The sequence below is a fragment of the Myotis daubentonii genome, chromosome 12, assembly GCF_963259705.1.
Source record: "Myotis daubentonii chromosome 12, mMyoDau2.1, whole genome shotgun sequence".
NCBI classification, from domain to species: domain Eukaryota; kingdom Metazoa; phylum Chordata; class Mammalia; order Chiroptera; family Vespertilionidae; genus Myotis; species Myotis daubentonii.
Window position 1 is genome coordinate 42,150,291 of NC_081851.1, and position 143,556 is coordinate 42,293,846.

The following is a 143,556-nucleotide window of genomic DNA, read 5'->3' on the forward strand; positions in this document are numbered from 1 at the left end:
CTTGTGTTCCTCATGGTTCCAAGCACAAGTTCCAAACACATTTATTATGTGTCAGGTCATAACTATTTGATAAAAGAAAAAGGGAATTAAATGAAAAGGAAAGAAGAAAGGAAGAAAAGAATGACCCAAAGAACAAATGGACAAATCGCTCTAGAAGAGTTCTGATTCACCAATAGGGCAACCCAACAGGGCTCATGACAGTTTAATGAATTATTCTGAGTTATTAATCTGAAGTATAAAAGTAGCTATTCTTAAACACCTAGACATAAGCTGCCACTGATCTCCTTGTATGTGACAGCACTATAAGATCTGAGGGATTCTGTCCTGGGTGTACAGCAAGTACACTTGTAAGTTTCAGGGAAGTTAAGGGAAGGGAAAAGTAATTCATTTACCAAGCGCCCCCACAGCCATTGTGCAATATGCTTTATTATTCCCTTTGATCCCTGCTCTGATCTGTTTTAATCTAATTCTTACAACTACACTCTCACTTAAGTTAAGTTATTAGGAGGTATTTCTTTGTTGGAAAAGGAAATAGGCAATTCAAGGAAATTTAGGGGTATACCTCCAAGGGGAGGGACAGGTTAACAATTTTATTTTTGGGTGAGGATGAGTTCTTCAGAGATTTTTTCTGAGCGTGTCATTTGTGAAATCACAATAAACAAGAAAGGATAGAAGACTAGGGTAATCAACACTTTCTGATGTCTATCATTGATCCATCCAGGGTGCTTCTGGTATGGTGACCATGTTCGCTTCATTAGCCGATATGATGCGAAGGAACTCTGAAGTGCTGTTTAATGAAGTTGTCAATTAGGCACATGGTGGAATTTAGGGCGAAGGGGTGTAGTTGGTCAATAGGTAATAATAAGAACAGCCTTCTTTCCTTATTTTGGTGTCACGGGAATTGAAAGTGATTTTGCAATCACTCTTGGGAGATAATTTTCTTGGTTCTTAGAACAAGTTGGAAGATAAACTTTGGACAATATACTGTACTATGCCCTTTGTAATGAAGTAACCCAAGATAGCATGTTACAGTTTAGTGATTTATGTTCCCGAGCTGATTAAAGAGAGCTGTTAAGACCAAAATATGAGTTCGTACTACTCCCGGAGTTTCAACTAAAAATAAGTACAATTCAACCTGACGGCTAAGACCGGGACAGGAACATCCTGCAATTTTTGTTAATTCCGGGTCCCGTGCACGGAAGGTGAAGCCATTAAAAGTTGTGGAGTCGTGATGGAAGCGCTGTTCCATCCAGGAGGATCAATCTGGCTGTGCGTGTGGAGATGGCCTGGAACAGGGAAGACAGAAGTAGTTCGGCTGCTTGGAGGTGACTGCAGGATCCAGGCTGCGGAGGTCAGAGCAGGGATCAAAGGAAAGAGTAAGACGTGAAAAAAGAAAGTAATAGTGCCAGTAACGTGAGTGAGGAGGGAAACTGAAAGAAGGGCTTCGCGTTCCCCAGAGACGCCGCTTTCTGCAGCGCGCCCCCGACTCCTTCTCCGTCCTTAGAGGGACGTCCTGAGACCAGCAGGACGGCGGAAGCCAGCAAAGGCGCCCGGGACGGACGCAGGACCCGCCGCCAATGTCCTCCAGCCCCCTCCCCTCCCCGCCTCCGCACTCCCGCCGTCCCTCGGGTTCCGACCCCTCTCTCTTCCCCGAGCAGAGTCCCCAGAACCGCCCCCACCCCCATTCTCCGCCCGCCGCCAGCACCGCCTACTGCCCCTTCCCTCCCCCCTCCCCTCTGGGGTGCTGACTTTCCCGGCTGCCACGTCTCACTGATGACATCACCAGGGCCGCCCGGCCTCAGCCAATCCGCTAGGGGGAGTCCGAGCGAAGTCCTAGCCAGCGAGTCAGCGGGGCGGGGCGCCGGGAGGAGCGGAGGGCGGCGGTGAGGGAGTGGGGAATGGGGCGGGAGACAGCCCCGCAAGTTCGCATGCGCCCGGAGCGCGGGGCTTGGCGGGAAGTTGAGTCCCGGCCTCCCAGCCGCACCGTCAACCCCCAGCGCCCGCAGAAGTGCTAGCAACACTCTCTCCCGGCATGCCACGCGGTGCGGCCGCCTCTGGGCTATGTAAAGGCCCCTCCGTCTCAGGCTTCCCTATTTCCTGGTTCGCCGGCGGCCATTTTGGGTGGAAGCGATAGCTGAGTGGCGGCGGCTGCTGAGTGTGTTCTAAGGGGACGGAGTGGGGGAAGACGTTTGCTCTCCCGGAACAGCCTATCTCATTCCTCTCCGACTACCCGGGGCGGCGCGGAGAGTCAGGTCGGCGGCTGCAGCAGCAAGGGCGGCGGTGGCGGCGGCGGCAGCTGCAGTGACATGTCCAGCATGAATCCCGAATAGTGAGTGCAGGAGAGCACCGGTCGGCTGGGTCGGTGGGCCAGCTCTGGCAGGCTGAAAGGGGGCGAGGAGGGCAGGGAACGGGGTGGGGGCCTCCTTCGGGCTGAGAGGAGGGTGATGGGGCCGGAGGAGAGGCTGGCGGCTGGGAGTCGGGCCCCATTGTCTGACGGAGGAGGGGCGGCCTCGGGGAGGGGTCGGGCTGGAGGGGCCAGCCGCCGGGCCTGGACCGGGTCCGGGTCCGGGTCCGGGTGGAGGCCCGAGTGTCGGACGCCGGAGTGTCGGACTGACGCGGAGGGACCGTGGGCTGAGCGGGGTGGGGCGTGGGGGAGTCGGCGGCGGGCGGTGGGAAGGGTAACTTCGGGGGCTGTGACTTCGGAAGGGGGATTGTTCTTCGGGGGAGAGGCCGGGAGGGACAGCGCTTGCGGGGGGCCCTGCCGGACCCCGCGCCCGCTCGGCGGAGCTGTCAGATCGCCTGGGCGGAGGCCAGTTTACTTGTAAATCTTGAGTTTGTTGGCTCTCTCCACCTTCTCGGCCAGGTTGCCGGTAATGTGGATGTTTTTCAGGGCTAAGTGGGATTTGAGGGGAATGAGTCGATGGTGAGAAGCGTTTTAAAATTTTTAGTTGTCTTTTTTTGTTATTTCCCGGAGTTCTTTAAGAACTCGCCATTGCCTTCCTAAAAAGCCTAGGCATTTGTGATTTTTTTTTTCTAGAGGACACTTAAAGTCATTTTGCATTGTGTAGGTCAAGAAAGAGAAAGACTAATCGTAGGAGCATGTATCGGATATGACCAGATTAAAGGAAGACCTTGCTGTGAAGTTGAAAAAAGAAACGAATGGGCCGGTCCTATGATGGATCTGCAGGTTTTGGATTACCTCCTTGGACGTTTGCAGATAGGGAATGAGGTTCCATGACGTGTCATGAAAAGTTAATGCATTTCTTTTTCTTGCTTAGTCAAGAAGTCACCACGGCAGATGGGACACACCTGGCACGTTTCCTAGGCACTGCTGCTCACTTTCCGTGGGAAGACTGTGTTTGGGCTCTCTTAATGGCCCTTAAAAAACCCTCCTACAGTTTGTATCTATAAATTAATGAATAATTGGAGGAGATTTAATTGGCATTCCTCTTCAGTGTCAGAAGGCTTTTGGGGGACAGGGTAAACTTACTTTTTTTTTTTTTTTCTTTTCTCCCTAAAGCAAAAGTTAGTATTTGCTCTAGAAGTTGAGTTTATTTGCTGCTTTGGTCAATTAGACGTTTTCCCTTCAAGGTCCACCCATCAGTTTAGCTGACTGTCATGTGTGTGTCACATGGTTCTTGCAAAATGCATTCTGACTTCAAGTTTTGTAATATTGTGGTTTGATGCTGAAATGTCCCCTTTTTGTACTAAACAGAAGCCATAGTATTTTGTTAAAATACTATAAGCTTTTTAGAAGTTGAGGATAGTGTTCTCATGGTGCCGTATTTGCTATGTTGGCAGTTTTTAAATATCTTTATAAAGGGCTCCAAGGACAAAGTTTGTTTTGCATAGTTGGGCAGAGTTGAACTTGAGGTTAGTTTTCCTGGCAACAATAAAGTACATGGATTTGCCACTTTCTGGAGGTTTGTAAACCTCTTGTGTTCCGGAGGTTTCTTATATTTGCTACATATATTTACTATTGTAAATAGATTTTTGAAGATTAATTTAATAGAACCATGACAAATTATTTAGCCTGTGATTTTGTTTCTCCTTAAAAATAGGGTAATAGGAGTAGTTGTGAGGTTCAAGTGTACTAGTATATAAAAGAGTTTGGAAAAACAAGAGCACACTAAGTGGTGTACATCACTATCATGTAAGACATTCTAGTAGTGCTAGGATTTAGGCATGTAATCCTTTCTCCCAAGGAGCTAATAATGGAATATAGAGAATAGGTTGTATGTATGTCAAATACCTGTACATATAGCAAGTTCCAGATGTGCACCATGGATTGGAACAGCAAATTTTCAAAGGAGGTTAGAGGGTTGTGGTTGGCTAGTTGGGTTCAGGAAGGCTTTGTAGGAAAGAGACCTGTTCAGGAATTATTAGCAATTGTTTTGGAGAAGCAGAGGATTTTTCAAGGGGTAAGAAGGAAGGAGAATAAGCAGCAAGGATAGTAATTCTTAAAGACGGTGCCAAATTATCCTTCCTTTTCATTCTCTGGATTAATGACCTCAACAGAACCAAACCCAGAAACCATGTTTATATTTTTCTGGCATCAAGTATGCTAGTACCTGGCCTACTGTATTTATATTCTATATTGTGTCTAGTAAAATAATGTAAGAGTTTTGGGAAAACCTTTGGAAAAGCATCAGTGAAAATTACTTGAGGTGAGAGGAAGTGATGGATATTTTATTATGGAACATCACAAAGGCAACTAGCAAGCAGATTATTCGCACTCTGACTTAAGCAGTTTCCTTTGTCTTAAATGAAATTTGTTATAAAAGTAAATAGAAAAAAATGGCAAATAGAGAAAAAAAGGAAAGAATTCTTTTATCACCGCCACACAGGTCCATTTACTTTAACACTTTGTTCTAAAATTTTAAAGTCTTATTTTTTTTTCCTTAAATTAAGATTTGTATTGGTTGACATAAGATTACTTGTTGATAAAGTTTTATTACTGAGTGCTTTTATTTTATAATTTTCAAGTTGTAAGCTTTTGGTTTTAGAGTAAGAATAAGAAACATATCAATCACTGATTAAATTTTAAGCTGTGCCTTTGACTCCTTTCCATGTTATTTTTCTGGTTTGGGAGAATTGACAACCCCTAAAGTTATCTTTGTGGTAGAAATTAAGGGTAATAACTGACTCACTTGAATTTCAAGTACAAACAAAAACAAAAAGCAACTGGAAGTGGAATCTGAACAGTGGAAAAGTAGATGGAAAGTGTCAGCTTTTTTTTTTTTTTTTTTTTGAGATCTGAAGAAAGATTTTGATTTCCTGAGCTAGGTAGTGAAGCAGGCAGTGATTATTTCAGCACACTGGTTAACAAATACTTAACATTTTTCTCGTGCCATAAACATTTTTCCTAATCCATTAGCTTCTAGTGGGCTTTTTAGTGTCAAGAAAATCATTTTGGCTGCTTCATCTATAACAGGGGTCCTCAAACTTTTTAAACAGGGGGCCAGTTCACTGTTCCTCAGACCGTTGGAGGGCCGGACTATAGTTAAAAAAAAAACTATGAACAAATTCCTATGCACACTGCACACATCTTATTTTGAAGTAAAAAAACAAAACGGGAACAAATACAATATTTGCATTTGCATGTGGCCCGCGGGCCGTAGTTTGAGAACTCCTGATCTATAAGGAATGTGTTAAGAATAAAGTACATGTACCTATCGTGAATACGCCAGTTAATTACAGAAAAATGTTTATAGTAATTACCTTGTTTTTAGTTTTTATTTGCTTTTTAAAATCATGACTCCAGATATTGAGACCATGGCTCAAGATTTAATCATTCTTTCGAACTTTTCTCATCTGTCATGGAAGACTCAAGAAACATATGACTTTTTTTTTTTTTTTTTTTGGCAGCACTATGCTTTGAATAAGTCTTTTTTTAAATACATGTTTTTGATTGATTTTATAGAGAGGAGAGGAGAGAGATGGAAACATTGATGAGAGAGAAACATCAATTGGCTGCCTCCTGCAGGCCCCCTACTGAGTAATGAGCTGAAACCCCCCCCCCCCCCCCATATGGCCTGACCTTCGACCTCTTGGTTCATGGGTCGAAGCTCAACCATTGAACCACACCAGCTGGGCTGAATAAATCTATCTTTTAAGTTAAGGATTTGAAAGTAAAAGCAGGTTAATTAGGTCTCTTATCTATCTAACAGTACGTATTTTTCTCTAATGAGTATATATCATTACTGGCTTTCATATAATTTTTAGTTAGAATTTTTTTATTAGAAAAGCTGAAAATCTAAAAGTAAGTTGTTTTTGTCAGTTGTCTTGACTTTTGGTAGTGTTGGTAGAAGTTTGAAAAATTCAGAAAAGTTTAGAGAAGAAAAGTAACCAGTATTTTCAGTATCAATATGATTTCTTAATGTCTGTAGATAATCAACATATGTAATTCTTTGGGTAATGTAAGTTTCCAGTAGCTATATAGAATCTCCACAAAATACATCTTAAGAGTTTTGTGTCAGTGAATGATCTTGTAGGATCATTTATTTATTTATTTATTTTAATATATTTTTTATTGATTTCAGAGAGGAAGGGAGGGGGGGAGAGAGAAAGAAGCATCAATGATGAGAGAAAAACATTGATCGGCTGCCTACTGCATGCCCCCTAATGGGGATCGAGCCTGCAACCCAGGCATGTGTCCTTGACTGGAATTGAACCCGGGACCTTTTAGTCCGCAGGCTGAGGCTCTATCCACTGTGCCAAACCAGCTAGGGCATTGTAGGATCATTTAAAGATAACTGAAACTTTACAACAAAAAATTTTCTATTCCTTTTCATCATAATTAAGTTAAAATAAGAGATGTTGACAGTTTCTTACATATTCTAGCAAATAATTTAAAAATATCTTAAAGATGGATGAACTTGAGGATCAAGTGTTCTCTTGCCAACTCTTTAGTTGGCTTTTAAAGAGAATTTTGCTTTCTGAGTAATTTTTAAATTGTTTTTTATTCTGAAAGCAATCTTAGTAATTTACTTGTGACCTAAAATCTTGTTATATTCACATCCTACTAGCAATCCTTTGGCTGTGTTGTGTGTGTTTTCTCTCCTTGGCAACTTTTGACTGTACTTATATGATGATTTTACTAATTGCAGTTAAGTTTTGTTTTTGATTGTTAAGAATAGCTTCCTTTTGCTAATGTGATCTACTCTTTTTTTTCTAATATGAAAATGGATTAAATAAGGTGCTTTTTAAGGTTTTGATATTTTTAAAGATCTGTTAAAAAAATAAGGTGAAGAGAAATAAAAAAAACGGGTGTAGGATGACAGTGCATGAAATATTTTAGATGTGTAGTTTATCAGTTTTACTACTCTCTGGACTACATTTTGGAGTTTTGAGATTTAGGCAAAATGCCCACACTTAAAAAAAAAAAAATCTTACAGGGAGAGGGTGAGGTCAAGACTGTTCCATTGTTTTCCTGTAGAGGGTGGGGCCTAGATTGCTGTTTTTTGGTGTCTGAAATAGAATTTAGGGAAGAAAGTCTAGGGCTTGGCTTTTCTGTGGAACCACCCTGTGAGTGTTTCGGATTATAAAAGAGTAATGGTGGAATATTTGGGGGGGAAAAGTAGTCCTAACGCCTTAAGAAGCCTGAGAACAAGTGTTTGTTGACTGACTGAATTAAACATGTGAAGAAGTAAGGTACAAAGTAGTAGGAAATGGACGTTTTTCTAGGTACTTTTATGACAGGTTGGCGCAGTTGGTCAGAACACCCTGCTTTATTAAATTCAAGGTTGTGATAGGTTCCAATTAAGTTTACTATATTCTGTGTTTGTAGGTTCTTAATTGTGACAGGTAAAGTGTGAGTGCCTTTGCTCAGAAGAGGAGCTAGTCTTTGGAGGTATTTTTAAATAATAATAGCTACTGTTTGTTTAATCAGCGCTTACTCTTTGTGCTAGCTGCTTGGCTAGGGTCTGTACCTCAGATTGTGAGCTTTACAAATAAATTCAGTAATGGGTTTAACTTGTCTGAATGTATTTCTTTTGAATAACAATATAATTTAAGTAGAATTATCCTTTGTCCTTTTCTGCCTATAGGTGTTTTCTAGTAACTTTATTTAGTACGGTAGTTATTAACCAATTTATGGTCATGTACTCTTAGGAGTATTTGATGACCCCTGTGGGCCTGCTGCCTATGTGCATACATACTCATAATATTTTGCATAAAGTTGCAATCTGTTCACACTGACTGAGCCTATTCATGAACCTCAAGTTACGAATGCCTGATTTAGGAGAATGGAAACAGAAAAGAGAATGTTTGCTACCATTCTTTTGAAATGTGGAAACCTGAGTGACAAAAGTTTAACTTTAAATCTGGTATTCTGAAGTAATTAGTTTTAAAATGTGAGACTTGTTTGGGCATGGCTTTATTTTGATGACTTAGTCTATGCTTTTCTTCTCTTCCTTTTAAAAAAATTTTAAATTTTATTTTAAAAATATATGTTTTATTGATCTCAGATAGGAAAGGAGGAGGGAGGGAAGGAGGGAAGGAGAGAGGAGAGAGAAGACAGAAATGAAGAGAGAGAATCACTGATCGGCTGCCTCCTGCATACCCCACACTGGGGATCCAGCTGCAACCTGGGCATGTGCCATGACTGGGAATTGAACCTTGACCTCGATTCTTTTTCTTTTTTTATTTTATTTATATTTTACTGATTTTTTACAGAGAGGAAGGGAGAGGGATAGAGAGCTAGAAACATTGATGAGAGAGAAACATCGATCAGCTGCCTCCTGCATACCCCCCACTGGGGATGTGCCTGCAACCAAGGTACATGCCCTTGACCGGAATCGAACCCGGGACCCCCGAGTCCGCAGGCGGACGCTCCATCCACTGAGCCAAACCTGTCAGGGCTCCCTTTTTTTTTAAATGCTTACCTTTCTGTTCCTCATTAAGTTACTAATAAATGAAGTGTTTCTAAGAGTCTTGAAACAAAGGCACACTGAGTTCATAGAACATTAGCTTTCACATTAAGAACAATAGGTCATCTCTAGTGTCTTTACTACTTTAAAGTTCATATGGTTGTAGTTAAGATAAATGCCTAGCCATGTGTAGTATAGTCTTACGTGGATAAGGTGAACTTATAAAAATAGTTAAATAGCTAGATTTATAAAAGGACATTTGAAGCAACTTTGTGAAATATACATCGTGTATATTGGTGGCTAGCACCTGTCCTCATGAATAACATTTGTGTTCATTGCTTACTAAAGCTAATGAAGTCTGAACTCCAAAATTTACCATGATCTTTTGAGTTGAGCTAAATTATTTACTAACACAGATATTCTAAGTTAACTTTTTTAAAAGTATGCTTTTACTGATTTTATAGAGAAAGGAAGGAAAAGAGAGAGAAATGTCAATGTGAGAGAGAAACATCTATTAGCATGTCTCCGACTGGGGATTGAGCCCACAACCCGGAGATGTACTCTGGCCACAATCGAACCATGACCTCTTGGTTCATAGGTCAAAGCTAAACCACTGAGCCATGCTGACTGGGCCATACTTTTCTTTATATTTGGTCAAGTTCAGTGTGCTAGTTCATAGATGCTTTGATTCATTCTGATAGGTTTTACATATAGGACTTAACATACTGACATTTTATCATCTCCATACTGACATTTTATCATCTCAGTATATAAAATATGTTATTGATGGAATGCGGTATGATAAAAGAATATACTATTTGGAGTTGTAAACCCTGGGATTAAGTTCAGACTGTCACTTACCTCATACAAGTCATTTATGCCTTTGAGGCTGTTCCTTTGTCTATAAAATGTGATTAGTTCTACCTCAGTTCTGATTCTTAAGAGTAAACTGTACAGTACTGTACAGACATTATTTGACATGCTCATTCTAGTAAGGGATGGATGTTAGAATATGTGTAAAAGCAGGTGGTTTCATGATCTTGTCTGCTTTAACTATTTTTTCAATACAGACTTGTAAAATCTTCCAGTGAAAGTATATGTATACATACATATGTATACACACACAGAGCTAATTTCACCTTGAAAAAAGGCTTGATAAAGAAAACAGCCATCAGTTAGAGTATGCTAGGAGTTGAGAGGTTTTCTGTTTTTGTTTTTTAATTATGAAATATGAACTCTGCTCCTAGGTGTTTGCCAATTAGTTAAGAAGATGACTCATGTTCAAACAGGCATAATCAAAGTAACAGTATTAACACAAATTAAATCTTGTGGTACTTTTAAAGAATTAGGATGACAGGATAGACAGTGCAAAAGATTTGGAGGGGCTTAATGATTTCTGTTTTTTAACAAAGTTTTAGTTATGTTTGATTTAGTTGGAAAGGAATAGAGCACTGAGGAGGACTGTCCAGAACCCTTGATGCTAACTAGTTCTGGCAGGAGGTCAACAACTAACAATTTGAGTTCCTACCAGCAGCCAGAAAATTATGTATGTACATTATTTCCCTTAATTCCATGAAGAAATAGTGCCCTAGTTTTACGGATGAGGAAAAAGAGGAAGAATTAAATGGCTTGGAAAGGGAATTCTGAGTAAACAGAATTGAAATTTTAACTCAAGGACCTGTGAATTCACAGTCCAGATATGCTGTTTCCAGTTTTACAATGTGTGCTTAACTTCTGAGAATTTAAAATTTAAGCCAGTTAATTAGGAAACTAACATTTTTGTGGTCAATTACTTTTTTTTTAATTTTTATTTTTTATTCAATTACTTTTAAAATTCATGATCAGAGAGGTCTTTTTAAAATGTTAAGAAGGGTTTGTGAGTTACATATTATGAATGGATCTTTGTTTTTGTCCTTCATATCTTGTTTTGGGTTGATATTTAAAACTTCTTTAGGCTTGAAGTTAATTATTGTATCTATTCTCAGTTTTTCTGTCCTCATGACTATCCTTAATATGTTTATTTGGGGCCTTAGAAATCATGGATGTCTTTCTGTGAGTAAAGCAAGTAAAGCAGAGAATTGCCTTTCTTTTGCTGAAGAGGACACACTTGCTGCAGTCCATGCTACTATAGAGTTCCTAGGTTTTGAGAGTCGTGACCAGTATGATCATAGTACCTATAACTATTAGTTGGTAAGTTGTGATACTTGTCATCCATCTTCTGGACAGAAGATGAATAGCTTCAAAGTTTTTGTCCATAGCTTTTAAAGCTTTCATCAAGTTTCCTTGTGGTTTGAATGGAGGAAGGAAAATTAATAGTAATTGCCACAACAATAGTTGTGCTATGCACTGTGCTAGAGGTTTTCGAGGCATTATTTCTAATCCCAACAAGAAGCCCAATTGGGTGGTAGAGGGTTCTAATAGAATCTTTTTACAGATGAGGAAATTGGTGAGTACCTTACCTCAATCATAGCTAGTATGCAATGGTACTTGAATTCAAATGCAGTCTATTCAGCTGTAAAACCATGCAAGTTTTTTTTTTCTTTCATCTTTAATTTCTTTATTGGTTAAGGTATTACAAATGTGTCCTCACCATGCAGGTTTTGAACTGTAAAGAGGTAGAGGACATTTACACCTCTTCCTTGGTATGTTTCTCAGCAAATATTTGGTATGTAGGTTGTAAGACCATCTATGTAGTCGTTTGTCTTTTTGCATGACTTGCCACTTCTTTCAGTACTATCAAAATTTCCCTCATTTTCCATTTTGAATTTTTGTAACACTGTTCTAAACAGCTAAAATGGAACCTGGAGAATTAATCGGTTGTCTCCAAATATCAAAGAAAAACATGCAGTTGTAGGGGTTGATTATGGGAATAGTTTTAAAAAACATTGTTTGGCTCTTGCCTTAAATTTGGCAATTGATTATTTATTTTGATTAACAGGCTGCTTTTGTCCATAGCTGAAGGTTTATTTACTTTTATTTAGCCATAAAACTAATATGTGTTCTATAAAATTCAGACAATATAGAAACATATGAAGTAGCTAAAAGTTCTTGCCTCTCTTCTCTATCCTGATGGTCAATTTTGAATTGTGTTCTATTCAGCATAAAGTAAGTGAAAAAGGAAAGTTGATGTTAGACACAATTATTGCAATTTTTATTAGTCATTCCATACCCCAAAGGCTAATAAAATAGTGTGTAGTTTAATAGTGAATTAAACTTTATTTGGCCACTATAAATTAATATCATTCATAGTCATGATTTTGTTTTAAATTTGATGTGAATCTAGTTTTAGGCTGTTTACAAGTATGACATTAATAAAAGGTAAAATAACATGGTGCCTATCACGCAGGTAAATTAGTTCTACATGAAAGAGAACAAATTTTAGTTTCCATTGAACTTTTAAAAATAGCAGGCCCTTTTAAAGGTATACTTTAAAAAATATTTTTTATTGATTTCAGAGAGGAAGAGAGAGGGAGAGAGATAGAAACATCAATGATGAGAGAGAATTATGAATTGGCTGCCTCCTGCACATCCCATACTGTGGATTGCGCTTGCAACCTGGGCATGTGCCCTTGACTAGAATCAAACCTGGGACCCTTCAGTCCGCAGGCTGATGCTCTATCCACTGAGCCAAACTGCCTAGGGCCTTAATGGTATACTTATAACTGATACTGGAAAATTTGTATTTTGGGGCTAGTGTTTGATTAGATGACTAGACATTATTTTTAGTCATCTTCTGTTTTACTTTTGTCTTTTTTGCTTTGTTTCGTTATGATAAACTAGGGGCCCAATGCACGAAATTCATGCAAGGGGCTTGGCCCTCGCAGCCCTGGCTGCCTCGACTGGCCCTCTTAGCCCTGGCTTCGTCCAGAAGATTGTCCATATGGTCATTCTGCTGTTTGGTCTAATTAGCATATTAGCTCTTTATTATATAGGACTAGAGGCCTGGTGCACAAAAATTTGTGCACTCGGGGGGGAGGGGGAGTCCCTCAGCCCTGCCTGTGCCCTCTCACAGTCTGGGACCCCTCGGGAGATAACGCCCTGCTGGCTTAGGCCTGCTCCTGTTGGCAGAGGGCAGGCCCAATCCCTAGGTGCAGCCCCTGGTCAGGCTCAGAGCAGGGCCGATTGGGGAGTTGGGGCGCCGCCCCCTCTCATGCACAGAGCAGGGCGGATTGGGAGGTTGCGATGCCACCCTCAGTGACGGTCAGGGTAGGGCCGATTGGGGGGTTGGGGCACCGCCCCCTGCACACTCAAGGCAGGGTCGATGGGGAGGTTGCGGTGCCACCCCCTGTGACGCACAGAGCAGGGCCAATCGGGGTTGGGGCGCTGCCCCCTGTCACTCACAGAGCAGGGCCCATTGGAGGGTTGGGGCTCCGTATCCTGTCATGCACAGAGCAGGGTTGATCAGGGAGTTGGGGAGCTCCCCTATGTCACGCACAGAGCAGGGCCGATCAGGGGGTTGGGGAGCTCCCCCCTGTCACGCACAGAGCAGGGCCCATCAGGGGTTTGAGGAGCACCCCGCTGTCACTCACAGAGTAGGGCCGATCGGGGAGTTGGGGCACCGCCCCCGGTCACACACAGAGCAGGGCGGATCAGGGGGTTGGGGCACCGCACCCTGTCACACTCAGGGCAGGGCCGATGGGGAGATTATAGCTCTACCCCATCACACACAGAGCAGGGCCCGTGGGGGGCGGTTGGGGTGCTGCCCTCTATCACCCATAGAGCAGGGCCGATCAGGCGGTTGGGGCGCCACCACTGTCACACTCAGGGCAGGGCCGATGGGAAGGTTACGGCTCTACCCCGTCACACACAGTGCAGGGCCCGTGGGGGGGTGGGGTTGGGATGCCGCACCCTGTCACACACAGAGCAGGGCGGATCAGGGATTTGGGGTGCCGCACCCTGTCATACACAGAGCCGCAGGGCGATCAGGGGGTTGGGGAGCTCCCCCCTATCAGGCACAGAACAGCACTGATCAGGGGGTTGGGGCGCCTTCCCCTGTCACGAACAGAGCAGGGCAGATAGGGAGGTTGTGGCCCCGCCCCCTGTCACACACAGAGCCGCAGGGTGATCAGGGGGTTTGGGCGCTGCCCCCTGTCACGCTGATCCCGGTGCCGGGAGGCCTCTCAGCTCTGCTGATCCCAGTGCTGGGAGGCATATTACCCTTTTACTATATAGGATACAGGCCTGGTTAACGGGTGGGGGCCGGCTGGTTTGCCCTGAAGGGTGTCCTGGATCAGGGTGGGGGTCCCCACTGGGGTGCTTGGCCAGTCTGGGTGAGGGGCTGAGGGCTGTTTTCAGGCTGGCGGGTGACTGAAGCTCCTAACTGCTCCTTTTTTTCTTTTCTTTTTTTTTTTATTCTGGGCCAGCTTTAGCTCTGAGGCTTGGCTCCAGCTCTTAGGCCTCCTCTGCTGAAAGCAGGTATCTGGTTTTTTTTGGTTCTATAATCGAAACACTATTTCAACTCCAGCTCTGAGATCCCGGCTGGCTGAAAGCAGGTTTCTGGAGTTTGTTTAGATTCTATATTTGTAACAATGTTTTTTAAACTGTAAGCTCAGAGGCCGGCAGCGGCAGGTGGGGAACGTTGGAGTCCTCCGTCACTGAAGCAAGCAAGCCTCATGTTCAGTTTAAGCTGCCTGGCTGCCGGCCGCCATCTTGGCTGGCAGTTAATTTGCATATCGCCCTGATTAGCCAATGGGAACGGTAGCAGATGTACGACTAATTACCATGTTTCTCTTTTATTAGATAGGATTTCTTGTAAGGGAGAGGGAGAGATAGAAACATCAATGATGAGAGTCATTGATCGGCTGCCTTGTACACGCACTTCCCCTCCCCATTGGGGATTGAGTCGCACCCTGGGAATTGAACCCTGACTGGGAATTGAACCGTGACCTCCTGGTTCATAGGTTGGTACTCAACCATTGAGCCACACTGGCTGGACTATCTTTTCTTTCTTGTTATATCTTTTCAAAAGGTGGAATGTTAAAAGTTGTGTTAGTGTCCATCAACTTTCTCTTGTGAAATATTCACTGATCTGTGAACTATGTCTAATAATCCAAATTTTATTGCATAAAATAAGAAAAATATTTTCATTTAATCCAAAAAGTTATAGTTGTGGCTATATTGGGAATATGCCAGTGCTATCTGCTTACAACCTTGACCTCCTCTACCTACCTAGAAATCACTTGTGTTATGGCAGGTGAGCTGAATGAACTTGTAAGGGTGTTAAGTCATTGAACAAACGCTCTCATTAAAAATTTTTTTCTCCCCTCAACATCTTTTCTGGTTATAAAAGTAACACAGGCTTACTGTAGACTTAAAAAAAAGTATAAAGAAAAATATCAATCAATTGTAATACTATAATTTAGAAGTGTCAATTTTTTCCAAATCTTTATGTGTGTACACAATTTTTTAAAAACAAAAATGGGTTATACTAAATAAAGTGTTCTATATATAATCTTTTCACATACAGTGTTTCACATAACTATCTCTTTTGAGATTTTAGAATTCCCAGTAGCATTTTAGATTCAGAAAGCAGATTTATCCCCTGCTTCATATATTATGCAGTATGGTAGCTTAATGAAAAGAAAAGCATTTTACCTAAAAAATTTTGAACCAAAATCTGTTTTAGTAAATTTTTTAAATCAATAAACACTCGAGGATATGTTTTTTTGTTTGTTTTTAAAATAAATTTTTATTGATTTCAGAGAGGAAGGGAGGAGAGAGGGGAATGGGAGAGGGAGATAGAAATATTAATGATGAAAGAGAATCATTGATCAGCTGCCTTCTGCATACCCCCATATTGAGGATCGAACCCGCAACCCAGGCATGTGCCCTGACTGGGAATCGAACCGTGAACTCCTGTTTCATAGGTGGACACTCAACCACTGAGCCATGCCAGCTGGGCTGAGGATACATTTCTTGATTTTAGAGAGAGGGGTGGAAGAGAGAGAGAGAGAAAGAAAGAAAGAAGGAAGGAAGGAAGGAAGGAAGGAAGGAAGGAAGGAAGGAAGGAAGGAAGGAAGGAAGGAAGGAAGAAAGAGAAAGAAAGAAGAAAGGGAAGGGGAAGGGGAAGGGGAAGGGGAAGGGGAGGAAAGGAAAGGGAGAAACAGTGATGTGAGAGAGAAACATTGATCGGTTGCCTCCTACACGTGTCCTCATCAGGGATCGAACCCTTTGCTTTGGTGCATAAGATGATGCTCCAACCAACCGAGCCACACTGGTTGGTGATGTTCCCTTTGATCACCTAGTTAAGGTTGCATTTGTCAGGTTTTTCCCATTATGAAGTTAAATATTTTTTTCTTTCCATACTCTGTTAGAAAGCAATCATTAGGAGCCCACACTCAAGGGAAGAGAATTAATAAGCTCCATCTTTTAGAGCAGTGGTTCTCAACCTTGGCTGCACATTAGAATCACCTGGGAATCTTTTTAAAATCCTGATTTCTGGGCCTCATCCTCCAGGAATTCTGTTTCTTTGTTACTAATGTTGTGGCCCACCCCATAACAAAGAAACAGAATTTCCGGAGGATGAGGCCCAGAAATCAGGATTTTAAAAAGATTCCCAGGTGATTCTAATGTGCAGCCAAGGTTGAGAACCACTGTCTTAGAGGTAGGAGCGTTTAACAAATTTGATAGCATATGTTAAAATCACCACAGCAATAAATATTTTGGGAAACATACTTTGAGGCCATGCAAATAACTTGTTTCTTCTTTAAAAGTTTCATCTATTGCTCAGCTGGTGTGGCTCAGTGATTGAGTGTCAACCTGTGAACCAGGGGTCATAGTTTGATCCCGGTCAGGGCACATGCCCGGGTTGAGGGCTCTATCCCCAGTGGGGGATGTGCAGGGGGCAGTTGATCAATGATTCTCTCTCATCATTGATGATTTTTTTAAAAAAATCTTTATTGTTGAAAGTATTACATATGTCTTCTTCCAACCCCCGCCTCCATGGACCTCTTTAGCCTGCCCCATCATTGATGTTTCTGTCTCTCCCTCTCCCTTACCTGAAATCAATAATAAATATAAATATATATATATATATATACACACACACACACACACACACACACACCTATAAAAAAAAAAGAAGTTGCATCCATTAATGTTAGCATTCATTGGTGGATCTTGCCTGTCATAGTTATTATTGTGATGATCTGGTGATTTTCTATTTCTCTCGTTTCTTCTACATGTATTATTTGGAATCCTCCTATAAGGAAGATTTGTGTCTTCTCTCTCATTTATTTAATTATTTATACCCATATAGAAGCATGAATATCTATTTTATTGCTTGGATTATAGCATGTGGTTGTTTACTTTGTGGCTCATATTGTTCTGCTTTGGCCTTTGAGAGAAATTTCAGGTTGGCTCCCATATTCTTTTAACATGCCATGTTTCCATCCATTTTTTCCCTCTAGTATTTTGCCCCAAATGTTAACCAGAGATGGCCATAAATATTCGTTATTTGTATTTCACAATGAGAAAGGTTGATTAAAATGCAAAATTAGAATGTCCTCTGATCTCTTAGCACATGTTTTGTGAAAGACACAGTGCTAGATTTTGGATACACAGATGAGTCAGTTTACCTTCACAGATAGTTATGTCAAACAAGAGTGGGGAAATAGAGTCTAGACTACTTAGGGGGATAGACTATGAAGGGTTATAGCAAATTAGAGACCTGGTGCATGAAATTGGTGCACTGGGTGGCGGGGGGGGGGGGCGGTGCATTCCTCAGCCCGGCCTGCATCCTCTCACAGTCTGGGATCCCTCGGGGGATGTCCGCCTGCTAGCTTAGGCCCACTCCCAGCAGGCGGACATTTCTCTTGCAGTCCGGGAGCCCTTGCTCCTTATCACCCGCCTGCTTGCTCCTTACTGCTTGGCTTGCTGCTCTTTAGCACTACCGAGGAGGTGGGAGAGGCTCCCGCCACTGCCACTGTGTTCGCCAGCCATGAGCCCGGCTTCTGGCTGAGAGGCACTCCCCCTGTGAGCGCACTGACCACCAGGTGGCAGCTCCTGCATTGAGCATCTGCCCCCTGGTGATTAGTTTGTATCATAGTGACGGGTCTTTCTGGCTGTTCCACCTTAATGGTTGCTTAGGCTTTTATTATATAGACTAGAGACCCGGTGCACAAAAATTTGTGCACTGGGGGGGGGGGTACCTCAGCCCGGCCTGTGCCCTCTCGCAGTCTGGGACCCCTCGGGAAATAACGACCTTCTGGCTTAGGCCTGCTCCCGGGTGGCAGAGGGCAGGCCCAATCCCTAGGTGCAGCCCCTGGTCGGGCTCAGAGGAGGGCCGATTAGCGAGTTGGGGCACCGCCCCCTGTCATGCACAGAGCAGGGCGGATTGGGAGGTTGCTATGCCACCCTCAGTGACTGACGGTCAGGGTAGGGCCGATTGGGGGGTTGGGGCACCGCCCCCTGTCCCGCACAGAGCAGGGCCAATCAGGGCGTTGGGGCGCTGCCCCCTGTCACTCACAGAGCAGGGCCGATCAGGGGGTTGGGGAGCTCCCCCCTGTCACACACAGAGCAGGGTCGATCAGGGGGTTGGGGAGCTCCCCCCTGTCATGCACAGAGTAGGGCCGATCAGGGGGTTGGGGAGCTCCCCCCTGTCACACACAGAGCAGGGTCAATCAGGTGGTTGGGGAGCTCCCCTTTGTCACACGCAGAGCAGGGTCTATCAAGGCGTTGGGGAGCTCCCCCCTGTCAGGCACAGAGCAGGGCTCATCAGGGGGTTGGGGAGCTTCCCCCTGTCACGCACAGAGTAGGGCCGATAGGGGAGTTGGTGCACCGCTCCCTGTCACACACAGCAGGGCGGATCAGGGGGTTGGGGCGCTGCCCTCTATCACCCACAGAGCAGGGCCGATCAGGGGGTTGGGGCGCTGCCACTGTCACACTCAGGGCAGGGCCGATGGGGAGGTTATGGCTCTACTCCTTCACACACAGGGCCAGTGGGGTGGGGGGGTTGGGGCACCTCACCCTGTCACACACAGAGTCGCAGGGTGATCAGGGGGTTGGGGTGCCTTCCCCTGTCATGAACAGAGCAGGGCGGATAGGGAGGTTGTGGCCCCGCCCCCTGTCACACACAGAGCCTCATGGCGATCAGCGGTTTGGGCGCTGCCCCCTGTCATGCTGATCCCGGTGCCAGGAGGCCTCTCAGCTCTGCTGATCCCGGTGCTGGGAGGCATATTACCCTTTTAGTATATAGAATAGAGGTCTGGTGCATGGGTGGGGGCCAGCTGGTTTGCCCTGAAGGGTGTCCTGGATCAGGGTGGGGGTCCCCACTGGGGTGCCTGGCCAGCCTGGATGAGGGGATGATGGCTGTTTGTAGCTGGTCACACACCCTTCAGGGTGGGGTTCCCCACTGGGGTGCCTGGCCAGTCTGGGTGAGGGGCTGAGGGCTGTTTTCAGGCTGGGACTGAACTCCCAACTGCTCCTTTCTTTCTTTTTCTTTTTTTATTTTGGGCCAGCTTTAGCTCTGAGGCTTGGCTCCAGCTCTGAGGCCTCAGCTGCTGAAAACAGGTATCTGGTTTGTTTCAGTTCTATAATTGAAACTCTGTATCAACTCCAGCTCTGAGATCCCAGCTTTCTGAAAGCTGGTTTCTGGGGTTTTGTTTAGCTTCTATATTTGTTACAATGTTTTTTAAACTGCAAGCTCAGAGGCCGGCAGCGGCAGGTGGGGAACGTTGGAGTCCTCCGTCACTGAAGCAAGCAAGCCTCATGTTCAGTTTAAGCTGCCTGGCTGCCGGCCGCCATCTTGGCTGGCAGTTAATTTGCATATTGCCCTGATTAGCCAATGGGAAGGGTAGCGGTCGTACGCCAATTACCATGTTTCTCTTTTATTAGATAGGATTAGACATGAAAATGACCAAAGGAAGTTCAGATTTGGGAGCAGTGTATAGGATTTACTAGATTAATCTAATATATAAGAATGGTGATTACAGTTGTAACTACAGATTTCTGACCTAGCAAAATTATATTTTAGACTAAAAACCTGGGCATGTGCCCTGGCAGGGAATCGAACTGTAACCTCCTGGTTCATAGGTTGACCCTCAACCACTGAGCCACACTGGCCAGGCCTGATTCCAGATTCTTGGGAAATAAAGAAACAATAGTCTGAACATTTGCTATAGTATTCTTGAATCTTTTAACAGTGATTATTTTTTTGTCCCAATGCAAGTAACATTCTCTTAGTGTGTATATTTAAAAAAGGAAAGAAGTTTGTGAGTTTGACTTTGTTTGCCTTTCTCCATGTCTCTTGTCATGTTAGTAGTAATGGTTTGGGAGAGAACAAAATACAGTTGACCCTTGAACCAATGGCACAGTATAAAATCTGCATATACCTTAAGTGGATCCTCCGCTTATGCAAATTCCCAGCTGTTGACTCATGGACAATGTGGATTTTAAAAAAGTGTGTGAAAGTGGACCTGTGCAGTTCAAACTTGTGTTAACTAGAATCTTGTTCAATACTGAGTACTATCTCATTATAAAGAAGAGGACTCAATTCGTCATATTATGTATAATGGCTGTGAACATTATATTATCATAAACTCATAAAACTCATAAATTAATGTTTGAAATAACACTCTAGCACTTTAAAAGAAAAATTCCAAAACCTGTAAGGAATTTTTATGAGTTTATTTGAGCCAAACTGACAACATATGCTGGGTTGCAAGATCTGAAATGCTTCCAACTATTATTTTCTTGAAACCATAATGTAATTTGTAATAATTAGGGAACATTCATGTTTTTTCCAGCCTTATGATTACTCTGAAATAGAGAAATTGCTCTTTAAGGTAATGATGCTACCCTGGGCAACATCTGTGGCTCAAGGCTGTCCTTTATTGTAACAGGCTCCAGTACAGCTGATTCAAGGGATGTTAATTGAATGTCTGCTGGATGCCTGGCACTGTGCTGAGGGAGATTGATAAATTCAGAGCATCTGTTATGTTGAAATTTCTGTTAAAAACTAAGTAATTATAGTGGTATCAATGGTGCGATTATTCTTGCTAACTGAAATGTAAATTCTTTTTTTAATATATATTTTTTATTGATTTCGGAGACAGTAAAGGAGAGGGAGAGATAGAAACATCAGTGACAAGAGAGAATCATTGATTGGCAGCCTCCTGCACACCCCACTCTGGGGATCAAGCCCCCACCTGGGCATATGCCTGGCAGGGAATCGAACCGTGACCTTCTGGTTCATAAGTCGACCCTCAACCATTGAGCCATACCGGCTGCGCCTGAAATGTAAAACATGTACTTACTCATTGCTGATGTTCAGCATCCTTAAGAATTTAACCTAATTAAGAAGGAAGCTATCAATAGTGCTAAAGTCAGTCAGAAACTGTATTGCCAATAAAAGTTGTATGGTATTATGTATTAATCATTTATTAAGGGTAAAATTTTACAGTCATTAGCTTCCCCCCTTTTTTCATTAGGATGTCAAACTGAAAAGGCTGTTAGTTATTTAGTTCATCCTGTGCTTCAATTCCCTTCTTAATTACTTGTTTAAAGCTTATTTCTTTCTGTGAACTTTATTTTGCTGCTGATTAGAGCACTTTGGATTCCCCCCTCCCCCCCTTTCCTTGAGATATAATTAGGGACAATAAGTGTACTTTGGTAACTTGGTATAACCAAAAAGATATGTTTTAAGTAACACATATCATGGTAAGCCTGGGTAATAATGAATATTCAAAAAAATAATCACTGTTAAAAGTTTTACATCTTGCTTACATGTAAATGTGATAATTGTAATCCTAATTTAAATTGTGAATGATACTTGGGTTTCACCTTACATAGGTAGCATTTTTTAAAAACAAAATCACAAAGAACAAAATTGCAACTCATGTCTTCTAAAATAATAAACTGTAAATTCTGGATCGTTTTTAACCAGGGGTCCTCAAACTACGGCCCGCGGGCCACATACAAATACAAATATTGTATTTGTTCCCGTTTTGTTTTTTTACTTCAAAATAAGATATGTGCAGTGTGCATAGGAATTTGTTCATAGTTTTTTTTTAAACTATAGTCTGGCCCTCCAACGGTCTGAGGGACAGTGAACTGGCCCCCTGTTTAAAAAGTTTGAGGACCCCTGGTTTTTAACCTTTTAAAATTGCTTAATAGAACTGGTCAGAATTAGGAAGGATCTGTGAGGGGTTCCTTTGGAAACCATGGGCAGATAGTCTGTTGTCTTCAGGTTCATAGAGGAATCTCTGGGGATGGTCTTTGAGTCAGGCCTGGCAATGGTCAATGTACATAAACAGAGCCTAGCTTTCAATGTTTTCTGAAGAATGCTTTAATACAAGCTTAGAATGTTCCTCAAGTTGTGTGTTTTCATAAAACAGCCTTTTATTTTTAATTTATTTTTATTGATTTCGGAGAGAAAGGGAAAAGGAGAGATAGATAGAATCATCAATGATGAGAGAGAATCATTGATTGCCTGCCTCCTGCATACCCCCCACTGGGGATCAAGCCCCAAACCCAAGCATCTGCCCTTACCAGGAATCGAACCGTAACCTCCTGATTCATAGGTTTACGCTCAACCACTGAGCCACGCTGGCCAGGCAAACAGCCTTGGATTTTACCACATCTTTAGTTTAAAATATTTATCATATAGGGTTACCAGAAGTTAAATGGTCCTTTTTTTTTTTTTTTTAAAGGTAGGACTTCCAGGTAGATGCTAGGGAAGGATCATAAATGCCCCTTGGAAAATTGCTATGAAAAAATGATTTGATCTTGGAATTAGGAGGAGAGATTTGTTTTATTGGCAAGAGCAATGGAAAGTTAACTCTGTATCCTAATATTGTAAAGGGAGTGGGATTTATCTAGCATAGTTCTTTGGGCTCTCCAAGAAAGCATATCACTTATGTTTTATTTCATTCTTTCCTTGGAAGTAGTTCACTGATCTCAGATCATTGGTGACATTGCTTATTTTACTTTTACATAATTCCGTCCTGTGTAGTGATTCATCAAAAGAGCTTCTGCTGTTGGTTGCAATTTTGGCTTCTCTTAAGCTATTCATAGGCTTTTCAAGAGCTGTAGTCTTCTTCAGTGAGCTGTTAATTATTCTTGGTATATTTTTGTTGCAGAATTTACAATACAATATGCCTTTTATTAATGTGATTTTTTTTTTCCTTTTTGCAGTGATTACTTATTCAAGTTGCTTCTGATTGGAGACTCTGGAGTTGGAAAGTCCTGCCTCCTTCTTAGGTTTGCAGTAAGTTGAAATTGAAATGCCTTTAAAGAAATTAATGCTGTGTACATTTTCTAGGTAGACAAAAGATTAAGCTGTTTTATTCACAATAAACTAAATCTTCCAGAATTTATATATTAAAGCAGGGGTCCTCAAACTATGGCCCGCAGGCCACATGCGGCCCACCGAAAACATTTATCTGGCCCGCCGTGTGTTTTTGCTGCCGCTGTGTGCATAGGAATTTGTGCATAGTTTTTTTTTAAACTATAGTCGGGCCCTCCAACGGTCTGAGGGACAGTGAACTGGCCCCCTGTTTAAAAAGTTTGAGGACCCCTGTATTAAAGTCTCCGAGTATACACCCCTAGTGATACCTTTGAGTCTTAAATAAAAGAAATGCTGTTGTTCTTAAAAGAAACCCAGCAAAGTGTGGTTTATAAAATCAGAGTTGATAGTCTTGGTAGAGGTCAAACAATGTTTCATTCCAACTTGGGTAGTAAGGTAAGGGGAAAATAGTTGGCCTGTGTTGAAAGCAACTTGATGGAAAACAACTTTTCAAGTAAAAGTTTAGCAAAAGAAAAAGAAAAAGCAGGCCTGGCACATTTTGACAATGGTGCTCTATATGCTGAAATTTATCAACAGATAAGTGACTTTCAACCTAATGAACTCACAGCTTCCTTTATAGTATTTATCAACTGCCTTCGAATTTAGCATATTTTCTGTCTCATATCTTTGGTTCTCAGAGTGTGGACTAAAGGCCCTTGGGGATTATCAAGACCCTCCCAGTGGGTTGTCCATGAGATCAAAACTATTGTCTTAATAATACTAAGCTGTTAGTACAGACAGTCCTCGGCTTACGTCGCCATCTCCCATTTATTTATAAAAAAAAAGTTCCGTCATTTCGATGTATGTACATATGTGCTTTATGTTTTTTATTATTTATTTACCACAAGTAAAGGTCAGTAATTGTTATCTTTCTTTTAAATTTACTGTTTCACTTCATTACTGCTGTGCATGTGCTCGATGTGAGTGATGTAGATGCTTATGTAGGTGGGTTCTGACTTATGGCGAAAATCGCATTACTTTGCACTGTAGGAATGGATCTCTGATGTAACCCAAGGACCTACTGTATTTACTAAGTAAATAATTACTTAGTACTAAAAAAGATAAATAAATAAATTGCCTTTTTCACTGTGTTGATATTTGCTCTGACGATGCAAAAGCAATGGTAGGGTGAAACTGCTGGTGCATTAACACAGCGTATCAAGGCAAAGCTAAGCCCCAGACTCTATTCATGCTCATTGTATTCACCTCTATTCACTACAGGGGGAAAAAACCATTTTCACTAAAGAGTGTCTTTGATAAAACAGTAAAAATGATTATTCTAAAAATCTTGTTCCTTGAGTATTCTTTTTTAAATATGTTGTGAAGAAATGAGGAATACGCATAAAACACTTCGTCTAGTTGTCTCAAGGAAAAGAAAAGCAATTTTTTTTTTAACTTGAAAGAACAACTGATAGACAAACTATAGTTATGTAGAATTGGGTATTGGCAGACATTTTCTCAAATGAACTGAGATTGTCATTTAAAGGAAAATATTTGGCAGCATTCGCTGCCTTTAATAAAATTCAAACTTTAAAAGAAAATTGGAATTTTAGAAAACTTATAATTCACCACTAAGAGCTTGGCAGCATCTCAAAAAATAAATATGACTTTTTTTGATAAGATAAATGTTGATATTAATGTCATTAAAAATAATTACATTATAAAAAATGAAATCATGGAAGTACTCGAATAACACATAGGTGATTCTTTAATATGTGTGAAAGAGTATTCTGATAAAAAAAATTAGAAAAGATTGTTAAATTTGATTGCATTAAAATTAATGTGAAACATAAAAACAAATGGTACTAGCAAGAAAAATATGAGGAAGGGATGATATTGTCAGTATATAAAGCACACTTACACATTAATAAGAAAATATGCTTGTCCTAATAGAAATATGGGTAAATACATGAGTAGGCAGTTCACAAAAGAAGAGATACAAATTAAATATGAACAAATGTTCAATTTTATTTGTAATTAAAGACTTAAAATTAGATTTTACTTAATTTTTATTAAATTGGCAAATACTAAAATTGATAATAGCTCCTAGTATTAAATCAGCAATTCTTGGTAGATGGGAGGGACTGGTGTATCTCTTTTTTTAATATGCATTTATTTTTATTGATTTTAGAGAGAGAAAATCATTGATCTGCTGCCTCTTGTACACCTCCCATTGGGGATCGAGCCGGAAACTCAGGCATTGCCCTGACCAGGAATCACACTAGGACCTCCTGGTTCATAGGTCAATCCTCAACCACTGAGCTGTGCCAGCTGGGCAGATGGTATCTTTTGATGAAAGTGGCTATATAGTCTGAGAATTTCGTGTTTCAAAGAAAATCCTCTTTGAAATACCTATTGATCTAAGTTACAGGTTTTCAGTACTACCTACACAGTAAAATCACCCAGGAGCATTTATAAAAAAATACTGATTTCTGGATCCCCAAAATAGATACCAGGCCCAAAAGATATTGTAAAGAAATGTATAGTAAGCTATGGGAGCACAGAGGAAAGGATCTCTTAACTATTGGCTGAGGAATTGAATGTTTGGACAGTTAGTTATTGCCTGGGCTCAAAATTGAAGCGTGAGTAAAAATTGCCATGTGATCCAGGGGCTGGGGTATGCAGAAAGGGAAAACTGAGAATTTGAGCAGAAGGAAGAGCATGTGCAGTGGCTCAGCCATGCAAATAGGAGTCATTTAGGGGTTTATATGAATTCTAGCAAAGCATTTATAAGTATTTCTAACAAAACACCTGACATGTAGAAGTGCTAAGTGAATGTTTATTGTATTCATTTTGTTCTCTATCCACTTTCTACAGTGCCTGTTACTTATTAGATATGCAATTAAAAATAAATAATTTCAAAATGAATATCTAGTGATGAGGAGCATTTTGTCAAATTGCAGTCAATGCTTTTAAATGTATTCTTTTACCCAATGGTTCTGCATGTGCACAAGTGTGAATCTATGAGGAGATTAAGTCCCTTAGAACTCCCTCCCTCTGATCACATTTTATAATTTAAAAAGATATTCTTATTGATTTTTTTTTTTAAGAGAGAGAGAGACAGAGACAGAGAGAGACAGAGAGACATTGATGTGAGAGCACATCATCCATCAGCTGCCTCCTTGCAAGTTCCATACCCAGGATTCAGCCTGCAACCTTTTGGTGTATGGGATGATGCTTAACCAATTGAGGACAGCAGCCAGGGCTACAGTTTTCTCTAGAGTTTTGTGGGTTTTTTTAACCCTATGTATGGTCAGATTCTGCATTATCAAGAGTTGTTCACACTCTCATTTTCCCCTTTTTGTTGGAGTGTTGTAATGCAGATCTCAAGTGTTGGCTCCTTCTATGTCAACGGTTCTCAACCTGTGGGTCGCGACCCCTCTGGGGGTCGAACGACCCTTTCACAGGGGTCGCCTAAGACCATCCTGCATATCAGATATTTACATTACGATTCATAACAGTAGCAACATTACAGTTATGAAGTAGCAATGAAAATAATTTTATGGTTGGGTCACAGCATGAGGAACTGTATTAAAAGGGCCAGAAGGTTGAGAACCACTGCTCTACGTACTTTTGTATGAACTTCCAAAAACTGGACATTTTCATATCAAATAACATTGCCATTGTTAACTTAGAAAATAAATCTCCCCGATTGTCTCAGAAGTATTGGTATTATGGTTGATTTGAATTAGTATTCATACTTGGTCCACACATGGTTCCATCCATACATGGTCCCATTTAGTTATTTTGCTGCTTAGTCTCTTAACCTAGTTTTCCCAACCTCCTCTTTTTTTCATTTTATTTATTTTTTAATTGATTTCAGAGAGGAAGTGAGAGGGGGGAGAAAGATAGAAACATTAGTGATGAGAGAGAACCACCAATCGGCTGCCTCCTGCATGCCCCCAACTGGGGATCGAGACCACAACCCAGGCATGTGCCCCTGACCGGAATTGAACCCAGGACCTTTCGGTCCTCAGACCAATGCTCTATCCACTGAGCCAAACCAGTTAGGGCCTAACCTCCTCTTTTTTATGTGTTTTTCTTGTCATTTACTTTTTTCAGAAACCAGGGAAGTTTTCCTATAGATCGTTCAGTATTTTAGATTTGTCACTTTGCTTCCTTGTGGTGTCTTTAAACTTGTTCAAATTCCTCATGTTTCTGTAATTGGAAGTAAACCCCCAGAGCTGTGTTATCCTTATGGTATCTACTAGCCCCATGCAGCTATTTAAATGGAAACCAATTAAAACTGAATAAAATTAAAAACTCAGTTCCTTTTACTCAGTTGCCACTTGGGGCTAGTGGCTACTGTATTAGCTAGCTCAGCTTATAGAAACTCCATCATCAAAGGAAGTTCTGTTTGATAATGTTACTTTTAATAGTTTTAGTAAATAGTTTTATCTATCCTTCCATCCTAGTCCCCTTATCTATCCTTTGATTAGATTTAGGGCCATCTTTTTTGTCAGAATACTTAAGTGGTACTTTGTGCTTGCTAAGATTGTTCAGTGGGTTTAGGTGTTGATAGCTTGATCTCTCCATGTATCTTTTCACAAGCATTAAGAGTTTTGTTTCCATTCTGAGTAAAATGTCAAAACAGATAACTTGAGAAAAACAGGTACAATTTTTAAAGTTTAACATTGGGTTAAACATTGTTCACATAAAAGCTTATGCACAAATGTTCATAGCATTATTTATAATAGCCAAAAGTAGAAACAACCAGATGTCCATCAACTAATGAGTGGATAAACAAAATGTGGCATATCCATACAATAGACACTGAGTGGCCAGATTATTATGACCACCCCATCAGTACTTCATTGACACTTGCAAAAATACTGAATATTGAAAACTTCCTAAGAAAATACTCTCAGTGCTTTATTATTATTATTATTATTATTATTATTATTATTTGCATAACTAATTCACTTCATTGTACTGATGGGGTGGTCATAATAATCTGGCCGGTCATAATAATCTGGCCACTCAGTGTATATTATTCAGCCATAAAAAAGGAATGAAGTATGCCCAGCCAGGTGTGGCTCAGTGATTGAGGGTAGACCCAGGAACCAAGAGGTCACCAGTTCGATTCCTGATCAGGGCATATGCCCAGGTTGCGGGCTCGATCCCCAGTAGGGGGCATGCAGGAGGCAGCCAATCAATGATTCTCTCTCATCATTGATGTTTCTATATCTCTCTCCCTCTCCCTTCCTCCCTGAAATCAATACAAATATATTTTTTAAAAAAAAGGAATGAAGAAGAACTAATACATGCTATAATATGGATGAACCTGGAAAACTTTATGCTAAGTTAAAGAAGCTAACACGAAAGGCCACATACTGTATGATTCCAATCTTATGAAATGTTCAGAATAGGCAAATCCATAAAAACATAAAGTAGATTAGTGGTTTCCAGGGCCTAGGGGAAGAGAAGGAAATGGAGAGTGACTGCTACTAGGTACAGAGTTTCATCACAGGATGATGAAAATGTTCTGGAGTTAAATAATGGTGTAGGTTGCAAAACCCTGTGGATATACTAAACAAAACCATTGAACTGTACACTTTATTTTTTAAAAAATATATTTTATTGATTTTTTTCTTTTATTGATTTTTTTACAGAGAGGAAGGGAGAGGGATAGAGAGTTAGAAACATCGATGAGAGAGAAACATCGATCAGCTGCCTCCTGAATGCTCCCTACTGGGGATGTGCCCACAACCAAGGTACATGCCCTTGACCGGACTCGAACCTGGGACCCTTGAGTCCGCAGGCTGACGCTCTATCCAATGAGCCAAACCGGTTAGGGCTGAACTGTACACTTTAAAAGGATACATTTTATATTGTGAGAATTTGAAAAAGTCATAACTAGGAAATAAAATTGATTTCTAAAAAATCCAGAAGAGGAGAGTGACATGGTCATTAATTTGTGGTGAATAAGTGGGATTTGTGGGTAGGGAGGAGCTAGAGTTTCACTGATTAGCAATTAGGAAAATTATTCATCATTGAAAATATAAAACCTTTTCCTATGTGACATATGTAAATAATTCGCCAAGAAATGTGTGAAAAAATTAAAGAATAGTTATTGAACAAAATATTAAGAAAAAACTGTTAAATAGTGCTTTTAATCAAAACATGAAGTAAATACTGGAGCAGGTTGGAGTGGTTGTTCTCAACATGTTATACCTTTTAACCTTATCAACTTTGTATATAAAAGTTAGCACTGTTTTCTTATTTACTCTAGTATTGAACATTAATTTTAATCATGAACTATTTTTCTCTTCAGGATGATACGTATACAGAAAGTTACATCAGCACTATTGGTGTGGATTTCAAAATAAGAACTATAGAATTAGATGGGAAAACGATCAAGCTTCAAATAGTAAGTAATTTTTGAACTAGAAATTTTTGAAAAGAAATTATTTTGAGAAATTTAGAATGTATTATTTATTTTTTAATATTTAACAAAATTAAATTTGAAGTATTTTAAACATCATGCATCCATAATAGAATGGTAGAATAAGAATTGTTCAGATTAAAAATGACTTGTCTAAGATTATCTTCCTCATTGAATTTCCTATTCATAAAGCAGAGAAATACATGTTTTAAGTCAAACTTGTTCTTTTTCTTGTGCTTTTATCAGTGGGGTCTAAGTTGAACTTTACCTTGTCTTATAGCAAAAGTATGTTGAGCATTTTGTCTATGTCTTTTACTGTGTTGAGTACTATGGAACATGAAAAGAAACCTAGGGAGAGGTTCTTCATATGTGGCTTAATTGAGTACAGTTGACCCTTGAACAATGTGAGTGTTAACTGTGCAGACCCACTTATACACCGATTTTTTCCCAGTTGACTCATGCAGTTCATTTGACCTAGGCAGTTCAAACCCAGATTGTTCAAGGGTCATCTGGTGGTTGGGAATCCACACATGTGGAGGACAGACTTAAGTTATTGGCGAATTTTTGCACTGATGGTTGGCATCTCTAACTTCTGGGTTATTCAAGGGTCAGCTGTATTTTTTTTATTTCTGTTGTATTTATTACGTACTATTTACCAACTCTTAGAAACAGAATTTTATCTGAAAGGAACTTAGCTTTTCTAATTTGTTGCATAACTCAGAAATTGATGCTGATTTTATTATTTGCCTATAGTTCGTAGCAGAACCAAGTGGCCCATAGCTCTGCCTTCAATATTTTGTGTCCTTGTTCCATCCTAGTCCCCTTATCTATCCTTACAACCCCAACCCCAAATTAAAAGTAGGCAATTGTAGTAGTTCAATTATTATCACTTCAATATGGGTCTGGGACAATCAATGTGGACATATCTGTGGTCTTTAAAAATAATCTCTGAATATCTTTTAGAGCTGGCTATTAGTATTAAGTAACATAGAAAACTAGTGACTGTTCTTATTTATGGAATTGGTAATACACTGAACTGGGAATTCTGGATTTGGAGTCAGAAAACTTGGATTTGATATCTTCATTCTGGTATTTACTAGTTATAGAGTTATGGGTTTAACTTTAGCCTTTTTCCTGAGACTGTTTCTTATATCCAAAATGAATGTGAAAATACTTGATTTATGAACAAATAAGGTAATTGTGAGAACCAAATCTGGTAGCTTTGTGTATGTGTATACAATAAGGTATGTGAAAGCCCTTTGTAAACTTTTGGGCAGTACAGTAGTCCCCCCTTATTCTAAGACCCCCAGGGGATGTCTGAAACCACAGATAGTATAGAACCCTATATATACTGTTTTTTCCCTATGCTATATACACACACCTATGATAAAGTTTATAAATAAGGCACAGTATGATATTAACAATCTATACTAATAAAAGAGAAAAATGGTAATTGGCGTACAACGATACCCTTTTCATTGGCTAATCAGGGCTATATGCAAATTAACTGCCAACTAAGATTGGCAGTTAACTGCCAACAAGATGGCGGTTAATTTGCATATGTAGGCACAATGCAGGGAGGCGAAAGGGAAAGCAGGAAGAAGCCCCCTGCCACTGACAGTGATCGGAAACCCAGGGGGGAGCTAAGAGCTGGGGGGCAGGCCCTGCCCCCCAGCCATGATTGGAGAATCAGGTGCCTTTTCCGCCCTGGCCAGTGATAGCAGGAAGTAGGGGTGGAGCCAGCGATGGGAGCTGGGCACGGTCGAAGCTGGCAGTCCCAGGAGCTAGGGGTCCCTTGCCTGGGCCTAAAGCGAAGCCCACGATCGCGGGGCCGCTGCCACTGCAGGTCCCCGCTGCCCGGGCCGGACGCCTAGGCCAGAGGCGTCAGGCCTGGGCAAGGGGCCGATCCTGTGATTGGAGGGTGATGGGGGTCAACGCCTGAGGGCTTCCCAGTATGTGAGAGGGGGCAGGCTGGGCTGAGGGACACTCCCCTCTGCCCCCCCCCCCCATACCCAGTGCACGAATTTCGTGCACCGGGCCCCTAGTCTATAATAATAAATCTATAATAATGAAAGCATAATATGCTAATTAGACTGGATGTCCTTCCGGACAAAGTCGGGGCTGTGAGGGAAGCCCGGGTCCCAGGTGCCAGAGGGAAGCCAGTGCCGGCAGCCGGGGAAAGGAAGGCCTACTCTGGCACAAATTTCGTGCATTGGGCCTTTAGTATACTATATAATAAAAGGCTAATATGCAAATAGACTGAACAGCGGAACAACCGGTTGCTATGATGTGCGCTGACCACCAGGGGTCTCATGCAGAACATGGTGGGTGTTGGCCACGGCGTGGTGGTGGAGCAGGTTAGTGGAAGTGCCAGACTAAGGCGGAGCGCCGATCGCTGTCATCAGGGTGAGCCTCTGGTGGTTACTGAAAATTCTTTGTTCCCACCTACCACAGTCCCTCCAGTCACTCACACCTGCTGCCAGCGCTGGCCCTGCTTGCACCCACAGCTGGCGCCAGAGCCATTGCTCATATCCACTGCTGGTGCCCGGTGCCGGTCCCGATCACTTAGCGCCATCAGTGCGTGCGAGTGGCGGTTGCCAGCCCTGATCTCCCCTGAGGGCTTCTCCATCTCCCCCTGCTCCTGAGGGGTGATAGGAGCAGCAGCCACCACTCACACCTGCTGATGGTGCCGGCCCGGTTTCCACCCGCTGCTGGCACCGGCCACAATTGCTCTGCGCCACTGTCAGCGCATGGGAACTGTGGCAGCAGAAGCGGGGTTGCCAGCAGACAGGGGACCGGGGGACGCGGTGGGAGGGGCCAGGCAGGGGCACGGAGGATGGGCCGAGACCCGCCCCTGTACCTACCGCAGCCTCTGGGCCCCCCACAGTTCCTTTCAAGGTGCATGAATTCGTGCACTGGGCCCCTAGTACTATAGTAAGAGATATGTGAATGTGGTCTCTCAAGATGATACAGTGCCTACGTGATGAAGTGAGTTAGATATGCTGAATGAAGGGGATGATTCAGGTCAGGGGTAGGACTGAGTGTAATGATGCAAGATTTCTGGCACAGCTCAGAACAGCATGCAATTTAAAACTTCAGAATTATTTCTGGAATTTCCATTTAAAGTTTTTTTAACCACGGTTGTCTGCTGGTATCTGAAACCATGGATAAAGGAGGGACTATTGTATACAAATGTTACTGAAGATATGACATTTTTCCAGAGAGGTAATATTTTTTTAGTTCCTCCCTTATATGACTCTGATGAGGGGGAAAAAGGTACATTAAAAAAGAACTGTTGGTTTTGCTATAAGTTAACACACTTGGCATTCCAAATTAGGACTTGCAAGTATATAATTTTCTGAGTGTGTGTGAAATACTTTAAACCAGCCTTCCATATTGATCCCCCCCAATTATATGTAGAACTTTATACTTGGCACCACCTAAAGTAAGAAGCATGTTTCTCTAAGCTGCACCCAAGCTTCTTAACTACTGATGTGAAATGGTTGTATGTGTGATTATTGGTCTCCATAAGGTTTGAATATATATTTGTGAAACATTCATATAGTGCTACTTTCTTGTGGCTGGAATGGTTCATAATAGGTCATTCTTTGAGTCTTTCTTTGTCTTTGGGAGTAATTTCCTTTCCCTATTTGAACATTTTTGGGAAGCTCGCCAGTTTTTCAAATAAGCTAGTTCCATTTGTAAATAACCTCTAATTGTTAACTCTTTATGTTGAGCTGAAGCCAGTTTCCGTTCACTTCTAGCTCTTATTCCTCTGCCTTTTGGAGCTTCCTGAATGAGATTAATTTCTTTTCTGTTGGCACCTTCCTTTATTTATTTTATTTTATTTTATTGCCCTTTATTTTTATTTTGTAATCTTTATTTTTAAAAAATTTTTTATTTTTTAATTACATTTGACATATAATGTATTATATTTGTTTCAGGTGTACAACCAGTGATTACACAAATAATTTACTAAGTGATTATCCGGATAAATCTTGTACCCATCTTATACCATAGTTACTAGAATATTATTGATTATATCCTTTTTGCTGCACTTTACATCCCCATGACTATTCTTAACTATCAATTTGTACTTCTTAATAATCCCTTCCCCTTTTTGACCCATCCCCCCAACCCCCCTCCCATCTGGCAAACATCAAAATGTTTTGTCTATGAGTCTGTTTCTGCTCTGCTTGTTTATTTTGTTTTTTAGATGTTGACAGATATGTATTTATTGCCATTTTATTGTTCATATTTTTAATCTTTTTTTTCTTCTCTTTTTTAAAGAAGATCCTTTAACATTTCATGCAATACTGGTTTGGTGGTGATGAACTTTAGCTTTTTCTTGTCTGGGATGCCCTTTATTCTTTGATTCTCAATGGTAGCTTTATTGGGTAGAGTAATATTGGTTGTAGATCCTTCCTTTTCATCACTTTGAATATTTCTTGCCAATTCCTTCTGGCTTGGGAAGTTTCTTTTGAGAAACCAGCAGATATTCTTATGGGAGCTCCCTTGTAGTTATCTGCTTTTTTCTTGCTGCCTTTTTATTGAATTCAGAGAGGAAGGAAGAGGGAGAGAGATACAGAGACATCAGTGATGTGAGATAATTAATTGGCTGCCTCCTGCATCCCCTACTGGTGATCAAGCCCACAACCTGGGCATGTGCCCTGAACGGGAATCAAACATGACCTCCTGGTTCATAGGTTGTGCTCAACCACTGAGCCACACCAGTTGGACTTTTCTTCCTTCTTTTAAGATTCTCTTTGTCTTTAACCTTTTGTATTTTAATTATGTGTCTTGGTATGAGCCTCTTTGGGTTCATCTTGTTTGGGACTTTCTGTACTTTCTGGATTTGTATGTCTATTTCCTTCACAAGGTTAGGGAAATTTTCTGTCACCATGTTTTCACATAGGTTTTCAATTTCTTGCTCTCTCTCTTCTCCTTCCAGCACCCCCATGATGCAAATGTTGGTATGCTTGAAGTTGTTCAGAGGCTCCTTACACTATCTTTTTTCTTTTTATTCTTTGGATTGGGTGTTTTCTTGAGAGTTTTTTGTTGTTTGTTTGTTTGTTGCTTTTATTCCAAATCACTGATTTGATTCTTGGCTACATGTATTTTACTATTGATTCCCTGTAAATTATTCATTTCAATTAGTATATTCTTTTTTATGGTTTCCATGTCTTTTTATGTTTTCACTAAGTTCATCTATTTTTTTCTCTAAGTTCATTGAGCATTCTTATAACCAGTGTTTTGAATTTTACATCTAATAGATTGCTTGCCTCCATTTTGTTTAGTTGTTTTTCTCTAGTTTTGTTTTGTTCTTTCATTTGGAACATGTTTCTTCTCATTTTGGCAGAGCCCCCCAACCCCCATGTTTGTTTCTTTGTATTAGGTAGAGCTGCTAGGTCTCCCAGGCTTGATAGAGTAGCTTAATGTAGTAGGTGTGCTGTAGAGTCCAGTGTCACTCCAAGCGCACCCCTTGTGTGGGCTATGTACACCCTCTTGTAGTTGAGCGTTGGTTGCTATTGGCATGTCAGTGGGAGGGATTTACTCATGGGCTTACTGGCTACAAGGACAGGCTGTGAATACACGGTGGAGGGTCAGCTGTGCAGGAGTCCACCTTATGGAGAGGGATTTACGTCCAATGCTGCCGAGTCTGCCTCTTGAGTGTGTCACTTGTGGAGGTGATTGGGTAGTGCTTCATTGTGATCTACAGCTGTTCATGGGTTCCTCCTGGGAGGTGCAGGCCAATGTCAGTCGCCACTTATGTTCTGTCCAGTGCCTCCTGGCATGAGCTACAAAATGACCTGCAGATGACTGCTGCTTGTGCTGGTCTTAGAAATGCTCAGGAGAGACCCAGCTGCTGCCACTGGTATTGGGCCTGGGGCCACTTAGCAAGATTGTATGAAGCATGTTGAGGCCAGATGCTGCTTGTTTAAAAGGTTTTAGGAAAGCCTGAGGCATGAGCCAAGACAGGCCATTCCACTGGGAAAGTCACTGGAAACAGCTTGAGTGGGCCTGCAAGTTGGGTGGGGCAGAGTCTCAGGGAATCATGGGTTCTGGGGATGGAGAAGACAGTGACAGCCAGGTTGATGGAGACTCAGATATGGCACCTGTCTGACATCTCTGTGCAGGGAGAGCTAAGCAAAGGAAAAATAGCCTCTGCCAGCACTTCTGTCTGGGAGAAAGCTGCCCCTCTAGCTCTCACCCTGATGCCAGACAATTCAGTTCCTCCTTGTATATCCCTAGAGCCTTTCAAGCTCTGCCCCAGCGCTGGAGCTTAGAGCAAGTGAGTCAGAGTAAGTCCATGCTTGGGCCCTTTATTAGGAACTGCCTAGGCCCGGCTGGTGTGGTTCAGTGGTTGAGCATTGATCTATGAACCAGGAGGTCACGGTTCGATCCCTGGTCAGGACACATGCCTGAGTTATGGGCTCAATCCCCAGTAGAGGTTGTGCAGGACCCAGCAGATTAATGATTTTCTCTCATCATTGATGTCTTTATCTATCTCCCTCTCTGAAATAAATAAAAATATATTAAAAAAAGAAAAAAGGAGTTGCCTGGGATTCTAGCAGTCCTCTGTTTCACTCAGCCACAATCCCTTCCGGTTTTTATAGCCAGAAGTTATGGCAATTTCTCTTCCTGGCACTGGAACCGTGGGTTGGGGGGCCTGGTGTGGGGCTGGTATCCCTTTCCCCTCAGGGGTGTTGGACCAGCCCAACCCTTTCTGTGTCTCCATCCCTCCTATCAGTGTTGATGTGGCTTCTTTATATACTTAGTTGTAGGACTTCGATATTTCAGGTGGTTTTGAATGGTGGTGGTTCTGTAGTTTAGTTGTAATTTTGAGGTGGTTGTGGGAGGGTGTCAGTACTGCCCAGCTTGCCCTTTGTGTTAATCTTATCACAATCTCTACATCTGAAGTCAGTGTTTCCTTTCTGGAATCATGTTTTCAGAATCTTTTACAATTTGAGTTACTTTTGCATTTTATAAGTGCCTTTTATTAAGATGGACTCCTGAAATAAAGTACGATACATAATCTAGCCAGTGTGGACTATGAGGTAAATCCTCCCTTAATTTGGATTCTGAATTTATTTATTTTTTCCCCTCTTGGATGACAGGGACTCATGGCCTTTTCTCATAACTAATCCATTCAAGGATAGGGGGGAAAAAAACACCTGAATTTAACAACATTTGCTATCTCAGTTAAATTACTTACTAGTTTGGATTTTATCGCTTTGGGTTTGTAACTTTTTAGAAAGTCTTATACTTCATGACTATAGCTTTTAAATCTGAATGCTAGATTTTACTTTTATTTGCTTTTTAAAATATATTTGTATTGGTTTCAGAGAGGGAGAGATAAAAACATCAATGATGAGAGAATCATTGGTTGGCTGCCTCCTGCATGCCCCACGCTGGGGATCAAGCCTGAAACCAGGTATATTCCCTGACTGGAATCAAACTGTGACCTCCTGACGCTCAATCACTGAGCCATTTCGGCTGGGCAGATTTTACTTTAAACCCATTACATTTCATCTTGCAAGGCTTGAATTATCCTTCCAAGTTTTCTGGGTCTTTCAAAATCATTATGTTGATCTATATTTTAATTATCCTTTCAGCTTTTCCTTTTTAAGTGTGCCCTCTGGGTCTTTCTCAGAATTAGTGATTACAAAACATTCAGTAGGCCAGGGCAGGTACGGGAGCCAGACCCACAGCATGAAGGCATCCTTCTGTGATTGTTCATTGATGACTCATTTATGGACATGCTTACGTTACGCCAGGCAATCCCAAGAGGTTCTAGGTTACAGAGAGAAATGATTAACATAGCCCCATGGTCGGCAAACTGTGGCTCGCGAGCCACATGCGGCTCTTTGGCCCCTTGAGTGTGGCTCTTCCACAAAATACCACGTGCGGGCGTGCATGTTCAGTGTGATTGAAACTTCGTGGCCCTGTCACCCTACCCCACCCCCCAACCCCCTTCCCTTTGGCGATCCCACTGTACTGTGGTACTCCTTCTCATTCCACTTCATCTCATTCCTCTTTCTCACTCCCTGATTGGGGGGCACTAAGCTGGGGTCCAGGTCTTGGGGCTTTGCTCTGTTCCAGGTGACTGATTCCATGCCAGGGCCTTTGTATTAGTGGCTCTCAACTGTCCCTCCTCTGTCCTAATGGGTGTTTACTGGTGACCTCAAATCCAACATGTTGAGAAACTAACTTAATCTGCTCTGAAATTTCTGCCACTAGCTTCCTCTTCCAACTTCCCCACATCTAGCAATGCCAATCCCTCTTTGTTCATTCTCTTTGGTTTAAAATCTCCGCGGTTACCTTTGCCTCTTCTGCTTTCTCTGCCCCCTATATTATTAATCACCAAGTCCGTTTCATTTTTCCTTCAATATCTTTTATATAAATTCATTTAAGTTGCTACTACCCTGATCTGGGTCTCTATTAACCCTTTATCTACATTATTAGAACAATCTCCAAGTTTCTAGCCATTTCGCTTCAGAACTGCCTTTAACTAAGCTATAACTTTGCATAGATTGTCTCAGACCCTTGGTTTTTTTTTATTTCTGAAATGGAAATAACACTAATATTATCAGTGTGAACATATACAGCATAACAGCAGCATTGCAATCATGTGAATGTAAATTCCCTTTATGCACAAAAAATCTCTAAAATATCAACAATATTTATCAACAATATTTATTCCTATGTACACCAAAATAATTTTGCTAAGTGTTATTAATAGCTTTGATTTTGTTCTGGTGAAGCTCTTCATTGTGGAAGAGCCACACTGAAGGGGCCAAAGAGCCGCATGTGGCTCGCGAGCTGCGGTTTGCCAACCACGGCCCTGGAGTATGTTAAATTACAGACATTATATTTTACTCCAAGCATAGGATGGTATGCATCTCTATTTTCCTATGTAAACATTTATCACATCTAGCAAAACGGACACTAAGGCCTCAATATTATCTAATATCCTGGCTGTATTAAAATTTCCCCCCAATTTGAATTTAACAGCTCTTTGTCCGCTGGAAAAGAAAGTGATTTCACTGAGTGCTCCTGAAGCAGTTTTTTTTTTTTTTAATTTTGCCATTTAAAACAAAGAGGATCAATGCCATGTTCACAGATATACTCCAGAACTTTATAATCTCCCTATAAAGGCTATTGCATCTTGATCTTCACTTGTCATAAACTTCAAGTCCATTTATTTTTACAGTAACTATAAGTTTCCTTTCAGGTTTTTTTTAAACCCAGAATTTTAATATAGTAATCTAAATGAGTATTTGTTTTTGGTGTTTAAGTCTAAATGGTGAAGTGTGGCAAATTGCTTTTAAAATGAATTTTATGAAAGTATTTTGAATCATTATCTTTACATTGTTTTCCCTAGGATTAAGGTAATACTTTCCAGAGATGGTTAAAGTGCTATTTTGACTGGTAGTTATCTTAATTAGATCCTTTCAGTGCATTCCATGATGCTAAAACATGCTAGCAAATGATATTGTCTTATGTGTGTTAAAGGGATGTAAGGGCAGCAGCCTTCCTAATCAAGTCAACCTGTTTATGCAGTCATTCCGAATGTTTTGCACAATTCTAAGAATGGTAGGGAGTATGAAAAGTATGATGTAGTTCCTAATCTCAAAGAGCTGGTGTAATATTGGTAGCATAACATAAGCTAAATTGTAGGCACTAGCGTCTTTTCTGGACCTTCAGGTATTTGGCAGTTATCATGCAGTTTAGTAGTGTGAGCATTGGGGGCTAATGTTTCCATATCAAATCCTGGTCGTTTCTGTACACATGTAAACAAACTAAACTGTTCCCCCTCCTCCTGCCCCTTTCCCCAACTCTAACTTAATGGAATTGTTTGGATTTCTTGATTATTTTATAATAGTGGGACACAGCAGGCCAAGAAAGATTTCGAACAATCACCTCCAGTTATTACAGAGGAGCCCATGGCATCATAGTTGTGTATGATGTGACAGATCAGGTAAGTTCCAGGAGGAAATTGTGTTACAGCGACCAAGTAGGAAGTTACTATTTGATAAATAGCCATCCATTTTATTTATATGGACAAAAACTTTGTCCACTTCCAAATAAGTGAATCACAAACATTATTTGGGCACCTAATGAATTGGTCAGCTAAAATGTCATATTTCCCTTAAGTAAATAGAAAATTTAGTACAGGGGTCCTCAAACTTTTTAAACAGGGGGCCAGTTCACCGTCCCTCAGACCGTTGGAGGGCCGGACTATAGTTTAAAAAAAAACTATGAACAAATTCCTATGCACACTGCACATATCTTATTTTGAAGTAAAAAAAACAAAACGGGAACAAATACAGTATTTGTATTTGCATGTGGCCCGCGGGCCGTAGTTTGAGGACCCCTGATTTAGTATTTGGTTTTACATTTGCTTTCAGGGACCTTGGTTATATTTATTACCAACTAAAAAACTGATCGTTTTGACAAGAGTTTATAGTGAGCTGTTGTTATTTGGCTTATACCATGTTCTTGGTATTAAATATTAACAAATTTGCCTAGTAGTTAGACTTGTTAGAATTGCCAAAAAACAAGATTATGAGTCTGCCTGTGGAGGATATTCTCGATAGGTTGAGCTAAAGGAAGATTTTAGGAAGATAAAGAATATCTGAAGATTAGCTTTTGAGAGAAGGGGTGGTGGGGGTATAGGGATAGCGTGAAGAATGTACTAGTAGTCCAAGGACCATAAGAATTGTTGATCAGAAAATTAGAAAATTTCAAGTTTTTTTTTTCTATCAAAGAATAAAAGATAAGTGTTTAGAACTTACTTTTCTTGTAGCAAATGGTGTCACTTCAACTATGATATAGTTAATTAAGAGATAACTGGAATCATAATAGTTTAGATTCAATGCCTTGAGAAGTATTGGGTGAGTGATACAACAGGAGAAAAATGATGCTAATTTCAAATCTCATGTCATTACCATGAAATACGTAAAAAAAATTTCTTCTCATTAATATGATTGTGGTAAAAAAACACCCCAAGCATCTTTGGACCCATTTATTTAATATTTTTTGTCTCTAGTAGTAACAATCTATTCATAAACCAAAATAATCAATTTCAATTCAAATTTATCAAATTTGCTTGAGCTATAGTTTGATGCTGAGCTGTATTTCTCTGTCAAATAAGGTGTTTTTATCCTCAAGCCTTCAAATTCTAATTTATTTAGGTAAGGATAGTCATTGTAATATTACCAGTTTACTTCTAAGCCAGCAGTATAGTAATTATCTTATAGCTGGAGTTGCTTCATTAACTCTTCTTAAGAAAACACTTCTTTTATCACTTGCTTCATTAGAACAGTTGTTATATTATAGAACAGAGCTATATTATCATCCTTAAAACTGTCTGTCTTCTTAGGAGTCCTTCAATAATGTTAAACAGTGGCTGCAGGAAATAGATCGTTATGCCAGTGAAAACGTCAACAAGTTGTTGGTAGGGAACAAATGTGATCTGACCACAAAGAAAGTAGTAGACTACACAACAGCAAAGGTATGTTTAAAGTTGATTTTCAAACTGAATTTGAAGGCACTGAATTTGAATTATGTAGTGGGGAGTCATGCAATGATCACAACCACCTTTTGCTTTTAAAATGTGCACTAGAATACTTTGAAATGACAATTTTTTAATGGTATCTGTTTGGATTCAGTGAACTTAGTCTTTCCTCACTGCCCATTTTAGACAGAAATGCACTAAAAGTGAAAAAGATTTTTTCAGTGTTAATTGTGCTTTATTATTCTCTTAGGAATTTGCTGATTCCCTTGGAATTCCATTTTTGGAAACCAGTGCTAAGAATGCAACGAATGTAGAACAGTCTTTCATGACAATGGCAGCTGAGATTAAAAAGCGGATGGGTCCTGGAGCAACAGCTGGTGGTGCAGAGAAGTCCAATGTTAAAATTCAGAGCACTCCGGTCAAGCAGTCAGGTGGAGGTTGCTGCTAAAATTTGCCTCCGTCTTTTTCTCACAGCAATGAATTTGCAATCTGAACCCAAGTGAAAAAACAAAATTGCCTGAATTGTACTGTATGTAGCTGCACTACAACAGATTCTTACCGTCTCCACAAAGGTCAGAGATTGTACATGGTCAATACTGACTTTTTTTTTATTCCCTTGACTCAAGACAGCTAACTTCATTTTCAGAACTGTTTTAAACCTTTGTGTGCTGGTTTATAAAATAATGTGTGTAATCCTTGTTGCTTTCCCGATACCAGACTGTTTCCCGTGGTTGGTTAGAATATATTTTGTTTTGATGTTTATATTGGCATGTTTAGATGTCAGGTTTAGTCTTCTGAAGATGAAGTTCAGCCATTTTGTATCAAACAGCACAACCAGTGTCTGTCACTTTCCATGCATAAAGTTTAGTGAGATGTTATATGTAAGATCTGATTTGCTAGTTCTTCCTTGTAGAGTTATAAACGGAAAGATTACACTATCTGATTAATAGTTTCTTCATACTCTGCATATAATTTGTGGCTGCAGAATATTGTAATTTGTTGCACACTATGTAACAAAACAACTGAAGATATGTTTAATAAATATTGTACTTATTGGAAGTAATATCCAACCGAATGGTGATAAGTATTGTTTTAATTCTTATGGTTAAAGGGAAAGAGAGCCTTGTATTATTCCTAAAACATCCATTTGTGTGTGCAACCAGGGCATTGTAGACCTACCTTAGAGCAGCATCCATTATGCTTTCCAGATAGTATACCTAATAAATGACCTAGGGAAGCTTTCTGCTGGGTAGGATTTTACCCAAGCTTAGTGGTTCAGGGAGATTGAATTGTATGCAAAACAAGTTTAGGATGTGTGCTATATAGTCTGTTATCTTTGATCCTTCTCTAAAACCATCTGAAATGGCTTCATTAATCAATACTTTAATTCTTTTATGTGTTCAAGGTGCAAAATATCACCTTTCCTTAATTGGCAAATGATCAGACTAACGCATGTGCTAATATTTCTGCCGTGCTCGGGGTCAGATGTCAGCTATTTTATCCTCCACAATTGTGTAACTTAGGTTGGAGGAGAGGTAAAGCATTAAAGTAGAAAGAAGGAAAATTTTACTATTTGATTGCCCTAATTTTAGAAATGTCCCTAATAATTAGTTGAAAACATGAACGTTAGATGGGAATAAGTGAAAGAAATATATTTATTTCCATGGAATTTTGCACATGTGAAAATTTTGTTAAATAGGACCTTAAAGATTCTAGGGTTTGTTTTTATTGTGAGAAACAAAAATCTTTTGCTAATACTGGCATTTTAAGGTAATAGAAATCAAAGACTGTTTTCCTTGGGGTTGAAGGTAGCCGCCAAAATATTCTTTACTTAGGGGCTTGGGATGTGGTTGTTGGCAACATATTTTATGGTGGGGTCTTGAATTCAGTGATAAAATTTAAATTAAAAACAAGCCAAAAACTAAAGGTTTTATTTTTATTTTCAGTAAACAGGCAATTGAAACACATGGTACAAAAATAAGTGGTAAGATTATTGTAAAATGAAATGGACAGAATATTCCATTTAATTTTCCATCTATGAGAATTTCACAATAAAATCATAGTTTTACTTTGTATTATAGATGTGCTTGTTGGATCTATTCATCCTCTCATAAGGCAACTGAACTCAAATTACCAAATTGTTATTTGGGTGAAGATTTTTTTTTAAATGTTTCAAAAGGTTTTTTGTTTTTTTTTGCTTTACAATACGGTATAAAGGGGGAAATAATTCAGAAACTATCTTCCAAAGTAATAAACGATACAAATGTTAGTGTGACACCGTGCACTTCAGTTTTATACAGCAAGTTGTTCAAACTGTCAGTTTATTCTTGGTGAGTTGGCATAAAACATTATATGAATTTAAGATGTAAGCATATTTACATACTTAGTTTTGAAAATTTTAGTGTTCTTTCCCCCATGACAGTCAAGAATGGAATGGAGTGTATCTAAGCAAGATGTTTCAGCATGCTCCACTGTTTGCTTTTATTAATATGCCAATAAATGCAGTCTTGAAAAAAAAATCCCATTCCTACCCCCTTTTCAAGTATACCCATTTCAAGCTACTATGGGCTTTTTATCTAGTCACTTAACTATAAACTGTAAGTGGCTGCCATGAATTAGTTTATGTAAGAGTTAGCTAAATCTAAGCAGTGCAGTCTCTGGGAAATCCTTGCAAAATGATAGCTTTTCTGGTCTAAGCAGTAACTTCCTATTCTTTGACATTGGATTGAAACTTCCTTAAGCATACATAACATGTTGCCATTGCAGCATATTTTTACATCAACCCTTCTTTATGTCCCCATTTAAGCTTCAGAACAGCCCTGTGTTGTTGACATTGTATTTGATTTGCAGATGAGCTCAGCCATGGAGCTGTAACAAGAACCTAGGTCTTGAAACTAGCAATAGAGTTCTTAGTACTGCCACTTCCCTGTGGACTTAACTTTTACTAATTTAAAGGGACTACTAGGAAATTTTCCAACAGGTAAATTTGGGATTTGATAATCACACTTATGCCACCATAGGCCACTACTGTCCTTAAGGCTAATGTGTACCCCCTATGCACTGGCCAGCCAGGCCACTTGAACTGTAACTCAGCCATGTTGACTCATGGAATTGTTGCTGGCATCTTCCTAGACTGAAACAATTTCAGCTTCAGTTTTAAGGGAGGTCTTCAACTTTTTATAGCACCGCTGGAGATGTAATTAGCCACTGTGTTGATATTCCTTAGTGGCATTCTCAGCTAGGTCTAGAATGAGCATCCTTCAGTCACACTTTATTTCAAAGGGGATGAACAAAAATCATCTTGAGTTCATTTCTAGGTAAAGTAGTACTTTCTTGGGAAACAGTACTTTGAAATAATGTACCCTGAAGATTTCTATCATTGCAATTACTAGGTTGAGTCGGAATAGAATGGCATATGCAACATTCAATTACTATAACTCTAGCCAGTTTGTTTCCATAGGATTGTCATCAATTTTTTTTCCTGACCTATAGACTTATTTTCATGCCTATCAAATAGTACTAGTAAATAACTGGGTTGAACTCTTAATGGCTACTCTGTAACATACTCAGTGGAAAGTCAGTGGAAAGGCATGTACCATTTTATAGCCACATCAAAGGGAAGGTGAAATATAACAATATAAAAACAGGCTATTAGACATATGTGCCTTTTTAACCAGTTCTAGGCTGTTAAAATCTATGTATGGAATCAAGAATAATATGAAGAATCATAATACAGGCAGAATCTTCATACATAGTTTAATTCTGATCATGCCCTTAAACTAAGCATTACGGTAAATCATACCATAGTAGCAGCAGGCACTTGAAATATTGAATTTTATATAGCTACTATTGAAATTTTATATCATTTCCCAGTGACTATGCAGTCTGAAATTTTAAAGCAGAAAAAGTTACATTTATAATAGGACTTTAGTTCATATGGATGTGGGTGAGATGGCATTAAAGATTATGTGGCTCAGCCCCCAAAACTAAAGTCCTAAATTTCCTTTAAAGAAAGTAATTTGGTATTAAATGTTTTGTTCTGAGGGGTATCGGAAGTTTGCTTGTGAGAGTAATTGTTCCATCATCATCTTCTTTTGATTCAAGATGACTTGTTCATTCTTTACAAACTTAAAAGATCTTCCTTTTTAAAGCACCTTCCTGAAATGAGAATCTGGAAGGAGTTTGAAAAAAGATCTTTAAGTGCTTATCTCATATATTTAAGTATGAAGAACCCTTTCCTTAAATCTTAGCCCACTATAATACTAAACTTACATGGAGGGAAATGTGCTTTTCTCATTCCATGTTAATTCATAGCCCAATAGAAATGAACTGATTTTTGTTTTTGCATTATCCGTGGTTACCGGCAATGGATGATTGCTTTGCTTTAAAAGCTACAGAATCGATGTTTTAAATGGTTGATCTGTAGATTTAATTCTATCAAGGTACTTACACGTCAACTCCCAAGCAACAAAAAATTCCTTTTTACCCTTCACTATTTACAGCCTTAGTTTCTGTAGCTAACCAGGCTGTATGACCCTATCCATGCCCTTTCCTTCCCTGACCGTGGACTACCCTTCCACAGGAGAGTAGGAATGGAGGGGAGCATCCTCCTCGAGGTACCCTTTTTGATGGCTCATTAGTCCATAGACTTGCTGTAGCTCAATGGCAATTCCCAATGTCCCCAACACACTGTCCTTTAAGATACTAGTTAGGGAGGCAGATGGACCCCTAAGCCCTGAAGATGACAAAAGGTCTAATCCCCTAACTAATTTATAGAGGAATCTTCTATGAATTTAGAGAGTTAAAGTCTCTTCTAAAGTCTTCTAAATGGGACTTACAAACCTAAGCTTCATTTTTATGAAAAGACCCAAGTTGCTGACCAACCAACCAATCACTTGAGTCCTCTTGTATGCCTGAGAGTACTATTTGGTGCCTTATTTCTCATACCAGCCTTCTTTACATGATCTCAGTGCATGGACTAGTTTAGGAGCTCTGTCTGCTTTTTTTAGCTGGGCAGAAGGGAAGAAAGACCTATACGACTATTAACATTATTTTTATCAAAAGACTGCAAAGCCTCATGCTCTTTGCAGAGAAGCACCAAAGGAACACTGTAGTTGGGAAGTATTCGTTTTAAATGAAAATAGTAATTCAATAGCCCCTTATTTCAGGGAAGAGAAAGGCATTTTAAAGCTAGTACATTAGCTTTAAGTTTCCCCCTTGATTATCAGTGTTAAATGGCTCTTACTTTCTTCCTGAAAGTTTCCCACCAGCCAGATTTTGGGAGACAGATTATATCTCTGCCTGAGAAGATGCCTGAAAGAGAAAGAGAAGCATTTGTTATAGGAAGAATGCTGCAGAGGGGGGAAATACAACGAACATTTTAGAACCAAAACGACTTGCTCAATTTCTGATACAAATACATGGATTCCCTGCTCTTGACATACCTGGATTTTACCCTTTACCTTATTTTGTCATAGTTCTAATCTGGAAAATCTGAGTTAGGCACCACATTTTGATTGGAGAGGCAATTGCAGAGATAGTATGGTCCAGTTGTACCAAAGTGGGTACCAACTCCCTACACTCTCTCAGCCCGTCTCTCCTATCATTCAGTTGGACCTTTCCAGAGATCAAAAGAAAGTTGTACTATTAAGTTTCCAGGCATGTTACCCCTAACTATCCCCTCCTAGCCTTTTGTGGGAAAGGGAGGTGTGGGGAGTTACCAGTAACTGGGTCTATAGGCACTGGGTGCTCTCAGTAGTTGCTTGGAGAAAGAGTATCAAATGAGTTGGGTGAGAAGAGCAAGTAGTTATAGATAAGTTTTGCTGCTGTTGCCCTTGGGTGCTGGTGAAGGGACTGCCATAGAAATGGGAGCATGGCATCCTAGTCCTCAGCAGGCAGCATGAGTGAAACAGTAATGGAAAACACAGCAGTGAGCCTTTGTCCCCATAGGAAGACTCCCCCCGCCCCCCACTTCTTCCTGGCAATGGTAGCATCTCCTCCTAGCATCTCATTTAAAAAAAAAAAATTTTTTTTTTTTTTAAGCCTCACCCAAGGACATGTTTCCATTGCTATTTTTTAGAAGAAGGGAGAGAGAGAACGTGATAGAGATGCATCAGTTAGTTGCCTCCTGCATGTGCCTCAGTTGGGGATTGAACCTGCAACCTGAGTATGTGCCCTGACTGGGAATTGAATCCACCATCTTTTGGTGTATGGGAGGACGCTCCAACCAACTAAGCTACACCGGCCAGGGAAACATCTTATTTGTTTTAATAGCTCTTGGCTCAAGCTTCTAAGAAACAAGCAAATGTCAGAGCTGTACCCTAATCCAGCACTGGGGTCTGAGGAGGGGTGTTCTCTTGGGTTATTCTACTTACCAGGCTCATCCCAGACACATCAGCACTACTGTGTGCCACTGGTGTGTCATCAGGGATGAGGGTGCAACCAGCCAGCATGTCCACAGAGGCTAAGATTGTGTCATACAGGTGATCTGCGTGGCTCTCCAGCTCGCTGGGCTGCTTTGAGATCCTCCTGAGGACATCCTTTAACACTAACAAAACAATTAGACCAAAAAAATCATGCAAGTTATTTTCAAAAGAACATACAAGGGTGTGTAGCATTTTACATAATGGTTTCAGAATGTCTACTCTTAACTGACTCTCCAAGAAACACTATTGTACTGGTGGATCTGTTAACTTATAATTAAAGTGAGACAAGAATTTCTCTGGCTTCACTTTGGAATTACGTAATTCATAAAAAAGCAGGCACAGTTCTGTGGTGACTGGTAGTATCTGACTTTTAGAGATAAGACTCAGGGCACACCCTGATCATGTGGAGCAGAAGGCTTAAATGAAAAAACAAGCCAGTATTAGGGCTCCTGGTCTTACTACCAGGTCCTATTAGCGTCTGTTGGCTGGGGGACTATCATTTAGCATGTGCATGGGTAGTCTGGTAACATTTGGGGATCCCTGTGAACCCCTTTTTGTGAGTTCTAGAACAGATTTCAAAAGAAAATATCTAAAATCAAGCAAAGACAAGATGGTTAGCCAGCCTGGCATGGCTCAGTGATTGAGCGTTGACCTATAGACCAGGAGGTCATGGTTCAATTCCGTCATGGCACATGCCCGAGTTGCTGGCTCAATCCCCAGTGTGTGGTGTGCAGGAGGCAGCCGATCAACGATTCTCTCTCATCATTGATGTTTCTATCTCTTTCCCTCCCTTCATCTCTGAAATCAATAAAAAGATATATAAAGTGTTCATTTGAGAAAGGGATGGGCTAGGTTCAAAGTGCATCCCATACAACAAGCTTGTTTTTTTCTTAAAAACTTTTATTTCCTTTGTTAAACAGAAAGCCTGCTCTAGTTTCCTGTGCTTTTATCAGCTGTGTTAACACTCCCTAGTTTCCTGCCTCAGCTGCAACATCTGCCAGCAGTGGAAGGGGGAAAGGGGAAGCTGTGTATCTGCACAGGATGCTGACGGGTGGGCAGAAGCACAGGCTGGCTGTGTTGAGATCAGCCCCAAGGGAAGCCACACCAGTGCACAGTCATCAGGGCAAAGTGCTGTCCTGACAACTCATGAGAGCTGTGAGGGGAAGGCCTGGCAGAGGAATGCAGCCAGGGTACACAGTACAGCTCGCCTGTGAGGGCACCTGGGATGGGCTCTCCCCTCCACGTCCACCAGACCTTTGCCCAGTCTCCTGTGTGCTGTCAGTGGAGTTCAGGGGACTTAGATATTTTTGAACTTCTATTTTAGAATGTTAGTTTGGTTGGAGTCAAGTAAAAGGAAAGCTGGGGATAGGAATGAAATATTCCCAGTGAGATCTTATGTTTTAACTAGAGCCTGATGCATGAAATTCGTGCAAGAGTAGGCCTTCCTTCCCCCAGCTGCCGGCACCAGCTTCCCTCTGGCACCCGGGACCCCGGTTTCCCTTGCAGCCCCAGCTTTGTCCAGAAGGACATCCAGCCTAATTAGCATATTACACTTTTATTATTATAGATTTTATAGAGACCTAGTTCAGCTTGAGGCCAATAGGTTCCAGCCATTTGATCCAGTATAATGAGTAGTATGTTGAGACAGGACTGTAATGAAAACCTGCCAGATTTCTGTGGAGAGGCCTTTGGCAGGAGGCTGAGATCGGGACATTTTGGGGGGAGTTCATCTGGCTTCCCATCCCCAAGGTTATGCTGTGGCAGAGGCTGGGGAGCAGTGTCTGTGCTTGGACTCTTACCGTGTGCCCTGGAGCAGCGATCACCAACCTTTCAGACCTCACGGACCACCAGTGGTCCGCAGACCACCCGGTTGGCGACCACTGCTCTTGAGTACACCTAGCTGGAAAAACCCTGTGAATATCAAGGAGTACTTGTGATTTCCACAAAGCAATCAGGTTCCTGGGTGCCAAACAGGATGGGGAGGGGCAGTGTGTCAATCTGAAAGAGACCAGATACACAGAGCCTGAAAACTACGAAACCCCAAAAGCCTCTTATTTTGACAGAACACTCTAGGCTCCTTTGAGAGAAAAGCAAAGTGGGATATTTTTATTACAAACTAAGCACTGAGAAGTTTTCTGAATTGTTTTTTAAATGAAGGTCAAAGAACCTGTCTGTCGCCTTTAAGGGGCCCATTGTTCCCTGTGGCTTCTGGGAAGAGTTCCTGGTATTGAGCTCCTTCTCTTCCTGCTCAGGGCCCTGCCTGCACCTCCAGACACTGATAGCAGCATAGGAGCCAGCATATAGGGGCTGGAGCCAGGCTGCCATTCCTTGTGTGACCAAGGCAAATTCATCACTCCACTGGGATGACAGTAATAATAGTATACATCTCACAGGGCTGTGATTAAGTGGGAAAAAAAGTGAACTGCTTCAGCAGTGTCTGGCACACAGTGTTCAGTAAAGTGCTGGTGTGATTACAGGTAGCAAAGGAGCTTGGCATACTGAATTTCTGCCCCAATCAAACCCAAAAAAACCCTAGTGCAAGAGAATACCAGAAGAGCCTAAACAACCGCTTCCCAAGGCCTGGGGACTGCAAAGGTCTCATATAAGTCACTGGATAAGCACTACCCCTTGGAAATCCCTGCAGTGTCTCCATGGCTCCTTCAGTTCTCAACCCTGGTGATTTTTCTTCCCAGGGGACATTTGTCAATGCTGGAGATACTTTCGGTTGTCATAACTGGAGAGGGTGCTACTGGCATCTAATGGGTAGAGGCCAGAAATGCTGCTAAACGGCTTAGCATGCACAGGACACCACTTTCAAAGAAGTACATGGCCCAAAATATTGGTAGTGCCGAGGTTGAGAGAAACTGTGCTCTACCACCTCTTAATATGCACCTGCCCACTACTTCTGGTCAGGAAAGGGCAGCCTCAATGCCTCTCAAGCCCGCAGGCCTTGCCCAGCTTTGCTTATACTATTTGTTTCTAGCATAAACACCATCTCCAAATCTGAGGCACAATATAGATGGCCTTTTAGCACTTGAATGTTGAGTTTCAGGAAACTAGGGGCTGCTTTTAGGGACCCATCACTTCATTGCTTTAACCTAGCATTCTCCTACCTCATCCTCCATATCACACCCACCTCCAGCAAGGGTAACACCATCATAAATTCTTGCACCATGCATGCTTTACTGTACTCTTGTTTGTGATTCTAAGATTTTTTTCTACCTTGGAAATCCACCCTACGAAACAGGCTTGAGCTTAGTTTGTGCACCACTGTCCGCCCTGTCCCCTCTGTCCACTTCTTCAGTCTATTCCCTCAGACTAGATTGACTGCTCTTGAATCCTGAAAGAAACTCTTCCTGAAAGCAGATAACCAGAGAGGGGTTCTGCCTGCTGGAAAAGGAGAGGAAGCCTCGAGGGCTCCCCATTGTGAACACCGTAGCCAAAAACCAAGGACAGCTGGATTAAAACCAGCATTCGCACCCCGGACACCAGGAAAGATGAAAGCAGAAGCAAGAGTGTTGCTCTTACAAGCTTGACACTTGACTTCTACTCGGCTTTCCTTTGTGACTGCCTGCTACATGGGGCAGCTGCGGGGGCAGTGATGATGTGAGGGGCTGACAGTCATGGGAATCCAAGGCAATGGGTGCAGTGGGAGTGGCCTAGGCACTACTGGCTCCTTACCAGTGAGTGTGTGGAGTCCTGGACTGTTGCTGACAGGCTGGCTAAATTCAAAGCCTCTAGCATCTCACCTGGGGTGTTATCCAACAGGCACTGAAGAAGAATCTCCCCTTCCTGTAAGACATTCTCCGCCAGGGACTGGTGTTCATCTATGTCTTTCTTAAATTGCTTAAAGTATATCAGAAAAAAAAGAAAAAAGCTTCGTTACTTTCATTTTATAAAAGTTATTCAAAATGATCCCTTGTAAGGGTAGCTTGAGTCCCCTCTAACCTAGAATGTAAACCACTGGTCTTCAGGACTCTCCAAGTAAGAGCGTGAAGTTGAACCACCTCTTTGGAGCCCAAGGTAAATACAGAGGCAATCTTTTTTTTCTGTTTAAAGTTTGACAAAAGTTTTCCCCCTTGGTGGAGCCTGGCTTATCAACAGGGAGTCAGGGCTTCCTTCTTGTGCCACACCTCTCCTTGTCAGCGATTGTTTTTGATGCACCTTTAGCCCCTAGGTGTAAGAGTCAAAGCCATGACCACTTTTAGTGTAGGGTCCAGAATGTGTTTCACATTCTGGTTATAATTTTCCTCTTGGATTTACTATATTCCTGTGTTCAGCCCTAATACTATGCTTATTATGTTATTTAGTACTCTTGATGTCTATATGCTGTCACAAACCCAATGCTATTAAGACAAAGTATGTGACATAGAGTCCAGTTAAAATATTTGAATACATACCCATAATCATGCATATATTCGGTATGTAACATGGGTCAGAGTAGCTGGTACATGAGGAAGTGGGTGACGGAGTGGTCCCACAGTTAGTTGTGTGTATGACACGAGGGCTAGGCTTCACTGACCTGCAGGGATAGCTCCCAGCTCAGATCTCACCTCTACCCACAAAGCAAGAATGTTGCTCTGGTTGGCCTGGAAGTTGATGCACTGGACAGAATGAGGGACATAGAGGGAATGGAGTTGTTTCACTTGGCACCTGCTCTGATGGGGGTGGGGCTGAGGCACTCTGGAAAGGCCACCCAGGTAAGTCTAACAAGGATAATTTCCTCTCTCCACAATGATATTGCCCTTGGGCCTCTGAGAGGTGGGCCCAGCACATGGAGGACTCATACTCAGCTCTGCTTAGTGTATTCTAGGCAAGGAACTCTCTGCATAGCAGGCAATAGCATTCCCACTAGTGTAGAGCAGCTGGCCCACCCAGATGAGGCTCCTCCCTTAAATTTTACTTGGCCCCAAGTTGGAAAACAAAGGCCCTCCATCCTGCCTGGGTGTGGTGGGAACTCTAGGCTCAGCCCAGCCTGGTGTGGCCCTGGCTCAGGAAATCACGGCCTCTTTTGCTGAAGGCAATCGGTCAGGTTATAATGTGGGAGAAATTCAAAGAACTGTCCTAGAAAAACCCTTTCTAGACTAGCATCAGGCTGAGACCACAAACACCCCTGCTCCTTCATTAGAGGTTATAAAGATTTGGCCAACCAGACGTGCCAGAAGTCATGGTCAGGTCAGTCAAGGTTAATGTTATGTTTAGGGTAACTGTATAATTTATCATCCAATTCAAAACACTCTGGGGTGAAGGGGAGCCTATTGATAATTATGCCAGAACAGTAGGCACAAACTCACCTAAATATTTTGACCCAAAGTAGTAATCAGAACCACCATTAAAGAGATTTTTGTAATTAAAAAACCTCAGTTTTTTTTAGAGGCAAAATTCCCCCAAACAAAAAACACTGAGAAGCAAATAGAGCTGTGTCTTTGTATAAATACCATCAAAATGCCCTGATATGTTCTGGAGTCAGTATAATTTCAGCTTAAACACTTAAGTATCAGTCAGTGCTGTCCAACAGAACTCTGTGGTGGTGGAAACGTTCTACCTGCACTGCAGCCCCTGATCAGTGGTTCTCAACCTTCTGGCCCTTTAAATACAGTTCCTCATGTTGTGACCCAACCATAAAATTATTTTCATTGCTACTTCATAACTGTAATGTTACTAACTGTTATGAATCATAATGTAAATATCTGATATGCAGGATGGTCTTAGGCGACCCCTGTGAAAGGGTCGTTTGACCGCCAAAGGGGTCGCGACCCACAGGTTGAGAACCGCTGCCCTAGATGAATGTGGGACTAAACCCTTGGAAGGTGGTTATTGCAACTGAGAAATCTGGATCTATTTGGCTTAGGAAATAACTGATACATTTTAGTTTTTTGGCATTAAAATTTTGAAAAGGACCTATGATTCGTTTTCAGGTAAAAGTCAACTGAGCCACAACATGCTATTTAAGCTTTTACTTTGTAATCAATTGACTTAGCCCCCTCTCATGAGTATTACCCGGTAAAGCTGCAGAGAAGACTTGAGACTCGTAAGGCTGGACTTGGGTGGAGTCAAGTGGTCAGTAACATCTGCTATGTTATACAGCCAGTGGATCAGCTCGTCTAGCTGACAGCAAAATGTCTGTGTAGACAAATAAAAGACACATGCTGTTTACATTTTCAAAAGGCTAAAAATATCCAGGGGATTCAGATGGACTGTGCACTGGTCCAGAGCATTCCTTCACTTGAGGCTCTGGTCTCTTGTCCTCCCCTGCCTGTCCGCACCCCGTGACTCCAGACCTCTGCCAGGGCAACAGAACAGCCCACCTTGGTTCTGTCTCCCCTCAGCCTGATATGACTCAGAAAAGCCAGCCCTGCATGCGAACAGAGCAGAGGTGAGGGCAGGGATGGGACACAGCACAGAAGAGGTATGCCTGCCACAGAAACCAGTTCCTAGTTCAGCACCACTAACTATGGGACTGTTCCTGGGGAAAACGTGGACATAAATGACTGGTTATGACTCACCTGAATGTTTGGCTGACAACTGACAATGCACGCCCATTCTGCTTCCACAGTGCTCAGGGAGTAGGGCCCCTAGAATCCTGCCAGCTATTCGCCCTGGGGAAGCTGTGAGCCAAGCACTTTACCTCATCATTTCTCTAGCTTTTACCACAAAGGAGGGTACATGCTAACATTTCTCCTACCTGCTTTACAGTACAGATGAAATCATGCACAGGACATCTTGGGCAGGTTATTGCCCGCCTCCAGTGCTAGGAACCATCTCATGGGTACACGGCCCTCTGGCCAGCCACCCTGCTGTGGTGCAGATGGGGTATCCACGTGCTCACCTGGGGCTCTCCCAGTGTGCGTGCAGAGAGCCACATTTCTGAACATACCTGTGTCAGGACTACACAAAGCCCATCCTCCCTCAACATGAATTATTTCATTTAATCCACACAACACCCTGAAGTGTCACATCTCATTTTGGAAAAGCAAACTCAAGAGATTGAGCTGAATTCCTAAGACAGCAGTGCTATGATTCAAATTCAGATCAGCTGACAACCTTGTTCCCTGTAATAGTCATTATATCCAGATATTCTTGGTTGGTCCATGAGAGGTTCAGTGGCCAAGCAGTTGAGGAAACGGTACATCTAATAGCCCCTAACTCTGCAGTCACACCACTTTATTAGGTTGAGGCTCTGAGAAGGCCTGCAGTCAAGAGAGCACTTACTTGTGCAGAGTACCTCTTGATCTTCAAGGTCAAGAGCTTTGGGAAGCAGCTTGGGGTAGTAGTCAAGATCTCAGGCTCCAGCCCTTGCTAACTGTAAGTGGGCAGGTTGCCTAACCTTTTGCTGCCATTTTCTCTGTGAAATGAGAACAACAGTCCTTATTGGGTAGCGAGTTGTGAGGATTAAATAGGATAAGGTACAATACAGTGCCTGGCACATGAAGTGTGCTCAATGTTACTAAGTTTTGTTATTAAATCAGTGGGCAGGGGGAAGAAATGAGACACCTTTACACAAGCCTCTTAATGTTGAGTTTACCTTCACACAGTGCATGAGTGATTCTTTTCCCTGCTCTCTTCCTCTCCTGGGAGGCTGCCCTTTGCGATCTGGGTCCAAGAATGTCTGCCGGTCCAAAATAACTGGTAAGGAGGAGCGTGTTCTCAGAGGTCCACAGGAGACCCCCAGTGCCTGGCTGCTCACCAGACTGCCGTCCCCTGCAGAGTCCCTTGCATGGAGAAAGGAGCGGAGCAAACAGTGGTTCTGCTCCTCAAGTCCCCCAGGCCCTCTGGGGACAGCCCCAGAGGGAAGCTGGCTTTGGCTGGAATCCGATGGTAAGGAAGTGGGCCCATCACTGTTCGACACATCCAGGGAGCTCTGTCCTTCAGCAGCTCTGGTGGGCAGGGTCACCAAAGTGGGAACAGAACCTAGATATGAAACCAAGCTAGAAACCTGTGTCAGCCGAGTGGGCAGGGCAAGATACTCGTCATCACTTTCTAAGTCCTCTTCTGGTTTCCATCCAGACTCCATGCAGGCAGGGCGCTGGACACCTTGGCCAGCCCCCTTCTCTCTTTCTGGCCCGGATGAGGGCCATCCTCTGTCCCATGTCCTCAGTTGGGGAGGGCCCACCTCGAGGTGCTTGCCCGCGGTCCGCCAGTCCTTCATACCCCTCAGGGCTGGGTCTCTCCTTTCCCAAGGAGTATCCTTGCTGCCTGTAGCTCTGGGAGTAGATGTGAGCTGGCTACAAGATGCCAGCCCCACGCTACCCTGCTCCTGGGGTACTCCAGAGTGCCACCGTTTAAAGCTTGGTTCTCTGGGCCCAGAGAATGGCAGGGCACGGGCATCCGCTGGTGGGCAACTGTGGGAGACATTAGTGGGTGACTTTAGAGTGCTTGCTGGGGAGACAGAAAAGCTATCCAGGTCTACACCTGAGTCCTGCAGGACAGGATCAGCCAGCACGCGGCTTTCCAGATGCCTTGGGAGCCGAGGCCTGGGCCTAAGTGGGTAAGTATAGTCCAGCAGGTCTTCATACTCTTTATTTGGGTTCCACAGGGGGGAGCGGCGGTCAGGGGAAGGCGGCAGGGAATCTGGCAGCACGCAGGCCCAGTACTCGGCTTGGAAGGATAGATGCCTCCTGCGCAGCCCAGGACCATCACCCCCAGAGGACACAGGCTGTGGAGACCACTGGAGCTGAGGCCCTGGTCCCACCATGGAGGGGGCCGACTGGGGGCCAATCAGCTCCAGGGAAGAGACCTTGGCAAGGGAGCAACTCTGAGGCTCCGCCTTCTCTTGGTGTCCTTGGGAACTGCTGCCAGGGGATGAGGCAGAGACACTGCAGCTGGGAAACGGAGGAGCAGCGGCACCTGGGCTCACCATGGACCTCCACTTTGACGAGAAAGGGAAACCTGAGATGTGAGGCTGTTGGCTGAGGGCCAGCACCCACGGCGACTCCAGCGGGGATGGGTCATCTTCGGTATCAGCATCATGTCCTGAGCAAAGGGCTGTGGCTCTGGGAACGGTTGTAGCCTGAGGTAGCTCCTCTGAGACAGAAAGCCTGGTTTCCTCCATCTGCAATGAGAAGAGGGAAGAAAAAGTGATAAGTAAGCTACATTTCTTTTTTTTTTTTTAACATAGATGTATCATAGTTTTACTTATTTCTTTTTAAAAAAAATATATATTTTATTGAGAGAGAGAGATGGTTAGAGAGATAAGAAACATGGATGAGAGAAGAACATCACTGATTGGCTGCCTCCTGCACATCCCTACTGGAGATCGATCCTGCAACCCAGGCATGTGCCCTGACCAGGAACTGAACCTACAACCTCCAGGTTCCTGGGTTGATGCTCAACCACTGAACCATGCCAGCTGGGCTACATTTCTTTCTTAGATGATAAATCGGGAGTTTTCTTTGGGGAGCCCAGGTAACATTCAGGAGAGGTCTTGATATGAGTCTGCTACCCGACGCAAGAACCAGATAGAGTGCTGCTAGTGGCAGCATGAGACTTCCCAAACTGATCCTACCCTCAGTCCTTTCAAGAGTTCTTCCTCCAGACACCCTGCCTGTGAGAACTCGGAGCGCTTTGGCATGCAGAAGCTCGGACACACTGCCTAGCCTTTCAGAAGAGGATAGATGAAGCCTCATTCTGTCACTGACAGGAGACACATCCAAACCCACTTAGCTCAGCTCAGTTCATATGCCAGTGGTAATAAATAATGGCAAAATGATCATTCGTCTCAGCCCCTTTACTCTGAAATTTTTATCTGCTTGATGAAGAACTTGCCCTGAGGGAGGCCAACAGCATAGTAGTTAGAGCCATGGGCTTTGGAACAGACAGACCTGGTGCTAATCCCTAACTGCCACCTTCCAGATGTATAACTCTGAGCCTTGCTTCCCACACCTATAAAGTGGGGATAGTAATAGCACCACTTCCTCAGGACACGAGGATTACATGTGCTCATGTGTGAAAAGCACAGGGTGAGGGCTCAACACAACAGGAGTTACAATAAGCAACAGACTCACATCATGAAACAGCCCAATTGGCTTACTAGTATTTCCTGCCTCACTGAGTCTCTGACTCACAGGTTCCCTGAGCCTCCCACCACCCTGGCTCCCAGGCAGGTGGGCCCAGCTTGGTTTCTCCCACAGTCACGCTCAGAGGCTCCTTGCAGGATGGGGCTCCATAGGGGCAGCATGCAACAACCAAGGCCACAATGACACTGAAGAGATCAAAGTCATTCCCATGAAAGGGCTTGGCAAGCAGAGCATAATAGGATGTCAGAGATGGGAGGGATAGGTCACACAGGTCACCTTCCAATTATACGGAGGGCCTGAAAGATTCAGTGATTTGCCCGCGGTCACAGAGGCAGGCAGGACTCCTTCTCCATGTGATTCCCACTAGGCAAGACTGCCCTGCACTCAGGGAGGCCCAAGAAATTTTCCTTGCCCAGCAACAGTGCTGCCCACCACAGGGCAGCTTTGTGAGGTTTCCTGGGTTCCAAGGACATACAGTCTTAAAGCCCTCAGGAGACCACAGCCCTGGGTCCTCCTTCCTCAAGTCTCCTCAGGGCCCCCAAGGCCTTCGGATCACCAAGTCAGAAACAGAATAGGGCTCCCCCATTGAGAGCATTCCTGGCCCACCCCTCTGGGTCACTAGTCCAGGGGTGGGCAAACTTTTTGACTCGAGGGCCACAATGGGTTCTTAAACTGGACCGGAGGGCCGGAACAAAAGCCTGGATGGAGTGTTTGTGTGAGCTAATATAAATTCAAAGTAAACATCATTACATAAAAGGGTACGGTCTTTTTTTTCAATAGTTTTATTCATTTCAAACTGGCCGGCGGGCCGTAGTTTGCCCACGGCTGCTCTAGTCTCTTAAGGAACAGGGGATGCTGTGGACAGAGACCCCTGCTGGCCCCAAGGCCCAATTCTCCAGATGAACCTGTAAAACAGAAATCACCTCACCCAGGCTCCCCCAATGCCCCATCTTGTACAGGGACTGGGAAAGCATGTAAAATGGTGACACAATGCTGGCACGCACTCCCAAAAGACAGCATTAGGCAAATCTACAGTGCCACTGACCTTAGTAGCTACCTGGCTTCCCACAGAATGCAGATCTCCTGTCCCCACACAGGCAGGAGGAAGCAGGCAACTGAGAGCAGGCTGAGATGCACCAGCCACTGGCTCCCTGCTGGTGTTGCTGGCCTGTGACTGGCAGGCTCCAGAGGGGCAGCAGAGAGGGGCAGGTAGGCCCTCTGTCCCCCACACAGGGGAGGCAGGCCCTCCCTCAGCTTCCAGGCGTGGTGGCTGCTCCCCACTCACAGGCCCTGGGGTTTCCACCTCCTGCTCTCTGCAGCTCCACCGCCCACAGGACGGGGCCTCTGTGTCCAGGGATGCCTCCACCTCTGCCTTTTCTTCTCCCAGGGCCATTGATGCGTCCCTAGGTCCGGGTTCCCTGAAGCCTTCAGCTGCCTATAAAGTGGGAAAGGGAGACAAAAAGATAAATTCTCTACATCTGTGTAAGGCAATCTTGCTTTTTAATTATTAAGAAAAACTTTTTATTTTTGGCAAAGGAAAACAAACAAATGATGGCTACTTCCTTAGAGAAGAACAGAGGCCCAAGTCCAGCGTTTCCTTGGCCCCAAACCCTCCCGAAGGGAAGGCAGGAACACAACATTTTGTCCTCTGCTTTTATGTGGCCTGTGCCAGGCCCCAGCAATAGGTCCCAGGAGGGTAAATGCAGGCCCAAATCAGAGGCAAGGCTTAGTCCTCACTAAAGTCACCTTTTCGTCCCTGTCCCTTCAGCCCAGCCCCACTGGGTAAGAGGCCTGGCTTGTGCCGGCCCAGCTGCGGATCTGTTGTCGAAACGCCCCTGTCAGCAGGTGGCTCTGGCTTGGCACTGACTGCTCTGCTCTGCAGATCAAGTCAGGGCACGCCCAGGCCTCGGCTGAACCCAGGTTGCTCTCGCAGTGCCCACTCTGCCCTGCAGAGAAGGCAGGACCCTCTCAAAGCACAGAAACCATGCCCCAGGTTGTGGGGCAGGTTGAGAAAAGAGAGATACACAAGGCAGCAGGCGAGGAGGGAAGAAGGAACACATAGGAGGCGGATCTGAAAATAGGTCTGTTGCTATAAGAGCTTTGGAAACAGAAGGAGACCCCCTCAGACTAAGTGTGTAGGCTGCTGCTGGGAGCACATCTATGGGAGGACTTGGAAGGGGAACAAGGGACCCTTGAGCACCCAGGATTTCAGCAGCTGCCTGAAGTACAGTGGGCCAACCCCAAAGGTAAAACTTGGACACAAATAGCCTTGTTTCCTCAGAGGCCAGGAGGTGAGTGATGGCAAGCAGGTGGGAAGTCTGAGAAAGTGGAGGGAGCTGTGGATGTGGGCTTACCCTGCTCAGCTCACACACCAGGAAACACAACTATGTGAGGACAGCTATCCCGAGACCATCCATACAGGAGGGTCCTGCCTGCCTGCCTGGGCACTGAGGCTCCGAGCCACTTCAGAGGCCACCCTAGGGCGGAGCACACACTTCACATGTACCCCTGTTTACTTCTCACAACCACCATCTGTGGATAAACTAATCAGGAAAACTATTTTTTTGGACAATTTTAATATATGGCTGAAAAATAAAATGTATCCCTCCGCTCTTGTTCCTATTTCTCCCTAAAAGGAGCCAGTGCAAGCAGGGCACCATGACAATGCCTGGCACAGTGTCAGCTAATGCCACCATGGTCAAGGGGGCTGTATGTGTGACAGAATCAGCGTAACAAGTTACAAGGAACAAAGTCCAAGAGAAGGAGAAAAAACAACCTATTTTTCATATAAATCAAGCAAAATATTTACTATTAGATAATGCCACACACAAAAAAACAAGAGGCAAACAGTCTCATTAATTGTATGTATGTCTCTCATCTTCTGATACATATGCAGCAAACACAAAAATCTATTTCATCCTTCTCCTGTTTTGTTTTTGACATAAAAATAGCAAAATGTATGGGACATGCTTTTCTCTTCTTTCAAACAAAATCTCTTAGCGATCATTCCTTAGCCTTACACAGCTTCCTTGTTCTTTGTACCACTGCCCCGTACTATAGTCCATTGTAAGGCTGCACACTAGTTAATTTCACCAGTCTCTTACTAGTGGACATTTGGGTTATTTCCAGTCTTTTGCTACTACAAACTGCTGCAGTGAATGCATGAACACACATCACTGGCATGCATGCTAGCACCCCCACAGCATAAATAGCCAGAAGTAGAACTGCTGAGGCCAACGATCCCTGCATTTGTACCTCTGGCATATGCTGCCAAGTGCCCTCTATGGGATGGCATCAATTTATATTCCCACCAGCAGCATGTGAGGGTGCCAGTTTCCCCTGGGAGGCAGGTCCTTTTATTCTCATTTCACAGATGGGGAAACCAAGGCTGAGAGAGATTCCACGCTAGAACTGTGTGACCAGAACCTAAGCTCTTTATGAACCAACAAGGGAACAAGTCACAAAGCAGAGGCACACAAAGTAGAAGAGCGAAGAGACTGATCCAGGGACAGTGACCAAGTTCTGCCGAGATAGATTTTCATGGAGCCACATCCTCACCTTGTGGCTATTTAAGAAACTGCACATGAAGACATTTACAGGCAAACTGCTCTCACAATAATGGCGATAAACTGAGCCCATGAGCAGGAAAAATCAGGGTGATGGCTGAACCTGGCCCCTAGCCCCTAGCTTCTACTTCTAGCTCCATTCCTAAACTCCCTACTGGCTGGTGCTGGGCCCTGATAGGTGGCAGCTAATCTCCCTTCCACGCCCTGACTTCCCCCCTCCACTAACGGGTGTGGTTTTAAAATGGGGCTGGATTAAGAGGATGCTGGGCAAGAGACGGGTGGAAACGAATGATCTTTGTCTTTGTTTTGATGTTTTGTTTTTTGTCTTGTCTGGATTCCAAAATAGAAAGTGTCCATTTATCCCTGGGGGGGGGGGGGTGACTTAGAATTATAAGCGATTCAGGAGACACCTCTAGGTAACTTTCAAGTATACACACAAACCTGAGCTAGGTTAACAGTGTCGCCAGAGGCCTTTTAGCAACCAGTAAGGAGGTCTGAAATTTAAAGACTTTCATGGAAATGGTACTTCTGAAAAGACAGATTACAGGGGGTTATTTTTTCATCTGGATAAGCAGTTTCTTCATAATCTCATTTATTAGTCCGGCAAATTCTTTCCCCCCTGTGCTACACAAGTTTATTATGAGAATCACACAGATCACATGTAAAAGAATAAAAAGAAGCCCGTGAGAGTTCATTCCAAACTGTACATAAGATGCTACAGAATACAAAGAGAAGGGAGAAGTCACCTGGGTAGAGATAATGAGGGAAAACTCCTTGAAGTAATGACTGCTGAAGGCAGACCATTTAAAAAACATCGATCATGTTGAAGAAAACAGTGGCCTAGCAAATGCCCAGTTTTCAATTTCTAGGGCTTGACCCTGTCTGCACTGCCAGGTGGGCATCCGTAATACTGCACGAAGGTCCAGCCCTCATTTACAGATTCTAGATTTCACACATCATCCTTTCTGACCATCTGGGTTTGAGAGTGGAGGTGTGGGATCTGCTTGGACCCTTCCAATGAGAGACAGTTTACTCCTTTTCAAAGCACCCAATGATCTTATGCTCAGCCTGATAAAAATGACTTGCTGGGCTGGCCAAAACTGTCCCTGGTTAGTAGCTTTAAAAAACCTGGTATTCTACGTGGGGCTTCCCTGCTCTTGGTCACATTTTACAGTGCTCCTGGGGGCTAGCAGCTCTGTGGTGGGCAGAGGCCTCAGTTGGCCTCCTAATGGAAGCACCAGCAGGTTACATTGAGTGACTGGAGGCCTCAGAGCACAGACAATGAACAATGAATTCAACCCTCCCATCTGAGAATGGTCTGTGCACACCATATCTGCCTAACCAAGAGACAAGCCACACAAGCTTCAGGATATTCTGGGGACCACCTGCACTTTGCTGTTAAAATTCTCCACTAGTTTCCAGGACCTGCAGAGGCCACATGACCTACCAGATATAATTAGGAGTGATGTAGGCTGGCTTGGCTTACTCCTCCCCTACAGTAAAAATATGCTCACACATCACGCATGTGGTAACACTAACTCCATGAGCCTGGCCATCTGACCCTTCCTGGTGTCTGGTGCATCACCCTTGTGCAGTCCTGTCCCAGCTGCCAGGGCTTCCTCCCACTTGCTCCTATCCCGGATGGAGGAAGGAGAACTGTGAACTGGCGGGGGGGTGTGTGGGGGGTGTGTGGAAGGATGCTGTTCCTCTCTTCGCTAAACCACTCAAATATATGAATGATCAGCTAGGGAGCAATCCTCCTCCGATCAGAAAAGGACTTTCCCAGAATTCTTTAAATCATGAGCTCCCTTTGAAACAATCTGATTTATACCAACTTTTTCTTGGAAGGGCCATCTTTGTACCTGAGCATGCAGACAGCCACCTGTACCAGCAAGGGCAAGGTGTTTCTTGACATAGCAAGTCCTTACCAGGTCAGGGGCCAAAACCCCAACACTCGCGTTGTTTTCACAGGAGGCCACAGGTATAGTGGCAAGTGCCATGCACACACGGGGGCAGAATCTGACCAGAGAGCCAGACAAAGGCTCTCAGTACTGCTCTTTCTCACAGAACATGAAACTGCCCACAAGGAAAGGAGGAGGCAGGACCCAGTGCTGTAGGTTGCTGAAGGCTTCTGGGAACTAGATTAATAGGAAAAAGGAGCTTAAAGGCAGAAGCTCATCTATATGTGGGAGGCAGCATGAAAGGGGGTAAAGACATATGTGGAGGAGGCCGACAAAGGGGGCAGCACAAGAGGCCCAGGCCTGCCTCAGAGCAGGGTGGATGCCAGCCACACTGTGGCTAGAGGTTTGAGAATGGGAGGCCAATGGCCAAGAGCAACTGCCGTTCCACCTGCTCCTTCCCTGGCTGCAGAAGCCCTGAAGCCCCTTAGTCCTCCACACCGGTCCCGCTTCCCCTGTAAGGCAGGTCACCATGAGTGCTGGGTCCCCTCCTTTGCAGGTGGAAGTAAAGCAAAGTGAAAAGGAAGACCAGGCTTAAACCTGCAGAGGGGGAGATGTGGCTCCAATGGGCTGATGCCATCCTCAGGATCCTCGGGTACCAGCAGCCCCTTCTCCCCCCAGGGCTGCTTCCCCGCCTTTGCTTAGTGAAAGAAAGGGTCCCCTGAGCCCTAGGAGGAGCCACCGGGTCCTTTTAGACCAGCGGTTCTCAACCTGTGGGTCACGACCCCTTTGGGGGCCGAACGACCCTTTCACAGGGGTCGCCTAAGACCATCAGAAAACACATATATAATTACATATTGTTTTTGTGATTAACCACTATGCTTTAATTATGTTCAATTTGTAACAATGAAATTGGGGGTCACCACAACATGAGGAACTGTATTAAAGGGTCGTGGCATTAGGAAGGTTGAGAACCACTGTTCTAGGTCAATGTGGTGGGAAGGCTGTTGCCAGACTGCTCTCCACCCTTTCTCACTCACTCACTCACTCACTCACTCACTCACTCACTCACTCACTCACTCACTCACCAGCTGGCTGGCTGACTGGGACCACCAGACAGCCTCACAGCAGGCCAATCTTCTAACTTGTCCTGAGAGGTCTTTGTGTGACCTTTAAAGAGACACAACTGCCATATCTACAAGGAACTGAGGACTGAGCTCCTAGCCACCCCTCCCTAAAAGCCAAGTTCTCCTTAGCAGTCAGCAGACTGTTCCTGTCCAACGAAGCTCAAAGTGCGAGGATGATGAGGACTGAACATGTCAATCAACTGTACCCTCTGTTCCCACCAAAAAGCAAGGCAGGAAAACAGCTTCCCTGAAACAAAAAATTGCTCCTACTGTCCCAGGAAGCTGGCCCTGGACCAGTTCCACAAGCCACTGCTTTTACTGTGCTGACAGTTTGCTGTGAGCCCATCGGGCTACACATATGAAGACGGATAAGAATCTTGCTGAATTTCTCCAGAGATGCTATGAAGAATGTTACTCAAGTACCAAAACCAAAGGGTCCTATTAGAGAACCCAGGAGACAAGAATTCTCTGGTCTCAGTAAGAGAAACAGCTGTTTCACTGAGCAGCCAGTTGATTTTTATAATTCATGGAAAATGGATTTTTAAAAAATATTTTCTCTTTGCTTTGGCTGCTAAGAAGCTCAGGACCAGATCTGTAGTCCCACCCCAGCAAAATATATAGGACAAAGAGGCAGTCATTTTTTGTACTGATCTTACCCCTGACTTCTCTCTTCTTTTACCCTCTCTGTCTCAATTACTTTCATTAAAAATCCTATTACACTGAAAGTATCCTGGAGAGATTCCTCAAATCATTTTTTTGGAACAAAATAAGAGTAACTGTTAAAAAACAGAATAACCGCCCTGACCGGTTTGGCTCAGTGGATAGAGCGTCGGCCTGTGGGCTGAAGGGTCCCAGGTTCGATTCCAGCCAAGGGCATGTACCTTGGTTGTGGGCACATCCCCAGTAGGAGGAGTGCAGGAGGCAGCTGATCGGTGTTTCTCTCTCATCGATATTCCTAACTCTCTATTCCTCTTCCTTCCTCTCTGTAAAAAATCAATAAAATATATTTAAAAACAAAACAAAATCGAATAACGGGGGAAAAGCTCCTAAACCCAAGACTTCATTCCAATACCATAAGAAAACAAAACCTGTTTATCAGAACTTCTAAAAAGCAAATGCAGATATTTTTGTTAGTATCTTTCTATTCAAAGTGTGTATGTAGTCCACGGGCCAGCAGCATCTACATCATCGTAGAGCTTGCTGGAAATACAGATTCTCAGGACCCACCTCCTACACCTGGAATCAGAATCTGCACGAGCAAGATGTCCAGATGACTGGGAAGCACCATGTTTCAGAACCGCCAGGTTAGAAAGCCCATGTCTGCACTGTGGAGCAGAACTATAATGGCTTTAGGCACATTCACTGAGTGCCTATCTTATGCTGGGCACACAGAAGAAAATTTATGGCCCTGTCCTTAACGTCTTTTTAATAGGACACTAGAAAAAGCTCACATCTTGTGACAGGTTTTTAATGGCTAATTACAGAATGTCACGGCTGGATGGGAGTCCCCAGAAAGAACAGCATTCCCTAGAAAGGATCCATGATTCTCTGTGGCTTCAGTAAAAGCAGAATCAAAAATCAGAAATCTCCTGTGACAGTTAAAAGTAGTGGTTTTGTATTGGAAACTCCAAATAATTTAAGAGAAACTGGTGTGCAAAGGGAACCTACAGCTGGAAGGAAATGTATAACCTAGCCTGTTTCCTGCAGCCAGAAAGTGGTACAGGAAAGCCTGGAAGTGAGGCAATCTCCCCGAGGGGTTACATCTGCAACCTCTAGGGCTGGCAACTAGGTCTAGAACCAACACAAGATTTCTTCCGCTTTTCACGTTTATGAACAACTTTCAACACAGGAACCAGTTTCTTCATGAAAAGAGATTTGTTGTAAGGAGAGAAGCGACCCGGGCTCTGCCTCTCTCTGGCTGACCTAACCAACCATCCTAAAGATTTTCCGTCAACCACACCAGGACGCCTTTTACTCCCCTGCTCATTTTGAGTAGGAGGCCACATTTTGAGCATATCCATTCCCATCATCATACTTGCCAAAGTGTTATTTGGCGCTTCAATCTCCAGTGGGTCGCAAGACTAAAAGCATAACGAGTTCATTTCTATGGCACAGAGGCATACCTTGAGACATTGCGGGTTCAGTTCCAGACAATGGCAATAAAATGAGTTATAATATTTTTTTTTTTTTTATTTTTTTTTTTATTTTTTATTTTTTTAATTAAATCTTTATTGTTCAGATTATTACATTTGTTCCTTTTTTCCCCCCCCCCCATAACTCCCCTCCTCCCAGTTCCCGCCCCACCCTCCGCCCTCACTCCCCACCCACTGTCCTCATCCATAGGTGCACGATTTTTGTCCGGTCTCTTCCCACATCTCCCACACCCCTTTCCCCCCCAAGAATAGTCAGTCCATTCCCTTTCTATGTCCCTGATTCTATTATAATCAACAGTTCATTCTGTTCATCAGATTATTTATTCACTTGATTCTTAGATTCACTTGTTGATAGATGCATATTTGTTGTTCATAATTTGTATCTTTTTCTTCCTCTTCCTCTTCTTAAAGGATACCTTTCAGCATTTCATATAATCCTGGTTTGGTGGTGATGAACTCCTTTAGCTTTTCCTTATCTGTGAAGCTCTTTATCTGACCTTCAATTCTGAATGATAGCTTTGCTGGATAAAGTAATCTTGGTTGTAGGTTCTTGGTATTCATCACTTTGAATATTTCTTGCCACTCCCTTCTGGCCTGCAAAGTTTCTGTTGAGAAATCAGCTGACAGTCGTATGGGTATTCCCTTGTAGGTAACTGAGTTTCTTTCTCTTGCTGTTTTTAAGATTCTCTCTTTATCTTTTGCTCTTGGCATTTTAATTATGATGTGTCTTGGTGTGGTCCTCTTTGGATTCCTTTTGTTTGGGGTTCTCCGCGCTTCTTGGACCTGTAAGTCTATTTCTTTCACCAGGTGGGGGAAGTTTTCTGTCATTATTTCTTCAAATAGGTTTTCAATATCTTGCTCTCTCTCATCTTCTGGCACCCCTATAATTCTGATGTTGGTACGCTTGAAGCTGTCCCAGAGGCTCCTTACACTATCCTCGCATTTTTGGATTCTTTTTTCATTTTGCTTTTCCGGTTGGATGTTTTTTGCTTCCTCGCATTTCAAATCATTGACTTGATTCTTGCGCTCCTCTGGTCTGCTGTCGGGCGTCTGTATAATATTCGTTATTTCAGTCCGTGTGTGCTTAATTTCTAGTTGGTTCCCCAATATAAGATCGAGGGTCTTATTAGTTTTCGTGTAGATCTCATTAAGTTTATCGGCAGCTTCTAAACAGTTCTTGAGAGACCTTAAAAGTGTGGTTCTGAACTCTATTTCTTCCATTGACAATTTTGTCCTGTTTCTTTGTCTCCGCATTTTGTTATGCTTCTTTGGTGCACCCCCTAGTGGTCTTTGTTCGCAGTATTATAGATAAATCTTGATTGTTGTAGCTAATTCCAGGGAGGGTTTGACCTCCAGGCCAAGTGGCTATGAGAATCAGCTGTGTCAGCAGTGAGAGAACTTCTGTCCTCTAGGGAGGTGCTAATCTAGCCTTTGCCTGAGGCTATCTGGCAAATGCCTCTGTGCAGGGCTTGGGCAGGGCGGGTCGCACAGGATCAGCAGGGTGGGCCGGAGAGAGCAGTTATGGCGGCTCTCAGTCCTGTCCCCAGGGGCTCTGCCTCTCTGAGTCCCAGCACCCGCTGCAAAGCTCGGAGAGAAAGCTGCACTCGCTCTGACCGAAGCCAGACAGTCCCGCTTCTCCCGTTTGAGTCTGGGTCCCTAAAGACTCGCCCGGATCTGGTGCTCAGAGTCTGCGACTCCCTCCGGATTGAAAACAACAACCGCGCCCTCCGCCGCCAGCCCGCTCCGCGCACTCCGCACCTCAGAATTTGACTTCAGCACTGCGCCTCCTCTGAGTGTCCGCATGCGTTTCTCTTTCCTCCTAGTTGTAGGACTTCCACTCAGCCAGCATTCCTGTGGTTCTGGGTGATGTCCGTTCCGTGTTTTAGTTTCACTTTTGAAGTAGTTGTTCAAAGCAGCAAACTCCGGCGTTAACCTATGCCGCCATCTTGGTTCTCTAAAAATCGAGTTATAATATTTTTGCTTGAAGGGTCTTGCCTTCAATTTGTCTAAAATGCAACCTCTGTGCAACACAATAAAATGAAGTTTGCCTGTATGCACTTGTACTGAGGGAGGCTGGGGTGGGATCTGAAAAGGTTTAAGGGATTTTTAAAAATCAAGAAACACACAGGACAAACGCAGACAGGTCCTAAAGGGTCAAAAGCAACGCAGATATTTAGTATTAGCGAATCTGTTCGAGTATCTGTTTATTTTTATCCTAACAACTGCTAACAGCTCCTGAACATTTCCTGTGTGCCAAGGACTTTGCTGAGCACTTTCTGTCAATTACTTAAGCCTCAGAACCCAAGGGGCAGCTCCCATTTTACAGATGAGGGAACTGAGACATACAGAAGGGTAATCACTGGTCTGGAGTTACTAACATGGCAGAGCTAAAGTCTGATCTGACTTGGAGGTCTCCCTACCCTGTAAGAACAAGTGGTCCAACAAGGTAACGAAAGTACAGTTTTTGTTTTGTAAACTTCTGGGCTGTGCTGCTGATTTTTTGTTTTCTTTTGGCTTCCTTCAGTCAGAGTGACTTCTGTGTCCCAAGCACTGCGCCCGGGGCTGGGGAAACCACACCGCAGCAACAGAAGGCAGCCTGAAGGAGGGAGTGGCCATCAGTTGTGGGGAGGGGGGAGAGCTTTAAGAAGCTTTCCCAACGAGGCGAAACTGAGTTCTTTGCTCTTTTCTGTACGGAGTGGCCCAGAATTGATGGATCCAAGCGGTGGGAGAAACAGGGATGAGAAGCTGCGACCTCTACTTCTTTTAACCAAGCCCGGGAGCCTTGATTTCTAGCATCACACACTCTGCCAAGCATTTTAACAACATTCTTCATACCCTAGACCTAGGAGCTGTCGGGGTACTTACCAACGCTGGCAATCCTGGGACTACCTCCCCCCACCCCACACCCCCCACTGAATTCCCAGTGGGGTCCAATGTGCTCCGGCAGGTTTCCGCTCATTTTTATTAAAAACAATACACCGAACTCAACCTAGACAGCCTACAGGGCCTGAAACAGGCTTTGGACCACGTGCCCCTGGGCCGCATACAGCTGTTCCCGCGATGGCAGCTGGAAAGGCTGGCCCTTCCAGGCATGAGTGAGATATCTTGCGTTTTCCCCTTGGCAGCCGTGGACAGCTGCAGACGAGGCGACCAGAGCGCATCATTCGCCGTCCTCTTCCCGTGGGAATGACCCTGAGCTGCGAGCCTGGGTCGGAGTCGCTTATACCCCGGGGCACCGGGCCCCCGGCGTGGGCGCAGGGTCAGCGGCACAATCCCAGGCGAAGCCCGGAGGGAAAGTGCGTTCCCGGGAGGCAGCGGCCCAGCAGCGGCGCGGCTGCGAGTTCGCCGGGCCACGCGCGCCCCACCCCCCGCCGCGCTCAGGCTTCCCAGTCCCGGCCTCCCGCCTCCGCGCCCCGACCCCTGGCCGCGACCCGCGCCCGCCGTTCCGTCTGCAAAATGGAGGCGAAGGCACGAGGCGCCCCGGCGCCCAGAAAGCCTTCGTGCCCTTCCAAGTGGGGGACGCGAGGCCCGGCAGCCCGCTCCGTCTCGCAGACCCGGAGAGCCCGCAGGGCACAGGGGCCGGGCCGCGCGGGAGGGGACTTGCCTGGGCCGCCGCCTCCAGACCCGCGGATCCCCGACGCCCGCGCCGGGCACTACCTACCGCGCCTCGGCCGCTCCGGACGCCCCCAGCAGGCCTGCGGCAGCGCCCGCGGCGCCAGCGGCCCCATACGCCCCGCGGCTGGGGTCCAGGTGCAAACCGCTGCCCCCGCGCGGGAGCCCAAACGCTTGGGGCGGGACCCGGTGCCGGACACGCCCTTCGCATCCCTCCCGCCTCCGGGCGGAGGGAGCCGTGGGCGAAGCACGGCCAATCCCAGCCCTCGGTACAGAGAATCGACCAATGGCGGCCCCCTTCTGCGAGAAGAGCCCACCCCTTGTGACGGATTGGCGTATGGGAGGCCGGATCTTCTTGGGGCTCTTGGCCTCCGTCCCTCCCTCGCCTTCCGCGCTCGCCGCTCACGTTCGCTAGTTCCGTGCCCGTGGGGTCGTGCGAGGGCGCGTCGTCTGGCGGCGCGGCGGGTGGATGGGTGCCGCCGCGGGCGCTCTTTCCCTGCGTGTAGGCCGCGCCCTCAGTCTGCATTCTGTTATTCATTCATTTTGCTCGGAGCGCACTGCTGCACGCCCGGCGCGCCGCTAACGGGATTCCGCCGAGCAGGAAACGCTAGAGTTGTGTCACTGCTACCGGGCACTGCCGGAGTGGGGGCAGAGCACAAGGAGGTTAGAGACTTTGCCCTGCCCAGGAGTCACAAACTTTCGACAGCAAGAGCAGAAACTAGCCCACAGATGGTTTTTTTAAAAAAATATATATTTTATTGTTTTTTTTTACAGAGAAGAAGGGAGAGGGATAGAGAGTTAGAAACATCGATGTCTCGAGAGATCGATCAGCTGCCTCCTGCACGCCCCCCAGTGGGGATGTGCCCGCGACCAAGGTACATGCCCTTGACCGGAATCCAACCCGGGACCCTTCAGTCCGCAGGCCGAGCTCTATCCACTGAGCCAAACCGGTTCGGCTGTTTTTTTGTTTGTTTGTTTTTTATGAGACTTCAAGCCCAAAGGACAGCAGCACTTGTGTGTTAAGTAACAGCCAGCCTATACATTTGTTACCTGCTTGAGGTCTGAAGGCATTTGTGTTTGTGACCCTTGGTCTTCTCTGAATATACAGCTGGAAAGAGAACAGGTCAGGTGGAGGACCAGGGCACCAAACCCAACCGAAGGGAACTTGATGGGGGAGGGGGGGGGGAGGAGGGAGGGATCAAGGCTGAATGAATAAGATTTCCAAAGTCTGAGGGACGTCTAGATGGTAGAATTTGACATAAGCAGACTGTGAGCAGGAAAGTAATTCTGAAGTTAGCAAAGGACCAGCACAGTCCTGATCCGCTGTGTGTGTCTGGTCCCATGTCACATCCCACCACCTTCATAGGCCCACCCTGATCTCAATCAGATGTGCACGCTCCCTCCTTGGACCTCTGCAGCACACCATGTGTACCTTTCCTGTGGCCTGTTTCATTTTCTACCCTTTATGATGTCCTCATCTGTAAGAGGGGATCGGGTGGATGGCTCCTGAGGGTCTTTTCTGCTCTGACATTCTGTGATTTTGTGTCGTAAGCATCTTTTGTTTTTGCCTGCCAAGTAATTTTTCTTTGAGGAATTGCCTAAAATCCCCTGGATCAGATGGTTCTTAAGGGCCTCCTGAGATTGGAAGGGTGGGGAGAAAGGGAGGCGTGACGCCCAGGCCTGGCCAACTCTAGTCCCTCCTCTAGTCCTCATCGATGTGACCCAACCGGAGGTGGTCTGAGCCCTTGTCTGGGATTTCAGAGAGCGGCTCATTCTTCTCCTGCCGTGTCTCTAAGCTTGCGAAGTAAGCCTGGAGCTGGGTATGTGTATAGTCCTTACACCAGAAGAGCTCTAGAACCAGATCCGGAAATGGTAGAAACCCAGGAAGGCCAGGCAGCGATGATCAGCGAAAGCCATGCTGCTCAAGTGCTCTGATTAGAGTGCAGGCCTGCACTTTTCATGTTGCCATGAATTGTTTTTCAACTCTTCTGTGATATTAAATATCCTCTCAAGATTCATGGTTTTGGTCAGGATCATTGACTTGGCCTCGTGTAGGTCATGTGCCTGTGTTCCGGCTGGTAATAGGCAAGGAGAGTTCTGGTTTCTGCTGTGGCTTCTACTGGACTCATTGGCTTCTAGTGTGAGAGGAGGGGCACGGGACTCAGAGTGGGGTGGGCTTCCCCCAATTTCAAAGGATGTTCAGATGCTGGGTAGCCAAAAAGAACTCTACTATATAGTCCATCTCAACATCCACAGACATGCTTCATCTTGTGCTCTCAAATTTAAATAAAAATACTCCCATCCAAGATAATGCAGCCATCTCTCTTACAACAATAAAAATGTACTCATTTCCTCCCCAAATGAGGACAGCTCAAAGTTTCATCAGTTATTGAATCTGGCCCACGTCCAAATGTGTAGGTGATGATGCATTTTTCCTCTAAGTGTCATCATCATCCTATCTCCTTGTTGGAAAGTGTAGACTAAAATGTAAAGTTCACCCTCACTGATACACTTTAAATGCAATAATGAAGAGAAGGGAGACAAAAGAAAAGGACAATTGCTAAAAAGTCTATTTATGATACAGCAAGGAAGGAAATACCAGTAGAGGCTACACTCTTCATTTTTACTACTGGTAATGAATCTGTACTGGTATTTATAATTTCCCTTCTCCACTATCCATTCCAGTTCTCCTTACCTTCAAGCTGACCAGGATTCTTTACCTGGTGGGTTAACCACATGTTCACTCATGTGTAGGCAGTACCTCTTCAGTAACTTGTATCTCTGCCACAAGAGTGATGAGGTGCCCGAGGAGACCTCCTGGGCTCTAATCGTGTTCCTCCTCAGTCGCCTTTTGCTGATCTGACCAAAAAAATAGGTATGATTTTGATTCATTCACACTGGACGACTATCGTTGTGTTGGCTGTTGTCATTTTTTTTTATTGGACAATCCAAGGGAAAAGAAGTCAGTGCCCCTGACTAAATAGGTGTTGCATGTTTTAAACATTGTGGCACACTGGTTGAAAATGGCCAGTGTAGAGGAAGGAACTTTGCTTGGCCTATACACGCCCGTCCCACTGGCAGAAATGACATGCACAGAGGAAGCTGACTGGGGTAAAGACAATGACGTTGATTTTGGACTTGGATGAAAGCAAGACATTCAGATGGTGCTGATTTCTAGTCAGTTGGAGACAAGGAGCTGAAGTTCGGGAGTCAGGCTGGAGGTAAAGATGAGATCGTCAGTCATACAGCCCAGCTATAGCGAAAGCTACTGTTAGAGAACAGAGCGAGTTCGTCCACCGGTGCTCGCAGAGCCAAGCACTAAGCACAAAGGATTGCAGTGGAGAAATACTGGCTATTTTATCGATGAAGGGCACCATCCAGGAGAACAAGGAAGCATTTGCTCAAAAGCCCGAACTCCCTGATGGCATATAGGTCATACAGGGACCGTGAGTTAGGAGCCTGGGGTCATGCTGGAAGCTGATTGGCTGGAGGTGAGGTAAGGGTAATAAATCATTTCTTCAGGCCTTGGAGACAGCTCCAGGGCCTGTCCCACTGTCCCTCTGTCCGGTGTCATGAGAAAGCAGCCCCGGGTGTCACTTTACCTTCGGGCTCAGGAACTGAAGCATCATTTAGGTCAGGATGTTATCTTCAGGCCCAGAAGCCTGGACCATGTGGCCATTAGTCAGGTCCCGGTTACTGTTTTCTTCCGCCTTGGCGGTTGCTGATTATCTGGGGGGGAAAAGGGTAGGTTTCTAAGGGGAATGTATACACTGGTGGACCAACGTAGGTTTACTGTTGTGAGCATGTGAAACAGATTTTGTTCTTGTTTTATTATTTGTTAATTATTGTATTATTTTTCATACGAGCATGTGATTAGAGAGAGAGAGATGTGATTTGTAGAACTGGGCTTTAAAGCTAAACTTAAAGTCATAAGGCTCTTCAGTTTCACTACAGACAGGACAGAGATTGCATGGGCATGGGAGGGAGTGTAAGCCTGGAAAAGCCAAGGGCAGTTGCTGTAATAACATCCATTCTTTCAGCCACTTTACCAGAACTTCAGAAATTTGCATCTGGCATAAAAACGTGGAGTGAAGAGGTTCTGAAAATGGTATGATGTCCAGACTGCACCAGCATCTATGTGCCGCCCCCAGATTTCATGTCTAACATTAGTTTTTGATGACACTGCCTGACCATAGGGTAATTTTGGGATACTGATGTAGTATTTACCCCCATATTTCCCCCCCCCCCCCCAAGCGTTCACTTTCATCAGGGGAGGTTGGGGAGAGCTGAAAGAAGAAGTTGCCTGCAACACACTTCCCTTTTTGGCTTTGTTTTCAAAAGTTTAACCCCCCCTGAGATGACTTAGTATAGAGGAGCAAGGAAATGGCTCAGAGGGGAACCTGAGCCTCCGCAGGCTGGGGAAGGGGTCCAGGCTCCCTCAACCACTGGGCCCTGGGCAACCCCTGGGGAGGTGGCCGGACCTCAGAAAGAACAGTGAGGGGTTCCCAGCCTCGCCAGCCACCCATGTGCCCCCCGCGTGGCCTGTAAGCTAGTGGGCTATTGGAACTGAGGGAATCAGCTAACCTGAGACAGTGGAGGCCTCGGAAGTGACCCAGATGACCCCAGACTGCGGAGTCTTCCTAAGACCTCTCATGGATAACGTGAAACAGAATTTCCTGTTGGTTTGGAGTTGAAATTAACTTGATTTAGATCATTTATTCCAGAGTGGAGGTTTTTAAAGGTTGCAGGGGATGAATATACTACATCAATAATACTGCCCTGATCATCTTGGTGCATTTAGCCTTATTTATACTATACACAGGGTTTTTGTTTTTGTTTTGAAGGTAGATTCACAGAAGTAGAATTGCAAATTGAAAGGACATAGATATTATTAAGGCTCTTGATACATGACCTAAATCTTCTGGATGGGTTGTACCTTTTCAGATTTGTATTTCAAACCTAGGACCTCTTGCCTGGCTGGAATGACTCACTGGTTGAGCATCAACCTATGAACTAGGACCGTGGTCGGCAAACTGCGGCTCGAGAGCCACATGCGGCTCTTTGGCCCCTTGAGTGTGGCTCTTCCTAAGCCTTAGGAGTACCCTAATTAAGTTAATAACAATGTACCTACCTATATAGTTTAAGTTTAAAAAATTTGGCTCTAAAAAGAAATTTCAATCCTTGTACTGTTGATATTTGGCTCTGTTGACTAATGAGTTTGCTGACCACTGAACTAGGAGGTCATGGTTCAATTCCCAGTCAGGGCACATGCCCGGGGTTTCAGGCTTGTTCCCAGTGTGGGGAGTGCAGTAGTCAGCTGATCCATGATTCTCTTCCATCATTGATGTTTCTCTTTCTCTCTCCTTCTCCCTTTCTCTCTGAAATCAATAAAAATATATTATAAAAACACACACACACAAAACCTAGGGCCTCTCTTCAGTGGGGTGGGGTTGAGGGGGCAGATTGGAAAACTGTTAGGAGGCTATTGCAGTAGCTCATATGAGGCATGAGGAATGGCAGTGGGGAGAAAGAAAGGCGGAAATTCCAGTGTCATTGAGGAAGCGATATCAGTAAACCATCTCCCCGTGTGGGTGAAGGAGAGAGCAAACAAGAACACCTTACTGATTTCCAGCTTCAAAATCAGAGTAGATGAGAACCTATCAACCAAGAGGCAGCATGCCTTGGTGGCATGAGCCCGTTTTGTGGATCTAGTTGACCTAGTTTAAATCTCTGCTTCCCACTTCATTAGCTGTGTGGCCTTGGGCAAGTTGTTGAAACTCTGAGCTCATTTGCCTAGATTTACTCATTGTGAAATGGCCATAGTAATTTGTCAGTCTCCCAGGTTACTGTGAGGATTAAATGTGAAAATGTTTTTAAGGCTCTTGGCCTATTATGGTTTTAAAGACATTAAAGAGGCTCCGGCTGGCTGGCTCATTTGGCTAGAGCATTGTCCCAATATACCAAGGTTGTGGGTTTGATCCCCAGTCAGGGCACATACAAGAATCAACCAATGTATGCATAAAAAAGTGGAACAACAAATAAGTCTCTCTCTCAATCTCTCTCTCTCCCCCCCTTCTCTCACTTTCCCCTTCCTCTCTTTAAAAGTCAATAAATAAAAATGTAAAAAAGAAATGAAAGAAAACTGATACTATTGATAGAATAAGATATAAAGACTTAAGAGAATGAAGAGTATGTGTGGTTTGAGATAAGTTGTGTTTAAGATACCTGCATGAGATTCCATGCAGTAGACTTCATCTCTGTATACTTCCCTTTTTAAAGAGACCTAGAGGTATGAGAAGGACTGGGAAAGAGAGGGTGGTGATCCTGCTCTTGGGAGTAAACCAGAGGGCAGCGCTGCAGTTCTCAAGTATGACCACAAGGTGGAGTCCATGGAGTCCATGTTGTCGCGTAGAGCTTTTCAGACTTGACTGCCCTGGTGGTAGTGCAGCATTTATCTGCAAAACATCCAGGGAGCATCCCTTCTGTGCTCAACTCTGCTTTGCAGAAGTTCCCTGACTTGTATGGTGGGGGCTGCAGTTTTTGGGAGGGAGTCAGTTCCTTTCCCACCATAGGGTTGTAGGCTTTGACCTGGTCAGGGAAGTTTTCTTTCCAGATGGTCACTGAGATATCTGACTAGGTTAGTGGTTCTCAACCTTTCTAATGCCGCGACCCTTTAATACAGTTCCTCATGTTGTGGTGACCCCCAACCATAAAATTATTTTCGTTGCTACTTCATAACTGTAATTTTGCTACTGTTATGAGTCGTAATGTAAATATCTGATATGCAGGATGTATTTTCATTGTTACAAATTGAACATAATTAAAGCATAGTGATTAATCACAAAAATAGTATGTAATTATATATGTGTTTTCCGATGGTCTTAGGCGACCCCTGTGAAAGGGTCGTTTGACCCCCAAAGGGGTCGCGACCCACAGGGTGAGAACCGCTGGACTAGGTGCAGCGTGAACTGCACACTGGGTTTCCTGAGAGCTAGAAGCACTTTTCTATTTCTGAAAGTGGACTTAGAAAAAAGGGAACATTTAACAGAATTCAAACGATTTCTTGGTGACGTAAACTCTCTTCCCCACCTGCCACTTAAAAGGAAACGAGGACATTGAAACAGTTGAAAAGGGAATGTGTGGCTGAAGGCACAGATCTTCCCTGCAGAGTGTTGGGGCACAGTAGACCTCCTTAATCTAGAGAAAACAAAATTTCTTATTAACAGGAATTACACTGTTATCAGCATTACACTAGTATAAATGGACTGTATGTGTGTCCCCTCCCTAAATCCATATGTTGAGGCCCTAACCCCCAGTGTGGCTATATTTGGAGTAAGAAAGTAGTAAAGGTTAAATGACGTCACAGTCTTTTTAAAAAGGTAAAAATAAGCACACAAGTAACTAGAATGCAAAACATTGTAAGGCTTGGGCTAGATATCATCTGGGGAGTCATCCCAGCCCACCGGCCACTCATTCCCCTTTCTCGAACCTGTCCGCCTGCCCTGGGAAGGGGCAAGCAGCAGCTGATGCAGGAAGAGACTCTGTTGTGAGAAAAACAAACAAACAAACAAGCAAACAACGAACAACAAAATGGAGAAAGAGATGGAGCATGTCAGTAGACATGTCTCTGCTTTTGTGTCCAAAGAATCTATAATCCCCAAATGGCTTTGGGATGTTACACCTACTTTGATTTCTCGCTGATTCCAAGTTACCTTTTATATCGTTTATATAGTTAGTCTACCCAGTATATTCTCCACATGATAGAATAGCCCCCCCCCCCATGTCTTTATTGATTTTAGAGAGATGAAGGGAGAGGGAGAGAGAGAAACTGATCAGCGGCCTCCTGATGCCCCCTACTGAGGATGAAGTCTGAAAACCAGGAATTGAACTGACGACCTCTCCATGCATGGGACAGTGCTCAACCAACTGAGGCATACCAGCCAGGCTAGAATGGATTTTAAAGATGGGTTTCACGTTACTTTATGTGTCTATTTTAATCTCCTGCCTGCTCGATTAGCTCTCTGCTTCACGGAGACTTCTTCATGAACCCTTGTTTACCGGTCGGACAGGGCTTCTGAGTGTGCCGGGACGCTGATGTCTACTAATAATCTGGCATAAGCGGTTTCTCTGGCTCTGTGTCACCAAAGGCTAAAGATAATACGCAGAATGGAGATATAAAACGTACCCATTTCCTCCACCTCAAAAGATTAGTCACTGCTTTTCAGGTGACTGAGACTGGACAAATTACTTAACCTTCACTTCTCATTTGTAAAATGGCCATTACAGTAGTGCCACCCTCACTGGGTTGTTCCGAGGATTAAATGGGATTATCTGTGTAAACCGCTTAGCACAGGCCCCGGCACATCAGTAAACCAGGCGCTCAATCACAGTTGGCAGCTATCCAGGTGAAAGGAATGAAGAGTATCTCTAAATGCTGCCCTAGAGGGATCTCTAGTATGTACTGTGAAGGGAGGAAAACAAGGTAGAGAGCAGTGGCTAGAGTATGCAACCATATTAAATATAAATATTTAATTTATAAATACAAACACTTATGATGAGGACAGGGACGGGAGCCAGACTGCTTTGAACACACCTTCATTTGTAGATTTGACCATGGGAGTAGTTTGCATAATTATAAAACAACATTCAAAAAATGTAAAGCCATCCCTAAAAATGAAAAATAAAATAAAACAAACAAACCAGTTTTGGGGATAACTACCCAGAGAAGGAACTCTTATAAGTGACTGTAGAATAGTCATTTAGGTATACATCTCTGTGGATATACCTTGAGGACAAAAGGAACTGCCAACATAAAAGCATTGCACCGTGTAAAATAATCATAATTTTGCTGGCAGAATTGCCTTTCTGAGATTGTTGTGTGTTTATTGTGGTATGATAAAGCAAAAACACATTATGACATTGTCATCCTGTCATTCCCAAAGTAAATGAAAACCAGGATTGTCAGCGTGGGAGGAAGGAGATATGGAGGTAAGAGGGAAGAGAGCAAGTAAAATTCCCGTAGTCCTGATTTTGAATGCGAACTTTCAGTCTGAGTTCAGAATGTATTTCTTGGCTCTATCCGTGGAAAAGGACCAGAAGTAATGACCAACCATGTAGCAACGAGCATTCCTGAACTCCAGATTGTGGACTCATGCATTAAAATGTGTTAATTTATAGAGGTGACTGAGTGATGGCATAGAAGACTTATTGCCTGCATTTCCTGAGCGAAGGAGAATGCCACATCATGCAGCGCCACGGGGGAGCGCCAGGTCCCATTAGGAGGCAGGAAGAGTGAGGAGAAACACGGGGCAGGCACTTCATTGTGTTTCTGTGGGAAAGGCAAGGCTGGGCAGGGTTAATAGTTTAGGTCTGGATCCTCTGAATCACGGCGGCGGGCTCTGGCCCATAGGGTGGGTCCTCGTTATCTGCTATCTGGCCCTGGGTTGGTTTAGGGCAGTGGGAACATGGGCTTGGTATGTGATTGTGAGATAAAGGAGGTGGCTGGGGGTATGAACTTGGGATTGGTTGGTTTGCGAACGAAAGGTGTGTTGGCAGGTAAGTTATTATTTTAGGGATTAGCAAAACCTGGGAGGGGCAGTCTCCTCCCAGTCAGCAAGGCTCCGCAAGATGTCAAAACATCAGAGAATGACATGATTAATACATCTCAAAGTACCATTTCCCACTGAAAGGAGCCAGCAGTTCTTAGAGAAATTGTTGGCTCCGGGAAATATATGAGATGAGCCTAGAAGATGTTGTCATACCAGAGATTAAGGAAGCTTTCAGAGATGGCTTGGGTCACAGCAAGAGGGCTCAGGAGCCAACGTGAGGAGCCTGCCACTGGCCAAAAATGGGATCATTTTAGCATCAATAAGAATAAAAACTGCAGTGGATCAAAACACATCAAATACATTTAAAGTCAACTCAGTATTTTGAAAGCTGGCAAACAAACAAAAAGAAATCAAGCATTTGATTTTTCTGTAAAAACTGTACCACTCAGTAACCAAATAGTAAACCAAAAGGCATCTTCCTTGTTTAAGTGCCGTATGAGGGATAATGGAATCAGACGATCACCATTTGATAAGCCCGCATGTTTTAAAGGATCTAGGTGTGGGGTATCAGCACCTGCTGCCATAGCAAAACAAGAAACAAGTAGACATGAAGAGCCTCCTGCTAGCAGCGGTTCTCAACCTGTGGGTCGCGACCCCTTTGGCGGTCGAACGACCCTTTCACAGGGGTCGCCTAAGACCATCCTGCATATCAGATATTTACATTACGATTCATAACAGTAGCAACATTACAGTTATGAAGTAGCAACGAAAATAATTTTATGGTTGGGTCGCAACATGAGGAACTGTATTTAAAGCGCCAGAAGGTTGAGAACCGCTGTGCTAAAGGAACACACCACTCCCCAGGAAGCATTCTTGCAAAGAAATTGAACCCAAATCTGAACGAGCCTCTAATTTCAACAACCAAATTATAAGAAATTCAGAGGAAAGAGAAACACATGAAATGATGCCATCATAGAGTTGTAGTCAGCAAAATCCAGACTCTGGGAAACTCTCCCGGCTAAATACTCTTCTGTATTCAACAAATTAATTTCAATGAAAAAATTTTAATAGGGCAGGATGGTAGGGGTCAGGGACATAGGGGTAAAGAGACGTATCAGTCAATTGCCATGTGGAGTTGATATTGATCCTAATTCAAATAAACCTTCAAAAAGTTATAACTTTGAGTTTTTTTAAATAAAATTTTATTAATTTCAGAGAGGAAGGAAGAGGTAGAGAGAGATAGATTCAATGATGAGAATCATTGATCAGCTGCCTCCCGCAAGCCCCACACTGGGGATCTAGCCTGGGCATATGCCCCGACAGGAAATTGAACCTCCTGATTCATAGGTCGATGCTCAACCACTGAGCCACACTGGCCAGGCTAACTTGAGTTCTTATCTGTTAGAGACATATACTAAAATATTTATAAATAAGACTCTATGCCAGTGGTTCTCAACCTTCTTAATGCCGCGACCCTTTAATACAGTTCCTCATGTTGTGGTGACCCCCAACTATAAAATTATTTTCGTTGCTACTTCATACCTGTAATGTTGCTACTGTTATGGATCGTCATGTAAATATCTGATATGCTATATGTGTTTTCCGATGGTCGCGACCCACAGGTTGAGAACCACTGCTCTGTGCTGTCTTGGATATGCCTCAGAATAATGCGCGAGTGGGCTGTGGGTGGGCATCGATGAAATGGGATGGTCAGTGTGTGATGAACACATAAAGGTTCTTTATGCTATTGGGTTTATGTCAGTGTGTATTTGAGGTTTTCCATAATAGAAAGGTTAAAAACAGAATGTGAAGGTGACAGAGTCGGCATTTAGACAGGCCCAAGCAGAACAGCAACAATAGGACAGGTACGGAATGTCACCAGGGCGGAATGTCAGGGTGGGGTGTTCCGGGTGCCTAGCAGCAAGCAAAACTGGAGAAAACAACTGCTATAGGCAAGGCCCTCACCCCCAGGGCCGCCCTTCCTCCCCTCCTATGTCACTAGTCATGCAGCTTAGACCCCCGTAGAGGAGAATGGCCTCACAGGACTCCCCTACAAGCCTTTGCACGACCACTCCCTCAATTAAACATTAAGTCCCCAGGACAATGATCAGCATCAGATAATCTTAGGAACAAGGCCTCAGGTCTGTTGACCACAGAGACAGGGTTTTGGTCAAACTGGAAACAGCATCTAGGCCTCAGTTGTGTTTCAGCTCTAGGCTCAGAAAAGCCCAGATGAAGAGAGGCCATAGCTGACATCAGGATCAGATGCAATGACTAATGACCTTCGCACCAACCAATCAGTAGAGACCAGGGCCCTGAAGGGACACGCCTGGAAAGCTAATGACTATTCCATTGAGATCCTCTCCTGAGACCGCCCCTAAAATCCCTGCCTTTGGAAAATAGATAAAAACCCTTAAGACAAAGAATCCAGTGCATGCTCTCTCTAGAGCAGCGGTTCTCAACCTGTGGGTCGAGACCCCTTTGGGGGTTGAACGACCCTTTCCCAGGGGTCGCCTGAGACCATCGGAAAACACATAGATAATTACATATTGTTTTTGTGATTAATCACTATGCTTTAATTATGTTCAATTTGTAACAATGAAATTGGGGGTCACCACAACATGAGGAACTGTATTAAAGGGTCACGGCATTAGGAAGGTTGAGAGCCACTGCTCTAGAGCATGCTGTGCTGCTCCCCCGACTTCTTCCCTTAGGCCGGTATCTTTGCTTTATTTTTCCTAAGCTCCAAGGACCCTTCCTTTGCCTCGGTAACTTGTGTCTTGAGTCCATGCAACCCAGCTGGTCCACATTTTTTTTTTTTTTTTTTTACCTCTGTGACTTTCTAAATACACTTCATGTGCCAGAGTTCTTGGCTGTGAATTCTTTCTTAGCTGAACTCAAGAACTGAGGTCTAACCCTGTGGTTAACAAAGTAACAACAATAAAATTTTAGCAATTATTCCCTCTATGCTCAGCCTCACATCTCCAGCGTAGCTCATTAATATAAAAAGACCCAAAGACTAGCAGGGCAGTCAACACTCAGTTTTCAAATTCTTCCTTAATATAACTGAATAGAACTTTCCAGGCACATTTATAAAAATATCCTATTAATTCTTATGGAAATTAGATAGTCTAGATTTAATTCATCATTCAGACAACCAAAAATGACCCTTTTAAGTTAAATGCTAATTATTTTTATTAAGCTTTTTGTAAATGTTTTATATTGTTTCCTGTTACAGGAAATTAATTTTTACAATTTTTTTTTTTGGTAATTTTATTACTTCAAGTCATTGTTGAGAAACCTGAGGCATTGTGCTGTCTGTAATCCAGCCTGGGGGGCAATTTATTTTTAAAATATATTTTTATTGATTTCAGAGAGGAAGGGAGAGGGAGAGAGAGATAGAACATCAATGATGAGAGCATCATTGATTGGCTGCCTCCTGCATGCCCCCTACTGGGGGTCAAGCCCACAACTGGGGCATGTGCCCTTGATCAGAATTGAACCGGGGATCCTTCAGTCCACAGGCTGACGCTCTATCCACTGAGCCAGACTGGCTAGGGCAAGCCTTGGGGTGGGGGTGGAGGTGGGGGACAATTTAATTGTCTGGTGTTATTAGTGTAATTCAAAGCTCTGAGACTTTTATTCTTTTGTTCTATCTAGTGATCTTCCTATTTCCTCTTTCTTTTTGCCATTCCCATATAGGCTTGACCCGCCCCCCCCCCCCAACCTGTTCCATATACATCATTGTAATCTGCTCACTGCTATCCTTTTACAATCTTCATCACAGTCTAACAGGGTGCCCCAACACAGTAAGCACTCAACAACCATTTAGTGAATTGGGTTAAGCCAGGGAAGAATGGAAGGTAGCCAGAGGAAATAAAATAATTAAGCTTATTAAATCATTAACCTTAATTTTAGACACATCACTTAAGCTGCTGAGTGTAGTTTGGTAATTCATGCCTGAGTTCCAAAAGGTTGAGACTGCCAGGAGTCTGGCTGCTGAATTAAAAGGGGGTTATGGCTTTATTAAATACTAACAGGTATATTTGCAGGCACACATAATTGCTGCTAATTATACCACAGGGAGAACAAAAGTAGCAAACTGATAAAGGAGTTCTGTTACTACTTCTATTATGAAGAATAGCCCTTGATTAGCTTAAGTACAACCCCTACCTTCATTGTAGATATCAGTGTATAAAAGTATTAGCTGTGAAATTCCAAGGTACTTGTTGAAAGCAAAACACTTAAAAAAAATCTTCATCGAAGGATATGTTCACTGATTTTTTTTTGTTAAGAGAGAGAGAGGAAAGGAGAGAAAGAGAGAGAGAGAGAGAGAGGACGAGAGAGAGAGAGAGAGAGAGAGAGAGAGAGAGAGAGAGAGAGGAGAGAGAAACATTGATCAGTTGCCACCGAACACACACTAACTGGGGATTGAACCCCAAACCTAGGTATGTGCCCTTATGGGGAATTGAACCCCCAACCTTTTGATGTATGGGATGACACTTTGACTAACTGAGCTACCCAGCCAGGGCTAAAACACATTTTTATAAAAGCAGATGAAATATATTTTAAAAATTTTTTATTGATTTTTAGAGAGAGAGAGGAAGGAAGAGGGATAGAGAGATAGAAATGTCATTGACCAGCTGCCTCCCATACTCTCCACCCCCACCAGGGATCGAGCCCACAACCTGGGCATGTGCCTTGACTGAGAATTAAACCGGGGACCTCTTGGTTCATGCTCAACCACTGAGCACACTGGCTGGCCAGGTGAAATATTTTTACTAAAGTAAAGAATTAAATAAATTACGTGGAAGGAAAAAAATCCATAATCTTCATTTAAATGGTCCTTCCAACTAAAACGTTTGCTCTTTACCTTACCTATGAGACACATCTTAAGTGTGTCTTTGGTAGGCAATCAGTTATTTCTCATTAACTATAGTTTTGCTCAGGCATAAAAGCTTAGAGTCATTCTAGATTCCTCCAGAATGGTATTCAATCTCATCCATCTCATCATGTGGCATTCCATCCATTCATAAATCCTATTGGTTACCTTTGCATTACCTTCAGAATCCATCTGGAATCCAGCCGTCTCAGCATATCCACAGCTGCATCCAATCCGAATCACCATGCTCCCTCTCCTTAGCCTTGTGTTAGCTCTTATCTGGTCTCCTACTTCCACCACTGTCTGTTCACTATTTTTTAGCTGGGCCAGTTGTAAGAAGACAGTCTTATCATGTCTCTTCCGTGCTCAGTACCCTCCAGTGGCTCCTATGACATACCTGTCCTCATCATGGTCTAGTTGTCTACCCAACCTGGCCCCTGCCGGCCTCTTGGAACTCCTTCCCTCTCTCTCTCCCCCTCAGCTACTTTGCTCAAATTACGTTTTCTTTTCTTTAAACACACTATAAATATTTGCTGAATAAATGAAGTACAATAGTTTCTGTATGAATGAATGTATGAGATCTATAATAATTATAACCAATAACTATTAGTATAAACTATTATGCTAGCCCAGCTCAGGGAGATGCTATTTTATCCAATTGTTTGAAACTGGTGGTTCTCAGCCTTTACCTGGGAGGGCTTATTAAAACTCAGATGGTTGGTCCCATCGCTAAAGGTTCTGGTTCAGCTTTAGGTTCTGGAATGGGCCTAAATATTTGCATTTTTGGCCTAAATATTCCAGCCTGGAAGGCCAATGGACCATTTCGAGCAGAAATCTGGCTAATTTTGTCCTGCTGTTCCTAGCTGTTCTTTGGATGAAAAAGATTAAGTGCAGAAGTATATGGGGTTAAAAAACCTGAACCTCATTTTTGGACACTTAGCCACAGGGTGGCCCCATAGCTCCAGAAATGACTCCATTGGTCCCCAATAAAAACAGCTGTTGCTTGGAGAAGTTCCAAACTTCTGTTTTTAAAAGTGAATTTAGCTGCAGGACCAGTAGTTTGTTGTTCACAAAAGGCTGTCATGGGACATGTGGGTGGCTTTGTCAGCAATGTAAGATTCTGTGTTCTATTAGAAGTCACTGCAGTCCCTCCGAGGGAAATGACACAGGCGAAAGGAGATTTGAAAGTTGAAAGATGAAGGGAGATTTCATTGTGGCCCAGAAGGAAGAAGGTGTACCCAAGACAAATGTCCATCATGCCATCCTGCACAAAACAGACACCCCTCACACCCCCTCACACCCCTCACACCCCTCACACCCCCTCACACCCCTCACACCCCTCTACACCCCCTCACACCCCTCACACCCCTCCACACCTCTCCTCATCCCCTCCACACCCCGCATTACTGTATGAGGAGAAAGGAGCCTTTCACTCAAGTGCTGGCTGCCCTTCCCCGACCTCTTCACCTCACTCCCAGGCAGACAAGGGGGCCCGGGCACAGCAAGAGCGTGAGAAAAGAACAGGACTGAGGGCCTGGCATGCCGCCTTCCTGGGCATGGCATTGGCACCTGAGGAGGAGCTGGGCTAGCAGCTGATGGGCCAATGGCATGAGCGCTGAGGAACTGGGGGGCAGGGAGGCAACGTGTGTGGACGCTATGTACGGCTCTTCCCTGTCTCCCTTGCACCCCTGTTCTCTTGCTTCTCTTTCTTCGTAGAGTGAAACCCAGTTTTATACATGAATGGAGTCTGGACAATGCATCCAAGTGAGAACATGAAAAAACGAAATGTAGACTTCCATATTGCAAGGGGGTTTCCACTCCCAGAAAGGTAAACAAGGCTCTAACATTCCTGATGGTGCCCTGTGCATTAGACATGTTTTTCAGTACTACAGTTTTAGCACTTTACATGTGCTCCTTACATGGGAACAGGCACTTGTTCTTTTTACCCGATAACGGTCCTGTTGAAGAGATAGGTTGACTGCTTTGGGTACTACTAGTAATCTTTAAACTGTTTTAGTTTTATTAAATTTAGTAAGAGACATACATCTCATCACAAATGTCATTACTCTCATTTATTTTCTTCTCGTTTGAGAGAAAAATAGAACAAGGGCAAGTGCAATAAAATACTCACGTAGCCATAGAACAAGTATTGCCGAACTAAGAAGCCGATACCACAGACACGGATCCACCAGCTGGTGGGCAGCATTGTGAGAGGGTTTGAAGTACTCACTCATTCACCAAAGTCTGCCTTTGTCATGTGACAGGCACTTAGGGAAATCCAGCCCTTGTCTGGAATAGGGGGATGTGTCCTATAAGTGGGAGCTGTGACCCACCCTGCCTGTTGGCCCTCAACACCCATTCTAACTCCTCTACCTTGCCGAGCTATTTAAAGCCTGGGGAACTAGAAACCACTTTCCTGCACTTCCTTGAAGCTCTGCCAAACAGGCACCTGTGTGAAACCCAAGGTGAGGCTGGGAAGGCGGAAGCGAGAAATATAGGTTAGAGCTACCCTGGGAGGTCAGGTTGCAGTAGCTTGGCGGTGGGTTCCCACTGCCTGGTCCCCAGGGTCCCCGGGGCGGGGTGCTGGGCAGCGGCAGCAATGGAACTTCTTAGTGCCGTTCTTCTCAGAACTCTTAGCTGCGTTGTTCATGGCTCCTGGCAGCCCACCAGTTCCCTTAGCCCCAGAAGTTCTGTCTGCTTCTTACTCAGCCCCTGTCATCAACACTTTTGCTTTTCATAACTAGAGTGGGTTCTGCTGTCTCCAACTTGGGAATTCTTACCAAGAGACTACCCAAATCAAAGCTTCCAGCCGGGCTCCAGGAGATCTGGCGTGACGTTATCTCTTCAAATCCCCTGAAGTTGGGACCTGTCTCTTGTTTTATTCTCTTCCAGTTACTGTTCACAGGTTTGACCTCTTCTTCCCATGTGCTCTGATGCTTATCAGTCAGCACGGCTCCAGCACTCCCTATCTGACGGCTGGTTTTTGCCGTTTTCTCATCCGGTTCCTTGGAGGTGTTTATTTTGACAGCCAGCCTCACAGTCTTCCTTGGCACTTTTGTAGGACCAGTAGGGCTCTGTTCACAAAAGGCTGCCTCATGGCGCTGTCACTTGGCGGTTTTTTTGACAGCGATCACCATGAGGAAGTAAACACATTGACTTGCGCAACTCAAAACGGACAAACAAACCACAAGTGCTCATTGATCCAGAGCTGACAGCATGGCATGCTGTGAGAGCTCCCATCGGCCAAGGGCGCACAATAATACCCCACCCCTGGCTAATAGGTATTGTAGGAAAAAAACCTGTCAACTCTCTTCTTCAATACTGCGATCCCTCATGTGAATGGCACTCTCAGCTTTAAATATGACACCACTAGGGTAGTCTACTTCTCTGGCACAAAAGGGCAGATGGCAGGAAAGTGGAATATAGGCATTGAAAGCCTCATGGAGATATATCTGCTCGACAGTGACAGAAGGCACCTGTGCTAAGAGAGGACAGACAGTGGCTAACTGCAACTCTAATGCCAGATTCCAGTGTGTGTGGGAAACCTCCCACAGGACCAAGCAATTCTTCTACACCAGCTGGGTGTCCTACAATTCAACTCAGTTCTGACACTATCTACCTGGAGATAGCATCAGATCCCACAGGGTAAGGGCTCCATCCTATAAGACTGCCTCCACTACAGAGGCCAATTGCAAACCCAGGCAGGCTGTCACCTGAACTTTTGACCAACTGGCTATATATTAGGCATTTTCACATTTGATTGATTTGCTAGCGTGGCTCACAGGACACGGGAAATGGTTTACTCACTAGATTACTGGTTTGTTAGAAAAGGATACCTATAACGTAAGAATCCACAGATGAAAGGGATGCCTAGGACAAGGGCAAGGAGCTCCCATGCGCTCTCTGCAAGTGTCACTCTCCCCTCACCTCCACGTGCTCACCAACCTGGTAACTCTGGGAGCCTCATCCTTTTGGGTTCGTATGGAGGCTTCACTACTTAGGCAGGACTGATGAAATCATGGCAAGCAATTCAACCTCTGGCCCCGCCCGCAGGAAGTTAGGGGTGGGACTGAAAGTTCCTACCTCCAGTCACATTGTGGATTCTCCTGACAACCAGCCCCCTCCTTGGGTACAAGTCACCTCATGAACATAAACTCAGTCGTGGTTGAAAGGGGCTGGTTATAAATAACAAGAACCATCTTACCTTTATGGCTGGGAAGCACTTTTAGGAATGGAGGACAAGAGACCAAATATTGTAACAAAAGATGCTCCCCCTGCTCAGGAAATTCCAAGGTTTTGGGGAGCTTTGAACCAGGAACTGTGGGCACACACCAAATATATATATTTCTCATAAATATTGTACTAGCTCAGTGGTTCACATATTAGAATCACCTGCGACTTTTTAAAAAATGGAAATCACCAGGTCCCACACTAGGCTGATGGAATCAGAGTCTCCGTGGGTAGGGCTCTGGCATTTTATTTAAGCTCAGGGAATCCTAATGAGCCCTCGAGGCTGAGAACCGCTGGGTGCGGCTTCCCACTTTGCCCTACTCTTTCCTGTGAATGTGGCTTTTTCTCCTCTCTCTGTGGACATCTGAGGGTTTAAGATGAAGTAGCCACACAGGTTTTTCTACCAAATAGCATTTGTGGCTGGAGGCCAGCTTCCTGTCCAAAGGCTATCTCTTACACAGACCAGGCCTGTATGGTGGGGATGGGAGCTGGACAAGGGTATGAACATACGGAGGAGGAACAAACTTTCCTCTATCCTCAAGGTTCTTCTGGTTGGTTGACTAATCAAATAGACATGAGACGGGTTAGCAAGAGAAAAGAACTAAATTTAATACATATGTATGGGAACCCCACATACATGAGATTCAGAGATTCCCACATGAGGAGAGGTTCAGAGATAGAAAGGGGGATTGAGGAATATAAGAGAGGCATCCTGAGCTAGGGATGAGGTAGGGTGCCTTGGGGGCTTCAAAGGGTCATTGCAGGATGAGAAAAGGAGCAGACATGCCCGGCTGGTGTGGCTCAGTGTTTGCACGTCAACCTATGAACCAGGAGGTTAGGGTTCGATTCCCAGTCAGGGCACATGCCCAGGTCGAGGGCTTGATCCCCAGCGTAGGAGGCAGCTGATTAACGACTCTCATCATTGATGTTTCTATCACTCTCCCCCTCTCCATTCCTCTCTGAAATCAACTATATATATATATATATATATATATATATATATATATATATATATCAGACATTTAGTAAATAGAAGTTTGCCTTGTCTTGTAGAAAGTAGTTACAGAGAGGAGCCAAAGTTTCTTTTAAGCCTGAAGCTAAAATTGCCTTTATCTCAAAGTAATCTGCATTTCACCGAGGCCCATCTTGGGGTGGCTTGTTCTGAACCCCTCCAAACACTAGCAGTCAAGGATCGCTGAGGGCCATTTGGAGTGTCCCTCAGATAAGGTCTTACTTTGTCCTCCAGCTAGTAAAAATTCCAGCCAGCCAACCTGCAAACCTCAGGCGGCTGCTGTCCCAGGATTGAGCTGGCTGAGCCCTCTTTCCTGGGCTGAACAGTGCAGCACAGGTTACACGGCTTTCCCGTTTCCATCAAACAATACCAGTGGCAAATGGGTCAGGGGAGTGGGGACATATTTTCTTTAGAGCAGGAGTTGGCCAACTTTTTCCATAACGGACCAGATCATAAGTTATTTGGGCTTTCTGGGACAAGAGGTCAAATCGAAGATATGAAGTAGGTTCTTATGTAGTAGAAGAGAAAATTCTGCCCTGCCCCACCACCCACTCGCCTGGGGGGGGGTGGGCGGGGGTGCAATCCCCAGTGGTGGACAAAGGTGATGACCAGTTGCCATCAGATGGAGACAAAGAGCCACTGGCCTGATGGGGGTGGGCTTGATGGACAGTGGGGGAAGGACAGTTGGTTACCAGTCAGTTTCATTCTGCCAGTGTCTTCTAGACCCTGGAGCACAAGTCCAGTCGTCTCAGCTGGGGCCACTGGCCAGAGCGGAGCAACTCTCCCAGTTGCTGACTCCTGAGCTGGGACTCCATGCCTTGGTCCCCAGCCGTTGCCAATAGCAAAGTCCCCAACATGTTTGTGGTGACCAGCATGCGCCCTGGCAGGGGTGAGATGTGACCCTTCCCCAGGGAGGCTGGCGCTGGGAGTGGAAGGCAGAACAGGGGCCGGGGCTGCATGTGACTTTTGTGGGGTCTTGGTGTTTTGCCTTCATGGGCCCTTCCTCCATTAAAACATATTAAAGATTATATTTCATAACTGTGTTGATCTATGGACCAATATAATCCAGACTGGATTCTATCCTTCTGGTTTTAAAATATCTTTGTGGGTCCCTAAAAGTATTGGGGGTCATAAGCCCTGTATGTACTACGCTTAATGGGTAAGTCAGCCCTGATACAGGGGGAGGGGCCACCCTGGCTTGGCTCACAATGCTGTCTTCTGGAGCAGGGTCGAGGGCACACAAAAGCAAGTGGTGGGTTATGATTGGCTGGCCCCTGCTCTAGATGACCAAGATAACATTAGCTGAGAGAATTTCCAATTTCCAATTGGTTCTCTTAGAGGGGCTTGGCTAGAGGCGAGGGGGACACCTAAGAAAAGACATGGTCAACCGAAGTGACTAGTAACCACTACAGAGAGTTAGATCTCCTGCCAGGTCCTGCCCCCTAGCCCTCACCTTTTTTTTCCGAATGAAGTATCACCTGTGGAAAAGTACATAAAACATATGCACAACATAATGAATTATCACGAAGCAAACACTCATCCAGATCAAGAAACAGAACTTGCCAGCACTTCCAGCGGTCCCTCTTGTCCCCCTCCCAACCACTGCCCCCTCTGTCCACCTGAAGAAGGGACTGACCTGACTTCTCACCCTGTAGACCAGTTTCATTGCACCTACAGCATTGCACTCTGGCGCCTGGCCTCTTTCATCATGGCCCTGGTTGCTCTTGTGTTTCTGGAGGGATGGGATGTAGTTCACCTCCCCTCACAAGATCCCGGGGCTGCCCTCTGGTCATGAGATTGGTTCTCTTCGAGGGGCTTGGCTGGAGGCAAGGAGGGCCTGTGAGCCATCCCACCGCCCAGACCAGGCTGCTCTGCGGACTAGAGAGAGAAAAGTTTCATCGATGCTACAAAGCGCCTAGCAGCAAACCCAGATGCCTTGTGACAGGCACTCTAACACCAGGAAAACCAACCTGAGCAGTGAGTGACGCTGATGAAGGAGGTTCCTCTTGACCTCAAATCAATCCTATTGCCTCTGAGACTCATTAGCCTCCACCTATTAAAAAGGAGAAATTCTAGGGGACTGTCTAGGGCAGGGGGATAAAGTGGATACATATGTAATACCCTTTGTAATACTTTAAGCAATAAAAAAAAAAATATTGAAAAAAAAAAAAAAAAAAAAAAAAAAAAAGGAGAAATTAATTTACAGGGCAGACATGTGTGAGTGTGAGTCAAGTCTCTTACCTGGAGCCTGCCTCCGGAGTTCAGGGCTGCCGTGTGCAGTGGTGAGGGCTGTGCGCCACGCAACTCCAGGGGCATCACTTCCGCAGAGCACGCGTGGACGGTGCCGCGTGGACGGTGCCGCGTGGACGGTGCCGCGTGGAAGTGCGCAGTGCGGTTAGCAGGGATGTCAGCAGAAAAAGTCGCCTGGATCCAGACCATATTTCAACTTAGCATGTGGTCTAGATACATAGACCTTCACTGCTTATACATGTTTGGGGAGGAGGCTCTTCAAATTGTTTCAGTGTTCTTGTTAGCCCTATAATCAGAAATCCTTTTGCGGGAGAGGGGGAGGAGGAGGGGGAGAGGGGAGGGGGAGGGGGGAGGGGCTCAATAGGCTAGCTAGAATGATTGAGTCTGTATTTGGTGATCAAGAGGATTTTATAGGATCTCCTTTGAGTGTGTGTGGGAGAATGCGTGTAGTGAAGGTGAGCGGTGATTACTTTTTGAACATCAATTCTCTGTATCTGGAATGTACTTATAAAAGGAAACAGCTAGATACCGTATATATGTGAGATGTCCGGAATAGGCGAATCCAAACAAGCGGAGTAGATCAGTGGTTACCAGAGGCCCCGGGATTCTTCTGGGGGTGATGAAACTCCTCTGGAAGTGGATTGTGGTGGTGGTTGCACAACTCTGGATATACTACAAGCCACTGAATTATACAATTTAAAAGGGTGAATTTTATGATGTGTGGATTAGATCTCAATAAAGTTATAATCTAAAAAAAGTGAAGAGACGCTCTTTGCTGACCTCAGGGCACCCCTGAAACTGTCCTCTCAAAGAAGGAACACTCTGAGCTTCAGGCATGATTGTCTTTCTCCCTGAAGGCGGAGCCTGGGACCGCTGTGCCCTCAGACCTGAGGTAAGTGCATCTGTTACAAACCACCTTGAGAGCCCCCAGGCTCTCAGCTCAGTCTCGGGTCTTGCTCCAAATAATCCTAAATCGGCTAAAATCCCGCCCAACACTGATATATTATTATTTCAAAAACAACAAAAATCAGGTTTGAGACTCTGATTTGATACATTTTAGGATTCTCAGCTCTACTCTGAAAAGATGAAAAACCAGTGAGGACTCGTGGCTGTTTTCCTTTAAGAGGCGGAAGGTTGCTTTCAAATGAATTAAGAGCGTCCCTCTCCCTGTGCAGTCTCACTCACTGAGTGAGTAAAGGGGCCTGCAGGTGGAGGGTCCTGAGATTGGGAGGCAGACCAGAGCCCCCACATCCCAGCCTGCCTTCGTCCACCCCCCACCCCGCCCCCATCCTGAGTGTGATAAATAGGGGTCAAATTTGGGCCAGGAGAGCACATTCCTCTCCAGAAGGCAGGGTATTGCTGGGGGCTGCTGCTTCCTGGACTGCAACTTGGGAGGATAGAGCTGAAGAGAGGAAGGCTCGAGCGGAGGGCTGCTTTTGTGAATAAGGGCATTCCAGTGCATCCTGACAATTGTTTATAAGGCCCAGTTCCTTCTAAGCAGTCTTCCAAATATTTTTAGAACACACGTTCAAAATGGGCCCACTCCCATACTACACAGGGATGGGTCAGCAGGGGAGCCCAGGATTGAAATATATCTTCTCTCTGTCTCTTCATGAGCACGCCACTTGGGCCCGGACGCAAAGGGACGCAGGCTGGTTGGGAAACTTTCCTGCCACTCGGTGTCTGATTTGAGACCAAGGCTGACTGATTATGTACCAGGCGCCTTGTGGAACACTTTACATATATTAACTCTTTTCTCCTTCACAATAGCCTATGCCATTGGTACAATTATTATTCCCATTTTAAAGATGAGGAGACTAAGGCACAGAGAGGTTATGGTGCCCAGGGTCACAAGCAAGCAAGTGGCAAAGCTGGGACTGGACCTCAGGCAGTGCACGCTCCTCCTTGCTACATGGTTTATCCAGCGGTTCTCAACCTGTGGGTCCCGACCCTTTCACAGGGGTCGCCGAAGACCACCGGAAAACACATATATAATTACATATTGTTTTTGTGATTAATCACTATGCTTTAATTATGTTCAATTTGTAACAATGGAATTGGGGTCACCACAACATGAGGAACTGTATTAAAGGGTCGCGGCATTAGGAAGGTTGAGAACCACTGGCCACTATGCCATTCACAGATGCCATCGGAAGTTTCTCTGAACAGGCTCAGGTGACCCCGCAGGTCACTCACTGCGCACCTGGAAGAGGCAGCTTACAGAACTGCTCCTCTTCATATGGCCGTGTGAAAGCTGAACCAGCGAGTACTCCTCTCAGCCTCCAAACACTCTCCATAACAGAATCAGGGCAGCTGCACGCCACGGTGGGAACCTAAATTTCATTAGCAACAAGCCCCATCAGGCCCTTGATCTGGGCAAACTCCCTCCTCGTCCCTTTGGGCCTCGCCCAGAAATTAAAATCATATTGTCTGTACAGTATGAAGAGCTGGAAATGTCCAGGCCAGAATGAGGACTTGTTTCGTCAGGAGCCTGAGGGAGTGGAAACTAGCCTCCAGCGTGAGCTTGTAGGATAATCTCATTATGAGAGGTTTCTAAATTCCCTAATTGTGCTGGAATGTGGTGTCACTTAAAACGGGATTACACATAAAAGAATGGGCTGGGTGTGGTGGTGATGATGGTAGAGGCTCCGGCAACTGCCTGATGCAAGGACTTGCTGAGTAATTCAGGCCCGTTGACCTAGTTGTCCTAACAAAACTCAACTTTATAGAGGTAGGTGGCAAAACTGCTCGCTTTTCGCAAGAGCCCTGCTAGTGTTGAATGGGAGATGCCCAGAAGCAGCTGGCTTTGCCCACCTGAGCGGGCCTACCTGCCTCAGGGGTTCTGCTGCCCAACAGCTAGAAAATAAGTCACCTCAGTCACCCACAGGTCCTTGCCTAGTAAGAGCTCCATCGGTATATGCCAGTTCAAAACACAAGAAAGGAAGAAAGGAAAGCAGATCCTCATAGAAACACTGTATTCATTGTTGAAGACTGCTATGTTTAAGGCAAATGTCACACATACAAAACAGAGATGAACGGTACCGGAACAGTATTTACGACGAGTTACAAGAGAATCGTGAGGGAGACATCTTCAGACAATGAGAAAGTGGGACTTTTCCCAGCCAGGTCACTCCTGGTCTGATTGCTCTTGTCCATGGAGAAACAGACAGAAAAACAGCACCTACTCCCTCCCAGGGGAGGGGGTGATCACCGCCGGGAAGAACCCTGCTTCAGGCCGAGCTCGCGCTGTCTGTGCTGCGCTTCCAGGCACAGCACAGACAACGTGCAGTCACCGGGTCTCACTGCGCAGCTCTAATGTCCTTGTTTTGTGAAATTCACCGTTAGAAACAGGAAAGTCAGGATGCCAGAGCCATTCAACTTGCAGTTAGGTCACCTCTATCCAAACTCAAACTTGCTTGGATTGGAACTCAAACAACACACACCCACACACCCACACATACATATGTGTGTGCACATACAGCCATAAATCTGTGGAAGAGGGAAAGACGAAATATGCGAAAGCCTTAGAAGCCGCGAATGTCCATTTGCAGTTTGTAATCCATGTGATTGTCTCCCCCTCTGAAAACAGAAGGGTATCAGCAAGCTCTAGCCAGGGGGTAAAGGTTTTGAGACACCTCAGCTCAGTTCCTGGTCACTCCAGGCGTCACAGGAAAGGGGCGTGGCTTCACTGGTTTAAAGGTTTCGGGGAGCTGGGTCAGCTCTGTGCCTCATGGCTCCTCCTCACCCCTTTGGCTTAGGCTCAGGCCTCTGATTTTATAACAGGAGTTTGGCCATCTCTGTCCCATCCACCCAGACTCATCGCAATGGAACACACATCGCAAAGGTGTGTTTCCCTTCTGCAGGGCCTGGGTGACAGCGAAACCACAGCAACAGGGAAAGCAAGGGAATGGCTGAGGGGGAAAGTCTGGGAGCTCTGACGGCCTGCGGAGGGGTGGCAGAAACGGTGCCTGGGCCTGGCAGTCACAGGGAAGCCGGTACCTGGAAATGCAATGGCAGGGGCGATGGCTAGTTCATGACATCTTGGAGGACCTAGGAGAGGCTGCCTCTGATGCGGAGGAGGAGGTACACAGAGAACGAGGGCGTGAGGAAGTGGCTAATGCACCGAAAGCAAAGCCCCGCTCAGAAACGGTGTCTTCACCAGGAGACCAAGGGCTTTGGAGAGAGGTATCACTTAGGTAAAAAAATAAAAATAAAAATAAATCTCTGGCCGTTTGGGCTCAGTGGTAAGAATGTCAGCCCATAGACCGAAAGGGCCCGGGTTTGATTCCGGTCAAGGGCACGTACCTCAGTTGCAGGCTTGATCCCTGGCCCTGGTTGGGGTGTGTGTGGGAGGCAACCAATTGATGTGTCTCTGTCTCCCCCCCTCCCTTCCACTCTCTCTAAAAAATCAGTGGGGTGGGTGGGGGGAGGAGGGGGATAGACCCTCAGGAGGATTAACAACAACAAAAAATAGTAGATTGAGAAACCAACCAGGATCCTGCAGCAGAGTGGATGGCGAGGAAGCTATAGTGTCGTCAGAGGCCCAGGTCACGAAGCTGCAAACTTCCCCAGGGCTGGGAGGAGAATGAGAATGTGTGTGTGTGTGTGTGTGTGCATCCTGTCTGGTTAAGATGCTTCCCTTTCCCCTGCACGCTGCATTCCTGCTCCTTTCTTTGATCTCAGCACTTACAGTTTACTCAATGCCTCTGACCAGAGAAGCCAGCAGCCCTACCACCATCTGGAGTATTTCTAACTTGACAATGTGCAGCACCGCCAGTCCACCAACCACCCTTGAACCAGAAGCCAGCTGCACCTAATTGTAAGCACAAACTCTAACACCCGGAGTCCCAGCTCAGCGAATTCCACTCAAGGCGAAGAATTTGGGAATTTTCCAATCACTAAGGCTCGCAAGGCAATGTGACCGATGACTGCAAACCCCCTAAGTTTGCCTGGAAAGCACCCACCGCAGTGACTGGGTGCAGTGAGGGGCACATCTGCATGTTCCCAAGCTTTGACGGAGCCTGTTGTTTCCCCGAGCCTGGCAGCTCGATGGCGTGTTTCAGACGGACCCTGGTGCGCGCACATGGTTGCATCTAGCCGGGGATCAAGCTGAATGTCAGTGTCCTAGTCCCCAGGAACCAGTTCTGGCTGGGAAGCCCACTGCCTGTGCTGAGAAGTGATCCTCAAACCGGTGATTGGGCCAACGCATTGCCCGGAGGCTAAAGTCGGTGAGGGCGGTGGGCGGCGCCCAGTGTCCGGTGGCTGGACTGACAGGGTGGGCACGACCGATGGCAGGCAAGCTGGAAGCCCAGCCCCATCACAGAACCGACTCCTTGGATTCCAGTTCCACGGCGCTGGCAGCAGGGCCGCCCGCCAGGTTCTGGTGTGTTACCAGCGGTGACGTCTCCTCCTCTGACTTGCAGTTGGGGATGGCTTCCACTTTCACCTCGCTCAGTTCCTGCGCCCCTTTCTTCATCGCTTTCTGATTCAGGTGGTGGAGAATGCCCGCACCCAGGGCGTCCCCCTCCACATTCACCACGGTGGTGGTCCGGTCCCTGGTGGGAAAGGAAAGGTAGGCGGTCCAGCCAATGCCACTGGCGGCAGCCGCCTGGGGGCAGCCCCGTCACAGGGGCCAAGGCCACGGGCAAGCTGTGACCCTCCGGGGCCCCTGCTCTTACCCAGAGTGCATGCTCCTAAGGGCATAAGGCTTCACTTTACTCTAGGTGAACTTTCTCGTAATTTTTTTTCTTATAAAAATAATAGATACTCAGGTTCCTGGACTCTAAGGCTCATTTTCTTATTCACATGCTCTACTGTCCAACACTAGTACTTCAGCTAACCTTCCTTATAAAATAGGTATCGCCCCTACCCGAAAAAGGTATCACTCAACTCAAGGAATCAGCACTCAGAAACTGTTCTGTGTCTACAGGAGCTCTGCTGATGGCCGTCCGAATCACACCTCCTTCCTACACCTCCTCCCCGAGCCCAAGGCATTCCCATTAACCGGGTTCATCTTCCCTCCCCTCACAGAAATCGCTCTCTGGGCATTTCTGGCCAAGGACTATCATTCCCAAAGGCTCACTGCACCCATGGCCATGACTCCTACGGAACCAACACCTTCCACAGATTTTAGTGCCCTCCCCCCTCTCCCCCCCACCTCCCAGGGCCTGCGACCCATGCTTTCCCGGATGCTCTAAGCAAGTTCTTGGTAATAATATTTCATGGTCATTCATGAGCCTCTGACTCATGTTGTTAACTTTTCCTAGCTCTAAGTTTTGTCTTGCCAGCTCAACTGTGGGCTCCTTCACAAGGCAGGGAGCATGTTTGGAGCTTCTCCACACGCCTCAGGTCGAGCGGAGTGCCAAGCCCCTAGGGAGCTCAAGACAGACTTTCCTTGTTCGATGCCCTTAGGTAGGACTTGCTACTTACACAATCCAGTCCACAGCCAGGATCAGAGAGAGATCACGAGTGGGCAGCCCAATGGCCTCCAGGATAATGGCGATGGTGAGGACCCCTCCGGCCGGCACGCCTGCCGCTCCAACACTGGACGCCGTGGCTGTCACTCTAGGGATGGCACAGCGGGGTCACCATGAACACAGAGCATGGAGGGGGCACAGAGAAATGCAGAGCATGGCAGCCATGGCGCGGTAACGGAAAACCACATGACCCTAGATCAGGGGTGGGCAAACTTTTTGACTCGAGGGCCACCATGGGTTCTTAAACTGGACCGGAGGGCCGGAACAAAAGCATGGACGGAGTGTTTGTGTGAACTAATATAAATTCAAAGTAAACATCATTACATAAAAGGGTATGGTCTATTTTTTTTTTAGTTTTATTCATTTCAAACAGGCCGGATCCAGCCCGCGGGCCGTAGTTTGCCCACGGCTGCCCTAGATTCTGCCTGATGAGCCTGCGAGAGACAATGCACTCTCTCCAAGTAATGGATTCACACTGTGCTCATTTCATAAATGAGACGGCGTGTCCTGGCCAGGTTGGTACTTAGCAGGATTTTTCAAAGGAAATCACAAGAAATCCCTCAGGTTCTGAGCCAGGCCTAGAGTTAGGAGGGAGGAGTGAACTCACAGAATCGTGAAGATCTGCCCTGCCTTCAGCTCGATGTTGTTAAGCTGGGCGATGAACACGGTGGCCACGCACTGGAAGATGGCCGCGCCGTCCATGTTCACGGTGGCCCCGATGGGGAGAATGAACCTGCTGATCCGCTTGTCCACGCCGTTGTTCTCTTCGATACACTTCATCATGGAGGGAAGGGTTGCTGAGCTGGAAATGGAGACACAACTGACCCTGAGCACCGTGCTTCCAAGGGCAACAGGCCGCTCGGCTCCGGCCCTGGACCGGAACCACGAGCACCACCCTCGTTTCTGGCTTTCTCCCCCGGAACACAAGGAACATCACAACGGCTTCAACGTTTCTGTCACAACGTGGGTTTTTGTCAACTTCTGAAGCATTCAGAACCCGACTCACGTTGACCTGCTGTGTTACTTACCTGGAAGCACCTGTTCCAAATTTCCCAAGAACCACGCTTGACCTTGTGGTACAAAAGGTTCTCAAGAGAACAAAGAACTGTTGACTCTGTATGTGCACCTCCTCTCTTGACCCCCCCCCCAAAAAAAAAGTACAAGGCAAAAAACCATGGTGATTTCTTTTTTTCTTTTAGGCCAAGAAGCAGAAATGGCTCTGAACATTTGGAAAGAGTAACTGTGTTCACAGAGAACTGGATAAACGAAACCTGTTCTCTCCAGCGGCCTCCGAGGAGGGTGGCTGGCGCAGCTGAGGAGCAGGTTTGTTTCTGTCGAAGCCAGAGAACCTCGCCTCCCTAATCCTTTGTACCAACACTACCTGGTCATATGACTGGCCCTTCAGGACGGGAGGAAGCATGCGGTAGGGAGGCACAAGCTAAGCAGGAGAGAGAAACAACGTGCTGCCATCCTTGGAAAGTTTTCTTTCATGTATTTAGAAAGCCCCCACTTTTTTTTTTGAAAGATTTCTGATAACGACAGGTACATCTTTTATGCTAAATTAGATAATCCTAGAGAGCTGAGCAGGCATCCCTCACCATGATGCCTTGGTTTATTTTCTAGTCATGCATCCAGAGGGAGAGCTGGACAGGTAACATTCCAGCAACTTCCCTGCAATGCATTTTGAGTTAAGTGGCTACTTTCTTTTACTCAGGCAAAGGGCTTACTAATTAGGGTGAGGACCCACAACTCCTATGGCCTAAATAACGATCAGGTTGACTGTCAAGGAGCCAGAAGAAGAAGAAACAAGGCAATTCCTCATTTTGGCAATCCCAGAAATCCATTTCCCTAAGAGCTGTGGGGCTGATAACACAACATGAGATGTGGAAAACATGATTCTGTATCTTAACTAGTATCTTAACGTATTTCATTCTTTGAAAACTCTAAATTGGTTTTAAGATGCCAGCTGTGCACCCACCATTGGGCTCACCTGGTTTCATATCAACACAGCTCAGACCCATCAAGGGCTCCCGAAACCCACTCACCTGGAGCAGGTGGCAAATGCTGTTGCAAATGGTGTGAGGAGGCCCAGGAGGAACTTGAACGGGTTTTTTCGTGTGAAAACAAAGTAAATAAGCGGCAGAACAATTCCTCCATGAATAAAATGGCCCAACATAGACGTCAAGATATATTTCCCAAGGCTGGTCACCAGCACGACGATGTCCTTCATTTCCACAATCTTGCTTCCAACCAGGAACATGATGCCCACAGGAACATACCTAGGGCATAGCACAAGGTCCTTGTCAGTAAGAGTGATGTGACGTAGGGGCCGGGAGACGCAGGCCCTTCCCCACTCAACACAGGGACTTTCAACTAGGCGGCCTCCATCTCCCCCTGGGAGGATTCTGAGAATGAAAGGGATGGGCCCATTTTACAGGCTGTGAAACTGAGTAAAATTGACATGACACATCTCCGTGGGTAACGGAGTCAGGATCAGAACCCAGGCTTCTTTCCCCTGGGATATGATGTTCTGAACAGATGGCTGTCACCGACCACAGGGACTCCCAAGTGGAAAGACAAGGAACTGCTCGAGATCAAAGCCTCTGGGAATGGAGTCTGACTTTCGGCTTTGCTCAGGCTTGTTTCTGAAAACTTAGAGACACAAAAGACTAGTACCGATTTCGTAGAACTGAGATGAAGCTGGGATTTTTGTGAGGTTTAAAATTCTTTGTGATTTGGAAAACATGATTCCGTGGGAGAAAGTCATTAACAATGGCCCTCTGGGAACACTCCTGGAGCGTGAAGGTATTTTTTAATGGCAGGACGAGAGGAAGGACGGGAAGGAGCAAGCCAGGGGAGCTGCAAAGAACCAAAGTCAGTTGTTTTGAATTTAATCTAAATTGAGGAAGAATTTTATAACCACTGGCCTTTTTTTGATAAATTTTATTTTATTTTTTTTAAATATATTTTATTGTTTTTTTACAGAGAGGAAGGGAAAGAGATAGAGAGTCAGAAACATCGATGAGAGAGAAACATCGATCAGCTGCCTCCTGCACACCCCCTACTGGGGATGTGCCCGCAACCCAGGCACATGCCCTTGACCGGAATCGAACCTGGGACCCTTCAGTCCACAGGCCGACGCTCTATCCACTGAGCCAAACCAGTTTCGGCTAAATTTTATTTTTAAAAGATTTTCAAAAATTGATTTTTAGACAGAGAGGGAGAGGGAGAGAAACCTCGATGTAAGAACCAAACATCAATTGGCTGCCTCCTAGATGCCCCCTACTGGGGATCGAGCCTGCAACCTGGGCATGTGCCCTGACTGGAATCAAACCTGTGACCTTTCAGGTCTACAGGGTTAGAAGTCAGTTCAGCTCCCTTCTTCAGGTGGAGAGAGGGGGCAGCGGTTGGAGGGGGACAAGAGCGACCTCTGAAAGTGCTGGCAAGTTCTGTTTCTTGATCTGGATGAGTGTTTGCTTTGTGATAGTGATAATTCATTAAGTTGTGCACATGTTTTAAGTACTTTTCCATAAGTAATACTTCATTAGGGGAAAAAAGTGAAGGCTGGGGGCAGGACCTGGCAGGAGATCTAACTCTGTGTAGTGGTTACTAGTCACTATCAGTGACCATGTATTTTCTTTTAATCCAAATTTTGGGAAGATTTTAGGCAAAATAAACAACAGAAAACAAACAAACAAAAAAACCCAGGAAAGGAACTGACCTGTGATGACAACACTTTTTCCTTCCTGGAACTATTTCTCTCCCCAGAACAACAGTCATACGAACAAAGTGTCATGTTTGCAATGATAAGAGTCAGCCTCTGGAATGGTGGTTGAGCAAGAAAATGTGGTTGAGCAAAAGAAACACCACCAGTGGGGGCTTTGGACTTGGCCTCCCACCCAATTCCAGACTTTCCTACCAAATTCCAGGCTTCTCTCCTGGAATTTGGTCAGTTCAGGTGCCACCTCAATGCCACTGAGAGAGAGAAGTTCTGGGATATTTAAGGATTGACAGTTAGGAAAATGCTCTGTGCATGAAAAGATAAACTAGTTTCCTGACAATGAATGGATAGATGCTAAAATCCACAGAAATCTGGCTTGAGTGAAACAGTAGGACGAAGCTGACGAGGGATGGCCACTGGAATTAGTATAATTTCTGAGGGATCAGGTCAAAATTTTACCTTTTAGCCAAAAATCAATCTAATAATTTTGTATTAAACAATTACACTTTCATCGATACTACCTACAGAAACATTTAGGTTAAAAAAAAAAAAAAAAGACTATTCCAAGTTTACATATGCATGAATCTGTCCTCCATGTAGTGAAATACGATAGTAAAGGGCCCCTCTGAAGCTTTAGGTGTATCAGTTTAAGATAAATAAGCCTTATTTCACAGAGCAGATAGCAAACTTATGGAATTCATTGCTCCACAAGATGATATGGGCATCACATATAATATGGGATGATGGTGTGAACCCATAAGTAGATCACTGATGATCTATATATATAAAAGCCTAAGCGACCATCTGATCGTTCGACCAGTAGCTGTGATGCACACTGACCACCAGGGGGCAGATGCTCAACGCAGGAGCTGCTGAGCTGCGGTGACTTGGCAACTGTGGTGGCTTGGCAGCTGCGGTTCTAGGGTGACGCACCCTAGAGGAACTAGAGAGGAGAGAGCCTGATTCTGGGGTGCGTCACCTTAGAACTACCCTCTCATAATCAGGGAACCCTCAGGGGATGTTGGAGAGCTGATTTCGGCCCGATCCCTGCAGGCCATGCTGAGGGACCCCACTGGTGCATGAATCCATGCACTGGGCCTCTAGTAGAACCATAAGGGGTCACTGTGGGTGCTGAAGAAGTAACTGGTAACTATGGTACATGCCTGATTCTCTGAGGTCCTGGACAGGAGGGGAAACTGCCTCCAGCTTTATCACACCAGGACCCACCTGGGGGTGCATCAACCACATACAGAGCCCTGGGCCAGGTGGTGACCCAGAGGTGACCTAGAACAGCAGAGTCAGGTTCTTTTCTGGTTGGAGCAGAGATAAGAGGGAGGGTTGGCAGCAGTGGGGAGGGCAGCAAGACTCACCACATAATCCATGACACCAGCACCATCGTTGCCTCGTTGAAGGCATTGAAGAAACGGATGAGCTCTTCTCCTTCAGAGCCTAGTTTCTTTAGGGCCACTCCTAACACGAGGGCAAAAAGGACCAATCCCAGAATGTTCATCCCTTCGATTTCGGTGCCAAATGGGATCTGCAGGATCAGAGTGGACACAGGGTCCAAGTTTACAACATATGATTGTAAAGATGCATTTGCTTTGTGTCTCCACCAGGCTGAAACACTATACCCAGAATGAGAAAAGGTTTGTATTTTCTTTAACCTTAAGTGATTTTGCAAATCAAGGGGTAGGAAAGTCAAGGGGGAGATGGAGTATAAGGATACAGAAAGTCAACAAAAATTTCACCTAGTTGCTAACTCTAAAAGCTATTCAAAGATGGCATGGATTGAAGCAGAAAGCAGTGAGCTCCCTGTTACTGGATATATTCAGGTAGAGGTTGGACAAACAATCACTTCAAAGGGTTGCTTTTAAAAGAAGAGCTTGTTGCTGAAAAGTTCCTTCAGATCAAGAATTGATGCCTATACCTTCACCTCCTAAATATCAATAATTTTTTTTGCTGCTAGGCTGTTAGGATGGCCTCTGAGCTGACGAATTTCCCAAGATTTTTCAGGATTGACATGGATCTCTTCAGGATATTCGTCCCTAAATCACTGACTTTAAATGTATAGGTAAAATGCACTCTTTATTTTTCCAGTAATGCTGAATCTCACGGCTGCAAGTATATGTTAGGCAGGCATTTTACTCCATCAAACACATTATGAAATTCTGAACAGGAAACATGCCGGTCAGCATGGTGAAAAGCACAAAGAGCATTTTTACCAGAGTTCTAGTCTGACTTCTAGTCCCAGCTCTGGCCTTAAATAACTTCTCTGAGCTTCAGGGTCTTCATCTGCAAGATGACGTGAATTGGATTTAATTCGTAGCTTTCAACTTTCTTTTTTAAGTGGAACTTTTCCTTCAGTCACAGAACGGCGGGTAGTACTCGGAGCCCCTCAGCCCTGAGGAGGTATATGTGTGGAAAAAGGCACAGTACCCCCTTCTTCCCAGACAGTTCTGGGGCTGGACTAAATAATCTTTGAGGTCCCTTGTCCCTTCCTGCTCAGTGTCTGGGAAACAATAGGTACTCAAAAATATATGCGTGAATGAATAATGGCTAGAGTAAGTTAAGCCCCTAGAACAAGTTCTATGTGTAGGGGTAGGGTAAATCACCTATTAATGATATTTCAGGATAGCAGAAGGGTGTTATAAAATACTAGAGGCCTTGTGCACGAATTCGTGCACCGGTAGGGTCCCTTGTCCTGGCTGTTGATCACTGGGGCCGATGGGGGCCGGCCGGCCAGGAGGGACCGTGGGAGGTTGGCTGGCTGGGGAGGGACCGCAGGAGGGCTCCAGGGTGTGTCCAGCTCATCTTGCCCAGTCCCGATCGACCAGACCCCAGCAGTAAGCTAACCTACTGGTCGGAGCGTCTGCCCCCTGGTGGCCTACCAATTGGTCGGACACTTAGCATAATCGACTTTTATATATATATAGATATTTTAGGAGAGGGTATGTTAGTTCCAATTCAATGAAGTAGATCCACTAAAAATTGCAAAGCTACAGACACTAGCCTTTGGCCATGTTGGTAAATAACCAAAGAAACAAACCAAGACCATGTGCTTTGAACAGCCCACCCAAACCCCAAAGTTTTCAGCCCTGCTTGGGAAAAGATGCATTGTGTGGGCTCCTGCAATTAAGAAGCATTCTTTACTTTATAAGTATTCATCACAAGTGATCTTACAAAGAGCTTTACCTTTTCAAGGGTTATGTTTCCATTGCTCATGTTGTGGGGGTCCATTCTATAATCAGTTGCATACTGTGAGTGAGAGAAAGAAAAATCACTGTCAGTGCACAGGGGAAGAGGGGACCGAATAGCTGGGCCTCTTGCTAGTCTGTCATTACTCACTTTGAGTGTTGGGGGCATTGCGCCATTGGTTGGCCTGACCTTAAGACCAAGGCAGCATGTACTACAAGTGGCCTCTGGTTAGATAGGGAACCAGGGAGAATGTCCTTATGCCCTTAGACAATGGTTGGTAGGTCTGCCCAATTGCCTGCTGAGAGCTTGATATTTCAAACAGCTGAGAGTTCACAGTATTTAGAGAACCTTGGTATTAATTCCATAATGCCCAAGTTCACTTTTCAATGTGTCCATTTATGTGTATTCATTTATTTATGCTCCACTTGGTTCCAGAATTTGTTTGAACATGACTGTTTTTCAGAATCTATATCTAATGGGCCAGAGCCCCCACTCTCCAAAGCAAAGGATGGCAGGCGAGCTGGTTCCTGGCTGAGCCCTCTGCGAGACCCACTCCTCTGAAGTGAAACACCTCTCCAGCTTTGGCCTACAGCAGACTGCACATATTTCTGCACAGGTGTCTCCCAGTGGCAGCAGGCACGGTCGAGTGGAATCTGTTATGAAACACCCTTCCTGGTCTGTTCTGAGGACAGCTGGCTTCTGCACTGCCAAGAGCAGCGTGTTAGGAGGCCCGGACCCGGAGGCCTGCTCTGTGCCCGCCTTTGAGGAGCTCTGGTCTCTCTCAGCTTTGACTGATGGAGCTTCCAGACACGCTGAGGTGTTCAGTGGTCCTGTGATCAGGATGGCAGGAAAAACAACACTCAGCCCACATGTGACAGGAACCGAAACCCCATATGCCTTTTCTTTTTCTCCTACCTCATGTTGTATACAGAAGCCACAGCTGTGTTTATATGCAGATTTGTTTTGTGTTTTTTAAAGAGAGAGGCTATAATTAGAAACAGAAAAGTCTTTATTAAGGGCAATCAGGTTAGTCCATCTAATCTAGACCTTTATATTTGTTCTCTGTGTAAAGCATGGCCACAGGGATGTTACTTAGAGTAATGCTAAAATTAGGGAAAAACTGAAAACAAGCTGAATGTCCATCAATAAGAGATCGATAGAGTAAAATCATGGTACCCTCATACAGTGGAATACAACCAACAACATGTGCAGGGGGGTTATTTACTGACGTGAGAAAACCTTCACAATATACGGCTTTGAGAAAGGGTTTAGCGTGGAAAAAAAAGTTTAGAGTTTACAAAAAAGTGGAAGAAAATAAAATAATCATCCATATTCACCACCTAGAGCTACCCATGAACATTTTGATATACATCCTTCAGATCTGTTTTTCTCTATGCATGCCCACATGTTTAAAAAATAATCATACCAAATATGTTGTATGGCTGGTAGCTCAGTTGGTTAGAACATCATCCTGATACTACACCAAGGTTGTGGGTCTGATTCCAGGTCAGGGCACATACAAGAATCAACCAATGAATGCATAAATAAGTGGAACAACAAACTGAAGTTTCTCTCCGTCCTTCTAAAACCAATAAATTAAAAGAAAAATCTTAAAAATAAAATTATAAAAGAGAGTTTACAAACAACATATTTAGTATGATTATTTTTTAAACATGTGGGCATGCATAGAGAAAAACAGATCTGAAGGATGTATATCAAAATGTTCATGGGTAGCTCTAGGTGGTAAATATGAGTGATTATTTTATTTTCTTCCACTTTTTTGTACTTTATTTTTACTCTTTTTGCAATGAGCATATACTTCCTTTATAACCCGAAAAAAGATAACATTATACTTGAAAAATATTCTAAAATATTTAAGAGAGCCCCAAAATGTGATCTGAGGGCATTTCTCAGGTGATATGAAAAGATGTTGGAACCAGTGGGATATTTTAGAAAAACGTTGAGTTTTGCTTTGTTTGTTTATCCCAGGGGCCCATCTATAAAACTTAGACCAATGTTACCAAGTTTTGTTAACACCTTACCTAATTCTATAGCAATATTTTATACAACCTCCACCCCCATCAAAGGTTCACAGTTTTAACAAAGCATCAAACCTTACCGTTTTAAAAGTTGCAACCACAAGATTTGAGGGAAACAGGTTTCTGTTGGAAAAGGAAGCATTTCATCAGTATTCTTAAAATTCAGCAAAGTATGTGCTTTAAGATTGCCCATTCCTGACAGCCTCACATACAGTACTCCTCCTCTCTCCACCTCCAGCAATTACTATGGTCTTCTGCTTGTCCAAACACCCACCTATGCCTCGGCTGCTGGGCCACCATAGAAACTTGAGTGCCCCAATGTTTGTTTCCTCTCCTTTGGGGTACTCTTTGATATTTATGCTCAACCAAACCAGAGGAACTGCATGCCTTTCCTTTCCCCAAGCGGGTAAGCCCTGTTGCAGGGGTTTTCAGTGGGGAGTGGTGCTGCTCCACAGTGAAATCCACGGGAGTGTTTTTATTGCGGAGATAATTGAAGGGCATTCCTGGAATTGGGGGAGTGTGTGGGAAAGTGCCGGGTGCCAGCCATTCACTCTGCTAAGTACAGCAAAGTCCTGTACAATAAATGGTCCCAAGGCCCTCACCCTCATGCCTTCCAATATCCTATACCTGCAGATGAAACCTTATAATTACCTGAGCCTAAACTAACCCCCAAACAAGGCAGTTTTTGCCTAACTTGAATCTATTCTGAATTTTCGAGGAGTGCAACTATTGTATAAAATGTGGGATAATTATTCTTTTGTTTTGTTCAGAATGTTTCCAAGAACTGTTCATCTTTCTGGAAAAATCACATTGCCCAAGGCAAATGGTAAGATCTGAGTCCTTAACTGCACACATGATATCAAGTTTCAGTCTGTATTTATAGCTATGTCATTAACAGTGAATCTAAATTCAGAAGCAAGCACTTTGTTTTAGAGCACTTACATATTAAAAACCATTATTTTTATTATAAATTACTCTTTTTACTTTTATATTACAGTTAAGTCCTATCAATGTTTTGAATAATGCAAATAGGTAAATTCTGTTTATGAATTTCATTTCAAGATGAAGGATATAAAATATTGTTACAAAAGCAGGGCAATAGAGCTGAGCTAAGCTGTGTTTTGAAACCAAAGTCTATTCGTGCAAACAGTTTTACTGAGGGCCTCCTTTGGGTCAGGCTCTTGCAAGATTCTGTTCTTAATATGTGACAGTCCATCTGTTCTACGCACTTCCTATAAGAATAAGTCTAGGAGCGTAAACAACTCTGGATCATCCTTACAATATGAGCCAAATTTACGCACTAATTTTTACATCTGTGGTTGAGTTGTTTACCTAACACTGGAATCTCCAGGCAACTATTTGCAGTGTGTTTGGTTTCAGAGGGAGGCCGGTCTGATTGCAACCCAACTCTGCAAACAGGAGGTCCCTGGAAGCCACACCTTTGTGTAATACCTTCTCCTTGAGTGTGGGTGGGGGCCTATGACTTTCTTTTACCCAAAAGAATGGAGTAAAGGTGATGGATGCCACTTCGTGATTTGGTTACATAAAATTGTGGCTCCCAACGTGCGAGAAGACTCTCTTTACTGCCTTCTGGGCTTGCATGTTTGATGAAACAAGCTGCCATGTTGGACAGGCCCATCTGACAAGAAACTGAGGGTGGCCTCTGGCCAACAGCTGACTAGGAGCTGAGGCTCCCAGACTGAACTTCAAGGACCCAAATTTTGCCAACTGCTGTGTGACCTTAGAAGTGAACACTTCTCCAGTCAAGCCTTTGGAGGAGACCTTAGCTATGGCCAACACCTGATTGCAGCTCTGTAAGAGACTGGCGCAGAAGACTCAGCTAAGCCATGCCAGGATTCTTACACCACGGATACTGTGAGATAATGCATGTGTGTGATTTTAAGCTGCTAAATTGTGGGCAACTTATTAATTTGTGCATTAGATAACTCGTGTGCTAGCCAACAGGGTTAATAAGATAGAAAATTTCATTACACTAAAGTTGGCTTCCGCAAGACAACCAGTATGTAGACACTGCAACACAGCATTTTCCAAATCTACTTGTCTGTGAAACCAGAATTGAACATATTTAGAGACTACCAGCTCGTACACACCTGTATTTAAGCAGACAAAATGTGATAATCAGTTAAATTAACCATTACGAAATAGTGATCAGAAATTTGAGTTCTATCACAAGCATATTTACTTAAAAAAAAAAAAGGTAGAAAAGGCTAGCAATGTGTACTATTTCTTAGTGTATAGATGAATAGCAACTTACATTTGCCTGTTATTTCCATTACCAAGCACCTTTCTTACATATTTCAAACTTATGAGGTAGGTTTGGTATCTCATTTCCATATGCTATAATACTTAGAAGCAGAAGTCGGTCCTGAGGCAAGGATTTCCTATTCTACCCGCACCGCATGGCAACCCTCAATAGTTCCAGGACTGAGCTCGCCACTAGGTTCTCTCCCTAAGAGGGCAAGGAAGTTAAGAACGAGCTGGGTTAGAAGCTCTCCATCAGTCTCTATGGGGAACAACTTCTGCTGGGTGTACCTTGCATCCTTAAAGATTAGCAGTTTCCTCAATTGGTACAAGTACAGCCTCCCCACAACCTTGAAATACACTCTCTTCCAAAGAGTACATGCTATTTGTTTAAACCTTGCTAGTTAGCCTGCCTGGTCTCCTTAGCATGAGCAATAACCCAATACTGTCTCACCCACATAGACCATGACCCTCACCCAGAACGTCTAGACCAGCCATTGACACACTGACCTGTTTTCAGACAGTCTACAGTATCTAGTCTACAAAATCCAATGGGAACAGAGAGGTACAGACAATACTAGAGGCAAAATAACAACTCCTGTCCCCCCCACCCCCCTACCCAAAAAATCAATTTCCTTAGAAGAAAACAGTATGTTCTTGCAGTTTCTTACAAAGTTAAACATACACTTACCATATGACCCAGCAATTCCATTTCTGGATATTTACAAGAGAAATGCAAATATGTCTGCAAAAAGGGCCTGTATGGTTAATATTAACAGGGGTCCTCAAACTACGGCCCGCAGGCCATATGCAAATAAAAATATTGTATTTGTTCCCGTTTTGTTTTTTTACTTCAAAATAAGATGTGTGCAGTGTGCATAGGAATTTGTTCATAGTTTTTTTTTAAACTATAGTCCGGCCCTCCAACGGTCTGAGGAACAGTGAACTGGCCCCCTGTTTAAAAAGTTTGAGGACCCCTGGTTAATAATCTTAAACATAGTAGCCCCAAACCCAAATGTTCACCAACAGATGATGATGATAAACCTGCACAGTGAAATCCTACCTGGCAATAAAAAGAAACCAACTACTAATATATGCAACTGGATAATCTCAACAACATTGTGCTGGGCAAACATAGCCAGACAAAGAAAAGCACATGCTGAATGATTCTATTATTATGAAACTCTAGTAAAAGCAAAACTAATCTGTAGTGACAGAAAGCAAAACTTTCTCCGGCCAGGGGCGGAGAGTGGGCATTGCTGAGAAGGGTCATGGGTTCAGTGTCTGGATTGTGGTGATGGTTAAGGGAGTTCTCTATTTGTAAAAACTCACTGAAATGCACACTTAAAAGAGGTGTGTTTCATTGTATGTAAATCAGTCAAAATGCTTTAAAAGTTAAAAAACAACAACAACATATAGTGCTAACTGCAAAGGAGATTTTACAACCAAAAAAATTTACATTCAATGGAATGACTGAACTTTCTTTTATTATACAGCTCAACTCTCAGATAGTAATCCCCGGGAAGGGACTGCCTGGGAGCAGTGAGCTGAAGCTCACCCACCCACACAATCCTATTCCTTTCCCTTGGTCCCTCTGGTTGCCACGGACCAAGAAGAGGAGCAGCAGTCCCCTCCTGCCCATACCAAGGGGCAAAGAGCTGAGGCTGTGATTTAGTCAAGCCAAGTATCTGACAGATTGTGTCTTTGCTATTGTGTCTAAAAGTCATTGCCATACTGGAAGCCACCTAGGTTTTCTCCTGTGCTATCTCCTGGGAGTTTTACAGTTTTGCATTTTACATTCAGGTCTGTGATCCATTTTGAGTTAATTTTTGTGAAGGGTGCTGGGTCTGTGTCCAGATTCATTTTTTTTGCATGTGGACGTCCAGCTGTTCTGGCACCATCTGTTGAAAAGATTATCTTTGTGCCATTGTATCACCTTTACGCCTTTGTGAAAGATCAGTTGACCATATTTATGAGAGTCTATCTCTGGCTTTCTATTCTGTTCCATTGATCTATTTGCCTATTCTTTCACCAAAATCACAGTTGTGATTACAGTAGCTTTATTACTGTAAAGTGTTAGGGCCGGGTAGTGTCAGTTCTACAACTTTGTTATGTCTGCGCTCTTCTTACCCCTCTCCTTTCAAACACATAATCCTGAGCTCTTCTGTATCCAAGGTGCTCATCATCCAAGCAGTTTTGCTTCCCAGAGCTCTGTCTTAGGCATTTTCCTCCAACTCCTCACATTCACACAATAACTTTGTGTGCTTTTAAAATAAGGAGCTGGAAGGAATCTTAGCGGTGACCACGTTCAACCCTCCTCTCCGCTCCCCCCCACTGTTAGCACATGTGACACCACAGCTCTGAGACCAGCACTGTCCAACAGAACTTTCTATATTTGAGCTAATATGGTAGTCATGTGGCTATCGAGCACTTGAAATATGGCTAGTGCTCTTGAGGATCTGAATTTTAAATTTTGTTTACATTGAAAATTTAAATGAAAATTTAAATTTAAGTAGCCTCTTGGGACTAGTGTCTGTCAGATTGGACAGTGCAGGTCTGGAGTACAGAGATCAGAGTCTGGAAATCAGAGGCCAGTGCTCACTGCTGCACTGCACTCAGCCTCGCTGGCTATTTGGGTGCTTCTAACTACTGAGATCTTCATCTTGTTTAAATTCCCAAATATTTCCTCTTTCTGTTATTTGATCCTGAGACGTTTACATGAATTACATAAGACCAGATACACATTAGACCAAAGTTTCTCAAACATCAGTAGTCCGTGAAATCAAATGTATGGGCTCTCACCAGCATTTTATAAAAGATGTAAGACATGAGATAGAATGCAAAAAACCAGCACGTATCACATTTACAATGCTGTTTTATGAAACAGGTATTTCAGGGTGGGGTCGGGGTGCATATGTGTGGATGCCATAATCTTAAATGTATTTCTTCCTTGTCACTGCCCAGTCACCTCAGAGGTTGCTTTTGATTGGGGGCTGTACTGCACCAAAGGCGGGAAGATGGTGGCTGCAAAGAAGACAAAAAATGTTGCTGGAATCGATCGCCTCCAGGATCCACCTTGTTATGAAAAGTGGAAAGTGCATGCTGGGGGGCAAGCAAATTCTGAAGGTGATCGGAGAAGGCAAAGCGAAACTGATCATCTCTGCCAGCACCTGTCCAGCCTCGGAAATCTGAAATAGCGTACAAGGCCATGTTGGCCCAGGCTGGTGCCCCTCACTACAGTGGCAACAATACTGAATTGGGCACAGCATGTGGAAAATTCTACAGAGTATGCACACTGGCTGTCAGTGATCCAGGTGATTCTGACATCATTAGAAACATGCTAGGACAGACTGGTGAAAAGTAAATCATGCAAAATTTTTCTTTAATAAAACTGGCCAGAAAAATATATTGGTTAAAAAATATATTTCTTATAGTGGGTCGAAATCAAGAACATTTGCAAAAATGCCAAGACCATACTACTAAGTCCAGAGACACAAATCAGACCAAATTGGGAAAGAATGAACAGGCATGCCTTTCCGGAGCTGTGGGAATCTCTAGATACATTACTTAGAAAAGCTGGTATGAGCCGAAGTTGATCTGGCGACGGTAGAACTTTAGTTAGCGGTACTGTTCAGACTCATGCAGCTCACAGGATGCAAAACTTCAGTGTTCCTTCTTTACACATCTGTTACTATTTGTTCTTCTGATCCTATTGTCAAGGGTGGTATGCACTTCCCTGTTCTATATGAGAAGAATGTAAAACAATTTACTTTTGCTTGGGTGTATTTTTTGTTCCAGAGTATTCCCTTTAAGTTACAAAATTCTTTCCCTATTTATGAAAATTTCAAAGGCTCCTTAGAACAGGATATGGCTCACGCTATATACATCTGATACTTATTACCCCTGGTGTTTATTGTTAGAGCCAGTTAACAGGATGTGCTCCTTCTGATCCCGGTACCCCCCCCCACCTCCCCCCCGACAAGGCTGGGAGCAGAGGAAGGGCTTCGGTGATGGGCTCACACTATTGTGACAGTGTGTGTGTGTGGGGGGGGAGTAATCCACCCTCTTTTTAAGGCCCACATCCAGTTTTAAATTCCAGCTGGAAAGGTTAATGCTGGGCCTCTGGGGTGGGAGACATTTTAGGAAAGAAAGCTAAGAACAGCAATCATTCTCTATATCAAGTAGCCTGAGTGGCTAAGGTACACTAGCATATTAGCAAGACACTCAGATAACAAGTCTAGGTAGTAGATACTATTATATGCCTTATTTTACAGATAAGGAAACCGAGGCACCAAGAGGCTACATGACTTGTCCACAAAGCTAATAAGTGGGAGAGCTGGATTCAAACCCAGGGAATTGACTTCAGTGTCTGCTCTCAATCACTACCCACACTGTCTCTCTGCGCGCATGTTCTTTTCAGTACTTGAACTAGTCGGGTAGTCTCCTGAGTAGAAGGAATGGTGTCAAGTTAAAACCTTTTTTTTAATTACAAGCTCCTATTTTAGTGAGTAGTTTGGCTGAGAAACCTCCATGGATTTGGATCCTTGTTAGATTTGCTAAGAGTCTTCATCTTGCCAATAGAGATATGTGGGCATAGATCAAACAACCTGCATGGCCAACATTTAAAAGAAATTATGCACTATTCACTCTCTTGACTGTGATCTAGGGGCTAGTATCAGATCACAGTCCCCAGTAGTATTCTTTGCATCCTTGCGCCTACTGAGAAATGCGTTCTTTGCAGCTTGAGAGGCATCCTATTCACACTAGTCCTTGAGGGAGGAAATTAAGTCCCTCATGCCTCCCTTGTGAAGGGAAAGACTCAGAGCTCAGTCCATCGTTGATAAAATGAGCACAAGAAAAAAACATAACTCCTAGAATAAAGGGCAACAGGCAAAATCTCAGTGGTGCTTACCAGGTACACGGAGCGCCTGCTATACTTGCGCAAAAGACAAGGCCCAGGGCGGTTCTTCTGCCAGAGCACACAGAGCCTCAGCCCAGGAGCTGTCCTACCTGCCTCCTTAGCAGATAAGTCTTTGGTTTCCCATTTGAAAACTACTAAGTTTAGCATCCAGATCAGTGGTTCTCAACCTGGGCTGCACATTAGAATCACCTGGGAATCTTTTTAAAATCCTGATTTCTGGGCCTCATCCTCCAGAAATTCTGTTTCTTTATTACTGATGTTGTGGCCCCACCCCATAACAAAGAAACAGAATTTCCGGAGGATGAGGCCCAGAAATCAGGATTTTAAAAAGATTCCCAGGTGATTCTAATGCGCAGCCAGTGATGGCGAACCTATGACACGCGTGTCAGAGGTGACACACGAACTCATTTTTTTGGTTGATTTTTCTTTGTTAAATGGCATTTAAATACATAAAATAAATATAAAAAATATAAGTCTTTGTTTTACTATGGTTGAAATATCAAAAAATTTCTATATGTGACACGGCACCAGAGTTAAGTTAGGGTTTTTCAAAATGGTGACACGCCAAGCTCAAAAGGTTCGCCATCACTGTGTGCAGCCAAGGTTGAGAACCACTGATCCAGATGAAGGTTGAGAAGCCAGCTGCCTCAGTGCTTTCCATCTACAGCTGAGGTCAATTTTGGAGACTGTACAGGTAAGGCAGGGAGAAAATAAACTGGAACATCATGGAGCACATGTGAGGGTTTCTGCCCATTTCAGAAATCTGTGTTTAGTTTTGACTTTTCTCCATTTTCCAAATTTCCCATAGTGTTGATTCTATTAGTCCAAAACAGTCCGTCACTGCTCACTTCTTTTTCTCCAGGCTCCACGTGGTTCCCAATATACCTAAAGACTATGTTAGCTGCAAGGCATCTTGAGTTCCCTCAAACATTCTCTCCCCCCGCCCCCCCCCCCCCGGCAGCTCCCCATTTACTCTCATTTATTTCAAACTGTAAAAACAGGGCCATTCCCATTAGTTGTGTAAACCCCAATCGCTCTGTAACATGGCTCCATTTATAACAAGAGCAAACACACATTGGGCCAGACATAACTCATTTAATCCTCAAAGCAATCCTGTGAGGTGGGTACTATCATGATCCCGATTAGGAAAATGAGGAAGCCAGGGCACCGGAAGTTATGGGCATGCCCTAGGACTCCGAAATAAACATTGTTAGGGACTACGAACTTTCACAATGACTGGGTTCCTGATAAGCTAATTCTGTGTCTTTGGTGCCAAAATCATTTCGTGTTGGATGAAAGAAACATCATGGCTCAATTGGATGGGTCACACCCAGCTTGGAGAGTCCTGTACTGTTCCCGGACCTCAGGCATAAAAGCTGCAGGCTGCTCAGGAAGGGACTGTCTGCGACTCTGCCACCTGACAGCTACTATCCACTGTCCTTTCTCACCTCTCGAAGGGCCTGCTCCTAGTGCAGGCACCTCACACCCACTCGCGGCTACTTTGTTATTTCTAATCCATTGTGTGGTAGGAAACCAAACCCCTTGGTAATGGCATTCTGGATTTTCTCAAAGGTATAATGAATATCGACTGGTTTCATTTCTTTTTGACTTGGACTTACAGCTTCAAAAATCAAATTAGAAATTGTGGCAGAGAGACCCCGTGGGATTTGGGGCCACTCCGCGACCAGGAAAGGTCATGGACTTTGGCAAAGCCTGCACTGCACGAAGTCACCAGAGACCTTTCCGACTCCTTCCAGGTGTTTTAAGTTGTGGGCAGTGATCAGGGGAGGGCCTGCTGCATGACTGAGGTGTTTACTGGTAAATTCTCATTTCATTCACGTGCCCACAGGCAGGAAGGACTGCGCCCCGCCTCTGCCAAGGAACATGCCCAGAGTCACTTAAAATGGACATCTGTAAGGATTCCTTAAAGGAAGCAGTTTTAAAATTTTTACCCAGAGTCTTCCCAGACCCAGGAAGTATTTCCATGTGGCTCAGGACTGTTTCCTCTCACGAGCTGCTCACAGTGAAAGCCACGTCTGAGCAGCTGCACACGTGCTTTCCTCCAGGGACACCGAAGGGGCTCATCTCCTCCTTAGAGGAAGCGGCCATCTGCCTCGACCCTGTCAAACCCTTACCTGGTTCCTCTTTTGACCCAGAGCAAACACTTCTGAGACTGTGGGACTAGACCGGCAGCGTGGTTTCATTACTATCGCATGTTGACTTGGGGGAGGGGAGGGTAGCGAAAGAGAGCCCTGAACTATGGAGTCCAGAGTCCCCTGGTTCTTATAATCCCTCTTTTGATCAACTACTCCATGATCTTGAGCAAATCACTTAATCTCTCTGTAGCTCAATTTCCTCAGTTTATCCGTGAGCTGCTGGATCAAATGAGGTTGGCTGTTGGATGCATTATGAAACACTACCTATCCCCAACGAGCCACGACAAAGGTTCTTTTAGTCATTCCCTGTATCTGCAATCCCAAGTCACTGAAAAGTCTGCACCTACACTGACCATTATGCCATGATACTGGGTCACTATTCACTTCAGAAGCAGGAGCTAAAGGGGCTTGGGTCTAAAACTAGCAAGCCTCGATCAGAAACTAAGAGATCTCTTCTGGGCTGGTGGTAATAAGGTACCCCTCAGATCACCCCCACCCCCTGTTTTTGGCCACTGCCCCTCTCTTGGAGATGAGAATGCTACTGAGCCTCCGATGGGGGCACAACTCCCTCCCTGGACCACTGATCCTTGCAAAAAAGAATCCTTTCATCCCAATATCCGATTTCTCTCCTGGGACAGATGACAGATACCCTGAAGAGTCAAAGGCACTCTCAACCTCATTAGACTGTTTTCAACACCCAAGTGAGTCCCCAAACTTTAAGGATTTCTCAAGATCCCAAATATCAAGCTGCCAGACACTAAGCAAAGGCTGTGATGCCATCAAAGTCCTAAGAGGCTACCTCTACCTGCCTTTTAGGGAAGAAATTTTGGTATGAACTTTCTGGTCCGCCTCATCAGAGATTTTTATTTTTCAATGTAATGCCTTGGACTTATTATTTTTTTTTTTTTTTTGGTTGTCACTGCTGTAGTTTCAAATGAACACTCTGTCTGTTCAGTGGCAGACCGTTGTCACATTTTCCAGAAGGAGAAATGGAAACAGCAGGAAGCCCAGTCACTTTGCCCAGGGTCTGCTGTTTTTTCACAGCCTTAGCCATGAGGAACTTTGCCTCAGTGACTTAAGACTGAACAGACCTCTACAAGGCTCCCAGCCGGAGACCTGGAGCAGGAGCCAGCTGAGCTCCTCACTCAGCAGCGTTTGGCCAGGTCCGTAAATGCCTCCAGGCTGCAATTTTCCGTCTGTGAACTCTGAGCTAATGGAGAAAGCAGGAGAGGCTGACTTGGGTAAACCAGAGAAACTACCCTATGTCTCAGGGTTTGAAAGGCAACTTGGAAGCGTCACAGAAAGTGACTCTCTCCCTCTGCTCCGGAACTCACATCTTCCCACAAATAAAGCCCCTTGAAACTCACAATACTGTACAGTGGTCCTGACTATGGGTTGGAGGGCAATCTGTTCCAAGCCCCCAGGAGAGGCTAGTCTGGGCAACGGGCCCCACACAACTAAGCCCAGCCTTGTCATCCTTGGGTCTTCTGACCAACTCTTCAAAAAATTGCCAGCTTCCTCCCAGCCAAAGGGCTGAAGCAGAGAAGGCCATAGATTACAGGCCAGGATGGCTCAACAGGCAAAATTTAACCAATGCGCCTGGAAGCTTTCGGGGACTTTGTTGGAGAAAATAGGGTGAAGCTATCCAGGAGTGGTTAGGACATAGCCAGAGAGCGTAAGAAGTCAAGTACAGGCGAGGCTGCCTTAATGCACACTCACACTTGAGGGTAGGACTGGCTCTTGCTAAAAAAAATGTGGCCCTGCTCCTTCAGACTGTCCGGTGCATCAAGGCTGATGTTTGAAAAGGGTGGTCAGCATGCAAAGCTCCAGACATTACTTTGATATTTAAAAATATTAGCAACCAGCTAAGAATGAACTCTTTAGGAGTATATGAAGGTGTGTGTTTATGAATGAACTGGAGGGTAATTGAAGAGCTGCCGTCTCCATGGAGGGGAGAGGGGGAGGATCGTCGTTACCTGGCCAGGTCGAGGAAGGAATCCACTGTCTCTTTGGGGACCGGAGGGGAGCCCGAATCCTCCAGCCCAAGGTCGCTGGACTTAAGGGTCTCCGCGCCAGACCCAGGCTTGATGATGAACGCCAAAGCGACGGCGAGCGCAGAGGCACCGAGAGTGGTGAGGCCGAAGTAGGCGATGGCGATGCCGCCCAGGCGCCCAAGAGAGCTGGCGTCCAGAGAGGCGGCGCCCGACACCAGACTGCAGACCACCAGGGGCAGGATGATCATGCGCAGCATGCGGAGCAGCATCTCCCCGGGGAAGGCCAGATAGGTGACCTGCGTGCGGCTAAGCCCCAGCCCGCGCAGCGCCGCGCCGAGGCCGGCGCCCGCCACCACCCCAGACACGGTGAGCAGCACCAGCGCGTGGTGCCGGAGAAAGCCGAGGCAGCGCCGCGCGCGTCCTGCGGTGGGCCGGGGCGCTCCAGGCCCCGCTGCAGGCCCAGCCTGGGCGCTGTCTAGGTAGCCGTTGGTTTCACTGCTCTTCTCCATGGCGTTGCCCGCAGCTCGGAGCTGGAGAAGGTGAGGGACTTGGGCTCTAGTAAAAGACTGAACTCTCAATGAATGGCTCAGGCGGAGCTGGCGCAATCCACTAGTTGTGTCTGGTTCTGGGAGCCATCCCTCGGGAGACAGCCGGGCTGGGCGCAGGAACAGGTGTGGAGAGGGCCAGGAGAGGCGCTGGAAGCGGGCTGGAGCTCCCGGCTAAGTGGATCACGCCACGGCCAGCCTCGCACAGCAATCTCGGGCAGAAGATGATGCAACCTGGGCACCGATGGGAAAGAGAAATGGGCCTGGGCCGCCCTCCAAGGCCGCAGCCCCGCCCCCTCCACGGCTATGGCCAATCAGCACCCGTGCGCACCCCCAGCTGGGCGCGGTGGGTGGGGCGTCTCGGATGGGGGCGCTGCCCCGGGCAGATGGAGCCAGTCAGTCCCCGCGCCCCCAGCCGCCTCCGGATCGCTCTAGTGGGGACGGGCTCCAGGCTACCGTGGGGAGGCGCGGTCTGGGGGACGGCGCGGGCCGTTGGCACTGCCAGGGCCTCTCGGGCGGGCCGAGGTCTGGGCGCTCCGAGCCAGAGGGCCCGGGAGAAGGGGGAATGGGGCTGCGTTCCTTGTCCTGATTGGGAGAGGGGAGGGCTTTCCTTCAGGGTTATTGCTTTCGCCCCGCACCGCCCGGATCCGATAACTCGCCCGTCTCTTTTGAGGGGGCCCCACGGTAGTCTTACCGCCGCGTCCTCCTGCATCAAACCTCCTCCTCCCATGAAGTCCCGTGAGGTTCTGTGCGGTAAAGCACGCCGGGATGCCCAGAGCAGGCCCTGGCCCTGAGACAAAAGATGGATGGATGGGCGGATGAGAAAAGCCTCCTCCACACGTGCATTAAGGGCTCTGACACCCCTCAGTGAAACCCGGGTCCACTGTGCCATCAACTCCAGCGCCCGGCCCCGCCACTGCGCGCCCCGAGGAGCGCGCCTCGGGTTCCCCTGCAGCTGCCTGCGGTAAAGACGCAAACTTCTTCGAGGAAAAAACAGAGCTCCCACACCGCTACTTCCAGCGCACCCCCGCTGACACACAAACCACTGGATTTTAACCTCTTCCATCCCCAAGCCGTCCCGCGAAAACAGTGCAGATGACTGTTTAGCCAGCCTTTGAAGTTGGTTCCTTACTGTTCACACTTGATTCATTTCCTTTTTATTTAACATTTGCTCTGGTCACAGCAGATACAGGAGAAAGCTCTAGATAGTAGTTTTACTTTTCACATTTATTGGATTTTTGTATTTTCTCATTCTGCTTTTGAAAAGAATTGTTCTTTCAAGACTTGTGAAAGGGAAGTCTTACATGAGTTAAAGAGGAAGGCAATTTGCTATAGATCTCTTGCTGAAAAGGGAGTCATCTTAAAACATGTCATGACAGATATTTGTACAAGTCAAACAAAATGCCTTCCCAAGGAACTTTCAGGAGCTATTCAAATTTTGACACAGCGAGGATTTCCATTACTGTCTCATTGCAGGGTTTTTTGTTGTGGTGGTAGTGGTGTGTTTTTTTGTTTTTGTTATTTTTGAGAGAGGGAGGGGGGCGCATGTCAAGTGAAGAGTTGTATATATTTTTATCTGATTTTTCATTACACAATTTATTTCTCTCTGTGCACAGAAGGAGAGGCAATTCTAGAGACACCCTCTATTTTGCCAACCAGCAACTTCCTTTGTTTTGACTACCGTTTTTATACAAGGACTCTCGTATCATGCTCCAGAAATGAATTCCCAATTGCCTGCTTTACATCTCCACCTGGACATCCTGAAGGCATTCCAACTCAGCATGTCAAACACTGACTCATGGCTGGCCCCCTCAAGCCTGCTCCTCCTCTGACTCCCATTTCTGTGCCCCGCTCAAGCCTGCTCCTCTTTCTGAATCCCCTGTTCTGTTACCAACATTGTTGACAGCCAGTCACCTCTCTTTGAAATCTCACAGTGACCTTTGATTCTTCCTTCTCTGGTGTCTCTTCTCCTCAATTACCAATTCACAAAGACACTGTTTTCACAATATATATTATATCCACCACCCCCGTCCATTTCTACTGCTACCATACTTGGCTCAGTTTTTCATTCCTCACTGCTTATCTTGACCGTGGAATTGTTTCCTAATTAGTCTTCCCACCTCCAATGCTCCTCTTGTTCCAACCATCTTATATTTTGCCTTGCCTTGGGCCAATCTTTCTAATAAGTAATTTACATGTTAGGATTAGTTTCAGCTTCTATCCAACAGAGGGGGCGGCGGGGTGGGGTGGGGAAGAGCAATTCTCTGTTCCCTTAAGAAAACTTCCTAAAAGTTGGCTACACAGTCCTATTTCCTTTAGATTTCATTAATCAGAATTTAGGCACATGACCACACCTCGCGGCAAGAGACGTTAGGAAATGCAGCTTTTATTTCGTACAGGCATATATCCAGTTAAAAATCAAGGCTCTGTCATGTCACTTCTTGTTCAAAAGCTTCCAGTGGCCCCCGCTGAATTATGAATATGCTTTTCACCCTGGCATTCGAGACCCGCCATGATCTGGTCTCAGCTCACTCTCCAGCCTAGTGCCCTCTATGTTTGCAATGAAAATGAGACTGTGTAATAAAATAACAAATAAATAGAAAAAAAAATGAGATTGTGTGCTGCTTCCACATTTTATTTTTTTAAAATATATTTTTATTGATTTCCGAGAGGAAGGGAGAGGGAGAGAGAGATAGAAACATCAATGATGAGAGAATCGTTGATTGGCTGCCTCCTGCACCACCCCCTCTACTGGGGATGGAGCCCGCACCCGGGGCCCCATGTGCCTTTGATGGGAATCAAACATGGGACCCTTCAGTCTGCAGGCCGATGCTCCATCCACTGAGCCAAACTGGCTAGGGCTGCTTCCACATTTTCTTGCCTCTGCATCCAATCCCGGTTTCGACACCACTTCTCTCTCAAAGCTTATCCTAATCCCCCTTGCTCCAACTCTGCTTGCTGCCCAGCTTTTTGTGCTGTTCGGTGCACCCCAGAACTGTGGTAATGGTTAACCCTCAGCTGGGAGTGGGCACTCTCTGCATTATTGGCACTTTCATTGGACTTAAGTGTGGTGCTGAGTGGGAGAGCAGTGTTTGAAGGTGCCTTGGGCCATGCTGAATGTATCTGTTATTGAATGAGCAAAACCTCTCCTTAAAGGAGGAGCTGGTCTCAGGCTCCTTCTGGGACTAACTGCCCTGTAGCAGCTCCACCTACACGTGAGGCAAACCAAGAAACAGGTGCCTGCCCGTGGCCCCTCCAACAATTGGTACAGGGTTTCATTTTCTGCCTTCTTCTCTCCTTGTTTGTATTTAAAATTCCCCTCCTTTCGGTCTTCTATTTCATTTCTTTTGTCTTTTCATAATTACACATGCTTCCTGCTTGTAGGTATTTAGTACAAAAAGTTATTGATCCCTGTATTTATTTATGATTTTTTTAAATCCTCACCTGAGGATATGTTTTTCATAGATTCTAGAGAGAGGAAAGGAGAGGGAGAGAAAGAAAAAAAAGAAAAAAAAAAAAACCATGGGTGTGAGAGAGAAACATTGATCGGCTGCCTCCCGTACACATTGGGACCCGGGATCAAACTGCAACCTGGGTATATGCCCTGACCCGAATCAAACCAGTAACCTTTCAGTTCACAGGATGATACTCCAACCAACTGAACCACACAGGTCAGGGTGATTCCTGTATTTAGACATCTCCTCCCACAATACTTACAGTGTTCTCTCTAGGTTCTAGATGTAGAAGTATGAAATTATACAAACACCTTAAACAATGGGTGCTGGATTTTATCAAATGCCTTTTCTGCATCTGTTGACATGATCGTGTGGTTTTTATATTTCATTTTATGTTTTGTATCACATCTATTGACTTGTGGATATTGTAGAAACCTTGCATTGCCAGAATAAATGCCACTTGGTCATGGTGTGTGATCTTTTTAATGTAAAACTGGATCGTTTTGCTAATATTTTGTTGAGGATTTTAGTATCTATGTTTGTCAGGGATATTGGCATGTAATTCTCTTTCTTTGTAGTGTCTTTGTCTGGCTTTAGAATTAGGATAATGCTGGCCTTGTAAAATGTGCCTGGGAGTCTTCCCTCCTCTTGAATTTTTTGGAAGAGTTTGAGAAAGATAGGTGTTCATTCTTCTTTGAATGTTTGGTAAAATTTACCTATGAACCCATCCAGTCCAGGACTTTTGTTTGTTGGGAGTTTTTATTTTTATTTTATTAATGTTTTAATTTCATTAGTTATAATTTTTCTGTCCAGATTCTCTCTGATTCTTCTTGATCCAGTTTTGGAAGATTGTATGTTAAGAGGAACTTATCCATTTCTTCCAGATTGTTCAATTTGTTGGCATATAGTTATTCATGATATTTCCTTGTAATCAATTGTATTTCTATGATGTCAGTTGTTACTTTTCTTTCATTTCTGATTTTGAGTCCTCTCTCTTTGTTTCTTTTATATATATTTCAGAGAGAAAGGGAAAGGGAGATAGAGATAGAAACATCAATGATGAGAATCATTGATAGGCTGCCTCCTGCACGCCCCCTACTGGGATCAAGCCCTTAACCCGGGCATGTGCCCTTGACCAGAATCAAACCCTTCAGTCCGTAGGCCAACGCTCTATCCACTGAGGCAAACTGACTAGGGCTCTCTTTGTTTCTTGATTCGTCTGGTTAAAGGTTTGTCCATCTCGTTTAACTTTTTAAAGAACCAGCTCTTGGTTTCATTGATCTTATATATATATATTTTTTTAGACTCTATTTTATTTATTTCTGCTCTAATCTTTATTTTTTTTCCTTCTACTGACTTTGGGCTGTTTGTTGTTCTTTTTCAGGTTCCTTAAATTGTGAAGTTATTTTCTCTATTAATAAATGACTCTACAATGTTGTGATTATAGAAAAATTTAAGAGAAGTTACAATTTTTTTAAAAAAATGAGAAAGAGTGGTACTTCACTAAGAAAAATACATAGACACTGTGACCGATTGTGAAAACAGTCCCCTACTTCATTTGTCCTTGCATCCTGACTTTTGTCATGTTTCTTTTTAGAGCCCTCCAACTCATTCTGGGCTCAGTCACATGATCTTCTTTAGCCAGTGGACATAGCCGACCTTAGGCAAGCAGAGGTTTTAAAAATAGGCTTATACATTGATTGGGCTTTTATCCTGTGCCTGTGCCGCTGCCCTCAGGACATGCCTGGGCTAACCTGCTGGCGGAGGAGAGACATGCAGCACCGCTGAGTCCTCAGTCATCATAGCAGAGGTCATCCTACATCAACCCTCAGCCAGTCAGCCTCAGATATGGGAGCAAGCCCAGCGAAGATAAACAGAGCTGTCTAGTCACGTCCCCATATCCTCTCTCTGAAATGTGAGCAATAAAAGGTCATTGTTGTGTGCCATGGAGGTTTTATGGTTCTTTGTTACTGTGTTAGTCCAAGTCCTTTAAGAAGCGGATGCCAAGATGGGATAATACGTACAAGGATTTTATTTGGGCAATACCTATGCAAGCTCCCAGAGCTATTGGAAGGCAATGCAAATCTTACCCCAAGTGAAGGAGAGAGGGTGGGAAGATTGGGGAGAAATATCCTAGATTGTTGTGCAGCCTAAGGAAGGTTCATTAAAGCTACTGGGAACCTCAAGCCAAAGTCAGCTTTCAGAGGAGTCTGGAGCCTCCCACAAATAGGTCTGCTAAAGTATCTCCACTACGCTGGAGCCACTGGCTGGGAGCCACCGGTGGGAAGCATGGCCTTGGCACAAACTTGGCAGTGGACTTCGGAGCACACTAATTGGCCAATTAGATGAACAAGTCTGTGAAGTAAAATTATCTGAGTCAAGACCTAATTCTGTTTACACAGAAACATCATTTTTTCCCCCAAAAATTAAAATTCACTGTATGTCTATGATTAGAATAGTTGTGGACATTGAAGAAAGATTGCTTTGTTTCAAACTTTACGAACTGTTGGTTACCCATTCTAGGAAATCATGCCACCAAGCAACACTACCTGTGGTATTTGAATCACCAATGCAGAGCTCCCGAGGCAGTCTACGTCTGTGGCTGAGGCCACCATGTACAATGTGCAAATACTTGGTTATTTCATTATATTCCCTATGTGATCATTCACAGGTACCTACTCACAATAAAGCATATCTTATTTTATTATATTGATTTTCCTGAAAGTATGTGTTAGGTAGGCTATATTATTTATGAACTTCATTTAAGGATGAAAGAAGGTGCTAGGTCTGACATAGTTAAGAACACTCCTGCACTGGCCAGTGTGGCTCAGTTGATTGGTGTGTCGTTCTATACACCAAAAGGTGGTGGGTTCGATTCCCGGTCAGGGCACATATCCAGGTTGCAGGTTTGGTACAGAAGGCAACTGATCAATGTTTCTCTCTCATATCGATGTTTCTCTCTCTCTCTCTCTCTCTCTCTCTCTCTCTCTCTCTCTCTCAAAAAAAAAAAATCAATTTGAAAAAAATGAAAAAACAATACTCCTGTAGAATGAAGATCAAAAGCTATAGGATTATAAAAGAGAAAAGAAATGTACACCCGTGTTCACAGCAGCATCATTTATAATAACCAAAAAAGTAGAAGTACCACAAAAGTCTACTGACAGATGAAAGGATAAGCAAATTGTGATATAACAGAGCATTAAAAAGCCTTAAGGATTAGGAAGGAAATTCTGACACATGCGACAACATGGATGAACCTTGAAAACATTATGCTAAGTGAAATAAGCCACTCACAATGACAGGTATTGTATGATTCCACACATTTACCTAGAGTAGGCAAATTTGTAGAGACAAGAATATACAGTGGTGGTTGCTGGAAGCTGGGGGAGGAGGGATAGTGAGTTGTTGTTTAATGGGTATAGATTTTCAGTTTTGCAAGATGAAAAGAGTTCTGACGATAGGTTGCACAACACTGTGAATATATTTAACACCACTGACCTGTATGCTTAGAAATGGTTAAGATGGTAAATGTTCTGTTATGCATTTTTTACCACAATAAAAGAAAGAGAGAACAAGACAGTGTAATTCCAATCCAGGTCAGACTCTGAGTTAAATATGAATGGATATTAGTGTGTAACAGTGCCCATTAATGTTATGTTGACATTTAAATACATAGGTTTATAGGAATGTATAGTCATGTATATTTGATATCATTAAAATTGATAAGAAATGATATGACACATGAAGAAATTGGTAACTCAGACAATATTTTATAACAGAGCAAGGTATAATAAAAAAGACTTAAAGAAGCTGGAGTTTCGTTGGAAAGTCTGGGTGCCTGCATGACCTTTGCACAGGTTATCCACCTCCTGTGGCCCCACCAGGCCCACCCTTCTCCACTCCGTGGTGCTCTCACTCCCTTGCCAGAGGCTTCCTTGGTTCTGGGAGGCACTGGTGGGAAACGTGAGGGGGGAGGAAAGGAAAGCAGAGCTTCTTTCCTGCTTCTACCTCTTGTTGGGAGACAGCAGAAGCAGAGAGCCGTAGCTCCAGCTTCTAGCTTCTGTCTGCAGCCCCTTGGGGGTGCCAGCGTCAGCGGGGCCTCCCTTCCCCAGCAGCCAGAGCTCATCCAGGACGGAGCCGGAACTGTGGAGAGAGGCCCGGAGTCAGCTCTGCTGAGTCTGCTCTGAAGTCCTGGTTTCTAGTATATCATCCCTTCCCTTCTGCTCCCCAATCCAGGGATAGCTGCTGGGTTATTCATCTCTCAGTTATTCATCTCTGGTTTACCTAAGCATTCCTTTTTTAAAAAATATGTTTTTATTGATTTTAGAGAGAGAGGAAGAGAGGGATAGAGAGAGAGAAGCATAGATGGGCTGCCTCCTGCACATCCCTACCGGGAATCGAGCTCACAACCCGGCCATGTGCCCTGACCGGGAATCGAACCAATGATCTCGTGGTTCATGGGTTGATGTTCAACCACTGAGCCACACCAGCCAGGCTAAGCATTCTTTTGGTCCCCAACCCAGCTAACACTTTTTTAAGTTCTTAGTTTATTAATTCTCTCATGCACAATCACCACAGCGGAAGAATCTTTCCTGCTGTTGTCTGATCTCCAGCTCACTTTTAGCAGCACCAACGCTGGCCTTTGCAGTCCTCTGACTTTCTTCATTCAGTTCTTGTGCTCCTTTGGCTGTTTTCGTGAGGTCTTCTTCTCATACATGCCATGTCTTGTAGGTCTATGTCTTGGGTTCCATTTTCTTTGCATACTACAAGCAATTATTAATCATGCGAAAGCCAATTGTCTTGCCACCACCAAAATGGGTTCTGAATCCAAATACAAAAATGACATCTGATGTGCTCTTGTACATTTGGGCTAGTTTTTCCTGAATTTTTACTTTTTAAATATGTTTTTGATCTACTTCAGAGAGAGGAAGGGAGAGGGAGAGATAGAAACATCAATGATGAGAGAGAGAATCATTGATCGGCTGCCTCCTGCATACCCCCGACTGGGGACGGAGCCTGCAGCCTGGGCATGTGCCCTGACTGGGAATCTAACCGTGACCTCCTGGTTCATAGGTCAATGCTTAACCACTGAGCCATGCTGGCCGGGCCTGAATTTCTGTCTTAGGTACTCTTGCCTTCCCAGGGTGAAAGACGTCAATGGCCATTTGTTTTGCTAATGTTGTCCGTTGGTCATGAACTTTTTGTTCTGGATAGTTACTGTGTCTTTCATCCCGGTGGCTGTTCTTTTAGGATCCAGGGAGGAAAAGAGCCCCAGCTAACATTTTTATGATCAATTGTCTGTATTATCTCTCTTCCGATGGAAATTCCTTGCGTGATTTCTGTTTTCCTGACTGGACCCGGACTAATGAAATCTTTTAAGGATATATCACATCTGCCTGTCAGTAAAGTGGTCTGATAGTGATGCTGCCTCCACCTGTGTCCCTAGCGCATAACCTTATGGCTCTGTGTTTGGGGCAGAGAGAGTAGAAATGGTTTAGAAAATCTTATTGCAAAAAAGGAAAAAATGCTTGTAAAGATCTCGGGACTCCCATTGGCCAGATTGTGACAACTTGAGCATCTTAGACAGAAAAATATTCAGTGGAAAACATGAGTACATGATGATACTCACAAGAAGCAACTAAAATGCAGTACATTCAAGAAAAGACAATTATGAATTTTGAATAGAGTTTGCAGATATCAAAGTTTACATTATAGGTAGGAGAGGTCAGTGCCCAATAAGCCTACCAAAGAAGTAGATTATATAATAGGTTAGAGGGTGGTAGGTGCTAAAAAGAAAATGTAGAACAGAGTGAAAAGAATGAGGAGATCCAGAGGTGGGCAGTTTGCCGTTTTAAATTGGTAGGCCTCGTTGTGAAAGTGAGGTTTGAGCGAAAACTTGCAGGAGATGAAGAGGTTATCTGGGGAAAGAATATTCCAGGCACAGACATTAGCCAAGCAGAAGCCCTAACTTGGAAATGTACCTGGTGTGGTTAAGGATTAGAAGAAGGCCAGTGTGGTTGGAGTGAAATGAATAAAGGGGGAAATAATAGGAACTGTGGTGAGAGAGGCGACGAGAGAGCCACATCGTGAGGGATCTCATAGGTCATTATGAAGACTTTGGCTTTTATTGTGAGTGAGATAGATAGCTGCTGCAGGGTTTAGGGTACGATTTGGCTGGTGTAAAATGATCTCTGTGTTAAGAATAAGTCTGTAAAGGGGACATGAGAATAGAAGCAGCCAGACCTGCTATTGTAATTATCCAAGTCAGAGACGATGTTGACTTAGGTCAGAGTGGCGGCACAGGAAGGGGTGAATGGTCCAATTCTGAATATATTTTAAAAATAGGGCCAAAGGTATTTGCTCATTGATTGGGTACAGGATGTGAGAGAAAGAGGAGACAGGATGAAGCTGAGGTTTCTGCCCTACACGATTAGAAGGATGGAACTGACATCCAAATTAGTTGAGTGCAGGAGGGTTTTTAGAGGGGGAAGATAAGAAATTCAGTGTGGTTTGAAATGTCTATCTAGATACTTGAGTGGAGCTGTTGGGTTAGTATGTGGGACCTGTGTCTGGAGTTCAGCAGAGAGGTGTAGGCTGTAAATGTTAGTCAGGATGGACAGGGCTAGCCTGCAGTAGCAAACAATCGAAAAATCTCACTGGATTAACACAACAAAAGTTGATTTCTTACACGTAGGTCTCTGTTCCATGTCATTTTCTCTCTGGAGTTCAGACTCGTAGAGGCTCCACTATCTGGACTGTTGCTGTGAAGAGGGAAAAAGAGCTGGAGAGGCTCGCCCCCTCAACAAAATGCTTCTACCTTGAGGTGGCCCAGGCTTCCACTCACATTTTCTTGGCCAAGGTAAGTCCATGCCCAAGGGATCTGAGTGATTAGGAATATTTTACTTTTTAGATTTATAAGTCCACGGTGCAGTGTTTGAAGTCCATGTTATATTTGTGACTGTGGTTTGAAATCTCTAAAGGAATTTAATTAATCAGTGTGTTCAGTGTTTAGGGAGTCTGTCATATATATATAGGCTTAGTAAGAATAAATCAAAGACAAAGTGAAAGTATTTTCACCTAAACACAAAAATTACTAGATTTGTAAGTAAACAAAATCTGTAAGTTAAGCTTAGAGGCTTTAGGAAAAAAATAGGTTTATAATACAATACTAATGAAAACACAAGGAACACCTGGTGTGTGTTTTTCCACATACAATGACACCCATGAATGCTGAAAACCCAATCAACTGTCCTCCTCCTCCTGGTGCTCAAGATGGCCTGGAGGGGCCCCTCGGGCACTCGCTGCACCATCTGGGGGGCGGGTGTCTCAGGGCTAATGTCCAGCCCCGCCCAGTTGTTCATAGCTGCCACTGTTCTGACTGGCCTATGATCCATTTTGCTGGGTATAGGTCTTTTCTGATGGATTGGGACTGAACTCATTGCTCAACATTTTGAATATTGTTATTTATTTTGGATCATGGTCATGTTCTATGCCATTTCTTTTGGTCTCAAAGTCACCACATGCTAAAGCTCTTTATCTTGACTTGAGGTCTCCTTCAGACAGCCAACTCTCCGGACCCCTGAGTCTGCCCCTGGGCATGTGGGAACTTCTGGGAACGAGTGAACCAACAGTGAGATCCTCCTGGCCAGGACCCTGCTTTATTCATCTGCCCATTCCCAGCACATTGCAAGCTGCTGGGAGCTTTGCAGGCACTAGTATACAGTATAGGGACTTGTTGAACAGTGCGGCAGCTGGGGTGGTGGCTTGTTGATGGTGCGGCAGCTGGGGTGGTGGCTTGTTGATGGTGCGGCAGCTGGGGTGGTGGCTTGTTGATGGTGCGGCAGCTGGGGTGGTGGCTTGTTGATGGTGCGGCAGCACGGGGTGGTTGTTTGTTGAACGGTGTAGCAGGATGGAGCTGTGGTTTGTGGAATGGTACAGCATATGGAGTGAGGAGTCAGACTATGTTTATACCCTTCCCAGACACTTATTAGCTATGTGGTCTTGGGCAAGTTAGTTAACCTTTCTGTGCCTCATTTTATCTTCTAAAAAAGGAAGCTAATGACTTTATGATATTGCTGAGGATTGAATGTACCGTATATATAAAATAATTAGCATGGCTCCCGATCCATGGTAGAATGTTCAATTAATAGTAACGAAAATAATAATTATAGCTCTGGCTGGTGTGGCTCAGTTATTTGGAGTGTCGTCCCGTACACTGAAAGGTGGCGGGTTTGATTCCCAGTCAGGGCACATACCCAGGTTGTGGGTTAGATCCCCAGTCAGGGCATGTACCAGAGGTAACTGATCAATGTTTCTCTCTCTCTCTCTCTCTCTCTCTCTCTCTCTCTCTCTCTCCCTCTCTCTAAAAATTAATTAAATTTAAAAAATATCCCCCAGGTGAGAATTTAAATAATAATTATATAACATACTTTTTTTATTGTTTTATGTGGTCTACTTACTTGAGTGAGTTCATGTGTCAGAATAAAGGTGGGTGAAAGGGGAAACAACATTCCAAATCCTAATTCCATCCAAGGGAAAAGAATTTAAATTCTTATCTGAATATTGCAAACAAGAATCCAGCAAACCCTTGCAGTGTAACAGAGAGGCAGGTGAAATGTTTCCTGGTGAACTTGCCAGATGTAACCCCTTGCTTTCTTTTTCCTCCCCCTCGTCTTCTGGCCTGGCTTTCCTGGACGCTTACTGCCACCAACAGAGCTGGGGGAGAGCCACCACCCCCAGGAAGGCCCTTTCAGAAGAGAGGGGGCTGGAAATCCAAGCTGCACCATGAAAGAGCATCACCCGTGAACAGGAAGAAAACTGGGCAGCTGGCCCTGCTTGGCAGCTGGCCTTGGCTCTCCGCAAGCCTTCTCCACCAGTTGGCATGTTGTAGGAGTGGGCAGGTCATTCTGCCTCCTCTCTACGCTGCACCATCCTCCCACGCCCAGGGCCAGTGTGAAGGTCATGTGTCTCTCTTTTGAACCTTCTCCATGTTTAGGCTGCCCAAATCCAAGTTAACGTGGGCATGTCTGCTATGAACTGGAACCAGATCGCTGTCTTGACATGAAAGGCAGAGGGACTACACGGGGCAGTAAATGAGGAATGCTTAAATCTGCATGGGAGCCAGGGTCAACATCAACAGCGATAAATCACATGCATAATACACACCCTTAGTATATTTTGTGTCTTTTATATATTTGTGTTTTAAATATTTGGTGTTTTTTTTTTTTTTAAATCACCCATTTCTCTATTGGAAACAGCCTTGGTGTAGCTGAAAGGTGTATCAGACACCGCCTCCGGTCTATGCTTTCGGTGCAGTGTGCTGTGAAAATCAGCCCGGCCGGCATGACTCAGTGCTTTAGCGCTGACCTATGAACCAGGAGGTCACAGTTACATTCCTGGTTGGGGCACTTGCCTGGGTTGTGGACTCGATCCCCAGTGTGGGACGTGTAGGAGGCAGCCGATTGATGATTCTCTCTCATCATTGATGTTTCTATTTCTCTCTCCCTCTCCCTTCCTCTCTGAAATAAATAAAAAAATATATATTTTTAAAAAGTCACGCCTGGCCCAGATACATTAAAGCAAAGGGGCAAAGGAGTGAGCTCTATGCAGTGTGATATTTGTGTCCTCTTAAATGTGGCTGCTCCAAACAGCGTTCATTGCTGCGCCCTGGGCAATATGCATCTAGGAATGTTTTTTCTTTTAGAAAGTTAAAGCTCAGGTTGCTCATCTTCACTTTAAAGTCGTCTAAATTTATGTTTGGCCTAGATATGTTTGGGGTTCATTTAGAACCCTAAGGCCCTTCTTTTCATTTAAAGCTTTCTCATTTTGGCCCCAGATCAAAGTTAAACATGTAAGTGTTGTATTAGTGTTTAATATTGAATAAACACTGCTTAATATAATAACATATGCTGAAATTACACAAGGTGAGTGACATTTATGATAACCAATCAATAGCTGAGGTACATGGCTAGGTAACAGGATTGCATGTAGCTGCTTGTGACAGGAATCCTATATAATAAAAGGCTAATATGCAAATAGGCTAGGGGCCCTCGTCTGACAATAATAGTTTAACTAAATAGGTTTTATTCCTCCAGAGCAAGGAATTTGGGGATGAGCAGACTGGGGCTGGGACAGTGACACGATGATGTCATCAAGGACCCCAACTTGGTCTGGCTCCTTGGGTCACCATCCTGAGCATGTGAGTTTTGTTCTCACGGTCACAGAGGGCTGCTGCAGCTCCAGATGTCAAATATGTATCTCAGGCCAAAGAAAGACAAAGCAAAAGGCAAAAGGTGCAAAGTAGCTGCGTCTTTCCCTTTCACCAGGAAAACATCTTCCTGAAAGCCCATTTACCACGTCCCCGCACGTCTCTAACCTGAACTCCGTTGCATGGCCACTACTGTAGGTGATTTCAGGGTCCGCCACCAGCAGCTTACAAGTCAGTTGGTAAATGCTGCTCCTGCTTCAAAGCACAGAGCCAGTGTCCTCCAGGGGTTGTCCCAGCTGTTCTGGATTATTATAGAAGTAATCATTATCTCTCTATATAAAAGCCTAATATGCAAATTGTCCCTTTGGGAGTTTGACCGGGAGACAAATCGCTAGCTATGATGTGCACTGACCACCAGGGGGAGGTGCGGATCAAAGGGAGGCCCAGGCCGGTAGCCAGGGAAGAGTGGCCCTGGCCAGCAGCCAGAAGGCCCTGATTGGCCCTGATTGCCAGCCAGGCCTAGAGACCCTACCTGTGCATGAGTTTCATGCACCAGGCCTCTAGTAATAATATAATATACTTCTATAATTATTATATGATTCTATTATATAATTGAAATATTATATTTTAATTGTATAATTCCATAATTGACATATTTTAATTACATACTATGATTATATGTTATACTTATACTATAATTACATATTGTATAATAAAATTAATAAACACAACTAATATAAGTATATTAATTACATAATAAATTTAGGTAGGTTATGATGTAATTATTATATATTTAAAATATCAATATTTGTTCAGTTGATTTTTTACATATATGTTTTTCTACAATAAATTTTGCTAGAAAAAATAGTATCACCATCAATTATTTTCATGAAATACATATTAAATTTCTACAGAGAACAATTTAGGAAATTCTAGCCTAACTCATAGAAATACCCTATTCTGAGTGACAGATATGGATAAATAGTAGCACATTGTACAATTCCTGGGAAACGCTTCTAAAAGCGAGAACATGCACTGGCTAATCTGAATCCTTTTCGTACCTGCTTTGTTATTTCGGCATTTTCCCTGCCCCCGTCATCCTTCTTTTACTCTCCACCCGCACTGATCCAGGTCCCCTGCGACGTTAATCCTGTCCTGCATTCAGTTCTGAATGACTTCATTGTTGATGCAAAAGTAACGCCTGCTATAAAAATAATACAAGCTCTTTGTAAAAAAATAAAAATCACATTTCTATCTTAACTAGCACAAGTTCCCTCTCATAGATAACTATGCACATCATTTATATTCTTACTGAGTTTTAAAATGCATATGTATTTTTAATATGCAAAAATGTACATATAAAAGATGTGATCGTCTCTGAAAAACCCGAAACACTGGTCAGCCTACATTATAGATACTTCTGCAACTTTTTTTCCACTTAATATACCTACATGGCTTTCCATATTGCTATATAAGCACTTACATGATTAATTTGGGGCCTTTTTAGAATTCCGCTGGGTGGGTCATTTTGCTGACTTTTGGGCGGCCTGGAGCTAATACATGAAAGCCCTTAGACCAGCCCCTGGCACTGAGTCAGCATTGTGTAAATATTCGTTATTCTCATCTTTGATACACTTCCAGAATAAACTATCTGGTTTCCTAAGCTGTACCAAATCAGATAAAAATAGTAAATAAGAAAGTGTATCATGGTTTACAGGCACCCTGTTATTTTAAGTTCATTCTAAAATGTGCCTGATGGAAATCAAAAATATTTCACAGCTGCCTCAACGAATGAGAACCTCTGGGGCCCAATACAGGTTGCATTGTTGTCCCCCTCCACTCTTCCCTCACTATATTTCCTAGTTGTTTTAAAATAAAAAATTCACTTTAAGATACTTATCATATTTGGCTCCCAAATATGTCTGAGTTCAAATCCCCAGAACCTGTGACCATGTTACCTTCCTTGACAGAGGGTGATCGTAGCAGATGCAATTAGGTTGCTAATCAGCTCACCTTAAATAGGGAGGTTTCCCTGGAGTATACAGGTGTGATCACAAGGGTCCCTCCATGTGAAACAGGGAGACAAAAGACTCAGTGTCCAAATGACATCTCACATCACATCCCTTCTCTGAATAAGAGGCGAATGCAGCTTGGTGGGGTTGGGGTTGGGTTTGCGGCTCAGCATGTCAGTGGGTTTGGTCTAGATGGGGGTCCCAGGCTCCCTCAAGTGCTGCGTCAGCCCCAGTGCTCTGTGCCCCGTGGGCCTTTCAGACACTTGTGTGGCTGCCTGGCCCAGGCAAGTGGAAACCTGCCCATGGGAGCTTGTGGAGGATGGAGAAAAAGCTTCATATTCGCTTCCTTGCATAGAAAGTGTTATTATTAATATCAGACTTCTCTGATGATGGAATGTGACTCTAAGCAGAGTTTTATGTTGACTGGGCATTATATTTCTTTACTTAGCAGTTGTAAAATACTGATGGCATATTTAGCCAATAAGATTTTTATTGCTGATATTTTGGTTCTTAGCCCCTCTGATGAATATCAAACCATTCATTTTTTTCAACTATTATCAAATTATTATCCATTATAATAAGACTAGAGGCCCGGTGCACAAAAATTTGTCCCTCAGCCCGGCCTGTGCCCTCTCGCAGTCTGGGACCCCTCGGGAGATAACGACCTGCTGGCTTAGGCCTGCTCCCGGGTGGCAGAGGGCAGGCCCAATCCCTAGGTGCAGCCCCTGGTCGGGCTCAGAGCAGGGCCGATTGGGGAGTTGGGGCGCCGCCCCCTGTCATGCACAGAGCAGGGCGGATTGGGAGGTTGCGATGCCACCCTCAGTCACGCTCAGGGTAGGGCCGATTGGGGGGTTGGGGCACCATCCCCTGTCACACTCAAGGCAGGGTCGATGGGGAGGTTGCAGCGCCACCCCCTGTCATGCACAGAGCAGGGCCAATCAGGGGGTTGGGGCATTTCCCCCTGTCACTCACAGAGCAGGGCCCATCAGGGGGGTTGGGGCTCTGTACCCTGTCACACACAGAGCAGGGCCCATCAGGGGTTTGGGGCGCAGCCCCCTGTCACGCACAGAGAAGGGCTGATCAGGGGGTTGGGGTGCCGCCACTCTCACGCTCAGGGCAGGGCCGATGGGGAGGTTATGGCTCTACCCCGAAACACACAGAGCAGGGCCCGTGGGGTGGGGGGTGTTGGGGCGCCGCACCCTGTCACACACAGAGCAGGGCCGATCAGGGGGTTGGGGCGCTGCACCCTGTCACACACAGAGCTGCAGGGCGATCAGAGGGTTTGGGCGCTGCCCCCTGTCACCCTGATTCCGGTGCCGGGAGGCTTATTACCCTTTTACTATATAGGGTAGAGGCCTGGTGCACGGGTGGGTGCCGGCTGGTTTGCCCTGAAGGGTGTCCTGGGTCAGGGTGGGGGTCCCCACTGGGGTGCCTGGCCAGCCTGGGTGAGGGGATGATGGCTGTTTGCAGCTGGTCACACATCCTTCAGGGTGGGGTTCCCCACTGGGGTGCCTGGCCAGTCTGGGTGAGGGGCTGAGGGCTGTTTTCAGGCTGAGGGTGACTGAAGCTCCCAACCGCTCCTTTTTTTCTTTCTTTCTTTCTTTCTTTTTTTTTATTCTGGGCCAGCTTTAGCTTTGAGGCTTGGCTCCAGCTCTTAGGCCTCCCTGGCTGAAAGTAGGTTTCTGGCCTTTGCTTACAATGTTGCGATCCTGCTGGCTGAAGCCCAGCAGGTTTCTGGGGTTTTGTTTAGCTTCTATGTTTGTTACATAGTTGCTTGCAGCTCAGAGTCCTGCAGCGGCCAGCGGGGAACGGGGAACGTTGGTTTCCTCCGTCACTGAAGCAAGCAAGCCTCATGTTAGTTTCAAGCTGCCTGGCTGCCGGCCACCATCTTGGCTGACAGTTAATTTGCATATTGCCCTGATTAGCCAATGGGAAGGGTAGCGGTCGTACGCCAATTACCATGTTTCTCTTTTATTAGATAGGATTTGGATAAAGGTCCATCTCAACCTATTTTTCTTTGTTATTTAGTTATCTTACCACATAAATTATTTCATGTTGACATGGAATTCCCCTAAACCAGCAAACCTGTAGTCATTTTTACAACATGCCACATATCAAAGCTATTGATAGTAATAACTACCTTTCACTAGGGCCTTACAATGTTCAAGGCATCGAGGTTTATATGACTTCGTTTTCTCAGCAATCCTACGTGATGGACACCTTTAAGATCATCATATGATGGATGAGGAAAGTGAGTCTTGGAGAGATAAATTAACTTGTCCAAATCACACAGCTAATAGATAATGAAGCCAGGATTCAAATCTTGTCCATCTGATTCCAGATCTAAACTCTCCACCACCCCAGCTAACTACAGCATTTACCTGGCAGATTACCAACACCAGCAAACTCAGGCCGTGAGCCACATCCAGCCCTACACCGTGGGGACCTCTAGAGCCGGCTAGCACTTCATCCCTCTGCCCCTGTTCTCCATTTTGCTCCCAGTCTGCCTCCCTGGCTGGTGGCCACACCTTGCTGCTGCCCAGGGTCCACTGGTCACCACCTACATGCTGGGGACTGTGCTGTTGATAATTGCTGGGCAACGCACAGTAGAATCTCAGTCTGGGAGTTGATGGCTTGCACGTCGCCTTGCTGCCAATGAGGCATTCCAGGTGACAAGGCCAGGTTTTCTAGGAGGTAGGAATCTGGGTGTCCCTGAACAGAGTGACACTGACTGTGCAGCAATCCCACGCCCTTCCCCACTGCCAGGTCCTTCCCCCTCGAGCCAGCGCTCTTCCTCCCTAAATGTCTACATTGAAATGGCCAGTGGGCACAAAGCTGCTCACCACCTGGCTGCCCCCACCCCGCCAGGCAAACGGGGAGGGTGGAGGCAGGAATGTTCCCTCCTGTTATATAATGGCCAGAGGATCATTCAGTGTCAGAAGGCAGGAGCAAGAGCATCTACTTGGTCTGCTGTTTCTTCTTTCCTGAGGAAGATTGCCACATCCCTGGTTGTTGGCTGGCTCAGTAGAGAAACCCAACATGCAGAGAGAACAAATAGCTGGGTACTATGATGGAAACCCTGTTCCCCGCTCCTCATGTTTCCTGTGAAAGCATCTACCCAGGGCCACACGCCTGGACTTTCTCCTCTCCTTCCATTTTCCTTTCAGAATTGATAGCTGGTTGGTGGCTCTGAGAGAAAGATCTGGGGGTGCTGGCCCCAGCCCCTTCCTGTTTCGGGATGGACCTGTGTTCTTGTCCACATCTCAGTACAATGCATTCACCCAACTGGGCCTGGGACTGGGGAGTGTGTCTAATTCAGAGGTTAAACCTCCATTCATAAAACCACCCGGTCACAGGCCTTAGCTATGTTATCTCAACAGCTGTATAGGTGATAAGAGTGATATTTTATTTATTTATTTATTTATTTATTTTTATTTATTTATTTCAGAGAGAGGAAGGGAGAGAATGAAAGAGAGAGAGAGAGAGAGAGAGAGAGAGAGAGAGAGACATCAATGTGAGAGAGACATTGATCAGTTGCCTCCCGCATGCGCCCCGACGGGGGATCGATCCCACACCTGGGTAAGTACCCTGACCAGGAATCAAACCACCACCTTTTTGTGTACAGGTTGACGCTGCAACCAATGGAGCCACACCTGCCAGGGCAAGAGTGGTATTTTAATTTCCATCTGCCAGACTCCTGTGTCTGCATCTCAAATAGTTCAAGACCCAGGGGCAGAAAATAAAAGGGTAGTATTTCTCTGACTTCCTAAAGCCCCACTAATCTCTATCTGTGCATGAAAAATTTCCCCAGCCTTTAAGTCCCAGGCCAAAGCCACGCCTAGACTCCCACGCCCTGAAATCAGGCCTGATCTGTCCTGGCTCCAGGCGCTGCCGTCCTTTGTGCCTTGCTTCAGTCACTTGGCAGTTTTGGTTTTAGAGTTAGGTGTGTGCTTGCTATTCGTCAGTCACGGCTGCATAGCTGAGGTTAGTCTCAGCTTTAATGGTCGGGCTTTCAAACCACCTGGACCTCTTTTTACATTCTAACTGACACTCCCCAGATCCAGACTCTCACGCCCGCGCTGACAAAATGAAGGTTTCCAGCCAGCACACAGCAGACTTGTTTGCCAGCCACGGCTCTGGTCTGCAGTCTCATCCTTGGCGTCAGCACGGCCGTTTGGGGACAGTTAAGCATTTTATTGTATGTGCAGCGGTCATTTTATAAAACAAACGTGAAGTGGGAAAATGAAAACGCTCATCCTAGTGATAAAAAAGGAAGAACTCAAGCTTGATTCAGTTAAGGCAAAGATGGAAATGGTTAGCCATGCTGAAGGCTGGGAATAGCTCACCTCAATTTGGAAATGTTTCAATTATGGTGGTTGACTTTTCGGTTTAGCTGTGAAGGGAAAGAACAAAATGAACCCAAAAAAAGTATAACATGGTGTATTAGTCAGGGTTCTCCCGAGTAACAGAACTAGTAGGATGTGTGTGTGTGTGTATTTATTTTAAGGAATTGGAGCATATGACTATGGAGATAGGCCACTCCAAAATCTGCAGTTCAAATCTGAAGGCAGTCAGGCTGGAGACCCAGGAATAAACCAATGTTGCAGTTCAAGTGGGAAGGCCGTCTGCTGGCAGAACACTCTTTTGCTCAGGGAAGATCAGTCATTTGTTCTATTCAGACCGTCGACTGATTAGATGAGGCTCATCTGCATTATGGAGGACAATCCGCTCTCCTTAAAGTCCACAGATTACAGTGTTCATCTCATCCAACCATATCCTCACAGAAACATCCAGAATAATGTTTGGCCACACATCTACTATGGCCCGGCCAAGTCAACACAAAATTAACCATCACATGCCGTAGAAATATATCTTTAAATTTATGTTCAAAATTATGTTGTAAATTATTTTGCTGCAGGATGCAGCTGACGAGCTGGTCCCACCACTTGCTGTCCTGAGTGGGTTCAGAGAAACACTGCATGACTTCTGGGGCTCACAAGGAACCTCTCACAGGGCTCCAGGCCCCAGAGCTCTGCAGGGGTACACACAGTCTCATTACTGTGGCGCCCCCTCTTCCCCAGGGTCCCCTTCCCCAGGGTCCTCCATCTCCAGAGTTCCTGTCTCCCGCTGGGCAGGTCAGATCTGTCCTTGAGCTTTAGCCTCGCCTCACCCCTCTGCAACCTGAGCTTGAGCTTTAGGAAAACAGAAGCCTATGAACTGAGGCAAGAGAAGCTCCTACATCTAGGACAAGGCCTGGGTGTGGGGATAGGTGGAAAGGTGGGTACCATTTGTTCCTCAATGAACCTTGAAAACTAGGCACCATTGATTTTGTCATCAGGAGAAGCCGTCAAAGCCACCAGTGTGCACAGCCCCTCACAGTGTTTCTACCCCAGAAAGAACAGCGAGGCGTTCACCCAGATCACAGACCACAGAGTTGGAATGGACACCCCCCCCCCGCCCCCTGCAGAGTACTTCACCCCAGAGGTCCCCTGAGAGCAGCAGTGTCCGGGTGAGGACCTCTATGCAGCTTCCTACAGGAAGTGGTCAGCACGGGAGTTTTTTGGATAAAGAATGCAATGCATTCTTTATAATGATTATTCTCAATGACTATGTGTTAAACCATAGTTATTTGTTTTAACACATAATAAATAAGAGGCATTGCGTGGTGAGTACGCCCTTCCCCAGGGGATAAAGAGTTGAGTCTTCAGAGTTTCTGTTACAACTCCTCTAAATTATAATACGAAGTCAGCGTCCCCAGTCTTAATTGTCTGTGTCTCCCCCCTTCCCCCATACACTATAGGCCTCCATCGTGATTCAGCAAATTAACTTCTTTCTACTCCTGGTTCTTCATTTAAGTGCCAAGTGAAGATAAAACCTTTGCCCAACATTTCGTGGTGGGCCTGTGGAGGAAGCCTTGTGATGTTTGCATCTGAAACGAGACCAGGGAGGCACAGCTGCCTGAAGAATTTTGTGAACAAATAAGTTCTTTCATCCTTCCGGGGAGTGGGCATTAGCTACTGAAATGAGCCCGCTGGACACGGCCAGGCCCAGGATCGAGGCCAGCATCTATCCATTCAATGGTTTGAGAAGGTTTCCTCAAAGAGAGACCCATTGTTTTTCTCCATGGCTCAATGTCCCTCACCATCTGAACTCTCACTCTCTAGATTTTGCTATAAAGACTTGGCAACAGTTTTACTCAAAGTCACCATGTGAATCAAAAATCATTCCATTACAGAATTGTTGTTGCTCAACAAGAATGAGATTTCTGGCCCAGCCGGTGTGGCTCAGTGGTTGAGTGTCGACCCATGAACCAGGTCATGGTTCGATTCCCAGGCAGGGCACATGCCTGGGTTGCTGGCTTGATCCCCAGTAGGGAGCATGATTCTCTCTCATCATTGATGTGTCTATCCCTCTCTCCCTCTTCCTTCCTCTCTTTGAAATCAATACAAATATTAAAAAAAAAAAAAAAAAAGGTTTCCGGAATCCTGGATGGAGGGTGAGCTATAGACACATCTCAGCTCTTCCCTAGTAGAAGCATCTCTCATGCTTACAGTTCATACATTTTGTGAAGATGTCGTGTAAGAAAGTTGAAAAGCTTGTGAATTAAGTAGGTGATCCCAAGAAGCCTGACACTTAGAAGAAGAAAAGTTGAGAAGTGATACAATCTATTGTGAGAGGTGAAAACATCAGAGACCTGAAGGCACCTCCCGTCGACCACATGTGCAACTCATTCCTGTGCATTCTATGCATTAATTTTGTATCTTTACATGTAACTTCATTATTTCTTTATATTACAGTATATTGTAATAGAGAAGAAAAATGCAATTCGTATCCACAAATTCAATCCAGTGTTATGTCTAACATACAAAGGTACATACTCACCAAGGAGTTAATTAAATGTTAAATAATTAGGTAAGTGCTTTATGTCCATGGCTCCTAGACCTCAGCATGCATCAGAATCCCCTGGAGGTTTTGCTAAAACTCAGATTGTTGGAGCCCACTCCAGAGTTTCGGATTCAGCAGGTTTAGGACGGGGTCTGACAATTGGCATTTTCAGTTCCCACGAGATGCTGGTGTTTGCTGGGCCAGGACCACACGCTGGGAACCACTGATGTGTATGACTTAGAGCTCCCTGGTGGACTGCTTATGTGTTTGCGTGTTTTAGTGATTGGGAGGATATCGGTTGGGGTTTGGGGTTAGGTTGGAAATGCATTATCATTTCCCCATTTTAACTAATGAACTAGACACCTGCTATCCTAAATCTCCAGCATATTTTTAGGAACAGATTAGATTCGGGTAACCCATTCTGGCGGTACTGCCAACTTGAGGCCGCCGGGGGGGTCTGTTGGGAGCCACCTTCTGCCCCTGCAGGCCCACATTCAGGACGGGCCAGAGCAGCAGCCTGAAAGGCCCTGCAAGGAACACAGAGAGAAGCCCCTGCTTCCTGCTGCAAGACTGAAAGCCCTTTCATGGCCCATGAAAACGATTTGCAGAACTTGGCTGGGAGCCTGGAGCTGGGAACCAGAACCCTGGCTAAGTTACTAAGCACCCTGCGAAAGCCCGCTGGCAGTGTAGGGAGACCCTGGCTGGCTGTTGGACGGCATCCATGGAAGGGACTGAATGGCCACCGGGCCTCGGTGGGGCCTGCGGAGGTGTCGGTTCCCAGCCTCAGTGAGGGCTGTAGGCCGGCCTTGTTGGGGCCAACACCAGGCCAGGGGAAATGAGAGGCAGAAAAGAACGAAGAGAGAGTCGTTTCCAGCTTTTAGGATGCCAAAGGAGGATTCAAACACTTTGGGAAAATGGAGCAGGGCAGGGAGCGGTTGTTTGCCAGAGGAGCCAGGAATCCGTGCTTCTCTTACCCCAGTATCACTTTTCAGAATTTACCACCTGATTCTTGAGTCAGGTCTGGAAACAAGGTTTTTCCTGGCATTAACCCAGACTATGTGCACATTCAAGTTTCTCCCCAGACCACGAGGAGCTGGAGGGAGGTTCCAGGACGTGAGAGCTGGGCCTTCCCACCCCGGCTTGTGTTCCCTTACAGGCCACAACGTTCACGCTGATGTTCCTCTCGCATGTTTATGAGGCCCTGGTCCGCCCGTGTGGAAAACGGGGCTAGGAATGCCTGTCCTGTCCGTAGGCATGAGGGGCTTGGGGGAGGGGGGTATTGGCACAGAGTGGGAGTCTTTGTGTTTTGAGATTGCTGGTAAGGAACCTGAGCTCCATGAGGGCACAGCTTTGTCCGGTTTTGTCCTGACAGTCCCAGCTCTTCGCATCCCTCCTTTTTTAAACCTGGAGGATGAATAGGGAGTTGCTACAGGATGATAAATGACAAATAAGGTAAACTTTTACCTTTACTGTAGTTAAGTATCGTAGGTATTTACACACAAAAAAAAATGTTGAATGAGTAAATGCGGGAGAAGCATAGAACTATAGAGTTTAACATCTGGAGGGGTTCTTAGGTTCCATCTCAAATCCTGATTTCCAAGCCCCGACAACGTTAGTACTTCTCTCCAGGCCATGGCAGCCCCGAGGGCGGAGAAGTTGAGCCTCCCGATGGAGCTCCATCAGGCTTCCCATTCTCTTACTGCTTTGCAGTGGCCCGAAACTTCTTTTTTTCAAAGAAACTTAAGCTCTAATTATTGACTCTTTCTTTTGGCAAGAGAAAAAAAATTCCAGTCCAACTCTGAGCGTAACATGTCTGGTCCTATTCACTTTTTAAAAGTTTAAGAAAAAACCAACTTGGAAACTTTCTTGGCACTCTGTGTCCTCATTCCAGGTTCACGGAGCGGTCAGC

At 44.7% G+C, this 143,556-nt stretch overlaps 3 protein-coding genes, 1 long non-coding RNA gene and 1 pseudogene across 9 annotated transcripts; 3 read left to right on the plus strand and 2 right to left on the minus strand.

Moving 5' to 3' along the window:
• The first annotated feature begins 2,080 nt into the window (after positions 1 to 2,080).
• On the plus strand, positions 2,081 to 43,140 carry RAB1A (RAB1A, member RAS oncogene family). The gene is made up of 6 exons (XM_059659646.1): positions 2,081 to 2,329; positions 23,004 to 23,076; positions 29,429 to 29,524; positions 39,426 to 39,521; positions 40,926 to 41,057; positions 41,311 to 43,140. The coding sequence occupies exons 1-6, from the start codon at positions 2,307 to 2,309 to the stop codon at positions 41,506 to 41,508; spliced, it is 618 nt and encodes a 205-aa protein (XP_059515629.1). The 5' UTR covers positions 2,081 to 2,306; the 3' UTR covers positions 41,509 to 43,140.
• Positions 42,984 to 70,060, minus strand: CEP68 (centrosomal protein 68). 6 transcript variants are annotated; one of them, XM_059659636.1, is made up of 8 exons: positions 69,846 to 70,056; positions 58,547 to 58,932; positions 55,011 to 56,537; positions 53,486 to 53,608; positions 51,235 to 51,331; positions 47,435 to 47,607; positions 46,306 to 46,373; positions 42,984 to 45,231 (listed from the first exon to the last, which is right to left on the minus strand). In XM_059659636.1, the coding sequence occupies exons 2-7, from the start codon at positions 58,892 to 58,894 to the stop codon at positions 46,350 to 46,352; spliced, it is 2,292 nt and encodes a 763-aa protein (XP_059515619.1). In that variant the 5' UTR covers positions 58,895 to 58,932; positions 69,846 to 70,056; the 3' UTR covers positions 42,984 to 45,231; positions 46,306 to 46,349. The 6 variants fall into 6 exon arrangements, with proteins under 6 accessions (XP_059515619.1, XP_059515618.1, XP_059515621.1 ...); XM_059659635.1 differs by having other exon boundaries at positions 42,984 to 46,373; XM_059659638.1 differs by lacking the exon at positions 53,486 to 53,608 and having other exon boundaries at positions 42,984 to 46,373; positions 69,846 to 70,057.
• Positions 70,061 to 94,737: 24,677 nt separating this feature from the next.
• Positions 94,738 to 119,304, minus strand: SLC1A4 (solute carrier family 1 member 4). Its single transcript, XM_059659633.1, has 8 exons — positions 118,526 to 119,304; positions 107,291 to 107,333; positions 105,169 to 105,231; positions 103,347 to 103,513; positions 100,301 to 100,534; positions 98,863 to 99,057; positions 98,209 to 98,343; positions 94,738 to 97,334 (listed from the first exon to the last, which is right to left on the minus strand). The coding sequence occupies exons 1-8, from the start codon at positions 119,050 to 119,052 to the stop codon at positions 97,097 to 97,099; spliced, it is 1,602 nt and encodes a 533-aa protein (XP_059515616.1). The 5' UTR covers positions 119,053 to 119,304; the 3' UTR covers positions 94,738 to 97,096.
• LOC132213291 (large ribosomal subunit protein eL30-like) lies at positions 112,490 to 112,862 on the plus strand (annotated as a pseudogene).
• Positions 118,944 to 121,674, plus strand: LOC132213292 (uncharacterized). The gene is made up of 2 exons (XR_009447942.1): positions 118,944 to 119,082; positions 120,705 to 121,674. It is a non-coding gene; the product is annotated as an uncharacterized LOC132213292 (long non-coding RNA).
• Positions 121,675 to 143,556: the final 21,882 nt, after the last annotated feature.

What these genes read in the sequence shown, in the direction of transcription:
- SLC1A4 (XM_059659633.1), bottom strand. Translation starts at nt 119,052, where the DNA reads ATGGAGAAGAGCAGTGAAACCAACGGCTACCTAGACAGCGCCCAGGCT. An exon ending in TGGTTGCAACTTTTAAAACG is followed by an intron (nt 105,232 to 107,290) that starts GTAAGGTTTGAT and finishes TCTCACTCACAG; the next exon opens with TATGCAACTGATTATAGAAT. An exon ending in GGGCAGATCTTCACGATTCT is followed by an intron (nt 98,344 to 98,862) that starts GTGAGTTCACTC and finishes TGCCATCCCTAG; the next exon opens with AGTGACAGCCACGGCGTCCA.
- RAB1A (XM_059659646.1), top strand. Translation starts at nt 2,307, where the DNA reads ATGTCCAGCATGAATCCCGAATA. An exon ending in TGTATGATGTGACAGATCAG is followed by an intron (nt 39,522 to 40,925) that starts GTAAGTTCCAGG and finishes CTGTCTTCTTAG; the next exon opens with GAGTCCTTCAATAATGTTAA. An exon ending in TAGACTACACAACAGCAAAG is followed by an intron (nt 41,058 to 41,310) that starts GTATGTTTAAAG and finishes TTATTCTCTTAG; the next exon opens with GAATTTGCTGATTCCCTTGG.
- CEP68 (XM_059659634.1), bottom strand. Translation starts at nt 58,894, where the DNA reads ATGGCCCTGGGAGAAGAAAAGGCAGAGGTGGAGGCATCCCTGGACACA. An exon ending in CACTCATGCACTGTGTGAAG is followed by an intron (nt 53,609 to 55,010) that starts GTAAACTCAACA and finishes TTGTCTACACAG; the next exon opens with ACATTTTGCTGTCAGCTAGA. An exon ending in CCTGTTGGATAACACCCCAG is followed by an intron (nt 47,608 to 51,234) that starts GTGAGATGCTAG and finishes TTGTTTTGTTAG; the next exon opens with TGTTAAAGGATGTCCTCAGG.